The sequence below is a fragment of the Bufo gargarizans genome, chromosome 3, assembly GCF_014858855.1.
Source record: "Bufo gargarizans isolate SCDJY-AF-19 chromosome 3, ASM1485885v1, whole genome shotgun sequence".
NCBI lineage: Eukaryota > Metazoa > Chordata > Amphibia > Anura > Bufonidae > Bufo > Bufo gargarizans.
Genome location: NC_058082.1, coordinates 246,275,668 through 246,411,272, shown reverse-complemented (window position 1 = coordinate 246,411,272; position 135,605 = coordinate 246,275,668). Strand labels below are relative to the sequence as shown.

Here is a 135,605-nt window from a genome sequence, read left to right as displayed (position 1 = left end):
CAGACAGTAAAGTATGGTGGCGCAAGCATCATGGTTTGGGGATGTTTCTCATACTACGGTGTTGGGCATACCAGGGATCATGGATCAGTTTGAATACATCAGAATACTTGAAGAGGTCATGCTGCCTTATGCTGAAGAGGAAATGCCCTTGAAATGGGTGTTCCAACAAGACAATGACCCCAAACACACCAGTAAATGTGCAACATCTTGGTTCGAGACCAGCAAGATTGACGTTATGGAGTGGTCAGCCCAATCCCCAGATCTTAATCCAATAGAAAACTTGTGGGGTGACATCAAAAATCCAGTTTCTGAGGCAAAACCAAGAAATAGAGAAGAACTGTGGAATGTAGTCTAATCACCCTGGGCTGGAATAACTGTTCACAGGTGCCAGAAGTTGGTTGACTCCATGCAACACAGATGTAAAGCAGTTCTCAGAAACAGTGGTTATACAACTAAATATTACAAACCGGATTCCCAAAAAGTTGGGACACTATACAAATCGTGAATAAAAACTGAATGCAATCATGTGGAGGTGCCAACTTCTAATATTTTATTCAGAATAGAACATAAATCACAGAACAAAAGTTTAAACTGAGAAAATGTACCATTTTAAGGGAAAAATATGTTGAATCAGAATTTCATGGTGTCAACAAATCCCCAAAAAGTGGCATCTCCCCTTCTTCTTACAACACTCAACAGACGTCTGGGGACCGAGGAGACCAAGTTTCTCAAGTTTAGAAAAAAGAATGCTCTCCCATTCTTGTCTAATACAGGCCTCTAACTGTTCAATCGTCTTGGGCCTTCTTTGTTGCACCTTCCTCTTTATGATGCGCCAAATGTTCTCTATAGGTGAAAGATCTGGACTGCAGACTGGCCATTTCAGTACCCGGATCCTTCTCCTACGCAGCTATGATGTTGTGATTGATGTAGAATGTGGTCTGGCATTATCTTGTTGAAAAATGCAGGGTCTTCCCTGAAAGAGATGACGTCTGAATGGGAGCATATGTTGTTCTAGAACCTGAATATATTTTTCTGCATTGATGGTGCCTTTCCAGACATGCAAGCTGCCCATGCCACACGCACTCATGCAACCCCATACCATCAGAGATGCAGGCTTCTGAACTGAGCGTTGATAACAACTTGGGTTGTCATTGTCCTCTTTGGTTCGGATGACATGGCATCCAAGATTTCCAAAAAGAACTTCGAATCGTGACTCGTCTGACCACAGAACAGTCTTCCATTTTGCCACACCACATTTTAAATGATCCCTGGCCCAGTGAAAACGCCTGAGCGTGTGGATCTTGCTTAGAAATGGCTTCTTCTTTGCACTGTAGAGTTTCAGCTGGCAACGGCGGATGGCACGGTGGATTGTGTTCACTGACAATGGTTTCTGGAAGTATTCCTGAGCCCATTCTGTGATTTCCTTTACAGTAGCATTCCTGTTTGTGGTGCAGTGTCGTTTAAGGGCTCGGAGATCACGGGCATCCAGTATGGTTTTACAGCTTTGACCCTTACGCACAGAGATTGTTCCAGATTCTCTGAATCTTCGGTTGATGTTATGCACAGTTGATGATGATAGATGCAAAGTCTTTGCAATTTTTCGCTGGGTAACACCTTTCTGATATTGCTCCACTATCTTTCTGCGCAACATTGTGGGAATTGGTGATCCTCTACCCATCTTGGCTTCTGAGAGACACTGCCACTCTGAGAAGCTCTTTTTATACCCAATCATGTTGCCAATTGACCTAATTAGTGTCAATTGGTCTTCCAGCTCTTCGTTATGCTCAAATTTACTTTTTCCAGCCTCTTATTGCTACTTGTCCCAACTTTTTGGGGATTTGTTGACACTGTGAAAATTTGAATCAACGTATTGTTCCTTTAAAATGATACATTTACTCGGATTAAACGTTTGATCTGTCATCTACGTTCTATTACAAATAAAATATTGACATTTGCCATCTCCACATCATTGCATTCATTTTTTATTCACAATTTGTTTAGTGTCCCAACTTTTTTGGAATCTGGTTTGTAGTTAAGTGATTCAAAGGAAAGCAAAATCTTCAGAAATTTTTCAGTTTATATAGTGAATGTTTGAGTTTGTAAAGAAGAATACAAACTCTGCTATTTTTTTGAACAGTCTGAGATTCACTTTTCTTTTCTTTTTTAGAGGAGCAACACATATTTGATATATTTTTCTTCATGTTTTGATTTGGAATAGAATGTGTAGTGTTCCCAATGCATTTTTCGTGTATGGAAATAAAATCTATTAGAAGGATTTTGAGCTATATTCACTTTTTTAAACACACTGCTATTATTGTGAACACAACTGTATATCAATCTGCTTAGCTCTTCCTGCTCTATAACTTGGTACCTGCAGATTGCATTGCATTTTTTTTTGGTGATAGGTTCTCTTTAAACAATACACTACTAATATTTCAACTTAGGTATAGTCTCCAAATCAATATTTTTAATCACAGCTTTCATACGTCTTTCACATTGCTGTTGGGTAACTTTATGCAAATTCTGTTGCAGAAATTCCAGCAGGTCAGCTTTGTTTGATGGCTTGTGACCATCATTTTTTTACATAGATAATTCAGGCCGTCCAAATTAAAGGGGTGATTAATGTAAAAAATGAAAATAGGAAAATAGTACATGGCAGTTTCTTTGTAACAAACATAGAACCAGCCCTGTACCTCACATGGTCCCAGCTTTCTCCCAATTGATTGCTCCAGTTGCTATGCTAGATTTAATTCAAGCTGGCAGCTAGTGGTAGTTGAAAGATGGAACTAAGCATATACTTCCATCTCAGTCAGCAGGGCAGAGAAATTAGAAAAAGCAAACAGGAGGTGGCGCTATACAGATAGACTTCAGTGAATAACTCTATGGCTTTACTAAATGTATTATTACATGCAATTACTAAAGTATTCAGATGCAGGTGCTAGTTAGAAAACTGTAGAATATTCTTCGTGGGACAACCCCTTTAAGGAACTGGCTGAGCATTTGAGCTGGATTTACACAGAGTGTCACTGGAAAAACCACATGCTTTCAGCAGATGAAACCTCTATGAAGACCTGCAGCCAATAACACAGAGGAAGGGGCGTAGCAATAGTGGAAGCAGGGGAAGCAGCTGATATGGGGCCAGAACTCAGAAGGGGCCCACCCAGGAGGAGGACAAAAAGACTTTACTGTCAGGGCTCCCTCAACAGTCTTCGATTACATTATATACAGTGACAGCATACAGCGCTGCCTATAATTATTTATACCTCTGGCAAATTTTTACTTAAAGTTACTTTTATTCAACTAGCAAGTAATTTTTTGACGGGAAATTACATAGGTGTCTCCCAAAAGATAATAAGACGATGTACAAGAGGCATTATTGTGGAAAAAAAAAACATTTCTCAGCTTTTATTTACTTTTGAGCAAAAAGTGTCCAGTCCAAAATTATTCATACCCAAGGGCGTAACTATAGGGGAAGCAGGGGAAGCGACTGCTTTGGGGCCCTGACCCCGAAGGGGCCCATCCAGGAGGAGGACTAAAATATTTTTTCAGGGCCCCCTCAACAGTATTACACAATGAAATGATATACAGTGACAGTATAGACAGTGTACAAAATAGATGGAACAGCTGCCGGGCCTGGTCTGAGAGAGCGATCTTTACTAGCCACAGGAATGGGGGCGGCATGAAAGGAAGGGGTTGTGAAAAAATTACTGGGGGAGGGGGGCCCTATTCAAAAATATGCTGTGGGACCCAGTAATTTCTAGTTACGCCACTGGCAGGGCGTTAACTAAGCACTGAGAGAAGGGTAAAAGATATACAGAGGGCACAGCACTATTGCTGTTTGGTTGGGTTCACAAGAGCGTTATCACACTCTGGTCTTCTGCTTTCACTGGAGCAGAAGGACAAATATAATGGAAGTGCTAAATTGAGCACAAATCTTAAAGTAAAAGAACGGAGCAGACGCCATTAACTATAACGGCGTCTGCTCAGGATGCTGCTTCTTTACCAGACACAAAAAAAATCCAGCATGCAGGACTTTTTTGTCTGGTCTTTTTGACAGAATCTATGACAGAGGACCCGACAACGCAGATGTGCATAGATAGTATCAGATCAAAGTCTAGCATCAGATGCATATTTAGCACACAAATGCAGAGCTAGAACTACATAATTACAACGCTGAAACTAAGCACAGAATGTAGATACAGCACTAGAACAAAGCTCATAACACAAATACTACACCATAACCAAGTTCACTACATAAATGCAGCACCAGAATTAAGCCTATAGGTCAAATACAGTGCCAGAACCAAGCTCACTACAGAAATACAGCGCCAAAATTAAAAATATCTTTAAAGTCATCAATATGTGATCTGCAGGAGTCTTACTTCCAGAATCTCAGCCTCGTCCTCCTCTTTTGATATCATATCCATTGGTCACATGGCCTTTTTGTAGCTCAATCCCATTACAGTACAAAAATATCCTCTTATGTGTGCCAATACAAAAAATGCGGCACAAAGTATATGAACTGTGATGTCACACGCAAGAATAAAGCACATATGCTGTCACAGAGCAAAAATATGCAAAAAGTAAAGCTTAACAAAAGAGATATTGCAAACAGCAGAAGTAACCATGGGGCTCCATTGAAACACTGAAAGAGCATTCACACGACCGTATTTTCGGTCCACATCGGATCAGCATTTTTTGCGGATCAGATGGGGACCCATTCATTACACTGGGCCCTGCAAAAAATAAAAATAAAATAGAGCATGTCCTATTCTTATCCGTTTAGCAGACAGGAATAAGCATTTCTAACAAAGGGCAAGACGTGCTGATCCACAAATGCGGAATGCACAAGGCTGGTATTCATGTTTTGCGGATCTACAATTTGAGGTCTGCAAAATGGATAAGTTCGTGGGAATGCTCCCTTAGAATAGGTCATATTAAATTATCCATGTATATGTTTTTACTAGAGATGAGTGAAGTTTTCAAAAATTTGATTCAGGGGCTTCGCCGAATTTTTCCAACAAATTCAATTTGAACTAATTAGTGCTGAAGCGCGTTAAAAAATCAGCTATTTGCCGGCTGAAGGGTGCATATATATGGGTGTACAACACTGTGCATTGCAGAAACATTCATAGCTAGTCCGCTGTGGTAGTGAAACAATTATTGTGCATTCGTATGGCAGGCAGTTGACAGGCGTCACTCTTAGAATCAGTTCACACTTAGAATCAGCCTTAGGGTCCATTCACACGTCCGTTTTTTCTTTCCTGATCTGTTCCGTTTTTTCAGGAACAGATCAGGACCAGATCTGGACCCATTCATTTTCAATGGGTCCTGGAAAAAATCGGACAGCACAATGTGTGCTGTCCGTTTCCGTTGTTCCGTTCCGCATGTCAGTTTAAATATAAAACATGTCCTATTCTTGTCCTGAAAAATCGGATCCTGGTACAATACAAAGTCAATGGATCCGCAAAAAACGGATGACATTCGGATGTCATTCCGTATGTCATCCGTTTTTTGCGGATTCCGTTCCTGGAAACACATAACAAATTTTTTTTTTTTTTTTTTTTTTTTTTTCAATTTTTTTTCAAAGAAATCCAAACAACTTTATTTGATTATTGAAATGTATACATGTTTCCGTTTTTTGCGGATCCGCAAAAAACGGATGACATACGGAAACATTTTCAGGAACAACGGATCCGCAAAAAACGGACCGTTTTTCAGGATGAAAAAAAACAGGACGTGTGAATGGACCTTTACATGTCAAGGACTTAACCTAGAGTGGCCCAAGATTCTACTATAGGGTGAAAGAGCCCTATCTTTTTACACCGTCTGCTGATTCCATATAGATTGCTAGAGAACCAGTTCTGTTACACGCTGATACAAATATGGCCCCCATGACAGAGTGGAGAGGGTGTCAGCAGTAAGTTTGTGTTGACGTCACTGTTTATTTTTCCAGCATTTGGTCAGTAATTGATCAGTATTGCTAAGGCCAAAAGAAAACAGGAGTGGGTCCAAAACAGAGATGACTTGTGATTGGAATATTTGCATGTCTTCTGTGTTTTGTACCCACTCCTGCTTTTAGCTTCCAAATCATGAGCAAATCCTGATGCAAAATACTGACCGTGTGATAGAGGCCTTATGGATGCTCCAAAGACAGAATCTGTTGTGTTTTTCATTTTTAAGTTCTTTTGACAGATCAAAAGTGTAAACTCAGTTTTTTTTTATATCTCTTTATATTTTTTCCAAAAAGATGTCATTTATAATGCCCATAAAATGACAACCACTGCTTACATGCTGTTTACTTATATAGAAAAATCTATCCTTGCCATTACCACGCTCTTCATGTCACTTCCAGAGATTGGTCTGGTCACCACCAAGAAGTTTCCCATCCTCTATTATCTAATATTAGTTATAATAAGTTGCCTACAATGAATGATAAAGTGACACAGACACATTGTTTGCTACCTCATCTGGTGACTTTTATTTATTAAAAGGGCAGAAATTTTGAAATGGCCCTGTTGATGGAAAACCCCTAACTCACAAAGAGTCGTCCTTCAACACTCAGGAGAGGAAAAACCCCCAGTGGAGGAAACCTCTAGGGAGCCATGGCTGAAGGTCTGCCCCTCCCCTGGGCAAAGGGGTAAAAAGTCAACATTTTATGTGAAGTAGCTCTGGACAATCAGGTAAATGCCATGTCCAGAATTGAGAACAGAGACCGAGCCCGGAATCTGTCTCTTGATGCAGCAGATTAAATATACATCTGACTGCGGAAAGTCCGGTAATTGCCATGTCCATTGGTGAGAACAGAGACCAAGCCTGGAATCTGTCTCTTGATGCAGCAGATAAAATATATATCTGACTGCGGAAAGTCCGGTGAAAGCCATGTTCGGTATTAAATCCAGCAATGTCCAGATGGTTTTAGTTGTCTTCCTGGCACTCCGCCCCTGGTTCTTAACCTTAGATTTTATTGGGGGTTCTCAGGGTCCTGGGTCTTTTTCCTCAGAACGATGGAGATGCCTTCTCGGGACAACTCTAATGACAAACACTGAGAATAAAAGAAAAGGGAAATTTATCATAAAAAAAGTCTTTCTTCAATATATTATCATTAAACAGCTTACTGGGTGCATGAGACCTTCATGTATAATCTACTCACCTGGAAATCTGTATAATTCATGACAGGGTAAACTGTCAAGCCAAAGAATCCCGTCCACTCACCCACCAGGCCTGTTATAGAGAAGATCTGCAGAAGAGAATGGGATGGAATAGAAGATATTAGTGCCCAGCAGTACTCACCAGTGGTTCTGGTATGGAGTTGGGTGGGAGGATCACATATCCACCAAGAGTTTCTATATCACTATTACATAGGACACATGTGGTTACTTAAGATGGCAAATAGAGACATAAACTCACCTCTTTACAGCTATCAGTGGTACATAGAAGGAAGAAGCTGCCCAAACCTACAGCAACTGGAAGGAGATGTTAAGGAGAAGTAACAAAAGTCTATTAATATTGTGTTTTCTATACTGTCATGTCTCATCTATGCTGCAATGAAGTCACTGGAAGCAGATAATCACCAGTGTATCCAGCACACAACCTTAAGACGTATATTGTTATCCACTTGGAAGGTCTTAGGGAAATCAATATAGATATACTAAGGCCAAAACGCCCAAAAAACTACCGCTTAGGACCAACCAAAATGTTATTAAAATGTAACTTGTATTTCTTAATAACTTAAAATGCTAATATATCTACACAAATAATTGTACCAGCCGGCTATAAAAGGATACAGATTAGCAGTGCCACAATGGTCACCAAGGTTGATGCCAGTCTAATGTGGCACATGCAACGACTGCTGAGGGATCTCTTGTACAGGCATATAGATTGACACAGGTTGTATATGGCAAAAGTGAAAAATGCCACTCCTGAGCTGATCCTGTGGACGAGGGGATTGGTCTTCATCTAGAATGTAGAGAGAGAGAGATATAAATGTCACAATGAGCTCGTTATGGAGATCTTAGAATGCAGAAGAGCAGAGTCCGCAGGTGGAGTGCAATTACACAGAGGCAGTAATACCTAAGGATAGTTACCAGGGGGTATCATGGTAATGTATGCTTCATATGGCACTATGCCACTGAGCATCAGACACTATGGGGGAGATTTACTAATAGTGTCACAATTTACACTAAGAATATGAATTACTAAATGGGGCCCCAGCCCAGTATATATGTAACACCGGGCCCAAGCATTGACCCCTCTACATGTAATTGTTCTGATTCCACTGTGTATTTATACTTTATCTAAAATCTGACTAACCGAAAATGCGCCGGTCAAGGCTGTCCCAATACATGCCAGCCATCCCATGGCATAGAGGATTCTCTGGCCGATGATATGTCGCTTCTCTGATGGCTCAGAATGAATGATCATGAACCTGTATTTGATGGAAGCGATGCCAGCTCCTGAAATAGACAATACATGTTATCAGTCAGAGATTTCCATAGGTCATTTCTATAAACACTTGCAATAACCTTCAGGAGTCAATGATGATTACAATCTCTAGTGATGGCCACCGCTCAGTGCTGGATAGTGATCATAGATCTGGAGTCACTGAGATCTTCATCATGTAGTCTCCCTATAGGAAGCTGCATCTACTTACCTACAATGGATATAACCATGAAGACGACTGTGAAGACCACCGATTCGGGGAACTCTTCTCCCGTGTTACTGTGAAATAAAGCAAAATATTGGAAGTTACTAGGGCATGAGTCGGAAATATCTCATCAAGAGCAGAGGAGAATTTATGCACTTTTACCTGCCCTGCTATATATCTATTACTTCCCCAGTACACCCAGTGATATGGTCCCTGCAGAGAAGCAGAGGAACTGGGTAAAACTCGTTAAGAAATGAATAATTATTACTATCATCACCAGCATTATTATTATTATGACATTTATAGTGGACACATTGATGTTCTATATACTTATAGTCATTGTGATATTTTCCACATGAACAATAAGATGGAGCTTATTAATAATCCACTAATAGTAATTATAATGTAATAATGCCCTCCCAGGAATGATACCGCAGTAATAATAATAATTATACTACACAAACAGGAATCTGGCCCCCGTCTCCTCTTACCTGATGTATGGATATTTTGAATGGCCTAAGAGGACAGTAATGGTGGTCGTGGAACAGAGACCTAATAGCATCCATATGGACAAGAAGATAGGCAAGAATGCCAAACCCTGGATCTCCATGATGCAAAGAAAAGATTTGCTCAGCAAAAGCAAAAGCCAATCTGTCTCTCTGTGTATTCACAGTTAATTTGGCCAAGGTAAAGTCAGCCAGTGTTTTTTCTAGGCTCAGAACTTGGTGATGTCACTAGCTTCTGTGATGTCATCACATATGCTTGAATCTGATTGGTCCTCAGGCTCCTCACTAGTTTCTGTGATGTCATCGATGTTGTGTCATCATCACATATGCCTGAATATGATTGGTCCTCATTATTATATACTTTATAAATGGCAGAATCTCTTAGTTATACAATGACAGATCACACACTCCGCTCTCAAGAGGCAGACTGGAAAAAATAAGAAAAGTGGCCCCGTTTTGTAAATGAGTCCAAATTGATGGAAGGCAGGAGAAGCAATACTATATTGTGGCACATTATACCACCCCAACAGGCCATCACAAAATACTGCCAGAAACACAAAATGCATCCCCAAAAACATCCACTGGCTGGCCCTCTGGGCATCGGTCCACCAGGAAATTTCCGTGTAAGGTCTATGGTCAATCCACCCCTGACGCTCTCCTATCCAAATTACTCCTAATATAAAGCCAGAGATTGAGGTTGTAGGCATTTATTTTTACACTATATCTTGGGGGAGGGGGACAAGGGCTGGTGTTTTTTTTTTGTGCCAGAGAAGATTTTTTAATGCAAATCCGGCCCTGCCAGTGTTATGCTGCTCCTTTGTCTTCATGTTATCACACAAGCTGGTAATTATTACAACAGCAAAATCTCCTCAAAACCATACAATATACTGAACCAATGAGGATATGGAGTAATTTAAAACATAACTTTTACTAGTTCCAAAAATAAAATAAATGAGGCTCAAACGATTAACCATAAATTGGTGATAAGGAAAAAAATGTATTCTTACCACCTCTGGCGTGTGTTGCTGATTCTTTCTTTCCAATTCCAAAGGGGTAGTAATTATCCAGCAAACACAGAGCACCCGCTCCGATAGGGGTGACCTCGCCTGGAACCTGTCCTTCAGTAAACGTATCCCTAAAAAGCCCTTACTCTATTCCCATGGGGCTGGTGCTCTGTTTTTGTGAGGCAGGGACATATAGCCCCTTTCCTACTTACACATATTGTTTTTTAAGGGTAAGATAGTTATTGTCCCTATGTAACAATCACAGCGTCCCGCCAAGATATTATTATTTACGGACAGAAAGATCCAGGATTTTCAAGATAATTACTACCCCTTTGGACTTGGAAAGAAAGAATCAGCAACACACGCCAGAGGTGGTAAGATTTTATTTTTTCCTTATTACTAATTTAGAAATGAAATTTTAGAAACTACACTCCTAACACCCCAAAACGAATGTTACAAACGTTGTTAACCTTTAGGTGTTCCACAAGAATTAAAGAAAAATGGAGGTTAAACTTCAAATTAAATTTTTTGGGATGATTTTTCACGTTGATAATTTTTTTCTTGCAACACAACAAGGGTTAACAGCAAAATAAACATCAATATGCATTACTCTGATTCTGCAGTTTACAGAAATACCCCATATGTGGTAGTATATTGCTGTAGGGGCACATGGCAGTGGTCAGAAGGAAAGGAGCACCATATGGTTTTTGGAGGCAGATTTTGCTAGAATGGTTTTTGGGCACTATTTTGTATTTGAAGAGACCCTGACGTACCCCTACAGTGGAAACCCTCAAAAATTGACCTCATTTTAGAAACTACACCCCTCAAAGAATTTATTAAGGGGTGTAAAGAGCACTTTGACCGCATAAGCGTTTTACGGAGTTTAGAAACACTTGGATGTGAAAATTAACAGTTTAATTTCTTCCAACAAAATGTTGCATTGGCCCCAAAATTTTTATTTTCACCAGGGGTAACAGGAGAAAAAACACACCATAATTTGTTACCAAATTTCTCCTGAATACGGCAACACCCCATACATGGTGGTAAACTGCTGTGGGGGCACATGGCAGGACTCAGAAAGGAAGGAGCGCCATATGGATTTTTACAGTGCAGATTTTGATATATTGGTTCACGGTGCCACTGGTTTTTATTTTTTGGATGATTGTCTTATGTAGGGGCTCATTTTTTGCAGGATGAGGTGACGTTTTCATAGGCACCATTTTGGGGTACATATGACTTTTTGATAACACAATAATACACATTTTGTAAAGCAAGGTGACAAAAAAATGATTGTTCTAGCACAGTTTTTACTTATTTATTTTACAGCGTTCACCTGACAGGGTTTATCATGAGATATTTTAATAAAGCAGATTGTTACAAATGCAGCAATGCCTAATATGTCTATTATTTTTATTTTCGTTAAGTTTTATATAGAAAAAGCATTTTTGATAAGAAAAATATCTTTTTTTGTGTTGCCATTTTCTGAGGCATATTTTTTAAAAAAAAATTTGAGCAATTGTCTTATGTAGGGTCTCTTTTTGTGGGATGAGATCACGGTTTGATTGGTACCATTTTGGGGTATATACGACTTTATGATTGCTTGGTATTACACTTTTAGTGAGGCAAAATGTTTTGGAACAGTGTTTTTTTTTTTTATAGCATTCACCTAAGTGGGCATATCATGTGATACTTTTATAGAGCAAGTTGTTACGGATGTAGCAATACCTAATGTGTCTATTATTTTTATTTTTGTTAAGTTTTACAGAATAAAAGCATTTTTGAAAAGAATAAAATCTTGTTTTTGTGTTGCCATTTTCTGAGAGCAACATTTTTTTATTTTTGGGCTGATTGTCTTAGGTAGGATCTCATTTTTTGCGGGATAAGATGATAATTTGATTGGTACCATTTTGTGAGACATATGACCTTTCATCACTTGGCATTACACTTTTTGTAATGTGACAAAAATTGGCTGTTTTGGTACAGTTTTTATTTTTTTACAGCATTAACCTGAGGGGGCATATCATGTGATACTTTTATAGAGCGGGTTGTTATGGAGGCTGTGATACCTAAGGCTACTTTCACACCTGCGTTAGGTGCGGATCCGTCTGGTATCTGCACAGATGGATCCGCACCTATAATGCAAACGCTTGTATCCATTCAGAACGGATCGGTTTGGATTACCACCTAAGGCTACTTTCACACTGCCGTTTCTGGGTCCGCCTGTGAGATCCGTTCAGGACTCTCACAAGCGGCCCAAAACGGATCAGTTCAGCCCCAATGCATTCTGGATAAGGATCCGTTTAGAATGCATCAGTTTGCCTTCGTTCAGCCTCCATTCCGCTCTGGAGGCGGACACCAAAACGCTGCTTGCAGCGTTTTAATGTCCGTCTGAGGAAACAAAGGCTACTTTCACACTTGCGTTCAGGGTTCCGCTTGAAGGCTCTCACAAGCGGCCCCGAATGGATCTGTACTGCCCCAACGCATTCTGAGTGGATGCGGATCCGCTCAGAATGCATCAGTATGGCTCCGCTTGGCCTCCGTTCCACTCAGCAGGTGCAGCGTTCGGGTGTCCGCCTGGCCGTGCGGAGCCAAACGGATCCGTCCAGACTTACAATGTAAGTCAATGGGGACAGATCAGTTTGAAGTTGACACAATATGGTGCAATTTCAAACGGATCCATCCCCCATTGACTTTCAATGTAAAGTATGGACGGATCCGTCTGACTAACAATTAGACTTAGAATTTTTTCTTAAATATAATGCAGACGGATCCGTTCTGAACGGATCCCATCGTTTGCATTATAGTAGCGGATCCGTCTGTGCAGACACCAGATGGATCCGCTCCGAACGCAAGTGTGAAAGTAGCCTGAGCCAAACGGATCCGTCTTGACTTACATTGTAAGTCAATGGAGACGGATCCGTTTTTACTGACACAATATGGTGCAATTGAAAACGGATCCGCCTCCCATTGACTTTCAATTGAAGTCAAAACGGATCCGTTTGCATTTTTTTATTTTTTTTGTTCATGGTAACGCAATCCGTTCTGAATGGATACAAGCGTTTGCATTATAGGTGCGGATCAGTCTGTGCAGATACCAGACGGATCCGCACCTAAACGCAGGTGTGAAAGTAGCCTAATGTGTCTATTTTTTTAATTTTGTCAGGTTTTACATGGTAAAAGCATTTTTGAAAAGATTAAAATCTTGTTTTTGTGTTTCCATTTTCTGAAAGCAATATTTTTTTTTTACTTTTTGACCGATTGTCTTATGTAGGGTCACATTTTTTGCGGGATGAAATGACGGCTTGATTGGTAGCATTTTGGGGTAAATACGACTTTTTGATTGCTTGGTATTACAGTTTATGCGAGGGAAGGCCCAACTCCTGCACCCACCCGATCAGCATGGCGTAGCAGTACGGCGCCGGTCGGGAAGTCACTTCTCGCAGGACCGTACTATTACGGCACTGGTCGGGAAGGGGTTAAAGGGAATGTTGCGCCCAAAAATCAAAATTCTTTTTTTCTACTTTTTAATTTAAAAATGTAAAGATTTTTTAATTCTGTTTCCTGAAAATAATTAGCCATCTCATAAATTGCATACACTTTTACCTTTTTGTTACTGGCCACAAGTGGTTTCATCTGCTAAAAAAAACCAGTGTGACGCATGTGGTTTTTCCAGTTGCAGGGGGCAGCCTGAGCTGTGATTAACAGTATTTAGAGATATGCTTTACAGCAGCCACTGTTGGTCATAGACACAAAGGACTCAAGCTGACTCAGGAAGGAGTAGATAAGCTGTGATATCACCTACTGTGCATGGTGGATCCTGTGTTATCTATATAAGCGCCATCACGCCTCAGGCAGGCATCCGTATCCAGTGTGACATCACACAGAAGACTTTTTTCTATCCGATTACTATCACGGCTTCCCTCACACGCGCCGGTAGTGGAAGCTCAAGACTCACGCACTCCGAAGCCAAACAGCGCCACCATCCTTCCCCAAGAGGAATACCGCCGGCAACAAAGACAGGCAAGTGGTATACCTCTGTGGTACGAGCGCTCCAAACCGGTTTGTCTACTGCATTAAGTTAACAATAACTATAACCGGCCTTAAATAGGGAATTACATATATATATATATATATATATATATATATATATATATAGGCTTCATCACTTAATACTGCACCATCAGCGCGGGTCTAATCACTTACCTTTTCTTGACCTGAAGTATTATTGAGGGGTTTGGCAATTAACCCTCTGTAGCAGTGTTTCCCAACCAGTGTGCCTCCAGCTGTTGCAAAACTACAACTCCCAGCATGCCCGCACAGCCAAAGGCTGTCCAGGCATGCTGGGAGTTGTAGTTTTGCAACAGCTGGAGGCACACTGGTTGGGAAACACTGCTCTGTAGAACAAGCAGTGACACACAGGGCCGGTGCAAGGATTTTTGCCAACACAAGCAAAGCTACATTTTGCATCCCCCCCCCCCCCCCTCCCTACTTGCAGCTCACCTGGCCCTGGTCCCATCTGCAGCAGCTGGCTTCTCCTCTGTGTGGTCCTGGTATCTTCTCTCTGCTTCAATCGCTGGTTTGAGGACCGTATTTTTTGCCCTCTAAGACGCACCGGCCCATAAAATGCACCTAGGATTTAGAGGAGGATAATAAGAAAAAAATATTTTCCATTGCACCTCAGGTAAGACAAGCAATCAGACCCTCAATGTTAATCAGACCCCAGATCATACCCCCCCAATGCCTCAGATCATGCCCCCATGTCAGCCATAAGCCCCCCATGTCAGCCATTATGCCCCCATGTCAGCCATCAAAAATGGAAGCGCTTCATTAGTATTCACCCCATAAGACCCAGGGGAAAAATATGGGATAGTCGCTTGGTCTGCCTTATTATAGCACCGGCCCTGGTGACACACACTTACTGAGTGTGAATCTGTGCAGTGTTGTCTCCTTCCTTTCACGGCAGCGCGGGTTCCAGAGCTCATTTAATATCATTTAAAATATGTTTAACATAAAAACTCAATTTATACAATAATTTTCTGATGACACTTTCCCTTAAAGGCTCTTTCATGTCCGGTGTGATGGGTGTAGCGAACGCATAGCTTCCAGACTGAATTCTGACCCATTAATTTCAATGGATCTGTGTACATGTTGCTTTTCACACATCATCTTTGTGTTCATCAAAAAATCTGAGCATGTTCTACAGTGGAGAAAGTGTTTGATACACTGGCGATTTTGTTTTCCCACCTACAAAGAATGGAGGTCTGTCATTTTTATCGTAGGAACACTTCAATTGTGAGAGACAGATTTTTTTTTTAAAAATCCAGAAAATCACATTGTATGATTTTAAAATAAGTCATTTGCATTTTATTGCATGAAATAAATATTTGATACAACAGAAAAACAGAACTTAATATTTGGTACAGAAACCTTTGTTTTTAATTACAGAGGTCAGACGTTTCCTGTAGTTCTTGACCAAATTAGCACACACTGCAGCAGGGCCCACTCCTCCATACAGATCTTCACCAGATCTTTCAGGTTTCGGGGCTGTCGCTGGGCTACATTGAGTTTCAGCTCCCTCCAAAGATTTTCAATTAGGTTCAGGTCTAGAGACTGGCTAGGCCACTCCAGGACCTTGAAATGCTTCTTACAGAGCCACTCCTTAGTTGCCCTGGCTGTGTGTTTCGGGTCATTGTCATGCTGGAAGACCCAGCCACGGCCCACGACCTATCTTCTATGCTCTTACTGAGAAAAGGAGGTTGTTGGCAAAAATCTTGAGATACATGGCCCCATCCATCCTCCCTTGAATACTGTGCATTCATCCTGTCCCCTTTGCAGGAAAGCACCCCCAAAGTATGATGTTTCCACCACCATGCTTCACGGTTGGGAAGGTGTTCTTGGGGTTGTACTCATCCTTTGTCTTCCTTCAAACACAGCGAGTGCAGTAAGACGCGGCAACATAGTTGCAGCACGGTTACCCTTGATAGGGAACAGAGATTGGAGGCCCTGACAGTTGTGCACGCATGAAGCAGGTGGTGTGACTCTGTCCAGAGAACGCCACAAAATATTAACTAAGTGTCTGTGTACCCCCCTCAGGACAGACGGGTGGACCAGACCCGTTCTGCCTACCGGGATCTCCTCTGAATGGTTGTGACAGAGGGGTGAATGAGACCCGTACTGCTCACCTGGATCCATGTGAAATGTATGTGAAACACCAACACTAATCCTATTGACACACCTACCCCTATGCTGTCCGTGGAAACCGATAAATAAATATAGTGACTGTGGTAGTTACCACAAGAGGAACCAGCTCACTTGTCACCATATACTGATATTTTTATATATTCTTTCTTCTATTTTGTGTGAGGTGTTAACCTTCTTTTAATATATACCAATAAAAATATTAATTTTAACATTAGTTAGAGACCCCCAAAGGTATTCTAGGTCTTTTTGACCATTGTAGTAGGAATATATATTAATATCCCGAGGGTCTCTAAAAGGGACTTTGCATATTACATTAGCGAGTGCAGTTGATACCAAAAGTTCTATTTTGGTCTCATCTGACCACTTCTCCCATACTTCTTCTGTATCATCCAGATGTTACTTGGCGAACTTCAAACGGGCCTGGACATTTGTTGGCGTGAGCAGGGGGACCTTGCGTGCCCTGTAGGATCTTAATTAGAGATGAGCAAATTTTTCAAAAATTTAAATCTGAATTAATTTGCAGTGAATCGCGTAAAAAAAATGTCTGTTTCCTGGCTGGGGAGAGCCTTTATAGTGGTGTAGAACACTGTGCCTTGCAGTAACACACATAAGGAGTCTGCTTTGATAGTGAAATAATACTGTGAGTCTGTATGACATGCAGATGAGAGGCGTCACTCTGAGAATCACTGCACATTTCACTTATTTGGGCAGTCATGGGGCCGAAACTGACCAAATAACTCAAGTATGAACTCAGCCTTACAGGTCAATGTTAGCACCAGGTATAAAGAACTGTACAGAGGCCCAAGAAACTACTGTAGCGTAAAAGAGCACACTCCTTTTACACCGTCGTCAGCTGATTCCATATAGATGTCTACAGAACCTGTTCTATTAAACGCTCAAACAAGTAAAGCCCCCCGACAGAGTGGCGAGGGTGTCAGCAGTAAGTTTGTGTTGATGTCACTGATTATTTTGCCCTTCCTCTGATCCGTCAGAACAATAACCCCCAGAAAACGGTCAGAATTTGGTCAGTAATCCTTCAGTATTGCTAATACCAAAAAAAACAGAAGTAGATCCAAAACAGAGATGACATGTGAACGGAATATTTGCAAGTCTTCTGTGTTTTACACCCACTCTTGTTTTTGGCTACCAAATCATAAGCCAATTCTGATGGGACCATACAGCTGCTACACAGAGAGGATCTGTTGTGCATCTCATTTTACCTTCCTTCTGACAGATCAGAAGAAGGGTCAAATAAATGATGATGTCAGCCAAGCCAAAAAGGCTAAATCGTGGCCCAGTCATGAAGTGGGGAGGGTGGGAACAGCATGAGAAGTCCACAGAGTGGCCCTATGACATAGTGGTGAGGTGTAAGCAGCATGAGGAGACCACAGAGTGGCCCAATGACAGAGTGTGGAGGTGGCAGCAGCATCAGGAAGCCACAGAGTGGTAAGGTGACATAGTGTGGAGGTGGCAGCAGCATGAGGAGACCAGAGTGGCAAGGGGACATAGTTTGGAGGTAGTGGCAGCATCAGAAGGCAACAGAGTGGCACAATGACAGAGTGTGGAGGTGGTAGCAGCATGAGGAGGCAACAGAGTGGCACAAAGACGAGAGATTGTGGAGGTGGCAGCAGCATGAGGAGGCCACAGAGTAGCACGACGACGAGAAATTGTGGAAGTGTCAGCAGCATGAGGAGGCCACAGAGTAGCCCGACGACAAAGTGTAGAGGTGTCAGCAGCATGAGGAGGCCAGTGTAGCACGACGACGAGAGATTGTGGAGGTGTCAGCAGCATGAGGAGGCCACAGAGTGGTACGATTGATTGTCCGGGAATTTCCATTGAAGATTGGGATAATATATTGGCGAATTTAAGTTTAGTTACATATAATTGTAAACAAAATATTTAACAAATTTAATTAAAAAAATTAAGTGTTGCCCAAGACAGGAGAGAATCGGCCAGTCTTCTGGTTATTCGATGACGTGGTTGCAATGGAGAAAGCATTCCAAAAAACAATTTCTCTCCACCTGGAGACGAATCCTGTCAAGATTGAGGAAAGTGCGGTATCGGCTGCTCATTGAACCAGATATTTCTGGGGGAACCTGCCTGGCATGAACAGGACTCTAGTAGCTACAGACAATGAGAAGACAAAGCTTTAAGATTGCTTGGAGCCTGGAAGAGTCGCAAAGTTCATCAAGATTCAAACCATAACTACCAGCCCCTGGTCTCTTCATCAGGGAAAACATCCCGAGTTCCCAGTCATCATGAAAAAAAGCTTAGAATCAACGTTGAAAAATATTTCGCATCAGAGGTGTGTGAAAACGCCATCACGATCGGACGGGTACACCATCTAGGGCAGATTGTATATGTGGGCTACATACAGAATATAACCAGGAAATAGATTGAAGAATGGGGACAATTCAATCTGATAATTGGTGGCAGTCCTTGTAATGAGTTATCTGTGGTTAACCCACACTGGAAAGGCCTTTATGGGGCAGTGGACAACTGTTTTTTGACTTTCCACGATTACTCAATAAAGTTTTGCCTAAGAGAGGAGAGAATCGGCCAGTTTTCTGGTTAGTCGACGACGTGGTTGCGATGGAGAAAGCATTCCAAAAAACAATTTCTCTTCACCTGGAGACGAATCTTGTCAAGATTGATGCAAGTGCGGTATCAGCTGGTTATCGAGCCAGATACTTCTGGGGGAACCTGCCCGGCATGAACAGGCCTTTAATAGCTACAGACAATGAGAAGACAAAGCTTCAAGTTCGCTTGGAGCCCAGAAGAGTCACAAAGTTTATCAAAATTCAATCCATAACTACCAGCCACTGGTCTCTTCGTCAGGAAAAACATCACGAGTTACCAGTCATCATGGATGGGAAGGAAGACATCCTGTGGTGCACGGAGATGGTCTTCGGATTCCCCCTACTCTATACGGACATCTCAGAAATGAACCGCTGCTCCCGACAGAAGCTCCTGGGAAAGTCATGCAGCATCCAGGTCATCCAGCATCTATTTGACCCGCTGAAGGATTATTTTGAAAGTGTGTAGAAGCCACACGGGGCCCCCACGCTGCAGATTTATCATGGAGACCCCAGATTTTATAATATTACATTATTATATAAAGAAAAAAAATGAAGCCCCTTCGTCATCCGGCTCCCAAGTGTGATCAGCTACATCATCATCATCGACTACTGTCTGCACATCACTGATGTCCTCCTCAACTGTCTCTGGGTCAGAACCTCGCAACACCAGCTCCCACGCCACTCTCCTCATCACTACTTGCCCACCTACTTGATGAAAGGACAGAGGCAGGTTGAGGACAGGTTAGGGCACAGGGCCTGCTCCCGGGCCATGCAAACTAAGTTGTGTCGGGCGAACCCACTAACTCTTGGCTGGGGGTGTCTGATGTATGTTGTGACGAAGTCGAAGATCGAGTCAATCATTCAAGAATCGCTGGGTTGCTGGTCACGACACAACCGCTAGCTGACACTGGGAGCTCAGGCCTCTCGAAGTGACCCCTGCTGCAACGTCCCCTTACTCTGCTGCGACCTCTGCCTGCGCAAGAAACATTTAGGCCTCTGCCACTCCCCTGTGCAGGGCTTGGCACTTCTCTGCCTTACATACTGTTAGATCAAATATTTTTTAATTCGCCACTAATACACAGCAGACAGGGCTTTAGAATATATCACTGCACTTCTAAATGGCAAATAGGCCCTAATTTTTTTCTATTTTTACACAAAAGGCTTTTGAACAGATAAGTGCAACAATGAAAGGCGTATATATTTGTATTTCGCCAGTAATACATGGCAAACTGGGCTGTAAAATATCTCGCTGCACCAAAGATATTTTTGTTTTTTCCACTAATACACGCAAAAAAGGGCTTTAAAACAGATAACTGCACCACTAGGCGGCAAAGATATTTTTCTTTTTTCTACTAATACACGCAAAAAAGGGGCTTTAAAACAGATAAGTGCAATACTGAGCGGCAAATATATAGTTTCTTTTTCCACTAATACACGTAAAAAAAGGGCTTTAAAACAGATAAGTGCACCGCTGAGCGGCAAATATATTTTACTTTTGCCACTAATACACAACAAAAAGGCTGTCATTTTCGCACTTCACCACACAACGGCTAATAAGCCCTTTTTTCCCACTAATAAAAGCCCAAAAATGCTTTAGAATATACAACTGCACCGTACTAGGGCAAATCAAATATTTCATTGTAATAAACCCTGTTAATGCCTGTATCAAACAGCACTTGCACCCGAATAACAAGAACAGTTTGCTGGAATTACAGAGCTGTATAATCGCATTTTTTATCGCCAGTCAGTGCAGCAAGGTGTAATAGGATTGTTCCTATTAACCAGGCTTTCACCTCCCTGACTGAACCCTGTTCAACAGAAATGCTGTGGAATGATTCCTCCCTATCCTTTCCCTACACCTTGAATAATCTTTCCCTGCACTTGTAAATATATATTTTTTTTTTAACACAATGACGATTTTTCTATCACTGTCCCTAGCACCTACAGACACGTGTCTCCCTGCACTAAGTACGCTGGTGAATGGCAGAATCTAAGATGGCTGCCATATTTATACGGCTGTGACATCACAGGGCTGTCTGGCTGCATGCATGTCAGTATGGATAATCCCGCCCTCCCAGACTTCCTTTCTCCATGTTCTCACACGTGCAGCAGCCATTTTAGGAAAAATGCTATTCGTTTCTATGAAGCGCGAGTAAATTTGCATTTGAATCAAATTTTTCCTGAAATTCGTTATGAATTCCACTTCGTTAGCTTCGATTCGCTCATCTCTAATCTTAATCCATGACGGAGTAGTGTGTTACTAACGGTAATATTTGAAACTGTGGTCCCAGCACTCTTCAGCTGTCACAGTCCCTCCAGTGACAGAAGTTAGAAGATCTGATAGGCTGTCAGATAACCTAACGTGCAGCCAGTCCATCTGTTTTCACTTGTTGCAGTGTTGTTGTTGGTAATGACCACACTTCTTGTCTCAGGTGTAGCTTGTGGTCATTACTGCTCCTCTATTTAGTCTGGACTCATACTTCATACCATGCGGTTGATATTCTCTGTCTGGAGTTGAAAGAGCTGGTGTGTGGTCCTTATCCAAGTTCCTGCTCATTCATTTTCTATTGAAGATAAGTGTACTTATCTTGGTATTTTGCTGGTCCCATTTGCTCGTTGTTTACTAGGCCTCAGGGAGACGCTGGTTCGTTTATCTGGGAAAGAACCAGTAGTCTCAGACCCTGTCACTAGGGATTTTCAGGGTTACTAGAGCCCAGGTTTCTGGTGTATAAATATTCCCACCTTTAGGGTCTATTCATACTGACAGGAGTCTGGGCTAGGTTTAGGCCGCTTGCACACGACCATATGGCTTTTTCAGTATTTTGCGGTCCGCAAAAAACAGATCTGCAAAAAATACGGATGAAGTCCATGTGCATTCCGTTTTTTGCAGAATGGAACAGCTGGCCCCTGATAGAACAGTACTATCCTTGTCAGTTATGCGGACAATAATAGGACATGTTTTATCTTTAAACGGAAGACATATGGAGTACCTTCCGTATACGGAACGCAAAAAAAAAACGGAAAGTAAACATGTGCAAGAGGCCTTAGGTGGTCACCATTTCCCTAGCCTTGAGGCCTAGTTCCTGGTCATTTTCCTTCTGTTGTCATTCTGGTGTTCCTCCCCTCCTCCTACATTGTGACATCAGGTCATTGACCAAGTCCACCCGTGTGGTTCTGGGCTGATTCCTAACCTTTCTCACACTCATCTTTACCCCACAAGGAGAGATCTTGCATGGAGCCCCAGGCCGAGGAATACTGACCGCCATCTTGTGTTTCTTCCATTTTTTTATAATTGCGCCAACAATTGTTGCCTTCTCACCAAGCTGCTTGCCATTGTCCTGTAGCCCATCCCAGCCTTGTGCAGGTCTACAATTTGCTCCCTGGTGTCCTTAGACAGCTCTTTGGTCTTGGCCATGGTGGAGAAGTTGGAGTGTGATTGATTAAGGTTTACAGGCAAGTTCAAACAGGTGCAATTAATACAGGTGAGAGCCAAAATTCTTGCTGGTTGGTAGGTGATCAAATACTTATTTCATGCAATAAAATGGAAATAATTATTTAAATATGGCTGTTTGGCTGTTTTATTGTGTAGAAGGGTGCAGCTGAGCAAAGATGACTGACCTAGCAGAATTGAAATGAGTGAAACTGCATAAGTAACACTGCTAGGAGCACAGTTTGTTATACCCGTAAAGAAGCAGGATAAAAGGATTTTTCCAGCCACTGACATTCATCACTTATGCGCTGGATAGGTGGTGTCAACCATCTCGACCCCCATAATAGCTCCCCAACATAGCGGCAAGAAGTTTGATTGGAGCAAACATCAAACTGGCCCACCACAAATCTCTATAGGTGTGATGGAAACAAATAATTCTAAATGTTTGTGGCTTAGATACATTGTAAAAGTTTTTTTTTTTTTTTACATCTTTGATGAAGGTGTGCTTGAATAAATCACGCAGAGGTAGTGCATTAGCCAATGTTTAGGGCTGATTATTGTAGATAAAGGGTTTGAGAAATACTACTTTCTTTCAAAGCACCATAGCTGTCCACACAATGCGTATTGGATCTCAGCCCCCTTCACTTCAGCAAAACCTGAGAGACGCATGCTGCGGTATTTTCTCATTCCAAAATTCCGGAACACTTGCCGAAATGACGGCATTATTTTCTTTTGAAATGCATTAATGTCGGATCCGGCAAAGCGGATCCGGTTTTGCGGTCTGCGCAAAGCTTTAAAAATGTGAAAAAGATAAATACCGGATCTGTTTTTTCAGATGACAACCAGAAAGATAGATCCGGTATTGCAATGCATTTGTAAAAAAGGATCCGCATCCGGATCCGTCTACAAATGGTTCCGTTTGCATACAGATTGCTGGATCCGGCAGGCAGTTCTGGCGACTAAACTGCCTGCCGGAATCCAAAAACTTAAAGGGCTTCTGTCACCCCACTAAAGTGATTTTTTTTTTTTGGGCTAGTGAAATTAGTTATATTGAGATATATGACAATATAATTGTGTTACTTACTTTGATCCAACAGTTTCTGCAAAAAACGAAGTTTTAATATATGTAAATTCGGTCTCTACCAGCAAGTAGGGCGGCTACTTGCTGATAGCTGCTGCAGAAATCCGCCCCCTCGTCGTGTTGATTGACAGGGCCAGCCGGGATCTCCTCCTCCGGCCAGCCCTGTCGGCATTTCAAAAATCGCGCGCCTGTGTTGATTCGGCGCAGGCGCTCTGAGATGAGGAGGCTCGTCTCCTCAGAACTCCCTCAGTGCGCCTGCGCCGATGACATCACCGAAATAGAAGACGTCATCGGCGCAGGCGCACTGAGGGAGTTCTGAGGAGACGAGCCTCCTCATCTCAGAGCGCCTGCGCCGAATCAACACAGGTGCGCGATTTTTGAAATGCCGACAGGGCTGGCCGGAGGAGGAGATCCCGGCTGGCCCTGTCAATCAACACGACGAGGGGGCGGATTTCTGCAGCAGCTATCAGCAAGTAGCCGCCCTACTTGCTGGTAGAGACCGAATTTACATATATTAAAACTTAGTTTTTTGCAGAAACTGCTGGATCAAAGTAAGTAACACAATTATATTGTCATATATCGCAATATAACTAATTTCACTAGCCCAAAAAAAAAATATCACTTTAGTGGGGTGACAGAAGCCCTTTAAGTATGAAAGTACCCTAAAACTATCATTCTTTCTTAGGCTATTTTAACAGCCTCCCGGAACTCACGGGATCTGGCACTGCTGGATGCGAACAGAATGTCTGCTGGCTCCATTAAGTATTGTGGGGTCCGGAGGAGATTCATACGCATTCCGGTAGACAAGAGGAGAACTGGCTGGACACAAACTGCTGCATGCTGTGGTTTGTGTCCGTCCGATTTTCCACTTGTTTGACGAAACAATCATGCCGGAGTTTCACACCAGAGTTTTGAAACTAGCCTAACACTGGAGAAACCCTTTACAGCATCACACTTGTCCATGGGTTGTGTCTGGTTTTGCAGCTCGGCTCCATTAAAGAAAGCAAAATCTTTTTGTTATCCAGGACACCCCCTTTACATGACCCTTTAGGTGCTAACATGTATGTAGGATACTATAAAACATATAATACAAGCAGAAATAAATAAGAATATTTATTAGAGTAATACATTATTAAGAAACCTGGAGCAGACACTCAATTATTTAAATCTCTATGCAACTTTTTCCTGATCTACTCAATTACCCTGAAAATAGAGTGCATTAACTTTATACTATTTAGTTATAATAAATGGGTTTTCTCGAGTTATGTTAACTATATATGTACCTGGGTAAAGAACTTCTTTTAAGAGCGAATACATCTGTAATACAGTGCACTATACAGTGGTCCATGCGGTTGCAGTACTATGCACGAGGCCTAAAGCTCTTCTCCTCTATGCAAGCAACTGAATTTAAGACTTAAGTAATTTATGAGATTTCCTACAGAACTATTTTTTTTTTTATCTCTAAAGAGATTATCTGGGAAAATGATATTGATCATTAATATCAGATGGGCAGTGGTCCGACTTCTGGGACCCCCCCGATCAGCTTTTTGAAGGGGCCACATCACTCTGTGAGCGCTTAGGCCTCTTCCTGAATGGGGCTGAGCTGCAATACCAAGCAAAGCGGCTATCCAATGTATGGTGCTGTGCTTGGTAAGCTGTGAAGAGACCGCAGTGACCTCCTCAAACAGCTGATTGACGGGGGTCCTGGGAGTTGGACTCCTGCTGATCTGATAATGAAGACCTATCCTGACGATAGGCCATTAATATCAAATTCCTGGATAGCCTCTTTAAGTCTTTGGAGTGCTATAAAACGGCAAACTAGCAAAAAAGAATGTTTCAACAAAAAATTTCTCCAGTGTTTGAATAAAAAAGATCACAAAATCAAATCTTCTTCGAGCCAGTAAGTTATTGCACTCGTTGTAAAGCTGTATTTTTTTAGCTCCATAATCTCTTCACTCTTCATTTCAAGGCTGGAAATATCACACAAGGTAAGCCACAGTCAAAGCATTTGAAATTATTTTTGACAAGACCGACCACTATCCAGCAAATTACTATAATGTTCACAATAACGTATCCCATTCCAGAAAATATTATTGTGGCCCAACAATTCATGAGCATCACAACATGAAGAATGAAAACGCTCTGGTAAAATCGCACAAACTACACTGCTGTCATCCATATCTACATGATGCAGTGATTTTTGCTGCGGTTCATGGTCATACATATCAAAAGAAATCAAGTAATGTAAACTTACTAATGTAAGGAAGACACAGTCCGTAAAGAGGGAAACCCTGATAATGTGGAGGCAAAAACTAAATAGCCACAATAACATTGAATTTCAAGGGAAGGTCCACCATTGCAACCATTTTTATTTTGTCGCATCTAAAATAAAAAATGAAGCAACTGTGAAAAAAGTGATAATTAAATATCTATTACTTTTTATGTGTACACCTTATATACAAACCTATGTTTCCATGCTAACACGCTTCAAACTCTGTGTAGTCAGGCACTGCAGTTATACTCCCTTATACCTATCCCTAATTCTTATTTAAATTTGGTTGGTTAGCAAGTGGTGGACAGATGGAAGCTAATATGACTGCAGGATCAGACTACGGAGAGTTTGTTGTCTGTTACCATGGAAACATTGCTGCATAGGAGCTGACACCAATTTATAGGAGGATTTTAATTACGTTTTTCAAAATTGCTTCATTTTTTTGTTTAGAAGCACTGGAATAAGAAAAATAAGGTGTAAAAGAGGACATTCCCTTTAAGCAAATCCATGTACATAGTGTAACAAAAAAAAAATCTAGCCACATTTAAATGCAAAGAACGTGTAACAAATGCTTGCTAAAGGTTTACATATACATTTTCTTTTTATTCATATAAAGACATTTCCAAATATAAATAATTACGAAGACATCTACTATTTTCCTTCAAAGAGGACCTTTCACCACTCCTGACATGCCAGTTTTAATAGCTACATGCATTCCCCATGTAATACCAAATCTGGAACATCTATTCTTATGGCTCTGTGTTTCCTTTATTATTTCTACTATAAGTTATGAATGGATTGCTATTAGCCTTTAGTAAGGGTACAGAGGGGAGGTAACCAGTTGGGGGGGGGGGGGGGGGGTACCTGCAGTGTCAAAAAAAAATGGCAACACTAATTGGATAAAGTCAGTCTGTGCAGGTACACCCCCTCCCCCAACTGGTTACCACCCCTCTGTACACTTACTGAAGGCTAATAGCAATTCATTCATAACTTCCAGTGCAAATAATAAAGGAATGGCACAATATACAGACATAAGAATAGACGTTCCAGAATTATTATCACATGGGGAATGCATGCCAGGAGTGGTGACAGGTCCTCCTTAAGTCTTTACATGTATGTACAGAAAACAAGTATCCCATTGCTGCAGCACAAGGTGCGTGAATAAGGCAGAGGCCGTCTTCTTAGCTCTTCTTTGATTGCTGCATATGTAGCCGTAGAATCAAGTCTCTAATCTTATCCCTTTTATGCTTAACTGCACTCGCAGGAAACCAGTTCTCCAAATGCATTGGAGGATCAAAGCTTTCAATGGGTTTCTATAGGAGAAGGGAAACAAAAATTACTAAAATGTATTCTAGAAATTAACATTTTAAAATAATATTAAAGAAGACCTTTAAGAAAAATGTTATTTTATTTTTTATATGTACAGAGCTGTGGTGTTCCGGCTCTGTACACTATTTAATTCCAGAACCTGGAACTGCTGCTAACAGCTGATACTGATATCTTATTGATAACCTATTTAATGAATAGGTCATCAATATGTTGGTCCTGAAAAACCCTTTTAAGGGTCAATTCACACGTCCGTTTTTTCTTTCCTGATCTGTTCCTGGAAAAAAATCGGACAACACAATGTGTGCTGTCCGTTTCCGTTGTTCCATTCCGCATATCAGATTAAATATAAAACTTGTCCTATTCTTTTCCGCAAAAATCAGATCCTGGTACAATACGTCGTCAATGGTTCCGCAAAAAACTGATGACATTCGTATGTCATTACGTATGTCATCCGTTTTATGCAGAATCCGTTCCTGGAAATTAAATCCTGCCCACAGAAATCACTTATTCACTTTTTTTTGTTTTTTTTTCAAAGAAATCCAAACAACTTTATTTGCCTTGTGAAATTTATACATGTTTCGGTTTTTTGCGGATCCGCAAAAAACGGATGACATACGGAAACATTTTCAGGAACAACGGATCCGCAAAAAACGGACCGAAATTCGGGATATAGAAAAATACTGACGTGTGAATGTAGCCTAAGGTGTATCTGTCACCATGATCAACCCTATTACACCAGACATACTACCTGGTAGTGCTGATCATGGCGAATAAAATGAGCCCTCTATTGCTGTACATGGATGTTGTTTTGCATCCTAATTATTACTTTTATTTAATGCAAATAAGTTGATCAGAGCACCGAGGGCCTGGCATAGCCCCTTGGAGCAGCGCTTCACCTCCTTGTCTCCCTGCTGCCACTCCTCCTCATGACCTGATTGACAGGGCCAGGCATCATAAGCGTTCGAGTGCCTGGGCCTGAACTCTTGTGCCGTTGACACTTCACTTGGTGCATGCATAGTTGATGTCAGGAGGCTCTTCCCGCTCCCAATTATACATAATACGATTCTTAATGTTGAAACATCATGCAAACTGTTTTATACCTTGTAATTAACTTACTATCACCTCTACATAATGTACACACCTGAGCAAAGCTTTCCACGTATTGCAAGACGTACAAGCCGCAGTCTGTGCTGTTATTCTGTTTTGGGACCTTAGGATATAAGTCTCTCATGCTTGACCTGCTAAATTCCCTTGGAGTTTTGCGTTTAACATCCCACTCAGCTTTTAAATACCTGCATCCGAGAATAATGGAAACTGTTACTTGAAAAAACATCCTTTCAAATTCTTCTAGATTTATCAATATGTATGCAGCAGATGCAACAAAATCCATGCTAATTTGTCTTCAAGAAAACATGAACAATGAAATTACAATAAGACACACTGATCGAGACTTATCAAAATGGGTGCAAAGGAAAACTGGCTTAGCTGCCCATAGAAACCAATCATTTGTCAAATGAGTTCTCAAAAATTAAAAGGTGGAATCTGATTGGTTGCTATGGGCAACTAAGCCAGTTTTCCTTGGCACCAAGCTTAATACAAGTCCCCCACTGACTCCTTAAAAAATGTAAATAAGGCATCAATCTAATTTTTCACATTCTACTCCAATGATACTCTAAGGGTACGGTCACACAGGGCGTAAATGCATCAGATTCTCCACAGAGGAACAGTGTGTGCAAAATCTTCAGCATTTTACATTGCTTGCATAGTGGAAATCTCAATGCATAGGCTGAAATCTGCAGCATCAGAAATTCTGCTGAGAAATCACAGCAAAATCCACAGTGGAAATTCCACTCCTTGTGGCGATACCCTAATGCATATCCCCAATGACGTGAGTGAAACATTTCAACAGGCTATGAAAGAGGTCATGTGCAGTCCAATGACTGGCCTCAGCAGTGACGTGTTTACAAGTGGCACATACCTAGGGACACGGCACAGCTGAGACTGCAGAGATGCATGTGACCAAGTCCGTAGCCCGGACAGAACTAAACAAGCCAGTGAGGGCAAGTTTGTTGAATACAGCCAGGACGCAGAACTGAATGTGCAGGCATCAGGCGAGTATGACTACTGAATTAGGCCAAGCATGCTACAGTCCTGATCAAAAGTTTAAGACCACTTGAAAAATGGCACAAAAATCATATTTAGCGTGGCTGGATCTTAACAAGGTTCCAAGTAGAGCTTCAACATGCAACAAGAAGAAATGGGAGTGAGACAAAACATTTTTTGAGCATTCAATTTAATGAAAACAACAAATAAACTGAAACAGGCTGTTTTTCAGCTGATCAAAAGTTTAGGACCACACCTCCAAAAAAAACTAAACCCCCCAAAACAGAAATCCAACTTCCAAACATGAACTCAGTAATGAGTATTGTTTATCACTTCAAAGATTCGTTTCGGCATGCTTGATGCAAGAGTTTCCATGAGGCGAGTGGGAACATTTCTCCAAGTGGTGAGGACGGCCGCATGAAGGCCATCTACTGTCTGGAACTGTTGTCCATTTTTGTAAACTTCCCTTGCCATCCATCCCCAAAGGTTCTCAATTGGATTTAGATCAGGGGAACACGCAGGATGGGCCAAAAGAGTGATGTTATTCTCCTGGAAGAAGTCCCTCGTCCTGCAGGCATTGTGTACTGTAGCGTTGTCCTGTTGAAAAACCAAGTCGTTACCACACAGACGAGGGCCCTCAGTCATGAGGAATGCTCTCTGCAAGATCTGGACATAGCCAGCGGCTGTTTGACGCCCCTGCACTTCCTGAAGCTCCATTGTTCCACTGAAGGAAAAAGCACTCCAGACCATTATGGCGCCCCTTCCACTGTGGCGCGTAGAAAACATCTCAGGTGGGCTCTGCTTGTCATGCCAGTAACATTGGAAACCATCAGGACCATCAAGGTTTAAGTTTTTCTCATCAGAGAATAAAACTTTCTTCCACCTTTGAAGGTCCCATGTTTGGTGCTCTCTTGCAAAGTCCAAACGAGCAGTTCTGTGGCGTTCAAGGAGACGAGGTCTTTGAAGTCGTTTTTTGTTTTTAAAGCCCTTCAGTCTCAGATGCCGTCTGATGGTTATGGGGCTGCAGTCAGCACCAGTAAGGGCCTTAATTTGGGTCGAGGATCGTCCAGTGTCTTGACGGACAGCCAATTGGATCCTCCGGCTCAGTGCTGATGACTTTTTTGGGTCTTCCACATTACTTTTTTGTTCCATAACCCTTAGGATCATTTAAGAAATTCTTACTACGTCCCACCTCAGCAGCGATGGCTCGCTGTGAGAGACCCTGCCTATGCAGTTCAACAACCCGACCACGTTCAAAAAGGGAGAGTTTTTTTTGCTTTTTTGCCATAACAACGTGTGGCTACCTGACAGAAAATGACAATGAATCCACATCTTTGCACAGATTTGGCCTTTTAAAGGCATGTTGTCCTAAAATTTGGATCAGCTGAAAAACAGCCTGTTTCAGTTTATTCGTTGTTTTTATTAAATTGAATGCTCAAAAAATGTTTGGTCTCACTCTCATTTCTTCTTGTCACAAGCTCTACTTGGAACCTTGTTAAGATCCAACAATGTAAAATATGATTTTTTGCAATTTTTCAAGTGGTCTTAAACTTTTGATCAGGACTGTATTTAGGGTCCATTCACACGTCCGTATGTGTTTTGCGGATGCGCAAAACAAGGACACCGACAATGTGCGTTCCGCATTATTTTGCAGACCACACATTGCTGACACACTCATAGAAAATACAATTGTGGACAAGAATAGGACATGTTCTATTTTTTGCGGAATGGCCCCATTGAAAATGAATAGGTCCGCACCTGTTCGGCAAAATTGTGAAACAGATGCAGACCCATTTTGCGGACGTGTGAATGGACCCTTAGAGATGAGCGAATTTCAGGTTATGAAATTCGTTCACGCTTCTTTTACTAGTAAAAGGCTAATTGCATTATGGATTCCGTTACCACGGACCATAACGCAATTCTATGACGGAATGCAGTTATTCATTTCGTCATAATAAAAGTCTATGGGCTGCAAAACAGATCCGTCCCGTTTCCGTTATGCAGTAGAGGACTCCCCTGCCTCTAAAGGCATTCCGTTATACATTACGTCATAGAATTGCGTTATGGTCCGTGGTAAGAGAATCCATAACGCAATTCACCTTTTATCACTAAACGAAGCGTGAATGAATTTCAAAATATGAAAGCTATTACCTGGTTTGACTGTAATGTACATAGAGGAAAGAAAGAAAACTAAACATTCACGTCACTTACTCCCGTAAAACCTGTACAGTTGTGTGTGCAGATCCGATTTTTAGAGAATCGAAGATGAGTAGACATGGCCTACATGGAAGAAAGAAATATGTTTCACAACTGCAATTTCATGGTATATATTTGCTAACATTCAATCTGCTAAAGTCTAATTTTACATTTTTAAGATAAAATCCTGACAGTTTCTCGCTGTTAGGGCCCATGCACAAGACTGTAAGCCCTCCAAGACATACGGTCTATGAGCACTGATGGTGTGCACGGGAGAGCCCAGCATCATAGGTTACTATGGCGCTGTGCGTGTCGGGCCGCCCGTGGGACTACTGGCCCGCACTCATAAAACATATGAGTGCGGGACAGTAGACTCGTGCGCGGACAGATATGCACAATGTCATAGTAACCTATGATGCTGTGCGCTAGGGGTGGGCGGTATAGGCGATATGCGATATAAATTTGTGCCACGATATGGATTTTGTGCATATCGCCGGACTGCGATATGACCACAGAGCAGCAGTTCCGATCGGAGTCCCAGCAGTGTAATGCTGGGGCTCCGATCGGTTACCATGGCAGCCAGGACGCTACTGAAGTCCTGGCTGCCATGGTATGTCAGTGAGCAGCATTATACTCACGTGCGCGGTGGCCGCCGGTCGCTCCTTCTTCTGTCTGTGCGCGCATTGCTAATGCTTATAGCTCACGTGCGCCGTGGCCGCCCCTTCTTCTCATAGGTCTGTGCGGCGTATTGCTAATGCTATAATTATTAGCAATGCGCCGCACAGAGAGAAGAAGGAGCGCCCGGCGGCCACGGCGCATGTGAGCTATAAGCATTAGCAATGCGCCGCACAGACAAAAGAAGGAGTGCCCGGCGGCCACCGCGCGCGTGAGTATAATGCTGCTCACTGACATACCATGGTAGCCAGGACTTCATGGTAGTCTGCCATGGTAACCGATCAGAGCCCCAGCATTACACTGCTGGGACTCCGATCGGAACTGCTGCTGCCACCAATGATGTGGGGGGGAAGGGGGCCCATGCCACCAATGATCAATACTGGGGAGGGAAGGGTTGGGGCGCACTGCCCACTGCCACCAATGATGGGGGGGACCCTGTGGCCACTGCCACCAATGATTAATACTGCGGAGGGGGGGGTGGGTTTGAGTTACCAGAGGGGGCTGATAAGAGAGAGAGGCTGGGGGGCGGATCAGAGGCTGGGGGGCGGATCAGAGGCTGGGGGTGCGGATCAGAGGCTGGGGGGGCGGATCAGAGGCTGGGGGGGCGGATCAGAGGCTGGGGGGGCGGATCAGAGGCTGGCTGACTGCCATGGTCAGCTCCCTGCTGTTGTGTGCACAAAGCACAGATAGTTTGTTTGGCTGACGGCTGCATTACCATGTGAAGTGAGCTATACATGCTCTGGTAATGGGATATATGGGCTGACCACAGATGGCTATTCGACAATATTTTTAAGGGATAAGGATTTTTGATCACCCGAAGCACTTGTTAATGCACATATTTTCAAATAAGGATGAGAAACAGTTTAACCGCTTCCTGTTACAGAACTGACCATTCACATCCTAATAAACTGAGCCACTTTCCACAAGGACATGGATAACTGTCTTCTGTTCCTCCTCACAGCATTCTGTGTCCCCTTTTCTGACTTGCCTGTGGTCACCATGATTAACTCCTTCAATGCTGACCATAGCGCTGACAAACCTGGATTTTTGTACTCCCCTTTTCTTGTAGGATGCATTGATTTTTGACTCCTCCTATATGGGCTATACCCACTGCAGATGCAGGAGCAAACCAGTAGGTAGAAAAGCAGTAGGAGCACAATACAAAACAAGGCCAAAAAGTCCAAAACCAGAGAGGACCAACAGTAAAAACTAGCCACAGATGGTGGGCTCTGTGTCCCCCATGCCTCCTACGAGAAAAGGTTTTTTCAGCGAGTACAAAAATCCAGTTTTCTCTTGAATGCATTGGGGGACACAGCACCATGGGACGTCCTAAAGCAGTCCACAAGGGAGGGCAGAAAAACAGCCATGTAACGCAACTAACTCATGGCTGCTTGCAGAACCCTGCAACCCAAACTGGCATCAGCAGAAGCCAAGGAGTGGATGTGATAAAAATTGGAAAACGTGTGGACAGAGGCCCGGGTGGCGGCCTTGCAGACCTGGGAAGCTGAGGCCTGATGTCTAACTGCCCAAGAAGCCCCGACCGCCCTATTGGAATGAGCGGTCAACCAAAAGGGAGGAACACGACCCTTCGCAACATAGGCCTCCTTAACTGCCGACCTAATCTAACGGGATATGGTGGCCTTGGAAGCTTGCAGGCCCTTGCGAGGACCCTCAGGGACCACAAAGAGGGAGTCCAACCGGCGGAAGGATTGAAACACCAAGAAAGGGGATCTGCAAGAGAGCGCAGCAAGTTCAGAAACTCTGCGAATAGAAGTAATCGCCACAAGAAACAAGACAAAGGAAAGAGAAATATCCTGTAAAGGCTCAAAGGGAGAGGCCTGAAGAGCGTCCAGAACAATGTTCAAGTCCCACGGTTCCACAGGAGGACGAAAAGGCGGGAAACGGTGAGCGACCCCCTGCAGAAAGGTTCTCACTTGGCAGCGAGAAGCCAGGGATTTCTGGAAAAGAACAGATAGCAGCAAGACCTGCAGGAAAAAAGCAAGTCGTGTCTGCCTCCTACAGACAGTAGAAAAAAAAAACTGGTTTGCTCCTGCATCTGCAGTGGGTATAGCCCAGATAGGAGGAGCCAACACTTTTTACCTCTAGTGTCAGCCTCCTAGTTGCATCTGGGCATATGCCCATGGTGCTGTGTCCCCCAATGCATTCAAGAGAAATGGAGGGGGCTCATCTGTAGCTTGCTAGCCCCAGCACTGGGTTTTCTGGGTTTGAAGGTTTTATATGGACAGTCTGGGGCCTAGCAAAGGCCTCCAAGGCTGGGCAAAAAAAAATGTTTGGGAGTACCTAAGATATGCTCTAACAAGGTTCCTCAACTCTAGTCCTCAGGGTCCACCTGCCAGCTATGATTTGAGAATATCCTACAGAATGAATACCTGTGGTAAGCCCTGAAAACATGACTGGCAGGTGCGCAGTGAGGACTTAGGAACACTACCCTATCAGATACCTATACACAGGCAGCAATATAGTGTTATATAGTACTATGAAATTGCTATATAGTTTAAAAATGAAATGCGTCATATCAATGTACACATAAAAATAGAAAACCTATAGCCGAGAGACTATATAGGGGCAAACAGAAAAACCTTTCTGGGATTTGCTAGAACCCTAATGGGTTAAAGAAAGAATTTAAAAGTGTAACATAAAGGACATATTATTTGGTAAAGATGGCAGTGATGTTGGAAAAGACCAACATTTGGAAATGCAATTAATTAAGGAGATTAATAAATGACTGTATACACTTCTGAGCATAAGGAGCTGAAATTGTCATCGCCATATGGTGAAAGAGGATTAGCTAGTCCAGGAATCTTCTTCTATTTGTTAATTTTACCCAAGTCTGTGTGCATTATAGCAAATAGCATTACAGTCTAACAGCATGGTCACTAAATTGCAATATTCTAAAGTGCTAAACACATGCAATTTATCATTGAAATCATAATCCTTAAAATTATTATTGAGGATTCTCTGCGCTTTTTAGGAATTCAGCCCTTTTTTCTATCCTTTGGAAGAAAGACAGTTTAGTTAGTACCTAACCCTCCATCTCCACTGCACTCACACAGGCTGCAGGCTGTCTGGTTGGGTACGTACAGGAAGTGTGCCCGTATCTTCCTGTCCAGTTGCAGAATAGTAAAGGCAGCTGAACAGGAAGAGAAGGGCACACACCGGGTCAGGACCCGAACTCAAGAGCCTGTAGCCTGTTTGAGTGCAGCAGAGATAGCAGCACAACAGATGAGTAAGTGCTAACTAAACGGTCTTTCTTTCACGTGACAGAAGAAAGGACTTAAAGGATTTAAAAAAAAAAAAAAAAGACTCTGTAGAACCCCTTTAAGACCAAAGTGTACAAACAGTAAAGTCAATGAAATTCAGATTACCTTTTACAGAGTTTACCATGGTGCTCGTCTTTCTGTTTCTGAAAATAAAAAAAGCATTATTAGGTAATAATGTAAATGTTATCTACCAGTGGCATTCAACAACTTGTATAGCTCCTTGCCTATCAGTGGTTTTTGCTACTTTTTATTTGATGGGAATGTACAAAAATTTTTATTCGATTTCGATACCATAAAAAAGTATTGCGATACTCAATACCATTCGAAAAAAATAAAACGCCAAAAAAGCCGCGGGCATGTCACATTTTATGGAACGTCTGGTCCATAACAGAACAGTCCTATCCTATTTTTGGGGGGGGGGGGGGACAATGTGACTAAAAATAGGCAAATCGCCTTGAGGGGTTAATTGCCGCGGATCGCAGCGCCTTGTCATAGAGGTCACGCGCTGGGTATGCGATTCTGCCACGGGCACCTGCTGCCTATATTTGTATTAAAAAGTTAGTTATCTTTATTGGTGGTGCAGTGGCCACAGTCCGTCCTCCTCTACTGTGCTGAGGAGAACACGGCACGCCATGCTCTCTGATACTAGGCTGCGCTATCAGTAAATGGCAAATCCCAGTATCAAATCGATCCGGGTACAAAAGTATTGATTGGGTATCGATAATTCGATACCCGGTGCAACCCTAGTCCGGACTACCTACAGCGTCAGGACGTAGTGCACGTAGGTGCACAGTATGACCTGATGCTGTGCGAGATCAGGTGACAGTGTAGTGCGGGCCGGGATAAGAATAGGGATTGGTGAGTGCAAGGGAGACTGCCAGATCTGCAGAGTGGCAGCACCGTCTGGAGCAGGAGAGGTAAGTTCATATATTTATATATCTGAGGTCTGGTGGATCTTGGGGGTCTGATCTGTATGCAATAGTATGCAAGAAAAACAACTTACAGAATGTTTGGGATTGCAGCTGGTTTCTGAGCCTGTAGAACCTGTAACATATAAACATTAGAAGAAATTAAATGGGCTGTCCCACACCCACAAAAACTCGTCATTGTATTGCAAATAGAATTTCCAGCTGTATTAGCATACACACTGCTGTCAACCTGTAAGTCTATAATCAGATTCTTTGCAGTGGCCTCATATTGTTTCTGTTATAGAGGGAGTCACTTTACATTGACTAAGACACAATATTAAACATTTATAACAATTGAGACTAATGCACTCATCTTAGCAGAATTTTTCTTTCTGTTCCAAAATCTACAGTTCATTAACTGTATCCAATTTTAAGTACTGAAAATTCTGGTAATAACATCTTAAAGAATCCCCTTATAAAATACCCAGTGAAAATACTGTTTAAAGGGGTTGTGTCAGGAAACATAGGGGTCATTCATGAAGAGCGTTGTTTTAGACGCCGGTCTTAATAAAGCCCCATCGCTGGCGAAGTGTAACTTCGGCGCATCCAGCGCTGCTTCTAAATGTAAGAGAGCTTCCTAGGTGTCTTACATTTAGACCATTTTCTACATCTCATACAGGGGAACAAAATCGTCTCGCCCCTTCCACGCCACAATTTTAGATCTGGCGTCAGCGGTGGAAGAGTCGCAGATGGGGCCCAACTAACCATTGCAACGCCATCTGCGCCTGAAATACGTCTAATATAGGCGTATTTCAGTATAACAAATAACCCCTATAGCCTACATTTTTACACAATTAAATGTTTCTGTATAGCGCCACCTGCTGTTTCTTCTTTTCCTTATTTTTTTTTCTGTCTTACTGAGCTGGTTGAATATGCTCAGTTTAAATCTTCAACTGCCACCAGCCATATGTCCTGTTAGAAGCTATGCCAGTTACAGGGAAAGAGCTGCAGCAGGAAGGTCACTCCCCCTGAACTGCCAGGCTGAAGATAATCTAGCAGTGTTGTGAACAAGGACATTTCTGGACCCATGTAAGGTACAAGGCTGGTGCTATCTTTGTTAGAAAGGCATTGCCATGTGCTATATGATGTCCGATTAAAAGGTCAAAATGTGCCAAAGACAGGAAACAGAAAACAAGAAAATAAAAGCAGGAGAACACACCTTCAGATTCGCTGTTGCTTCCTTCTCCTAGAGTTTCCTCTTTCTTTGACAAATGGTCATTGAATACAATAACAGATCCACTATTAGATCCAATTTTATTTTCAAAATCTTGAATGGTACTTGGTTCTTTTTGGTCTTCATAAACTGCTTTTTCCAGCCAAGGAAAACATATCACTATGAGATACCAGTGGGAACTGAAGAACAAAAACAATATGGGTAGTTACATAGTGCTATAAAAGCAAACATAAAATGACAAAGAACTATAGCATCAATAACAGATCCTAACGACTTAGGCTACTTTCACACTAGCGTTCGATCGGATCCGTTCTGAACGGATCCGATCATAATAATGCAGACGGAGGCTCCGTTCAGAACGGATCCGTCTGCATTATTTTAGCATATAACAGCTAAGTGTGAAAATAGCCTCGTACGGATCCGTCCAGACTTTCAATGTAAAGTCAATGGGGGACGGATCCGCCTGAAGATTGAGCCATATTGTGGCATCTTCAAACGGATCCGTCCCCATTGACTTACATTGTAAGTCTGGACGGATCCGCACGGCCAGGCGGACACCCGAACGCTGCAAGCAGCGTTCAGCTGTCCGCCTGTCCGTGCGGAGGCGAGCGGAGCGGAGGCTGAACGCCGCCAGACTGATGCAGTCTGAGCGGATCCGCTCCATTCAGACTGCATCAGGGCTGGACGGCTGCGTTCGGGTCCGCTCGTGAGCCCCTTCAAACGGAGCTCACGAGCGGACCGACGAACGCTAGTGTGAAAGTAGCCTTATATGCATCAGCCAAAATAAAAAATCCAAATTATTATAGCATGAAGCGCAAGACAAATTTTTTCCAAACTCTGCTGCTTTTATGAAAGGGGCATCATAACCCGACATCAGAGGTCACTTCACGTTACAGGACTGTAGAAAATCAATCATGGACAGCATCGATGATGTCATCATGGCAAGCTGTCAGCATTAACTGGTCACCGTGCTCATGTGATACGTTACAATGCCGTTTTCATCCATAAAGAACGACGTGTATCAACTGGGATTAGTGATGGGAACAAGTGAAAATATAAAAAAGTATGTATATTGCAGAACTTGCAACCTCTGAATCATAAGAGTTACAACATTTTCCATTTAGTTTTTTTGTACTAATGAGAACCCTTGTGAAACACTTACTTTTCATTAACGGGAACAAAGATAAAATCCTTTGCAAAGATATCAACATGCCGGGTCCAGTTTTTAACTCTATAGTGTCTTCTCTGTGCCGCACTTTACAAAAATAGATCAATTTTACAATTAAAATTAATCTCACATCACAGTGTATAAAGCTTTCAGCTTAAAACAGTTTAGTCTAAAATATGATTAACATGATAGCCTAATAAAGACAAAAGGCATGACTTAGGCCTCCTGCACACAAACTTATTTTCTTTCCCTGTCCGTTTGTTCTGCGGACCATATGCGGAACCATTCATTTCAATGGGTCCACAAAAAAACGGAAGGTACTTTATGTGCATTCCATTCCCGTATGTCCGTTCCGCCAAAAAATAGAACATGTCCTATTATTGTCCGCATTACGGACAAGGATAGGACTGTTCTATGAAGGGCCAGCTGTTCCGTTGTGCAAAATACAGAATGCACACGGACATCATCTGTATTTTTGCGGACCGCAAAATACATACGGGCGTGTGCATGGGGCCCTTAGGGAAAGATTTTCAATAGGGTTGTCAGGCGGTGACTCTGTCACACACTAATCAGCTGATTTTAGTATTGCCACTGAACTGAGGGCACAGAACGGGCAAGAAGGCCTGGGTCCCCAGGGAGAACTTAAAGGGAACCTGTTACCGGGATTTTGTGTATAGAGCGGACTCATCTCAGGGACAGGATTCGTCTCAGGTTAATTTGCATATGTATCAAATCGTTTTTTTTACACAATAAAAGCACACAGAGCTATGGGGACTGGGTATTGCGGATGTGCTAGCGGCCATCTAGCAACCGATGTCCTCAGCTCTATACACAAAATCCCGGTGACAGGTTCCCTTTAAAGAGGTTTCCAAAGAGAACAAATTGGTGGAAAAGTGGGTTAAAAAAAAAAAACTGACTGCTTAACAATCCTCCATTTCTCCTGCTCCACCACTGGTCTCTGCTTGGTCCTAACTCAACACATAGGAAATACCTGCTCAGCAAATGACTGCACCAGGAAGTCGAGACCAGAGGGAATCGGGGCAGCATCAGGGAAGGAGTGGAGTGATTGGTGGCATATTGGTTGTTACTTTCTTTTTTAACCCATTCTGAGCCTGCTGTTGCCAATTTATTTCTGGTAGTAAAACCCCTTTAAACCAAACACTTCTATACATCTTTTGCCACACTAGTCAGGTGTGTGTAAGAATAAATGTAGGTGGGGATCACTTTAACAGAAAATATTTGTTCCTAGTAAACTGCATGAGGGCTTATTTAATGGAAAAAATCCAGACTTACGGTATTTCTGGGTTACTGTAATTTGTAACATTATCCTTTCTTGTTAAACATCTGAAGAAAAAGCTGCTAAATACATGGCATTTCTCTGCCAAATTCTTTGGATACTTTTCCAGTAGAAGGTACCTGTGGAAGATATCATGAAATAATAGTAACATATAAGTAAATCACTGAGTTGATGGCCTATCCAGTCTGTAAGTTAAAGTCTATGTACACCTTCCTAACCCTTTTTATTCCTCCAATAGATCTAAAATGAAAGATGAAGCCTTTGTACAATAGACTGAATAAAAATGACCTACAGTTTCTGTGGTATGTGTCCAGTGATGCTACAGCTTTACGCTCTTCCATCTGTCCCTACACATGTTGCTAACTATCCGAATGTATGTAATCAAAAAGTGTGAGACAGATGGAAGGAGGTAAGACTGAAAAATCAGACAACATGGGGTTTGTTTGTAGTCTGTTACCATGGAGATCTGCACAGGAACTGTAGAAACAAAATAATAAGACATTTCTAATCAATACCTATTACAGTGTGCTTTTGTATTTCATTTTAGACACATCGGGTACAATCAAGAAAATTTGGAAGTGACATTTGACATGGCCTTGAAAGGGAGCATGTCACTATGACAGTGCAGAGCAATCTGCTGGAGACAGGTGATAAAACAGGAGGCGCTGAGCAGATTGGTATATAGTTTTTGGGAAAAGATTTAGGATAACTTGTATTTTATTAATCTATATCACTGCTCATTCTGAGCTCAGCAGACATGTGGGTCATCTCATTAGTGATTGATATCCTTCCCTGTAGGAGTATGAGCACCTATGCTTATGAGTCTATGATGCGCCATTCCTTTATTATTCCTGCTAGAAGTTTAGAAATAAATTGCTAGCAGTCTGCAGCAAAAGGTATTGCTGGGCGTTACCAGTAGCGAGTGTGTCTGACTGCCAATCAGTGTTGCTGGTGTAAGACTGCACAGCTACAACCCCCCAACTAGTTAACACCCATCTGTACCTTTACTGCAAGCTGCTGGCCATTCATAACTTCTAGAAGTAATAAAGGAATGACACAACAAAGTCATAAGAATAAATGCTCCAGAATCATTATTACATGGGGAATGCAAGTAGTTACTACAACAGACATGTCTGGAGAGACGACAGGTCCTCTTTATCCTTTTTTGCATTTTTTCAAAAAGTTATCCTTTGATGCAAGTTTGCATGGTGTCTCTTTTAAAATGCAAATTGCTTGGTGGAATTTCTAACTTTGTCCCAGGCGTCCATTTTCTCAATTATATGGACATGGAGAGACACAATAGTATGATTTTTGAAGATCCTAGCCTGGTTACAGCCTACAATGAACGTGTCAATCATCACAATGATGCGTTCATGGCCTGACCCCTGCGCTCCATCACAACAGCGCATGAGTGAGAATGAATCTCAACAGTGATGTGAGAGCACAGAATACTATCTAGCACCCCCCCCCACCTTCGGTGTTGACCTGCATGACATATAAATGTCACGGAAGGTGTACAGAAAACTAGAAGACACAAAATGAAGATCCGACTGACTGGATCCAAAACTAAGGAACCAAAGGGAGAGCCCTGCAACAGACCTGGCTCTCTCCCTAACTGCTCAGCCTATGCAAAAATCTCAATGGTAGATGATCCTCGTACCTCGACTGTATAACACCTGAACACCCTATAATAGTGAGGGGACACGACCACCGGCTCCCTATACTTGATACGGAGGGAGTCAGGGTCACCTGGGATCCAGCAAACAGGAAAATACTAATGAATGAACAAAACTTATCTGTAAAAGACTCAGTAGTAGCATCCAGCATGCATACACTCCAGGAAGTTGTATAAACCGCAAAGTGATGCAGTATGGGAAGGGATTTAAAGGGATGCAATCAGTGCAACTACATGACAGCTGAGAGAGGCTAACGAGATGAGATAAACTAAAGCAAAACAAAAGGAACCTCAAGGAGGAGGTTCTGAAAAGTGTCTGTCAGAGCTTCTCAGATGTCTGGTGGTGACAATAACTGCCATGTGTGAATGCCCTCTAAATGAATGGAAAGGTTAAATGGATGCCTGAGATGGATGCTATATGCTGGCATCTGTCACATGTGGTGTCCCACTGTAAGAAAAACGTATACCACACAGTTGTCTACTACGCTATTCAATATCCTTTTTTGCAGTATACTGACATATCACAGCTAGATAAGAGGCCAAAACGGAGCCCCATTTAGTGAGCACATCAGGAGCTTTCCTGCTACATGCTAAATGATGTGAACATAGCCTAATATCTGCTTATACAATTTCCAGCAAACTGTTCAGCTCAGGGTATAATCCCAAAAGAATTAGCTTTCTCAAGCATTTCTGTTGAATAAGGAGCAGCTGGCATGTCAGTTATGATTAGCGTCTGGCTCCAAATGTTAGAGAGATGGCACGAGATCATTCACACAGTGCTGCAAAAGGTGAGAACCTTGTATTAAGCGGCATTCATATTTTCAGGCGGGAAACAGTGATGCTATAGAAGGCAGGCCAAGATCACAACTATATTAAAAGGGGTTTTCAGAAACATACCGTATATATATATTTTTTACTGATGACCTATCCTCAGGACAGGTCATCATTATCTGATCGGTGGGGGTGCGACACCTGGGACCCTTGCTGATCAGCTGCTTGAGAAGGCAGCGGTGCTCCTATGAGCGCTGCGGCCTTCTCTGTGCTTTACCTAGACCAGTGACGACAAGTTCATCAGTCACATGGCCTACCAGTGATGGCTAACCTCCAGCACTCCAGCTGTGGTGAAACTACAACTCCCAGCATGCATTTTGGGAGTTGTAGTTTTATCACAGCTGGAGTGCCAGAGGTTAGCCATCACAGGCTAGGCGCAGGTCAGCTCCATCTAAGTGAATGGGGTTGAGCTGCGATACCAAGCACAGCCGCAAAAAGGCAGTGGCGCTCCCAGGGGCGCCACTGCCTTCTCAAAACAGCAGATCGGCAGGGGGCCCGGGTGTTAGACACCCACCAATCAGATACTAATGACCTATCCAGGGGATAGGTCATAACAAATCTTGGAAACCCCTTTTAATTTTATGAAACCGTGTAAGAATGCTGCTATAAATGTTACAAACTGCAATTTTGTTTAAGAAAAGTGACCAATAATTTTAAACTTTAAGGCCAGGTTTCCATGTAGCGGTAGCCACATGAAGCTGAAACCACGCCAAAGGCTTTGGTCGCAGATGATGTCAGTTAACTCAATCCTATTCACAGCAGTGGCTATCAAAAAAACACTTTGGGGGGAGATTTATAAAAAAATTCCACCTTACATTTTCCAAAGGAGCTCTGAAGAGTGAAAGGTAGAATCTGATTGGTTGCTATGTGTAACAGTCAGTTTTGATAAATCTTCCCCTTTAACTGTTTTCCTGCCAAGGACATATCTCATATGCCCTCCTCCAAAGTCAGCTCATCAATATCAGATCGAGGATCCGGCATCCTCACCGATTAGCTGTTTTTAACAGTCAACAGTCGATGAAGCAGAAGGCTCCGTTCACTGTGGGGTGGACACGTCGAGTACTGCATCTCAGCTCCCATTCAAGTGACTGCAGCTTCCATTGCCTGGGGTGGGTGCCAGACCTCCACCAATCTGATAATGACCTATCTGGAGCATAGGGCATCATGCAAATTTAGTCCCAAGCGGTATGTATGAACTCTGCAAACGTTGACCTCTTATCTTTAGGAGTTGTAGTGCATATAACGTTCTGCTTCTGCCATATTTCTAACCACCAATATCAACTTATGCAATTTGTATGGAAAGTTATGTAAAATTTAATAAAGCTGCCTGTGTACATAAAGTGCTAAGTCGCATTCTGACAATGTCGTGTGTACTCTCAGTAACTATATAAGTACGTGGGCTTGGTGTGATTTATTTTATTTTTTTATATACACATTTTATTTATACATGTACAATTATAACACAAATATTTTATTAAATAATAAATATAACAACAGACCATAGACAATGATAAAATGAGTAGCAGCAGTGCAGACAAGCGCTGCGATAAGCAGCTCAGCCGCCTGACTCTGGGTAAATGAATCCAAAAATCTAAAAGAGGAATAGGGAAAAAAAGTGTATGCTGCACTGAGCAGGCAATATAAACCCTACCCCCAATACACGTACAAGCCTCCAACCCCCACAGATAAACATACAACAACTGCAAAACATAGGAGCCAGAAAGAAAGGTGAAAGAACAACACCTATAGCTAGTCCATAAGCAGTATGGAGGGACAACAATAGTAGTAATAACCATTAAATAAGAAAAAATTATACATATTATCTAGAGTTGATGGGGGAGTCACAAATGGAACAAACCCAGGTCTGGCAGAGAGCGCACCCCGACACACGTTTCACTCCTCCGCTTTCTCAGGGGGGGGGGCGTATGAAAGCGGAGGAGCGAAACGTGCGTCGGGGTGCGCTCTCTGCCAGACCTGGGTTTTTTCCATTTGTGCCTCCCATCAACTCTAGGTAATATGTGATAGTATAATTTTTTCTTATTTAATGTTTATTACTACTATTGTTGTCCCTCCATACTGCTTATGGACTAGCTATAGGTGGTGTTCTTTCACCTTTCTTTCTGGCTCCTATGTTTTGCAGTTGTTGTATGTTTATCTGTGGGGGTTGGAGGCTTGTACGTGTATTGGGGGTAGGGTTTATATTGCCTGCTCAGTGCAGCATACACTGTTTCCATATTGCTCTTTTAGATTTTTGGATTCATTTACCCAGAGTCAGGCGGCTGAGCTGCTTATCGCAGCGCTTGTCTGCACTGCTGCTACTCATTTTATCATTGTCTATGGTCTGTTGTTATATTTATTATTTAATAAAATATTTGTGTTATAATTGTACATGTGTGTCTTTTGTTTCAATTGGTTGTGTTATAACTCTTTGGCACACATAATCTCATCCTTTGGATGATTTAATAGATGGTACATTTTATTTATACCTGTCAAAAGTGAAAAAATTGTCCTGGTTACCAAAGGTGAAAAAAAACCTGAAAAACCTGATAGTAAAAATGTTAATGTAATAATTACATAATCTTCTGACATATCTGTGAGAAAATGTACTCCCACCGACCAATACAATGGAAAGATAATAGATGCTGTTTTGGATAAATAACTGCAAATATGCTTTAAAGGGTTTTACATGGGGTTACATTATTTATGACCTAGCCTCAGGATAGGTCATCAATATCTGAATAGTGAGGGTCTGACTCCCAGCACCCCCACCCATGTCATATCTGAAGGTGCCACACTGTTCAGACAAGTGACAAGGCCTTCAAAGTTTATCAAGCACAGTGCCATACTGACCAATGGATGTGACACCACAATCTGGGGAAGAGGCTGCAGTGCTCACCTGAGCACCCCAGCCCCTTTCCAAAAGCTGATTGTCAGGGGTGCGGGCATGGAGTTGGAGTTCCATGCATCAGATATGGTCCATCAATTCTACAGCACACAGTTGCTAAGGGGTTAGAAAGTACATTAAATACCTGAACAGATGGTATTTTCTAACCAAGGCTGTTAATCTATAAGAACCAATCCATATAATCCTATTATAAAAATACTCACTTTAGATAGAAATCAATAATAACATCATTAAGAAATTCTCCATGTTCCAAACACTCCAAATCTTCATTAGTTACAGCAAGGCCTCCTTTAGTTGGGGGAGGAGGATAAACCAGTAATCTGAAAAGTAAGTAAAAAAAATAATAGTAAAAAGGCAAGAGAAAATAAACCAAGTAACATGCATATTTTTGCGATCTGGGAGTGTTTACTTGTGACCTATGATTTATGTCCTAAAAACCATAATTATCTGACGTTAACCACTTTCATAAACAAATAGTCAAATAAATTTATCACGATTTAGGCCTCATGCACACGGCCGTTGTTTTGGTCTGCATCCGAGCCGCCAAAATGCGGCTTAAATGGGGCCGCAAAACATGCGGGCAGCTTTCCGCATCCAATGCTCTGTTCCGTGGTCTGCAAAACAAAATCTAACCTGTCCTATTCTTGTCCGCGTTTGGCGGACAAGAATAGGCAGTTATATTAATGGACGTCCGTGCCATTCCCCAAATTGCGGAACGCACAGGAACGCCATCTGTGTTTTGCAGATCCGTAATTTGCGGACCGCAAAACACACAACGGTCGTGTGCATGAGGCCTTAGAAGCAGAGTTTATAATTGTTTACTCAAAGGGGTTGTCCATTTTTTCTTAAGTGATGCCCTGTCCTCAGAATAGGCCATCAGTAGCTGATCGGCATGGGTCCAACATCCCCCCCACCAATCACTTGTTTGGAAATCGCTCCGGTGCCAAAAACTGACAGCTCCACCTACTTTGTAGTAGATTGAGCTCGTCCCTGCAGCGCGACTCCCATTATGTTAAATACTTGTTCGATAGGACAAAGACGTTGTTAGACACCTCTAAAGGAGGTTCATCTCCTGCCAGAAAACAAAGGATGTCTGCCAATCAGCTGGTGATGGCCTATCCTGAGAATAGGCCATCACTTAAAGGGAATCTGTCATCCATTTTATGCTAAACTCACCGAGGACAGGATAAAGTAGTGACAGAAATGCTGATCTCAGCGGTGTGTCACTCATGAGCTAAAAGTAAGTGGTTTCTGAGAACCAGCATCATAATCATTACAAGCCCGGGCCTTGAAAAGAGTCAAATCTACTTGAGAAGAGTCACGATTATTCATAATCTCCTGCTCTCCCGCCCATCTGCTGATGATTGGCAGTTCTCTCCTAGAGAGAAAGGGAGAAAACTAGGTAGAAGCCGTCAGTCATCAGCAGGTGGGCAGGAGAGCGGGAATTCATGGATATCCATGACTCTTCTCAGGTCATGGGGACTCTTTTCCAGGCCCAGCCGGCAATGATTGTGATGCTGGTTCTCGGCAACCACTTACTTTTAGCTCATGAGTGACACACCGCTGAAATCAGCATTTCTGTCACTAATTTATCCTGCCTTCAGTGAGGTCAGCAAAAAGTTGATGACAGGTTCCCTCTAAAGAGGACCTGTCACCACAAAATGCAATACAATCTGAAAGCACCATCTGTTATAGAGCAGGAGGAGCTGGGCAGATTCAAATATAGTTTTTCAGGAAAAGATTTAAACATTTAAGACTCTGCTTTTTTTACACTTAAGACCATGTACAGCTATCAGTGACTCTCAGCTAACCTGATAACACCTCCCTATGTTCAACTGAATCAGAAAGAACATAGACTTAAAGGCGTTGTCAAAGTAATTTTTTTGTTCTTTGCATGTGTCTAAGAAAACGTAAGGGCTTTTTATTTCACTACCTTCATCTACAGTGGCCCTGTTCTCCTAGTTAGCTGAGCGTCAGCTTCTTTGCCTGCTCTGATGACTTTCTGAGCACAAGCCCAAGGGAGCAGGTCTGCCTCTGTGCACAGAACGTCACTGTGGGCTGTGCTGGATGGAGTGATAAGCCATACCCGCTGCACTGCCCACAAAGTTTAACCCCTTCTACCATCAGCAGCACAGACTCAGGGCTGGAGGCTCTGCCTCAGGTACTGAGCAGCTGCAGGGTTTCCTCTTCTCCAGACACTGAAGAGACAATTGCTGTACACAGGATCTTCCCTCCCTCCTCACTCTGCAAACACAGAGCTGACAAAGACTGGCAGAGTCCTCTCATCTGTACTCTTCTGCTGGCAGTGAGGAAGTGTCTGCAGAGCATTGCACAAGAACAGGTAGGGGGAAGATCCTGTGTGTACCAGCAGTGTCACTGTATTGTACACATGAGACTTATAGTCTCCTATTAGATTAGGGGCAGGAAGCATTTGGCTAGGGGGCAGTGATTGTTTAATACTTTGTAGGGTATTCATGCTAAAAGTCAACATCTAGACAAGGAATCTGGACAGTTTAGGGGTCTTTCACACCTGCGTTCTTTTCTTCCGGCATAGAGTTCCGTCGTCAGTTTTATCCTAATGCATTCTGAATGGAGAGAAATCCATTCAGGATGCATCAGGATGTCTTCAGTTCCGGACCGGAACTTTTTTTTGGCCGGAGAAAATACCGCAGCATGCTGCGCTTTTTGCTCCGGCCAAAAATCCTGAAGACTTGCCGCAAGGCCGGATCCGGAATTAATGCCCATTGAAAGGCATTGATCCGGATCCGGCCTTAAGCTAAATGTCGTTTCGGCGCATTGCCAGATCTGACGTTTAGCTTTTTCTGAATGGTTACCATGGCTGCCGGGACGCTAAAGTCCTGGCAGCCATGGTAAAGTGTAGTGGGGAGCGGGGGAGCAGTATACTTACCGTCCGTGCGGCTCCCGGGGCGCTCCAGAGTGACGTCAGGGCGCCCCACGCGCATGGATGATGTGATCGCATGGCACGTCATCCATGCGCATGGGGCGCCCTGACGTCATTCTGGAGCGCCCCGGGAGCCGCACGGACGGTAAGTATACTGCTCCCCCGCTCCCCACTACTACTATGGCAACCAGGACTTTAATAGCGTCCTGGCTGCCATAGTAACACTGAACGTATTTTGAAGACGGATCCGTCTTCAAATGCTTTCAGTTCACTTGCGTTTTTCCGGATCCGGCGTGTAATTCCGGCAAGTGGAATACACAGCCATGCTGTATGAGCCTCAGTAAGTTTTTTCCCCCCCCAACCAACTAAATATAAACAAGCAAAAAACAAAAAAAAAAAAAACTAACTAAATAACTGTTCCCTTGATCATTTCTGAAGATGTAAGAAACATACAGTACAAGAAAAAAGGTCTACTAAGGATCTGAGGAATAATTTGTTTAATCCTTAGATGTTCTAAAAGATCATGCAACTAATAGAGATCAATTAAAGACACAGACGACTAACAGCAGTGTACAAAGTGCACGTGTAATTTGCTGTACAAGGAATTACCATTCAAGGTTAAGTCCATTAACTGCACTGGTTTACAGAGTACCTGTTAAAGGGAATGTGTCACCCATAATTTTTCTGTCAGCATTTAGAGATATGCTTTACAGGAGTCACAAACACAAAGGAGCTGACCCTATTGACTTTTTTAAGAAAGTTTTCTGGGCATGTTCTGTGACCTGTGCAGAAGTCACTGTACAAGAATGGAGTACATAATGTGTAATCTTAATAAAGAAGTGTCATCTTTCATACTAAGGCTAATATTACACGAGTAGATCATGTATGTGATTGTCAGGAGGGAAGCGTTCCTTCCTGGCAATTGTCTGCTTGTCAGCTGAGGAGTCCGCTGCTATTATTATTATTATTTATTATTAAAGCGCCATTCATTCCATAGCGCTGTACTTATGATAAGGGGTATACATACATAATGCAGACAATTGCACTAATCATAAACAAGATGAGTTACAAACTGGTACAGAAGGAGAGAGGGCCCTGCCTGTGAGGGCTTACAATCTACATGCTATTACAAACAGCGATCTCCTCCTCAGTATGGGGAGGGTAATCAGCAGCAGTATTACACTGACAGATCATTGACAACGAGCGTTCATACGAACGCTTGTTAGCGATGATCTGAAAGATTATCTGCCCATGTAATATAAGAAAGTATTTAAAAATATGTCTAAATTTGTCACATTGTGGCAGTAGGCTGTTAAATGCACAAAAATGGCAGGTTACATTATGACCGGTTAGTGCCAACTGGCACTGCAGATCAATGTAACTGGGCTCTAACTAGACAGCTGCGGTCACAGTAAAGACCCCGGAGACCAATCAAAGCATGTGATCACTGTGACAGCCTGTCAAGGTGGAGAGGATGGGTTTGTTCAGGAGCAGCAACACAAACGGCTTGTAAAGAGCAAAAAATGGTGAATACGCAGCAGCTGGGCAGGGGATCGCAGATCCAAAGCGGTCCAATGGCATGTAGAAAGAATGGAGGGCCACAGCAGCGTCTCGCCAGAAAACTTCTTTATTCAGGAACACTCCTCATAACATGGCATATAAAATAGTTTGCAGCAACGTTTCGGCTAAGAATAGCCTTTGTCAAGCCTGTCAAGGTGATCACTAGTACACACTCTACTGTGTATAAGGATAGTTATATACTAGAACTCTCCCTATATACTGTAAAATAGCTTCCCACTGCCTCCCTGCATTGCCAGTAGCGAGCACTTACCGCTCACTCAGGCTTCTCTCCTGCTGGCTGGTTAGTTACACAGTGTGCCAGTGTGCAAGAGCTCACTGACAGCGCTGGTCACGCTGATCAATAAGCAAGAACAAAGGGGGAGATTTATCAAACTGGTGTAAAGTAGAACTGGCTTAGTTGCCCATAGCAACCAATCAGATTCCACCTATTATTTTTCACAGCTTCCTTTGCTAAGTGTGTTAATATATACTTAATTTAAACATATTAGTCTACAGCCCCCAGACTTTAAGGAAGCAGTGAGGGCAGAGGCCCAGCAACTCCTGTTGCAGCCGGTCATCCTACCTAGAGCAGCAGTGTGCTGTTAGGAAGACGGATGTCCCTTAGAGCTCATGTACACGACCGTTGGATGTTCTACGGTCCAAAGATTGCAGATCTGCAAAACATGGATACCGGCAGGGTGCATTCCGCAATTAACCAGTACGGAAAGGCCAAACTTTAATAGAACAGTCCTATAATAATAATAATAATAATAGGACATGTTCTATTTTTTTTACAGAACAGCCCGAATGCGCACACACAGTCATTGCCGTTTTTTGCAGCCTCGTTAAAGCGAATGGTTCGGCAAAACCCCCCGGAATGAACACGGTAAAAAAATACGTTTGTTTGCATGAGCTCTTACCACCGCTCTCTGAAAAGATCGCTGCTAAGGGACATTTCAGCCCAAGTTTTCTACTATAAATAAACGATTTCCCTAAATAAAGTATATTGGAAAAAATTTCCCCGTCACTGTCCGTATGTGTGTGGGGGGGGGGGGGGCCTCTAGACTCTATCAACGGACGATGTTGGGGGAAAGAACAATCAGGCTAGATAAAATTCAACACACCCGCCTTTCTTTTCTGGCAGGAGAGGTGTCCAGCAGAGACTTTCTTTTCTCTTGCCATTGAAAACTAAAGCACACTAGGCCGAACTGAGCATACATGTGTATGGTGGAGGCGGGAGACCTAGATGAGTTTTTGTCAGACAGGTATTAATGGTGCATAGGTACCTTTAACTGATAACAGATACATCTCAGATTTACCTAATAAGTGTTCCTCCTTTGTCTACCTCCTTCAAGGTGTCATCTTGTCTTGGGACCATAGACACTGAATGACGGCCTTCTCTGTATCTCTGTAGCAAGGTGTAGGAAGATGTTACTTTTGACTCCTAGAAAATATAAATACCTACAGTAAAAGTGCTACAAGTCAAATAATGACTGCCACAACCAGACTTCCATTGTGAATGGGCTGTTACATTTCAATCCCCTCCTTCTAAGTAGTACATTACGTAGGGAGTGCTGCTAGGTAGATCCAAGCTAATCAATAATATCTGGATGTCACAAAGGGCTGGTACTGTTTTTATCATTCTTTCATGACCTATACTCCAAGCCAGAACATTTAAGTGCCATATTCTAGCAACATAACGTACAATATCAAACAAAGTAGGCAGTGGGTCCACATGAAACATTTTACAGCTCTAGAGATGGTGTGCTTTAAGAGGACCTAATGCCTTGGACTAATACAGGGATCAGCAGCCTTCGGCACTCCAGTTGTTGTGAAGCTACAACTCCCAGCATGCAAACATGCTCAGCAGTTCTTAGAACTGCTATAAAAGTGAATGAAGAATTCTGGGAATTGTAGTTCCAGAACACCTGGAGTGCCGGAGGTTGCTGATCCCTGGACTAATATATCATTTAATAAGAGATCTCTAACCAAGCCTGGCTGGTTTTTCAAATTGACAGGATGCAGATGGGGACTGCCTATAGACATCTCAATCTCTAGTGCTGCCTACACATGATCACTTGGTTGCTCTCTGTGTGTAATTGGTTGATCCCCCAGGTTGCGCTTCTCTAAACACTGGTAATGGTGAAAAACAAGGCTGTACTAAAATGTCCTTCATTTTTATATTTTAGACATAAACTGGCTTTAAAAAATAAAATAAAGTTTAGAAAACCTTTAAATATGCAAATATAAGAAATGTGCCGCATTAAAGATATTCATGACGATTTCTAGTATGTGAGGGGAGTGCAAAATAAAGTCTATAGCAAAACAACCTTTACCAGGGAAGCTGCAAGGATTTCAATATCCCCCAGCAGACCTGCTGAACGTTCCAAAATGTCTTTCCATGCATGGTATATGTGTTTGGACCATCACCTAGCAGCAGGAACAGTATTCAGGGACTGAATGTGCTACTGTGTGCCTGTGAAATAACCTGTGCATTTCTGAGTCAAATCTAGTAATTCCATATTATTTTGATGTATACTGTATATTTATACATTATAGTATAGTTTGGTAAAAGGCAGCAGTAGAACCTTAAAGCTAGGGGTTGTCCTTCAAAAAGCCTACCTCTGGTGGGTCTGCTGAAGAAAAGGTATTGCTTGATTCTTGCTGCTGTTGGATTTTAAAGGCAATGCCACAATTTGCTCTGAAAGAGCAGTCTTCATTAGACAAATCTGCCAGCATGGACTGTATCTCGTTCCAGGTTAGAATATCAGCAAGGGTAGGTAGCCCGTTCTTACTGGCTTCCTCCATAATCCTACACATGAGAGACTGCTCTGAGCCTGTGAGAGGTACAACCAACTCCAGAAAGATGAGTTCATTTGATTTAGCTGACGGGAAAAAAGCAAATATAGTGCAATTACAAGACTACAATGACAGCATTTTATTCACCACATACACACCTACGTGTGCCTAGAAGCAAGCTACAAGCACAATGTGGTGTGGGGATTGGTCTTGCATTAGGCATGCCAATAATCTGGAAAAGGACCATAAGCATCTGACACATTGTTTTCTAAAGCTGGAAAACACCTTTAAAAGGGGGGAGGATTTCCAGTTCTTAGGCCTTTATTGCATATCTAGAAAGAGGACTAGTTTGGCTGTTTTAAATAACTCCCATAGAAGTGACTGCTATGAGCTGAGCATGCAAAGCCACCCTGGAGGGAGGTGGGTCAGGGGACCTTTGTTCCACAGATAGGTGCTGGTGGCATAGGAGGGACATATATCAATCTGACATTTATGACAAAATACAGGGAGTATGTGCAGCCCCTTGTATGCTTAGATGCTTGCATTCAAGATTTTTCCTGGTTTCATTTTTTTGGAATAGAAAGTAGCTCTCAGACAGCTATCACTGTCAGCCATATTAGTTATTAGTAGCCTACTTTTCCATTCTGTAGATACTGTCCATCAGGAATGTGTCAAATTGACCATGTGTAGTTCAATAGAGATACCAATGAAGGAGGAAGTATCCAGTATCTCTTCCTAATTGGCCTTCAACAAAAATTGTTATAGTTGGAGGCGTAGTATGTAAGAGCATGAAAAAAAAGGTGCTGAAAGTCCAAATCTGGGAAGTAGGGGTAAATTACCACACGTGAACACCGTATTTTTCGCCCTATAAGACACACCGGCCCATAAGGTGCGCTTTTGGTCGCCTGTGGCTGGCACTGTTATGGGGACGCCTGTGGCTGGCACTGTTATGGGGACGCCTGTGGCTGGCACTGTTATGGGGACGCCTGTGGCTGGCACTGTTATGGGGACGCCTGTGGCTGGCACTGTTATGGGGACGCCTGTGGCTGGCACTGTTATGGGGACGCCTGTGGCTGGCACTGTTATGGGGACGCCTGTGGCTGGCACTGTTATGGGGACGCCTGTGGCTGGCACTGGCACTGTTATGGGGACGCCTGTGGATGGCACTGTTATGGGGACGCCTGTGGATGGCACTGTTATGGGGACGCCTGTGGATGGCACTGTTATGGGGACGCCTGTGGATGGCACTGTTATGGGGACGCCTGTGGATGGCACTGTTATGGGGACGTCTGTGGATGGCACTGTTATGGGGACGTCTGTGGATGGCACTGTTATGGGGACGTCTGTGGATGGCACTGTTATGGGGACGTCTGTGGATGGCACTGTTATGGGGACGTCTGTGGATGGCACTGTTATGAGGGGGGATCTGTGGATGACGGCTAAATAGCATCTTATGCTATTTGACATCCACAGATCCCCCCCATAACAGTGTCAGCCACTGTGAATGACCCCCAATACAGGGGGTGGGGGCTGGCATCTACACTAGTTTTTAAATGGCAGCAGGGGCCCAGTGCAGTCATTGTATTCTATTGCACCGGGCCCCGCTCACTGTACTAATGGTATCTACTGTAACTGCAGGCAGGCAATGTTTAACTATAGATATGTTCGATCCAGCAGCCTGTACCTACGATCATAGCAGGCTGGATGCAGCAGGCTGGGCGGGCACTGGCAGCGTAACTTCCTACGTCCCGTGCCTGCGCCATTGGGCGGAGCAGGCACGTGACGTAGGAAGTTACGCTGCCAGTGCCCGCCCGCCCAGCCTCCTGCCTCCAGCCTGCTATGATCGTAAGTACAGGCTGCTGGATCGAACATATCTATAGTTAAACATTGCCTGCCTGCAGTTACAGTACATACCATTAGTACAGTGAGCGGGGCCCGGTGCAATAGAATACAGTGACTGCACCGGGCCCCGCTGCCATTATAAAACTAAAGGCCGGCCCCCAGCTCCTCCTCGCTGATACACACGCCGGCCGCGCTGTGCAGCTTGCAGTCGGCGGTGTATCAGTGTAAAAATGGCAGCATTCGCCCCATAAGACGCACTGCCACTTTCCTCCCACTTTTTTTTTTGTGGGGGGGGGGGGGGGGATGGTTTGGGGGTGTGTCTTAGAAAATACTATGATGTTGCATTCCACACAATATAGGCATGCCATAGAAGAAAAAGCTTATACTCACAGGCTGGGTTTCTGGGTACAGCTCCCATCTGTTTGACAATGTGAGGTACGTAATCGGTGGTAATCCATAAGATAATAACGGCACTGCATCTAACAGGAACTTCACCGCTCGTCAGCCACAGACCATACTTCTGTAACTTCATTGTATCCAAAGAAATACATGTACTTTGCTCTAAAGGCACTGCAAACAAAGATTTACTTGCTTATGAAATTGTCAGCACCATGAATTACAAGTTAACGTACTTGGACGTTTTTTTCTGTGAACACTGCAAAAACTCTGTTTTTAAGAAGATTTATACATACCATGTGACTAAGGAATGGTGTACTTCCATGAACTCATTATTAACTTGTCTCAATAAAGATGTATTTTCCTGTTTCTTTCTAAACAGTTGGTGACATTCTTACTTGCTGGTTTTTGTTCTCTTCAAAGACATACATAACATGGCCACAGAGGAGGACCCTGACCGCTACACTACTGAGATAGTATGGGGGAAGGGGGGGGGGACTCTGGCCAAGTCACCACCCCTCACTCCTCCCTGGTCTGACAAACAGTGTCCAGACAGAGAGAACTCTGGATATACTAGCAAACCTCACCCAGAAAACCATGCACATAGAATGGTTTCAGTGATGCTGGCACTTTAGTCACTTATACACAGTGATCCCTTAAGATACAATGGCCTCAGGATACAATATTTTCAACAGACAATGGTGTTTTCTGCTTTTCTGACCCATCGTAAGTTAAAACTAGACTCTGTACAATGTCTCAGATCCAACCAATCAAGGCCCCTTCTCTAGTAAAACGGCTGTACTGTTATCAGTAAGGACTTGTTTTATCTGTCTTAGTTATCTGCTTATTTTTCATAAATCTTCATTTTCTCTTATCTTGGATGAAATTTTTGGGCTTTGGAACAGATTACTCAAGTTAAGCTACTTTCACACTGGCGTTTTGGCTTTCCGTTTGCGAGATCCGGTCAGGGCTCTTACAAGCGGTCCAAAACTAATCAGTTTGCATTCTAAAGCATTCTGAATGGAAAAGGATCCGCTCAGAATTCATCAGTTTGCCTCCGTTCCGTCATCATTCTGCTCTGGAGGTGGACACAAAAACTCTGCGTGTAGCGTTTTGGTGTCCGTCTGACGAAACCGAGCCAAACGGAGCCGTTCTGACACACAATGTAAGTCAATGGGGACGTTTTCACTGACAATAGGAAACGGATCCGTCCTCCATTGACTTTCAATAGTGTTCAAGACGAATCCGTCTGGGCAATGTTAAAGATAATACAAACGGATCCGTTCTGAACGGATGCAGGCGGTTGTAATATCTGAACGGATCCGTCTGTTCAGATCCATGACGGATCCGCACCAAATGCGAGTGTGAAAGTAGCCTTGCAATGGTCTTCCTGGAACCAATTAATATTGTAACTTGAGGGACCACTGTATATGAAACCATTTCTGAGTGCTGCCATCTTCTGTTTTTCGGTGGATTAAAGAGGACACTGAGTCAGGGTCTAAGGCTTGCAGCCTTGCTATCTTTTTTATATGTATGGTGCCTTGGCTTTTTTGCTTTTCTTCTCTATAAAGCCATTCACCCATACTTTTCATATAAAAATTATTACATGGAATGTTCAGATAAAGATTAAATATCTTTATATGATAATAAAATTTATTTAAGTGTCACTTTAAGATTAAAACATGAAAGGAGAAGGTATTACAATCTTTAAGGCTCCATTCAGACATCCGTGTGTATTTTGCGGATCCACGGATCCTAAAAACATGGACACCGGCAATGTGCGCTCCGCATTTTGCAGACTGCACATCGCCGGCACTTAATAGAAAATGCCTATTCTTGTCCGCAATTGCAGACAAGAATAGGACATGTTCTATTATTTTCGGGATCGGAATTGCGGACCTGGAAGTTCAGGCCCGCATTTCCGGATCCGGGTAGCACATCGTGCGGCCCCATAGAAATGAATAGGTCCACAATTCCGTTCTGCAAAATGTGGAACGGAATTGCGTACATGTGAAATGGAGCCTAATGCTGCTGTGGAACCTCTGAAACATTAAGTAACTTCACATTGAGATTTCCTAGAATGTCAGTCAAGGAAATGAAACTGCTTTCCAATGAAAACATTTACTATGCAATTATAGACATGACTGATACATGGCATATGCAGGTCCTAAGTTTCTTCTGGGAAAAAAAATGGGTAAAATCTCTAAAACGAACACAAAGAAAAACAAGCAAATGCCAACAAACCAATGAATCAGGTAGTTACTTTTATACTCCAAAATGCCTCGGAAAACTTGCGCTGCGCCCTGAGCATATTGCAACCTGCCCCAAGAAACCTAGAATGTGTCGGCAGATAAGAACCATTTGGCCCATCTAGTCTGCCCAATATACTGAATACTATGGATAGCCCCTGGCCCTATCTTATATGAAGGATGGCCTTATGCCTATCCCATGCATGCCTCAACTCCTCCACTGTATTTGCAGCTACCACTTCTGCAGGAAGGCTATTCCATGCATCCACTACTCTCTCAGTAAAGTAATACTTCCTGATATTACTTTTAAACCTTTGCCCCTCTAATATAAAACTATGTCCTCTTGTGGTAGTTTTTCTTATTTTAAATATTCTCTCCTCTTTTACCTTGTTGATTCCCTTTATGTATTTAAAAGTTTCTATCATATCCCCTCTGTCTCGTCTTTCTTCCAAGCTATACATATTAAGGTCTTTTAACCTTTCCTGGTAAGTTTTATCCTGCAATCCATGGACCAGTTTAGTAGCTCTTCTCTGAACTCTCTCCAGAGTATCAATATCCTTCTGGAGATATGGTCTCCAGTACTGCGCACAATACTCCAAATGAGGTCTCACTAGTGCTCTGTAGAGCGGCATGAGCATCTCCCTCTTTCTACTGGTAATGCCTCTCCCTATACGCCCAAGCATTCTGCTAGCATTTCATTGTCTGCCTACCTTTAAGTCTTCTGAAATAATGACCCCTAAATCCCTTTCCTCAGATACTGAGGTTAGGACAGTATCACTGATTTTATATTCTGCTCTTAGAATACAATACATAAGATGTTAATGTGTACCATAGCTACTGCAATAAATAGACTTCTCCCTGATGGGTACAATGGTTATATAACACCAGCATGATGTCAGGTAAACAAGCACTTAATCCCAAATCCCTTCCCATCCCAGGCCGTGGAAGACTGATTCTGACACAAGCTTTTCCACTTCCACGCAGATTCTTAGCATTCTCAGGTTACATCCATGTCTGTATTTCGATACTCATGAGAGGAACAGACAACCAGAATTACCGCATCCGGCACAACCTTTTTGTTGGGTCTCTAAAAGAAGGCCGTGAATGGTAGATCCGGCAGGCTCTGGCTATGCCAGATACGGTAATTCTGGTTGTCTGTTCTTCTATAGGAAGGACCACTGGAATACCATAATGCAGCAGTGAACCTAGCCTTACAATGACTATGATGAAAGAGCAAAAACAGATAGCAATTACCGGTGTGAAAAACATCCACAAAATCTACAGGCCAGAAAACATGACTCTGACATCACAGACTTTGAAAGATGCAAACCAAGAACAACCTGGAATAAGCAGCAGGAAACTGATACTTGCCTTTCAGGGGGATTTCAATAGATGATGGGGTAAGCTATATTTTGAAGAAAAAAGAAATATAGATAAGATTCCTAAAAGAAACATTCAGGCAACAAACAGCATAGCAAAATGCAATACATAGCATTATCCTTTGTTTAAGCTACATAATCACATTAAAAGGGTTGTCCCAAAATTAAATACTGTATTTTCACTTTCAAAGATTCCCCCGCCCCCGGGGGGGGGGGTTGGCCGTGTGTCTTCTAAAGCGAATACAAATGAGTGATTTCATTTTGGAAGCTCTGATCTGTATGCAGAAAGCACTGGGAGTGGCGCTGGCTGAACTCACTGCTCCCTGGTCTTCTACCGGGCGCCCGCTGTGTTGCGTCAGGATGGATGCTGTGTGACGTCAGATCACAGTGCAGCAGAGCGCTGGCAGAAGACCAAGGGGCAGTGAGTGCAGGAAGAGCATGCCGTCCAGAGCAGGAGAGGCAAGTTGTTTTATTTATTTTATATCTGATCTCAGGTTTGATGAAGATTGGGGGTCTGAACTGAGATCTGCTAAAGTCTGATGACTTTAAATATCTGAGAGGTTGACAATGTGCCTGGAAGTCTGGGGAGTGTGCAGTAACAGCTACGGTCCTCAAAGAGAAGACAGGACCATTTTTTTTTTACTGTCACTGCCTTCGCAATCTGCATTGTATACACAGATAAGGAATCAGTAATGCCACTCTCTGCTTCAGTCCTACCTGCTTTATTTTTTTTGTTATTATTTATAGATGTAAAAATGGGAAAGGGGGGTTATTTGAACTTTTCATATTTTTTTTCGTTTTTTTTTTAAGAGTGTTTTACCTTTTACTTAACTTTTAGCCCCCTTAGAGAGTTAGAACCTGGGATCTTTTGATCCCTTGTCTCATTCACCATAATAGAGACCTATAGTGAATGCGATTCTGATCTGCTGCCTGCTGAGCTGTGCCTTGTGCACAACTTAGTAGACAGCTTACCATGGCAGGCTTGGGAAGCTTCAGTAGGCCCCAGGCCGTCATGGTAACCGATCTGAGCTCCATAGTTCTACTATGGGGGTCCGATCAGAAGGCAGAGTGTGCCATTTGTCTCTGCCTAACCTCACAGATGCCATGATCTCTGTTGAACATGGCATCTGAGGGGTTAGATGACCAGATTCAGCATCATCACCGAACAGAGTCATTGCAGCCAGGTGCCTGCTGTAATATACATGTATGGTATGTGTTAAGGGGTTAATAAAGACCAAATGAAAAAATGATTCTTAGCCCAAAATAAGTAAAATGAAATCCTAAAAAAATTGCGCCAAAAGGTCTCTATAAGCGTTTGAGGCTTTCAGACCCATGTACTGAAAAAAAGGAAAATGAGCCTGGTCAGGAATGAGGTTAAATGGATCATTCCAAATGGAAAAAAATGTTCTGTTCTGCATTATCCAAAATAGTAAATTATTGTTAGTCTGTGAAACAACTCCACTAACAACTAGAGATAACTGTGATTAACCTGTCAGTACATTACCTTAGCGCAACCAGTTGCTTTTCCTTTCTTTTTACCATAATAGACATTAAGACACTTTAACAGCAGCACTGATTTCTCTGATGTTGGACAATCTACTACAGCGGCAGAACAATCCTGTATTACAAAAACAAAATCAGAAAAATAAGGACTACAACCTCTTTCAAGTGTAAGCTGACATTTTGTCGTAGCTCCATACAGAAAGGACAGACTAGAAGACGACTCTAAAAATCTCCCTGCATGCTTACCTACATAGGCGACAAACCTACCATACTCTATGGGGACAGCCCCTGACCCACTATGATTCAGAAAGCTGAAACAGGTGTAATGACCTAAAAATTCATGCCCCCTCCCACAAAAAAAAATTTATAGCCATTTTTTTCATAACATATCTTATGAAATACTTTTTCTGTTAAAAATGTTTAATTCTCCAGATCCCCTTTTCTACATCATACAGGCAAGTGATAAAATCCCAGGGGACCGCTATCAATTAAAAGGGTTTTCTGAGAATTTAATACTGATGACCTATCCTTCGCATAGTGGTTGCTAGAGGACGCCTAGGAACATGTGCGCCATGGAGGTATGTGGGGCAATGGATCTTATACTCACGTACATTTAGACACGATGTAGGGGCACAATTGTACTCATTTGATGACATCAGCACTCTATTCATTGTGTTATTGGCCACCCCTATGAGAGTGGGTGTGTTTTAATGTATGTAAGCATGATCTTTTAGATTTCACATTGTGTTGATAAAGGCTGTGAATCAGCCGAAACGTCACGACCTACTGCACGTTTGTTCACTTAAGCGGCTCTCATTAAAGGGATTTTTTACCGAATATGCTGCCTCCATCTTCTTTTATGGGACTTGTTACTCAGGAGCCCTGATGAACCTTGGACTCCAGGTTGGCTGTTGCATTCCGGATGACCTCGAGATCTGGTGAGTGCGACTCTACAACTATTTTTTGTTACTATCCTTCGCATAGGTCATCAGTATCTGATCAGTGGGTGTCCGACACCCAGGAGAGCCCCTGCCTTTTCTCAGCTGTCCCTAGGCCAGTGACAAGTTCATCAGTCACATGGCCTAGGCACATATAAGTGAATGGGGCTGAGCTGTGATAGCAAGCATCACCACTATACAATGTACAGCGCTGTGCTTGGTAAGCTGTGAGAAGGCAGCGGTGCACACAAGAGTGCCAGTGCCTTCTAAAAAGCTGATGGGCGGGTGTCTGATCCCCACCAATCAGATACTGATGACCTATCCACCTATCCTTATGATAGGTCATCAGTATTTACATTTCGGAAAACCCTTTTTAAATCAGAATTTCATAACCGGGTGTTATCTACACTTTAAAACCCCTGTATGTGAGATATGACTAACCTTCATTTATCTATAAAATCTGTTATTACCTAAATACAACAGAAAGAATTTTCAATTGTCACATATATACAGAAAAAAAGCTATCAACATACCATGGGCTCCACATCATCACAGGGAGACGGACACTGAATGTCACACACATTGTCTTCCTTCATTTCAACGGATGTTTCTGCCAGGGTTTGCTCCAATATTACATGTTCTTCACGTTCTCGCTCCTCCTCATCACTTGACACCACAACTGTGTGTCAACATGAAGAAACAATATAGTATATTATTGTATGATGAAACACAAAGTTTGGCTGTTTCCTTAAAGGGAACCCGTCACCGGGATTTTGGGTATAGAGCTGAGGACATGGGTTGCTAGATGGCCGCTAGCACATCCGTAATATAATACCCAGTCCCCATAGCTCTGTGTGCTTTTATTGTGTAAAAAATCTGATTTGATACATATGCAAATTAACCTGAGATGAGTCCTGTCCCTGACTCATCTCACGTACAGGACTCAACTCAGGGTAATTTGCATATGTATCAAATCGTTGTTGTTTTTTACACAATAAAAGCACACAGAGCTATGGGTACTGGGTATTGCAGATGTGCTAGCGGCCATCTAGCAACCCATGTCCTCAGCTCTATAAACAAAATCCCGGTGACAGGTTCCCTTTAAGTCTGTCCTATCTTGCAGTGGAAATGGCAAAATCAGACAAACCCTTTAAATCGACGCAGGAAGAACCAAATAGCGGTCAATATAAATGTATATCCAGGAGTTTATTCTAATTATTACAATCATATAAGTGACACTGCAACTCTATGTGCATTTGTAATGATAATGCACTGGAAAAATGATCAGAAAATGTTAAACCAAAGAATGCTATGTGCAGAAACAATAATGCCAGCTGAAGATGGGCAAGTAGGCAAGCAGTGAGGGCAAATCACTGCCTATAACTAGGCTTTTACAAATGAGAAATATTCTGGGTGAACTAAGTGACGGCCAATTGCAGCTCAGAGGTCTGTGATACAGAAGACTATCAATGTAGAGGTAAACCAGAGCCACGTCAGTCACAGCCAACCTCTCTACAACAGGTATAAGCACTAGGAGACACCAATAATAGTGTCAAAAACATTTATGAGGTCTCACTGGTCTTTTGTATGAATATCATTACTAAAAATGATATTTAAAAAGGCAATTACATTACTTGAGTTGAAAAGTAAAGGAATCCATGTATGTGGCTCTACATGGGCATGTATTTATATATGTGTGTACCTGCATAGTATGGTAGTTATTAGTGGGCATATGTATAAGGGTGTATGCGTCAACATACAGGTATCTGAACATCTGCACTTTCCACTTTCAACTACTAGGCCAAATAGAAGAAATGGCCTAAAATAACAAAAGAACCAATAATTATCTGTTGCCTTAGTGCTACCCTTACGGTGGTTCTTGTCAATCTTTGTTTGCTTTGCCAATCACTGGACTCAATAGTGTACAGCAAAAGACAGCAGAAAACAGTGATTGTTTACTTTGCCAAATGACTGCTGCAGCCAAAGACCAGCGGGAACCAACAGTGCCACAAGGGATTCAAAAGGGTTCTCCAGAAATTATTTAACCCCTTAACAGTTTTGCCTAAGCTCTGCTTGAGCTTTCAGAAGAGGCACTAACAGTTCAGCTCAAGAACAACTCAGGCATCAGGGGGAGGCCTACTTTAACCCCTCATATCTCAGGCTTGGGAATGGCTACATATGAGGCTATATGTAGGCCAGGCATCCTCAAACTGCGGCCCTCCAGCTGTTGCAAAGTTACAACTCCCAGCATGCCTGAACAGCCTACAGGCATCAGCCTACAGCAGGTCATTGTGGGAGTTGTAGTTTTACAACAGCTGGAGGGCAGCTTTCAAACAAGGCAAACGGGTTCCATATCTTTAGCTGTTAGCAAGCCTGAGATATGGAAAGTTAAGGCAGCCCTCCTCCTTTAGCTGGCTTTGATAACAGCATGCCTGGATAAAGATAGAGGGCAGTGGGGGAGCTGACAGGTGCAGGGAGAAGAGGAAAAAAAATATTTTTAAATATATTTGGCATCATAATAATCATACTGACCCACAGAATAAAGGTAACCTATTATTTACAGTCAGGTCCATAAATATTGGGACATCGACACAATTCTAACATTTTTGGCTCTATACACCACCACAATGGATTTGAAATGAAACGAACAAGATGTGCTTTAACTGCAGACCGTCAGCTTTAATTTGAGTGTATTTACATCCAAATCAGGTGAACGGTGTAGGAATTACAACAGTTTGCATATGTGCCCCCCACTTGTTCGGATACGTCATGACCACCACTGAAAGTCAATGGGGGATGGATCCGTTTTCTATTGCGACAGAAAACGGATCCGTCCGCATTGACTTACATTGTGGCTCGTGCCGGATCCGTTTTGCTCCGCATCTCATGACGGAAAGAAAACCGCAGCTTGCTGCGGTTTGCTCTCCTGTATGGGAATGCAACTAAACGGAACGGAATGCATTTCGTTCTGTTCAGTTCTGTTTTGTCCCCATTGACAATAAATAGGGACAAAACCGAAGCGTTTTTCTACGGTATTGAAACCCTATGACGGATCCCAATACCGGGAAAGAGAAACGCTAGTGTGAAAGTAGCCTAAGGCCACTGTGCTAATGCAAGCGCTGCTGCCTTCTCAAACAGCTGATCAGCGGAGGTCCCGGGTGTTGGACACCCCACCGATCAGATACTGATGAACTATCCAGAGGATAGGTCATTGGTATTAAAGTCTCGGAAAACCCCTTGAATACAAAATGGTCCATAAAAAAATAAAAATAAAAAAAATAAATGGTTATTAAAAAAACAACTTGTTCCTCAAAATTCAAGAGCTGTTTATGGGAGGTGACGGGACGGGGATTCACTGGTACTATATATACTACACATACTAAACCTTTGTAAGCGTTCCTGTTGGGCTCCTCAGCCATTATAGCATATCTTAGGCAGGGTCACATCATTACCATCTATAGTCAAGCCCTGACCCCTCACCTCCCTAGACAGATCTGCAAGTGAAGGCAAGCAATCCTGCTCACATTCTAGGACAGGCTGCTTGCAGCCATTTTAGAATTCCTGGAGAACTCCTTTAACAGTTGCACATTAGTTTAGTTTTTTTTTAGCCCATTTCCTCTTTCTAGCCAAATTTTTTACAATCTTGGAAAATCCCTTTGAGACTTTTGTAGACACCCTTAAACAGTACTAAGCTTTATTATTTGAGTACTGTATGGCAGCATTAAAGGGAATTAACCCTATTAAACTAGCTGATACTAGCGATATGCTAATGTCAGCTGAAACTAACTAGCCTATTCCTACTTTTATCTATGCCCCTGTTATTGCAGAAATAGAACTTTTATAATACGCTAATTAGCCTCTAGGTGCAGGGGGGCGTTGCCCCTGCTCCTAGAGGCTCCGTTCTCCCACCTCTGGCCACGCCCTGCTACACTAGAATGACAGGGCCAGGCAGTCTTCACCTCCAACTGCCGGCCCTGTCTGCTGGGAAAATCAGGCGCAATTAGGAAGCCTGCAGCCAGCGAGCACCCTTCAGATTTACACGGCAGTAGGAGACCAACGCTGCCTGGCCCTGCCAATCTAGTGTAGCAGAGTGTGGCCTGAGGTGGGAGAACAGAGCTTCTCAGGAGCAGGGGCAACACCCCCCCCCCCCCCCCTCCCCGCACCTAGAGGCTAATTCGCATATTATACACTGCGATTTATGGCTACATGATCAAATTAATCATTTTGGTTCTGTAGATTTAGTTTAAAACAAGCTTTTAAAATATGCTAATTACCTTGCTACCAGCAAGTAGGGCGGCTACTTGCTGGTAGCAGCCGCATCCTCCGATTGTAAAGACGCCCCCTCCACATTGTGATTGACAGGGCCAGGGAACGGGATCGTTCTCTGCTGGCCCTGCCTGTTTGCATTTAAAATCTTGCGCCTGCGCCGCGGCAGTACCTGTCTTCAATTGGCGCAGGCGCACTGAGAGGCGGCCGTTCCATCCTCAATGCGCCTGCGCCGGGTGTAGATGTGACGTCATCGGCGCAGGCGCATTGAGGATAGAGCAGCCGAGCGAGCGGCCGCCTCTCAGTGCGCCTGCGCCAATTGAAGACGGGTACGGCCGCGGCGCAGGATTTTAAATGCAAACAGGCAGGGCCAGCAGAGAACGATCCCGTTCCCTGGCCCTGTCAATCACAATGTGGAGGGGGCGTCTTTACGATCGGAGGATGCGGCTGCTACCAGCAAGTAGCCGCCCTACTTACTGGTAGCAAGGTAATTAGCATATTTTAAAAGCTTGTTTTAAACTAAATCTACAGGACCAAAATGATTAATTTGATCATGTAGCCATAAATCGCAGTGTAGGGATTATAAGTAAGCAAAAAAAAAAAAAAAAAAAAACGCTTAGTGGGGTGACAGAAGCCCTTTAATGGTTGAATTGGTTCTAAAGGCCACATCACAGTATATAGTAGTATCATTACTCAAAATCGTGACTGATCATAGCCTTTGAGAAAATACCCCTAAGCTATACTTTTAAATACATGAAATAATAGAAAAAAATTCCAGTATAAAATGATTTCTAGAGACGTGGCAGGCTTCACATACATTATAACACACTGTGGGGGAGATTTATCAAACTGGTGTAAAGTAGAACTGGTTTAGTTGCCCATAGCAACCAATCAGATCCCACCTTTCATTGTTCAGAGCTCCTTTGGAAAATGAAAGGTGGAATCTGTTTGCTATGGTAAAACACATGACTTAAAAAGTTTTATATTTTTCAAATGTCATATAGTAAGTCAGTATTAGGGATGAGCGAATCGACTTCGGATGAAACATCTGAAGTCGATTTGCATAAAACTGTGTTCCAATACTGTACGGAGCAGGAGCTCCATACAGTATTAAAATGTATTGGCTCCGATGAGCCAAAGTTATTGCTTCGCGAAGTTTCCTCCTAAGTCGATTCGCTCATCCCTAGTCAGTATCTAGCTAGGTACAGTGCAGATGAATAAGGGCAGTGTCCAGTTTTTACAGAAGCAGCAGCTCTACAGTCAGCACTGGTCATACAAAGCAGACAGACGTTCCTCACAATGGGCCACATATAAACTTACTTGGCTCAAGTGGCAGACTTCCCTTACTGGCATTTTGCCGATGCATCTTTTTTCTGCTCAACCGGTTTCTATTCGAGGAGGAGGTGATCACTGGTGGACTCGGTGAAGAGCTATTAAGTGAAGACTTTTTACTTTCCTTAGAAGTCCGGCTGACACTGTCTCCCATATTACTTTCTGATGATTTCAGAAGACGGTCTGTAGCAGATTCTGATGAAGAGGGTGAAGGTTTATTTTTAGCAGAAGGCACAGATACATTTGTCGGTGGGCTCTTCTTGCTCTGGTGCTCTGCTCTTTTGTAGCAGTAGGTTTTCTCCCGTATATTTGGGGAGCCAATATTATTCTTCAGGGAATTTTTCTGTACAGGTAGAAACAAAGAAATCCTTTATTGGACACCGTTCTGCCATATACTGATATTGAACAAGTGCTCCAATATGATGGAGATAGGGGTACCAACTGTCGGACCTCCACCAGCTGCTTTTCGGTGCCACAAACTAACCAGTAGATGGAGATGAAGCAGAAGGCTCCGTCCACTGTGTAGCAGCTATGCCGGCATACTGCAGTTCAGTTCCCCATTCAAGTAAATATGAGCTAAAGTACTCCAGCTACACATTGAATGGAGCCATCTGCTTCCGGCTCTCTCCACTGTATTGTCCAAAAAACAGCTAATTGATGAGGGCGCTGGGTGTTGCAGTCCCACTGGTCTGACATCAAAATAAATAAAAAGTTTGAATACCTATTTAAAGGTCCATTGGTTTATTTTGTACAATTTGTGACTGGCCCAAAACTCGCTAAATTGCTGTCTCCAAAAAGTTGTCATAAACGGGTCATACCTGACTAATGTAAGTTCTGTATCCGGTTTTCAGTACTGGGATTTTAATATATGATACTAGACTTAGTATAGCTTTCTCTGAATTCATAGCTAACATTAAGCTCTGTAGTAAAGTAGAGAAAGTCCAATCCCTACAAAGTGACCTGATCCAAAACAGTGAGACAGAAGGAGAGAGGACCCCACCCTTAGGAACATATAGCCCCTGATTTATCACTACATCTTCACTACAGAATTCTGGCATCAAAAATAGGCCTTTTGCAACTTTTTGTACTCACTTGCACAAAATTTAAGCATTTGTGCAAAATTTTGCTACTTATTGTTGCACTCGCACAACATTATCCGGCTTTTTGCATTTTTACCCCACTCACTCTAGTTCTGTAATGTTGGTGGGAAAGCGGGTGTGGTTACCTATGTCAATACGTTTCACTCTAGACTTATCATTAAGACTCTTTTTTTTTTTAAAGTCGCAATCTCGCACCAGGAGGAGGGTGGAGTAGAAAAAGTGCAGTATTTTCTGTAGACAGACGTGTTAGGTTTAAGGATGAGACAAATATAAATATATATATATATATATATATATATATATATATATATACATATATATATATACACATATATATACACACATATATACATACACACACAAAGTTTCATTCTACTTCTTCATAAGTAATTGACAGAAGGTTACTCACATTGTCGCCTCTATCTTCAGTGCTGCTCTTCTTCACCCCGAAGTTAAGATCTTTTTGTGTGGAAACAGATGTATTGCTGACGTCCTGGCAGACACTACTCATCAAGCGTTTCTGGGCCTGTTCTGTTGCTTTTATGTAAGAAGAGGAAATAAACACCCCATAAAACATGCTAAAGGGCTATAAAAACTTGGTACCTTCTATTGTGGTCATTGTTATATCCCAGTAATCAGATTGGCAACAGTTTAACCACCTAACTGTTTTGCCGGAGTCCAGCTCGAGCAGTGGAAAAAGTACTTATCTGTTCTGCCCGAGTTGAGCTTGGTCAGAAAGTGGAGGGCTGCTTTAAATGTTGCTATCTCTGAATGGTAGAAGCTAGAAACATGTAACTGGTCTTGTTTGAAAGCTGACATTCCAGGCTTTCAGACCAGAAGGACAGCAACAGAGGAGACATCACTGTTAGAAATAGAGTCAGGAATAAATTGCAGGTAAAACGAGATTTTTGTGAACTCACCTGTAAAATCTCTTTCTCGCGTGGTTCATTGGGGGGACACAGGACCGTGATTATAGCTTGCTGCTGCCCCTAGGAGGCGACACTATGCTGAAAAAAAAGACTTAACTCCTCCCCTGCAGGCTATACACCCTCCAGCCTGGAGAGAGCATGACAGTTTGTGCACAAGCTGTAGGAGCAGTAGAAACATGTGCAAAGTAAAAGAAAATGCAACAAACGCAGGCGGAAGCGAACCCGCTAAACACCCGACCGGCAACCAAACATCACCATCAACAATAATAAATACTGGGTGGGTGCTGTGTCCCCCAATGAACCACGCGAGAAAGAGATTTTACAGGTGAGTTCACATAAAATCTAGTTTTCTCGCTGGTATCATTGGGAGACACAGGAATGTGGGAAGTTCTAAAGCAGTCCACGGCAAGGGAAAAAAATCCACGCCCATGGAAATAGCACCCTCGAGAATGCTTAATACACTGCTGCCTGCGAGAACATGCGGCCTGGAGCAGCACTGGCAATGCCTAGGAAGCCCTGGTAAAACATGGTGAACGTGCGCCAGGAAGACCAAGACTCTGCCTTACACAACTGCAAAGCTGATGCATGGTGAAAATGAACCTAAGAAGAGCTGACCACTGGTCAGGTCAGGTGTACCGAAACTCCGGGAGTGGAATGCCTAAGCAACTGCCAACGGATCCACCCAGAAACGCCCCTTGGGGGCCATCGAGCCCTTCCAAGGACCTCCAGGAATGACTAGGCAAGAATCCGCACGGCGGAAAGAGCTAGTCAAGGACAAGCAAACCTACGAGCCCGAATGCATTCTGATGGAGAGCTCACTCTCTAGAGTGGGAAGGGAGAAGGAAAAAGAAAGGAAAAACAATGTCCGTGTAGACGTGGAAGGCGGCGACTACCTTCAGCAAAAAAGAAGGTATTGGGCGGAGCACTGCCTTATGTAGGTAGCTGACAAGAAAAACGTACGTACAAGAAAGGCGCTCCCAACTCCTAAATTCGCTGGGTGGAAAAGCCCGCCACCACGAATGTCACCTTCCCAGAAAGAAAAGGGGGTAAGAAGACATTGCAGAAGGGGGGGGGGGGGTCATGTTCCTCACTGAAACCAGGTACCTGGCCCTAACCGTGGAAGCAGAACCAAAATCCCAGGCCACAGGATCCACCTCTGCTAAAGAGAGACGCTCCACGGAAGCGGTAAATTGGCAGACCACTGCCCCCAGAGCCATAGAGGCTTGCGGGGAGACTGATAAGCTGGTTGATAAACCACAGAGAAAAACACCTGAATCAGGCACGCCTAACCGCAGGCCAAAGAACCAATACATTCGAGATAGGTAGAAGTAAAACCGACATATCCTCACCGCCGGTGATTCTCACATTGACAGTGTGGCAACATTGCTCGACGGAAATTTCGACCAGACCAAGATAAGAGAAAGACTCCTGCCAGATGGAGTGCGATGACTATGTCTAACGCCCGTACCGGAGAAAACACTGGTCACAGAGAAAAAAAAATTGTGATGGGATTCCAGAGCAGTGCCAGGCATGGCTACTGGCCAGGTAGACAGAAGGGAGAGACCAGCAACATTCAGCTTGAGGAGTAAGAAATAGAAAGGGTGTTCCATTCCAGGAATAAAACGTCTATCAGCGGTGGTCAGGCGTGACAGCACCCCCGCTCTGCCTGGCGTGGCGAGTCTCGTAGTCTACCCACAGAATGGACAGTGAAAAAGTATGACCACCATCGGACAGACATGACAGTCATTACTCATGTCATAAGAGAGGTAATTGTAGATACAGGTAGCACACCCAGGACCAATAGGAAGGATTCACCTGTAGATAGAGGGATGTGGTAGGCGTCGCAGCCCACCAGCCGGGACCGGAACCAATACCCCGCGCCACCAAGGCTTGTGGGGTGGCCTTGAACCCTGAGCCAGAGAAGGAAAAGGATGGAAGGAGAAAAAAGGCCAGGGCTAAAGCCCATTCCACATCTGAGACTGGCACTATACAGAAGAAGCCACAGGATGATCGTGGCGGTGCCAAACTCCGCCTAAAGAGGAAACCATGCAAGGGATGCCACAAGTCTATGGCTAGCACCATATTCCAGCTGAGGAGGGAGCCACACGGCAGAGGCCACCGAATGCGGCACTAGAAGAATCCGCCACCGACAAAGGAGCCATAGTATGTCGTGACAATGCAAAGATCCCTCGTACCGTAATAGCCACAGCACGCCCCGTCAGCGCAAAACTGAGGGGGAGGCCTGAGGACTTGCAGTAGAAGTCATGGAACCATACTGCCCCAGTTAAGTAAAGCTAACCAAAAACACTCCACCAGGCAAGGGCGCCGAACAAGAGCAATCGCCAAAACTAGCATCAGGGAAAAACCCCAACCCTACGCCCCACTGCAACAACTACGACCCCTAGCACCAGCGTGAAAGCTGCACCTGCGGAGGAGAACACACTGTAGTAGCTAAACCAGAGTGCCAGCATAACCACTTTCCCAAATAAGAGGGAGTGGAGCTAGACAATACAGAGTCAGTGCAACCCTTGACTCGCTGGAGCGGAATCACAATATAATGTGCAATGGCAAAAGCATTCCATATTGTTGAGGACAAATACCATGACCGACTGGAACAATGGAGGCCCATGGAGATGTGGGTCTCTAGGACACTTTAGTGTTGCTGGGTAACCCGCTGAGAGGACAAAGGGTGACATATTCATGCCCCAAACAAGCACCGGCAAGCAAAGAGGATACAATGGGGAAATAGCCACGATATCCACTGGCGACACCCATATACCACTAGGTGAAGAGTACAGGGCACCAAAGAAGCTAAGGCATCTAGATCCATGGCGTAGTTGAATTGCAGCATCCCAAGAAGCTTAGTTATCCCCCCGTTAGCGATCACTAACGAAAGGGTAATGTAACAGTAAGCATGGAGATGTCAATGTGACTGAAGAAATAACCTCCAGTGGTAGTGCAATACTCCGCTTAAGGGAGTAGCGCGACAGTCAGAACCGTAGCCAACGGTACGGGAAGTACCCCACCAATGGAGTTTGGCAATGCCTACGTCGAGCAGTGCCTCAGTGGTAGTGCAACCACTCCGCCACAAAGGGAGAAAAACGCATACGGCAAGAACTGTATCCCAAGGAAGTGCAAGCACACCACCTAAGGAAAGGGGTGAAGCATATGGCAGGAACTGAGTCCAATGGCAGAGAAATTACACAGCTTATGGACAGGGATAATGCATATGGCGAGACCTGTACCCGGTGAGAGTGCAATTACTCCACCTAAGAGAGGGGTAATGCATACGGTAAACACTGAAACAGTGATAATGCCATAATGCCACCTATGGAAGAGGCTAATGCATTCGGTAAGTATTGTACCGGGCAGAAATGCAATTCCACCACCTACGGAAGGGAGAACGCCAGCGCTAGTGCAGTTAGTCCACCTAAGGAAGGAGGTAATGCCTCAGGCAAGTACCATGTCCAGTAGGAGCGCAAATACTCTGCCTAAGGAAGGGGGTACTGCAGACGACAAGCACTGCTGTCTATTGTGAACGCAATCTTGGAAGATTGCGCGGGGTTCATGACAGAGTCCGAATCAGTGATTCCCCCCTCAGACCGAACCTCTCCAGGGAGCGTGACCATGGGGAGGAGGGGAGGAAGGGTGGGGGTGTGGAGGTGACCAAGGAGGAAAATATCCTGCTCTGGGCCGCTTGTGCGCAGTTCTACCTCAGAATCTTGCCGGTGGCCGTTGCAGGCTGCGCCGGCGGGAACTGTCAACCAAACTACCCGGGGGTGGATCGGGAATTCTAGAGGATCACTCACCGGATTGCCCAGGCGGTGCTTTATCAACCAAACGACCCCGAAGGGTGGATTGGGAAGGTCTGAAGATGCTCTACTGGAGTACGCAGGCGGTGCTTAATCAACCAAACGACCCCAGAGGGTGATTGAGAAGGTCCGGAGATGGGGTACACATACTTACCTAGGTCCGTGTACTCACCTATCTTTCTCCTCTTTTCTTCACCCTCCCTAAGCAGACCCACAAGGTCACCTTTTCCAGCAGGGTCACCTCCTCAGCAGCTGGCACCGGAGTGGCAGGAGTGTGGCATGTCGGGAGGGTCTTCTTCTTTGGCGGACCTAGGAAACCCCTTGGCTGGCGGGAAGCAGGGGAGCTGGGCTGCCCTGGTCCTCCTTTTGCTTCTGTGGGGAGGTTTAGCGGTGGATTCCCTCACTGGTCTTGCTCCCCGGGACAGCAGAGAGGCTGGGCGACTCTGTTTCCCAAACGTAAAAGGAAAAATAAAAAACAAAGAATCAATTAAGGAAGCCGCCCTGCAAAAGGCAGGGAGGTCTGCGTCCTACGAGACAAAGCTAAAAACTGACATGCTCTCTCCAGGCTGGAGGTGGTATAGCCTGCAGGGGAGGAGCTAAGTTTTTTCAGCCTAGTGTCGCCTCCTAGTGGCAGCAGCAAGCTATACCCACGGTCCTGTGTCCCCCAATGATACCAGCGAGAAAACCTGCTTTTACTTTCACTTTCAGCTGCATTCACTGCATCCCGATTTCTATCAGTGATATCTTCCCCTGAACTGAAGAGGTTACTGGCATTCTAGTATTCTGGACAATATCTCTAGCTGTTACCAAACCAGAGATATGAGCAGCTAAAGTAGCCCCCCCCCCCCCTCCCCCATCAGTCTGGAAAAGAATCAGGGAGCAGATGCAGAGCTGACAGGAGGAGAGGATAGAATTGTGGTATTATAATCAGTGTACAGACCCACATAATAACATTTTTTTTTTTTTTTTTTAACCAAACAATGGACACCATAAATAAATTCCACAAAATAATGTAAAAATTGCTGTTTTTTTATCTTTCCCCCTAAAAATAAAATAAAATAAAAGTCATTTAGTACACTATATATACCCCAAAATGGTTCCTAAAAAAATCTACAACTAATCCCACAAAATAAAATAAAAATTAGAAGAAAACATTAAAAAGTTATGACTGCTGGAACACAAAAGGGGAAAATATTATAGGTCCTTAAGGCTAAAATTAATTATGTCACTAAGGGGTTAAAAATGCAATTGTGTCCCCTGAGTTGTACGCCAACAAGATTTACTGCAGACACACATTAAAAATCTACAATAAAAAAGTGACATTTTTGGGAGGGTTTTTTCCCCTCAATTTTAACAGTACCGTTAGGAGTTTAAAAGGAACGTGTCATCAGAAAATAACCTAATGTTTATATCACATTTTTAAAGAATTTTTGATAATGTTATTTTTAATTGTGCATGTCAATATCTATTTAAAAAAAAACTAAAACAAACTAGTGACAAACCTTTGGGCTCCAATGACACTCTTTTTTCAGAAGATTTAGCTTCAGGTTCCTTTTCTACCTCCTTTTGTAGACTTAAAATGTGTTCTGTCCTGAAAGAAAATGCATTGCTTACCTTAGAAATGAAGTCAGGTAAAGTAAATGACAGTAGACATTCTTTTAGGGTATGTTCACACATCGGATTATAATCTGCAGCAGAAATCCAATGTGCTGCAGACCTATATGAGTATTAACCACCTGCCATCAATTTCCAATGTATGTGAACAAGGTTGCGGGAAACTGTTATATTTTCATAGAAGGCAGATTGTCATTGGATTTAATGCAGATTTTGCCACCGATATGAATATGTAAAGCTGGTCATACACATTGGATGTTTATTCATCTGAAACTGCCGACTTAAGGGGAGATAAGAATTGTGTAAGTTTGATTTTCTTGCCTGTTCTCATTAGATACCCCCTCTCACTATTCACGCTCAGTGAAGCCAAGCATGCATACAGACGTGGACAAAATTGTTGGTACCCTTTGGTCAATGAAAGAAAAAGTCACAATGGTCACAGAAATAACTTTAATCTGACAAAAGTAATAATAAATTAAAATTCTATAAATGTTAACCAATGAAAGTCAGACATTGTTTTTCAACCATGCTTCAACAGAATTATGTAAAAAAATAAACTCATGAAACAGGCATGGACAAAAATGATGGTACCCCTAACTTAATATTTTGTTGCGCAACCTTTTGAGGCAATCACTGCAATCAAACGCTTCCTGTAACTGTCAATGAGACATCTGCACCTCTCAGCAGGTATTTTGGCCCACTCCTCATGAGCAAACTGCTCCAGTTGTGTCCGGTTTGAAGGGTGCCTTTTCCAGACTGCATGTTTCAGCTCCTTCCAAAGATGCTCAATAGGATTGAGGTCAGGGCTCATAGAAGGCCACTTTAGAATAGTCCAATTTTTTCCTCTTAGCCATTCTTGGGTGTTTTTAGCGGTGTGTTTTGGGTCATTGTCCTGTTGCAAGACCCATGACCTGCGACTGAGACCAAGCTTTCTGACACTGGCTAGTACATTTCTCTCTAGAATTCCTTGATAGTCTTGAGATTTCATTGTACCCTGCACAGATTCAAGACACCCTGTGCCAGACGCAGCAAAGCAGCCCCAGAACATAACAGAGCCTCCTCCATGTTTCACAGTAGGGACAGTGTTCTTTTCTTGATATGCTTCATTTTTTTCGTCTGTGAACATACAGCTGATGTGCCTTGGCAAAAACTTCGATTTTTGTCTCATCTGTCCACAGGACATTCTCCCAGAAGCTTTGTGGCTTGTCAACATGTAGTTTGGCATATTCCAGTCTTGCTTTTTTATGATTCGTTTTCAACAATGGTGTCCTCCTTGGTCGTCTCCCATGTAGTCCACTTTGGCTCAAACAACGACGGATGGTGCGATCTGACACTGATGTTCCTTGAGCATGAAGTTCACCTTGAATCTCTTTAGAAGTCTTTCTAGGCTCTTTTGTTACCATTCGGATTATCCGTCTCTTAGATTTGTCATCAATTTTCCTCCTGCGGCCACGTCCAGGGAGGTTGGCTACAGTCCCATGGATCTTAAACTTATGAATAATATGTGCAACTGTACTCACAGGAACATCTAGTTGCTTGGAGATGGTCTTATAGCCTTTACCTTTAACATGCTTGTCTATAATTTTCTTTCTGATCTCTTGAGACAGCTCTTTCCTTTGCTTCCTCTGGTCCATGTCGAGTGTGGTACACACCATATCACCAAACAACACAGTGATTACCTGGAGCCATATATATAGGCCCAATGGCTGATTACAAGGTTGTAGACACCTGTGATGCTAATTAGTGGACACACCTTGAATTAACATGTCCCTTTGGTCACATTATGTTCTGTGTTTTCTAGGGGTACCATCATTTTTGTCCATGCCTGTTTCATGAGTTTATTTTTTTACATAATTCTGTTGAAGCATGGTTGAAAAACAATGTCTGACTTTCATTGGTTAACATTTATAGAATTTTAATTTATTATTACTTTTGTCAGATTAAAGTTATTTCTGTGACCATTGTGACTTTTTCTTTCATTGACCAAAGGGTACCAACAATTTTGTCCACGTCTGTATGTATGGGTGGAACGATGACCATCAGTGAATGACAGCTACATAATATGTATGGATAGCTTAAGAGGTTCCTAATTTTGTATACTGGGTGCAAATGAACAGCACCTTACAAGATTTCCATACGTTATAGCTATTGGGATTGATTTATGAAGACTGGTGTACTCCTGAGCCCCTGGCCTATCATTGTGGAATATAACACGCACTATGGAACAATGTGATATCGTACCCTGAGGTGTTCACTGCTATGCTTCTCTGGAGAAACGTGGTGGGGATCAGTAAATTAGTCCTAGTCTGACACTGGGAGGACAAAAGCTAAGATTTTCACAGAGAGCCATAAAGCATAACACTTACTCATTGTCTATACGTCAGAAAGCTGGCGTACCTGCATTGATAAATCTTTCGCAATAGGAAAGGGACTACTGTAGGCCTCACTCCGCGGACCTCAACCTAAGCAAAGAGAGTGCCTAGGGTACCTGTCATTTTAACTAACTTTTGGCAAGTCAAAATTGTTAATAAGTGCGGGTACCAATACTGCCACAGACTGCTGAGCACTCTGCCGCTTACTCTGTGCTTTTCTTCTGCAAGCGAGGGGTATATAGAAACATAGAAAGGCCACTAAATCTCAATACCACTCTATTCTCTGAGGACAGCCGAACAGGATCAAAGAACACAGCACATAGCCTCTTAGTTTATAGCAATCAGTGAGGGTCTCAGCACCCTGACCCACCAATAAAAACGTCCGACATATCACTACCCCGCACAGTAGACATAGGTGTAGGTCCCAATTCATCTACTGGCCATGTATCACATATTCTGTGGATATGCCATAAAGGTCTAAGATGGGAATAAGCCTTTACCTATGCCCAGGAGTCTCCAACTGCCATATTGTCTTACCCTGGCAGGAGCTTAGATGTCACTTGACTGTACACCTGCCAACTGACACCGCTACATGGTGGAGTGTGTGACCGTTTATCATGCATTATAGGCACCACAGCTTCAAGCTGCTGTCATAAAGAAACCATATTAAAGCAGCAAGCTTAATTTGATGGACCTGTGCCTTCTTTCAACCTGTGTAACTGTGTATCCAATGTACAGTTGTGGAAGATGCACAATAGCTACATGACAGACTACATAAAATATTAGACTATTTTCACATTTTCTTTATCAACTCCAGCAGCCTGTTCGAGCAGAGGAATTCACCATATCTGGATAGAGCCACGCACCACCAGATATCTATTTCTGGCTGGTTTCCTGCAAAAATGCTGCGTTTTGGCGAAACTTCCTGCATGCATAACTTTTTGTCTGGGCAAAAGCCGTATTTATGCCAGAAAATGGTCGTATCCCATTGTAGTCAATGGGGATCCAACGGTGCGCACCACTATACGTTTATGCTGGATACAGTGAACTCTGCTAGTCTGTTCCTCTGCTGGAGTTCACATTGCATGCCAACTTCGCATTAGAAAACAGCAATTGGAAGAAATAATAAATGAAATAATAGACAAGCTTGTCACCTGAAAAACTGAAAAACAAATGCAATATAGAAAACCGTACCTATCATTTTCACAAACCTACAAGTCAGAGGTTTTGATCAATGCGAGTCTGGGAGTGCTGTGCCCCTTTGTTTCTGTCCGCCTCTTCTCAAAGCAAAGAAAGAGGGGTGTGTGTGTCTGTGGACTTTCTATAAATCCGTGTACCGCACACCGCCATAGGCGAGCAGAACAAAGGTGGACAGTCCTCATGGACTCCCACAGAGGAAAACTTCTGACATGTCACTATGACTTCTATACTATTACACAGAACTCTGAAGCACATAAAGGCAGAGATTCTTAAAAACAAAATTGTAACTCTTAGATTTAGCAACAGTGAACCTATAAGATTTTCTCGCCCATTTTCCTTGGGGGACACAGACCTTGGGTATAGCTCAGCTCCCTAGGAGGCGTGACACTAAGTAAAACTGTTAAGCCCCTCCTCCATCAGCTATACCCTCAGCCTGGAGACAGAGGCTACCAGTTTTAGCTTAGTGTCCAAGGAGGCAAGACACTCCCTGCTACTGCAGGGCTGTTTTCTCCTTGTTATTTTTACTTTTCCTTCTAATTTTGTTATTTTATTTTTTCCTAGGGATACCAGAGACGCATTAGACCTCTCTGCTCTCCCGGGGTTGAGCTGCGCCAGTGCCAACTTATCTGCACTGCTGCCTCCCCCACAGAAGCAATAGGAGGATCTAGGCAGCAATGGCTCCCCTACATCCCGCCAGCTAGGGGGTCGCCCGCACGCCAAGCCCCTCTTCCAGCTTCCTGCCACTGCGGTGCCAGTGGCTGAAGGGGCGACCCTGCTGGAAAGGACTGAGGGTGAAGACGTCGGACGGTGAGATGGCTATTCCAGCCCATACCCCATCCCTATCTGCAGCATCTCTACCCCTCTGGGTAAGGGGGGCACCCGTGGTCGCTCATTCTGAGCGCTCATCTGCTGACTAGACCATCCCTACATCACCAGGGCTCCAGCAGACCCTCCCCAGCTCCCCTCAGGTATCCAAGGCTTGGGACAATGCAGCACAGCAGCATGCTCAGCACCCCCACGCCGTTCCCCCCACGCTGCTATCTTTCTCTCCCCCCCCTCCCCCTCACTCAGGGGCTGACTCTTTCTCTTCTTCCCTTCCCGCCGCCGCCCGCTCCGTTCCGAGAACGGGGGGCGGGGCTTATGCCCGACATGGGCAGATCGGGCTCGGCGGGGCAAGGGACATGGTGGCAGAAGGGTCACCCACCTGGGCAAATCGCCGCACTCTAGGGGCCTGCGGGCCCTTTATTTTCTGGCATCTGGCTTTTCTTAGCCCTGAGAGCGTTTTCGGCAGCAGGGGGCGTGGCTTACGAGCGCGTCATTTTGGGGGCGGAGCTAAGTTCTCCTTCACATGAGACATTTCAAGCGCTGGAGGGGGCGGAGCTTGTTCCCCGCGCTTTCTGCTGAGGTTTCCCGCGCTTCCTCACTCCTGACAGGAAGCTGGGACACGGTGGGGGACTCTAAACTCCTGTGTACATCGCTCGGCTTCTGTGGGCGCTAACTGCTGCTCACTGCTGTTCACTGCTTCTCTGCTGCTGCTGATCTGGACCATCTCTACTCCTGACGTTCTTCTGAGGCACTGGTAGGACAGTTAACCCTCTCCTAACCCTCCTGGTCATAGCTGCTATAACCCTTTGTGGTCTCTATATTAGAGTACGACCACATTTCAGCATGTCAGATCCCACGGGTGCCCCCAAACCCTGGTACCATGCCTGTACCGCCTGTAGGGAACCTTTTCCGCGTGGGCAATCTGAGCCGCATTGCCTTGCATTTCAGGCCCCGATGCAGGGCCCGCTTCCCGCTGCGCCCCCCGGTGCCTCTGGACCCCCTGACTGGGCTAAGTCTCTGTCTCAGGCAGTGGAAAGCCTTACACACGTAGTGGGCCGTCTCGTGGATAGACCGCCTCTCCCGCAGGCTGCCACAATCCCTGTCGCACCCGCTGGGACTACCGTTTCTGCCGCCCCCACTGGTTCCCTGCCTCCCAGCGAATCTTCCAGGGCCCGGCATACTCAGAAACGTTCAAGGGCTGAGCGCACATCTTCCTCAGATGCTTCGCTCTCTCCGCCATGCGTGCGAGCTCAGTCAAGTCTATCCTCTCAAAAGGATACGCCTTCTGAGGGAGAACTGGCGGATTCGGACGTGGACATGGACTCAGAGCTTCCGTCCAAATTGGCGTCCGCGGTGGGGCATCTTATCACTAGCATCCGTGATACCTTTAAGCTACACGATGACCCCCCCCAGCTCTGAACGGGCCGGCGTGTCCTTTCTCCGTCCCAGACAGGCCTCCAAGGTTTTTCCCATACACGCTGATTTTTCTTCTGTGGTATCCAAGGCTTGGACTCGGCCTAACGTCCGCTTTATTACTCCAAAAAGCTGGACATTTGTTATCCCTTTCCAGCGGATACTGTGACCACGTGGACATCCCCGCCTAAGGTTGATCCTCCCGTGGCTCGCCTGTCCAAAAGCACTACTATTCCTGTACAGGACGGATCTTCCCTCCAGTCTGTTGAGGACCGTCGTACGGAATCCCTCTCCAAGGCCATATTTACTGCCTCTGGTTCGGCCCTTAGACCGGTCTTTGCCTCCGCCTGGGTTGGTAAAGCGGTCTCTGAATGGGGTTTGCAACTGGAACAGGAGTTAGAGTCGGACGTCCCTGTTCAGGACCTCCGTTCCTTAGCCCAACTAATTGTTCAGGCCGGAAAATTTGTCTGTGAGGCCTCCCTTGATGCGGGTGCCCTCATTGCCCGTTCCTCTGCCCTGGCAGTTTCTGTCAGGAGGGAACTCTGGCTGAAGGTTTGGGCGGCGGACGCCGCTTCCAAACGCTCTTTGGCCGGTCTACCATTCACGGGTTCCCGCTTGTTCGGGACCCGTCTGGACGAACTTATATCAGAGGCCACGGGTGGGAAGAGTACTCACCTTCCCCAGTCCAGGCCAAAGGGCGTCCCCCGTGGTCGCGCTGGTTCGTCCCGTTTTCGGTACTTTCGCAAGCCCACCGGGTCTAGACCCGCGGCCAGTTCTTCTTCCTCTGGACCAGCCCAGGATAGACGCAAGAAGCCGTTTTTTCGGATGCAACCTACCTGGCGCAAGTCCCAGCCTGCACGGGCTCCCACAGGCCAGCAGCCCTCTGCCTGAAGGTGCGCCCCCACCCACCCGGGTGGGGGGCCGCCTTCTCCTATTCAGGAACGTATGGCGGGCCCACATCTCAGACGCATGGGCGCTCGAGATTGTATCTTGCGGATACAAAATCGAATTTGCGTCCATTCCGCCAGACCGTTTCTTCCGATCCCGTCCTCCGCGGGATCCCGTACGAGTGGCCGCCTTCGTCGCGGCCATTCGCTCTCTAATGGACAATGGTGTCGTCGCCCCCGTGCCTCCGATGGAAAGGTTGAGGGGGTTCTACTCGAACCTCTTTGTGGTTCCCAAGAAGGAAGGCTCAGTGCGACCGATCTTGGACCTAAAACGCCTGAACCGTTTTCTCCGACTGCAGAGATTCCGGATGGAGTCTCTCAGGTCCGCAGTGGCCTCCCTGGAAAGAGGGGATTTCATGGCCTCAATCGACATTCAGGATGCATACCTCCACGTTCCGGTTGCTCCATGTCATCACCGCTTCCTGCGCTTCGCGGTGGGGGACGATCACTTCCAATTCGTTGCCCTTCCCTTTGGTCTGGCGACGGCTCCTCGAGTGTTCACCAAGGTCCTGGCCCCTGTCTTGGCCCTACTACGTTCAAGAAGTGTTTTCAGATCCAGCATGCGGTTGTTGGGGAACATGGTTGCCTGTTTCGAAGCGGTGCCGTTCGCACAATTCCGATCCCGCACCTTTCAGAGGGCAATTCTGTCGGCCTGGGACAAATCACCGAGGAGTCTGGACAGGACCTTTCTTCTGCCTCCCCTGGCTCGGGCTTCCCTCAGCTGGTGGTTGCATATCCCTCTAAGGGGGGAAGTCCTTCCTTCCACTGAACTGGCTGGTGATTACCACCGATGCCAGCTTACGGGGGTGGGGGGGGGGTTTTCCCTCCCCGGTCCGTCCAGGGCGTTTGGTCTCTATCGGAGTCCAGACTTCCAATCAACATTCTGGAACTGAGGGCGATTCTTCTGTCCCTCAGACACTGGACCCATCTACTGAGGGGCCACCCTGTTCGGATCCAATCGGACAATGCCACGGCTGTGGCATACATAAACCATCAGGGAGGCACTCGCAGCGATGCAAGAGGTGACCCTCATTCTCCTCTGGGCGGAAACGCACGTGCCGGCCTTATCTGCGATTTACATCCCGGGGGTGGACAACTGGGCGGCGGATTTCCTCAGCTGGTCCACCATCGACCCGGGAGAATGGTCCCTGCACCCAGAGGTGTTCGAAGCCCTTTGTCTTCGCTGGGGTCGCCCCGACGTGGACCTCATGGCCTCAAAATTCAACCACAAGGTCCCCCTATACCTGGCCAGGGCACGGGACCCGAAGGCATACGGCGCCGACGCGCTCGTCCTTCCGTGGCGCAAATTCTCCCTTCTGTACGTCTTTCCTCCTTTTCCCCTCCTGCCACGGGTTCTTCGGAGGATCGCGGCAGAGGGCGTTCCCGCGATTCTAATCGCCCCGGATTGGCCCCGCCGGTCTTGGTACGCCGACCTAATGTTGCTGTTGGCAGACGCACCGTGGCCACTGCCCTCCAGGGAAGACCTTCTCTCTCAGGGACCGATCTTCCACGAGCATTTAGGCTCGCTACGTTTGACGGCGTGGCTATTGAGACCGCCGTCTTAACGCAACGGGGTTTCTCCGCGGACGTAGTCCGCACCATGATCCGTGCTCGTAAGCCCGTATCCTCTAGGATCTACTATCGGGTTTGGAGGTCCTATCTGGGGTTCTGTGAGTCCCGGAGCATCCCACCTCTCCGGTTTTCTCTTCCCACAATCCTGTCCTTCCTCCAGTCGGGTCTGGACCTGGGGCTGAGCCTCAGTTCTCTGAAGGGACAGATTTCGGCGCTGTCTATTCTTCTCCAGCGTCCCCTGGCCCCTCTAGGGCCAATTAAGACCTTCTTACAAGGGGTGGCTCACTCTGTTCCGCCGTACCGCCCTCCAGTTCCATCCTGGGACCTGAATGTGGTGCTCTCGGCGCTCCAATCAGCCCCCTTCGAGCCTTTACGGGAGGTCTCCCTTCGCCTTCTGTCCTGCAAGGTCATCTTTCTTGTGGCCATCACGTCTCTCCGACGGGTGTCGGAGTTAGCGGCTCTTTCTTGCTCCGAACCTTTCCTGATCTTCCACCAGGATAAGGTTGTGCTTCAGCCTGTCCCGACCTTCCTGCCAAAGGTGGTTTCCGCCTTTCACATCAATGAGGACATCGTCCTTCCGTCGCTCTGTCCCTCTCCTTCCCACCCCAGAGAACGGGAACTGCACCGTCTGGATGTGGTCAGGGCGTTGAGGATTTACTTGGAGGTCACCGGATCCTTTCGGCGCACGGACTCCCCGTTTGTGGTTCCGGAGGGTTCGCGCAAGGGTTTGGCGGTCTCCAAGGTGGCTATTGCCCGTTTCATTAAACTGGCGGTGTCTGAGGCTTATCGAGCCAAGGGCAGGGCTCCGCCTTTCGGCATCACTGCTCATTCCACCAGAGCAGTCGGAGCTTCCTGGGAGCAGAGGCATCGGGCCTCGGCTGAACAGTTGTGCAAGGCGGCCACTTGGTCCTCTCTGCACACTTTCACAAAGTTCTATAGAGTGCATACGCATGCATCAGCGGATGCTGCTTTGGGCCGCCTGGTTTTGCAGGCAGCGGTTTCCTGATGCTCTGGTGGTGTTCCGCCTTGGGTTTGTGGTCCCTCCCTTCTTGGACTGCTCTTGAACGTCCCAAGGTCTGTGTCCCCCAAGGAAAATGGGCGAGAAAAGGAGATTTTTGTATAACTTACCAGTTAAATCTCTTTCTCGCTCTTCCTTGGGGGACACAGCACCCACCCTTCTGTGTTTGGTTACAGGGTTATGGTTTGGCGCCCCGTTGGGTTGCTGGCTGGTTGTTCCCGTTATTGGTTGTTTTCCTTTCACTACTTGGACACGCAACTAGTAGCCTCTGTCTCCAGGCTGAGGGTATAGCTGATGGAGGAGGGGCTTAACAGTTTTACTTAGTGTCACGCCTCCTAGGGAGCTGAGCTATACCCAAGGTCTGTGTCCCCCAAGGAAGAGCGAGAAAGAGATTTAACTGGTAAGTTATACAAAATCTCCTTTTCTTGCATACCGATTTAGAAACCAGGAGAATGCTGAGAAGCTTAGAACAAACACAGCGCGGAGAGGGGCCACCACATGCCTTATGCCAATCGTTTTTAATCAATAGAACATAACAAAGAATTGACCAAGATTTTGTAAAAAGTGAAACACTCTGTGGCCAGAAATTTACTGAGCAGTCATTTTCTGTTCGTTGCAAGGGACTAGGTAGAAGTGATAAAAGCGACCAAGAAAGTGTGAGACAAGGATGGGACCTGGTGAAGTAATCACTTCTTTTAGGTGTTTTTATGCCATTCTGACCCTTAAAAAAAAAAAAAAAAAAAAACACACACATATATACAGTACAGACCAAAAGTTTGGACACACCTTCTCATTCAAAGAGTTTTCTTTATTTTCATGACTATGAAAATTGTAGATTCACACTGAAGGCATCAAAACTATGAATTAACACATGTGGAATTATATACATAACAAAAAAGTGTGAAACAACTGAAAATATGTCATATTCTAGGTTCTTCAAAGTAGCCACCTTTTGCTTTGATTACCGCTTTGCACACTCTTGGCATTCTCTTGATGAGCTTCAAGAGGTAGTCACCTGAAATGGTCTTCCAACAGTCTCGAAGGAGTTCCCAGAGATGCTTAGCACTTGTTGGCCCTTTTGCCTTCACTCTGCGGTCCAGCTCACCCCAAACCATCCCGATTGGGTTCAGGTCCGGTGACTGTGGAGGCCAAGTCATCTGGCGCAGCACCCCATCACTCTCCTTCATGGTCAAATAGCCCTTACACAGCCTGGAGGTGTGTTTGGGGTATTATCCTGTTGAAAAATAAATGATGGTCCAACTAAACGCAAACCGGATGGAATAGCATGCCGCTGCAAGATGCTGTGGTAGCCATGCTGGTTCAGTATGCCTTCAATTTTGAATAAATCCCCAACAGTGTCACCAGCAAAGCACCCCCACACCATCACACCTCCTCCTCCATGCTTCACGGTGGGAACCAGGCATGTAGAGTCCATCCGTTCACCTTTTCTGCGTCGCACAAAGACGTGGTGGTTGGAACCAAAGATCTCAAATTTGGACTCATCAGTGGAAATCTGTGCTTTGCTCTGGTCTAATGTCCATTCCTTGTGTTCTTTAGCCCAAACAAGTCTCTTCTGCTTGTTGCCTGTCCTTAGCAGTGGTTTCCTAGCAGATATTCTACCATGAAGGCCTGATTCACAGTCTCCTCTTAACAGTTGTTCTAGAGATGTGTCTGCTGCTAGAACTCTGTGTGGCATTGACCTGGTCTCTAATCTGAGCTGCTGTTAACCTGCAATTTCTGAGGCTGGTGACTCGGATGAACATATCCTCCGCAGCAGAGGTGACTCTTGGTCTTCCTTTCCTGGGGCAGTCCGCATGTGAGCCAGTTTCTTTGTAGCGCTTGATGGTTTTTGTGACTGCACTTGGGGACACTTTCAAAGTTTTCCCAATTTTTTGGACTGACTGACCTTCGTTTCTTAAACTAATGATGGCCACTCATTTTTCTTTACTTAGCTGCTTTTTTCTTGCCATAATACAAATTCTAACAGTCTATTCAGTAGAACCATCAGCTGTGTATCCACCTGACTTCTCCACAACGCAACTGATGGTCCCAACCCCATTTATAAGGCAAGAAATCCCACTTATTAAACCTGACAGGGCACACCTGTGAAGTGAAAACCATTTCAGGTGACTACCTCTTGAAGCTCATCAAGAGAATGCCAAGAGTGTGCAAAGCAGTAATCAAAGCAAAAGCTGGCTACTTTGAAGAACCTAGAATATGACATTTTCAGTTGTTTTGACACTTTTTTGTTATGTATATAATTCCATATGTGTTAATTCATAGTTTTGATGCCTTCAGTATGAATCTACAATTTTCATAGTCATGAAAATAAAGAAAACTCTTTGAATGAGAAGGTGTGTCCAAACTTTTGGTCTGTACTGTGTATATATATATATATATATATATATATATATATATATATATATATATATTAAAAAAAATGGCAGCACTGAGCAACAAAAGTGGGTGCAAAGCCAAAATACAAATACTATATATATATATATATATATATATATATATATATATATATATATATATATATTTATTTCGGTGACCAACTTGTACCAGCAAGTGCTCTGGATGTCACTTGCTGGTACAGTATATGACCTATAGATATGGGTGGGGAAACCATGGCATACATGCTCAAAGTGGTACATGTGAGAATCGGTACACATTGCATCACTATGAGATCAGGAGAGTGGTGAAAAAGTAGTGCAGCGACTGCACCAGCAAGTGACATCCAGAGCACCACTGCAATGACTGCTCTTTTCCTGCAGCTGTCCATTAGACCATGGAGGTTACATCCTTCCAGCTAAGGAAAGCATCCCTCAAGTTATAATTTCTTACTCCACTGCTTTCGTTAGTCCTGTGGCTACCACTGTGCAAAATTAGGTTATAATTTTGTGTTCATATTTAAGTTGAGCATCTATGGAAAACAATAAAAATCACTGTAAAATCATGTTTTGCATCTAGCAATTTACCTCAAATGTAATGTTATATGAGGAGATCCTGACTCTCCCTGACAGGAGATGTTGGGGGAAGAAGAGGATTGCACACTTCTGAATTTTAACACCCGATCCTTTTGTTCTTTAGAGACATATGCAGGGTGGATAAAAATCAATGATTTAAAAAATAAATTAAAAAAAATCTGTTTTTTTTAATTTAAATCGGATTTTTTTTATTTTAAATCAGATTTTTTAATATAAAATGCTTTTTGAGGAAAATATATTACCATCCAAAGGTTATTTTATTATGAAATAAAGATTACTTTTTTAATTATGTAGAATAAGGCTGTATATGTTTAATTTTTTGTTAAATTCCATTAATCCATTCACAATGTCATGCTCTTCCAGAGGTTTTTGTAAGATTACTGGGTAGTTTCTCTGCCTACAAGATATTATCACAGATGCTTGGTTTAATTTTGGAGTTCTCAAAACTGAATTTATAACATGAAAAGAGTTGAGAAAAAGATCTTAATCCCAACTTCTACAAACCTATAAATACAGAATTAACCCCTTCAGTGCTAAGTTTAAAGTTCAGTGAATAGAATATAAACAATATTTTTCTGATTGGAGTGGAATAGATCTGCACAAGAATAAAGTGAAACTAAGTGTAAGGAGGAAAAGGCAAGCAGACAAGGAGTACTACAAAATGAAAGTGAAACTTTCTGAGCACAGTACTGCACAGCCACAGACAGACAAGTATTTGGCTATTTTTGTGTGTATGACCTGAGGTTTATCACATTCTTTCCTTGGAGGAAAAAAACTATAATGGCAGCAGGCCGTAAAAGAGACCCAGTTTGGCAATATTTTAATGAAGTTCCTTTACCTATCGGTAAGGCAGACATGCGTGCAAAATGCAAACACTGCAACAAACATGGATGTTTAAGCAAATAACATGCTGTAATGTTATTGTTTCAGTTGAATAAATCCTATTTAAATTGTTATTATTAAGGTCATGATTATTTTTCTCCTTCCTAAGTACGACAGAAAAATTGTCCAAATATGAATCTTTATGTAAAAAACGATGATTTAAATCAAGCCTTCCTGACTAGTGATTTAAATCGGTTTGATTTAAATCAAATCCACCCTGGACATAAGCCACCACTAGAAGTCTCTGGCAGAGGCTCTCTCTTCTCTCCCCATTGAGAATACAAAGGAGTTTGTAAGGTAACAGGTTTGCTTTCCCAGCATAACTTAAAGGGAATCTATCACCACAATTATGGACTACCATTTGCAGTAACATGAGTAGTTCTGCACATGAAGAGTTAACATCTCTATTTCTATTTTTCCACCAACCCTGTTCAACCCGCTGTGCTGAAATGCACAGTCCAGACTGCTGTGCTAACATAATGGAGAGGACTCCTGTGCGCATGCTCAGCAGTCCTGACAATGTATTTCAGTGCAGCTTTGAGCATTGACAATAGGGGAACAGAGGGCAGTAGGAAAATAAAAAGGAAAAATCTGGATTCCTTTACCTGCATTACTACTCATGTATTACGGCAGAATAGTGCGAGATCCTGGTGACAGAGCCCCTTTAAAGTGTAACCTATTGTTTCAGTTTATTGCTAATATAGTGTAGGGACAAGGATGTTAAACATTTATGTAATAGACTTTCTTAGGGAAAGATGTGCTTTGTACTAGAAAACGGGGTGTAAAGAGTCTCCTTAGCAAAGCTCTAACTGAGCGTTGATAGGGAGAGTCTGTCTTCAGCTTTCTACTGAGTGCTGAAGATGCCTGTGTGTAACAAGTCATGGGCAGTGATATGAAGAGCACATACGTGCAGTCAGGGACTGGGGTTGTGATTAGTGTAGAACTGAAGACAGACTCTCCTCAGCTCACAGCCTTTACACCCTGTTTTCTAGTACAAAGCAACATCTTGCCCTAATAAAGTCTATTACACAAATGTTTAACATCCCTGACTATAGTGCATAAGAAGCAGGTACAATAAGAAAGAAGCTTATGGATGAAGGGTGGATGCTAGAATTGAAGGTGGCAGTGGTCTTTCAGCTTCTGAATCCCATATGCACAATCCTCATGTCTGGGTCGGGCCAGCATAAGCTGCAGGAGCGTGTGCAAACAACGCAGGCATAATCATACGCTAAGACAACTTTCCTGAAAGCGTAGAGTTTTTTCATTGCAGTACAAAATTTGCAAACAATATCACAAGTAATCACTGGTGACGTGGTACAGCGGAGAGCAGGCAGCCGAAATAACAATGACTGTTAAAAGATAAAAAAAACAAAAAAACTCACTAATGGTGGAGTATATGGAGTTGCCACCTGTGGAAAGCTGGAAATGGGAGCAAGATGAGGGTAGACCAGGATTTTTTTTTTTTGGGGGGGGGGGGCAAGGTGTAAAATACTGGTTTAGTTTACCGGTAAATCCTTTTCCAGGAGTCCGACATGACAGCACCCATGGAGGTTGTCCTATTGGTCTCTGTAGGGACAGGAAGCGAGAGAGATTAAAAGGCCCCCACCCCTCCCACTCTCCAGTGTTTTACCAAATTACTACACCGGATAGGATCCAACACCTTTATTAATACAATGTTATATTCACACTGCTTACAAGGCTGGAACCAGCATAACGGGGAGGGTAGTACAGGGTGCTGTCATGTCGGACTCCTGGAAAAGGATTTACCGGTAAACTAAACCAGTATTTCCAGGACGTCCCTCCATGACAGCACCCATGGAGAACTAACAACTGAATCTCCTAGGGGGGGACTACTGCCTGAAGGACTTTCCGCCCAAAGGCCAAGTCCTGTCCGGCCAAAACGTCTAGCCTGTAATGTTTGGCAAAAGTCAGGAAGCTAGACCAGGTTGCCGCTTTGCAAATCTGGTCAATTGTAGCGTCGGCCCTTTCGGCCCAGGAAGTTGCCATTGCTCTCGTGGAATGTGCCTTCAGATTTAAGGGGCAGGCTATTTCTTGCAGCCTGTATGTTTCTCTGATGGTGTCCTTAATCCACCGAGCCAGCGTCTGTTTTGAGGCCTTCAAGCCTCTATTCTTCCCACCGAACTGGATGAACAGATTACTTGATCTTCTCCAGGAACTGGTTCTGTCCAGATAGGCCAGGATTGCTCTTCTAACGTCCAGCCTCTGGAATCTTTCCTCCTGTATATTTTTGGGGAGGGAACAAAATGAAGGGAGTGTTAGCTCTTGTTCTCTATGGAAAGCAGAGACCACCTTAGGTAGAAAGGCTGGGTCTGGCTTCAAGATTATGCGGTCATCCAAAATCCTTAAGTAAGGTTGTTTAATTGACAAGGCTTGGATTTCCCCTATCCTGCGGGCTGTGGTTATAGCCAGAAGAAACACTGCTTTGAGAGACAGAAATTTTTCGGATATCTGCCCAATCGGCTCAAACGGAGGATCGCATAATCCTTCTAGAACTACGTTCAGACTCCAGGGGGGAACCGACTGTCTTAAAGTGGGCCTCAATCTGGAAGCTGCTTTTAGAAAGCTTCTAATCCACCTATGATCTGCAAGGGGAGTATCGAGACAACAGCTGAGTGCCGAGACCTGTACTTTGAGTGTGCTGGGTTTCAGACCTGCATCAAACCCCTCCTGAAGGAACTCTAAAATACAACCCACCGTGGGGGATCTGGCATCTGCCTGGTTCTGTGACAACCAGGATGAGAACTTTTTCCAAATCTTGTTGTATATTGCTCTTGTAATAGGTTTGCGGCAGCTCTGTAAAGTTGAAATTACCTTGTCCGAGAGTCCCTTGTTCCTTAAGGTTTGCCTCTCAGGATCCACGCTGTAAGGTTCAGTTTGTCCAGGTTGGGGTGAAACAGAGGACCTTGTGATAGTAGGTCTTGTCTTCTTGGAAGGGTTATTGGTTCCCTGATGGACATGGTCTTTAGAACCGAAAACCAGGCTCTCTTGGGCCAAGCTGGAGCTACCAAGATCAGCGTGGATGAGCACCCTCTCAATTTCTTCAGGATTAGCGGTATGAGGAGAAGTGGGGGAAAAGCGTAGGCTAGGCTCATATCCCAAGGTTGGGAAAGAGCATCCACCGCCAGTGGTCCTCCTCTTGGGTCTAGCGAGAAGAAATAGTCCAGCTGAGTATTTCTGCTGGACGCAAATAAATCCACTTGAGGTCTCCCCCACTGTTGGCAAATCATTTGGAATACCTCCTGGTTCAACTTCCATTCCCCTGGCCTGACTAATTGTCGGCTGAGAAAGTCCGCTGTGTAATTGAGAGATCCCTTCAGGTGTGTGGCTGAAATGGACAAGATCTTCTCCTCTGACCAGCTGAAGATGAGATTCGCTAGGTCCTGGAGATGAGGATTCTTCGTCCCTCCTTGTCTTTTTATGTAGCAAACTGTTGTTACGTTGTCCGATAGCACTCGGACATGATGACCCATGAGGAGATGTTCTGCCGCTCTTAGGGACTCCCAGACCGCTTTCAATTCCCTGTAGTTTGAGGATCTTAGGGCGTCTGCGTCGGACCAACTGCCCTGAAAGAACTGGTCCCCTAGGTGGGCTCCCCAACCATGGCTGCTTGCGTCCGTGGTTAATGTTTTGAGCGGTATCGTGTTCCAGGCAACTCCTCGGGACAGGTTTTCTGTTACCAACCACCAGGAGAGGGAGTTTACCGCCCCGTCTGAAAGAGATACCCTGGTGTTTAGTGATCTGTGGTCCTTGTCCCAAGAAGCGAGGACCTCCGCCTGGAGGGTTCTTGTATGGAACTGGGCCCAAGGAACAGTTGTGATGCATGAGGTCATCAGTCCTAGGACCTGCATGGCTTCCCGCAGAGTCCGTTTTTTCTTTAGTTTGAAGGCTCTTATTCTTTCCCTTATGCTGACTTGCTTGTCTTGGGGAAGAAGAGAGTACTGGGTCACGGAATTTAGGAGGGTTCCTAGGAACTTCTTTTGCGTTGCTGGTTGTAGGTCCGATTTCTCCAGGTTTATTTTCCATCCTAGACGAGTGAGTAAAGATAGAGTCCTTCCTTTGTGAAGCTCTAACTCCTCCTCTGAGTCTGCCACAAGCAGAAAGTCGTCTAGGTAGGGGACTATAGTTACCTGTCTCTGTCTTAGATAGGCAACTATCTCCGCCACTAACTTTGTGAAGATGCGTGGGGCTGATGAAATTCCAAACGGGAGACATTGGAACTGGAAATGCATAATCCTTCCGTCCTTCTTGATTGCGAACCTCAAATATTGCTGACAATGAGGGTGAATGGGGACGTGATAATATGCGTCCTTTAGATCCAGGGTGCATAGGAACGCCCCTGGGCTTATCAACGGAATTGCAGATTTTATTGATTCCATCTTGAAATGATGATGTGTTATCCATTTGTTCAGAAATTTCAGATTGATGATGGTTCTCTTGGAGCCATCTGGTTTTGTGATGAGGAAGAGTTTTGAGTAGTGACCTTTGAACTCCTCTGAAGGAGGGACTTGTACAATTGCACCTAAAGTCAGAAGTTTTTGGATGTCCGTCAGGAGCTGGTCCTGCAGAGAGGTCGATTGAAAGACTGTGGTCTGGAATAGATGAGGAGGAGGAAGGCGAAACTCTATCTTGAACCCCGTTCGGATGGATTCCAGGATGTATTGGTTTTTGGTTATCCTGGTCCATTCTTCCCAAAAGAACTGGAGTCTGCCCCCTACTGGCCTGGCGTCATTGTTTCTCAGGCTTGGAATTGGGGTTAAAAAGGAAACCTCGACCTTTTCCCCCTTTGGGGTAGCTCCACCTTCCAGTCTTCCCTTTACCTCTGGGAGTGCCCTGGAAGCTGCTGGTTGTCTTACGAAAGGGCAAAGGTTTCTTTCCTTTTTCCTCCGGAAACCCCTTCTTTCTGTCCGCTGTCTTCTCCAGGATCTCATCCAGTACCGGACCAAAGAGGTGAGAACCTTTAAGGGGTAAGGCGCATAGTTTATTCTTGGAGGCTATATCCCCCGACCAGGGTTTTAGCCACAGGGCTCTCCTTGCCGTATTGGTTAGGGAGTCTGTTTTTGCTGCAAATCTTATGGACTCTGCTGAGGCGTCTGCTACAAAGGATGCAGCCATCTTAAATAGGGGTAATGACGCCAGGATCTCTTCCTTAGGGGTGTCTTGCCTAAGATGTTCTTCCAGCTGGTTCACCCAAAGACACAGAGATCTGGCCACGGACGTAGCAGCAATATTGGTGTTAATGCTATTGGCCGAAACTTCCCATGCTCTTTTGAGCAAACCGTCGATCTTCCGATCCATTGGCTCCTTTAACTGGGCTGAGTCCTCAAAGGGGAGGGTGGTTCTTTTTACCACCTTCGCCACCTGGATATCGACTTTAGGGACTACATCCCACAGTTTTGTGTCCTCCGGGTTGAACAAAAGCCTGTTCTTAAATTCCCGCGGTATATACAATCTCTTATCGGCGTCAGCCCATTCGTCTATGACTAGGTCCTTCAAATTCTCGTTCACCGGGAACAATTTTTTCTTCCTAGCTTTTAAGCCGCCGAACATCTCGTCCTGTATCGAGCGAGTCTGCTCCTCTTCCTCTATATCCATAGTCTGTCTTACAGCCGACAGGAGGGGATCTAGATCTTCTTGTGAGAAGAGATATCTTCTCTGATCGTCGGCCATATGGGAAGAACCCTGATCGTCGTCCCCCTTTAAGGTGTCCCCTTCTGAAAGGTATAAGCCTTCTTCTTCAGAATCCGACTCCCTGAGCACACGGGGTCTTTTGGGGGGAGGGGAGACGGCACAGGGTTTCTGCGCTACACTAGAGCTGGCCGCCTGGATCTCCTCTTTCACAATCACTCTCAGGTCTGCCAGAAGGGAGGATTGTTCGTCTCTGAGGATCTTTGCTAGGCAGTCACTACACAGGGCTTTTATATATGCCTCCCCCAGTCTCTTTGAGCATAGCGCACACCTTCTGGGTTTCTTTTTAGGCTCTCCCAGCGACTTAACCGTGGTGTCTTTCTCCCCCTGGTAGGAAGAGAGAGAGACCATTAGCCCAGCGTAAGGAATAAAGGAGAGGGACCTGGATATATCTCACTTTACTTACATGACTCGGGGTAGGGATGTCTGCGCTAGTGTCCTGCATAGCTGACATCTGGACCTCCATACCACACCTGGACAGCAAACTGACATTCAATTTAAGTCCTACCTGGTCCACCCGTTGCCGCGCGGCTCCGCCTCCTTATTTCCAGGTGGGGGGGGGGACTCAATGCCATGCAGAGTCGACCCCCCCTGCGTGCATTCCGCCGGGCTCGGCGTTCCCTGGGCGCCGCCATCTTTCTTTCGCCCATGTGACCCGCACTTCCGGTCACATGGGCTGCACGCCGAACGGGAGGAGCGCCGAGCGCAGGAGCCGCAGCCGATCCCAGAGCTCCCGAACCCGGAAGAAGCGGCCCCGGCTCCCTGATACCGCGGCCACCACACAGCGCTCCCGACCGCTTTCAGCTCCTCGCCGATGCGGCCAGAAAAGAAGGTATCTGGGGAAGCCAGGGGACCTCTACCCAGAGAGGTGCTAGCTTTTAGGGCCCCCGAAGCCTGAAGAGGAGAGGGAGACCCCCCCGACCAGGCTCGGCCCTATATAGATTCCCAGGGCAGGGAAAAGATTCTCTCGGCTCCCATCCCTGTAGGGACAGGAAGAACACTGGAGAGTGGGAGGGGTGGGGGCCTTTTAATCTCTCTCGCTTCCTGTCCCTACAGAGACCAATAGGACAACCTCCATGGGTGCTGTCATGGAGGGACGTCCTGGAAAGAAAGGATAATTTGCAACGTGATATGTAAAATGCTTAATAAGACATTTAAAAAAAATAATAAAGTATAGAAAAACGTTCAGTAAGAATTTACATCCCACCACGATCTCATGTGGAAAAATGGAAACGAAAAGAAAAAAATTATATTTTTGCAGCCTTTGGGGGGCGCTCTGAAAGTATTCGTGGCCAAGCAGTACTTACTTCTCAAGGCATCAACAGAAAACACCAATACGGTGAATACAGGAATTTGTAGGCACTGACTACCTAGGTCCTAAGGGTACTTTCACACTAGCATTTTTCTTTTCCTGCACCGAGTTCCGTAAAAAGGGCTCAATGCCGGAAAAGAACTGATTAGTTTTATCCCCATGCATTCTGAATGAAGAGTAATCCGTTCAGGATGCCTTCAGTTCAGTCATTATCTCAGCAAAAAAACCTGAAGACTTGCCTGAATGCCGGATCCGGCATTTGTTTCCATAGGAATGTATTAGTGCCGGATCCGGCATTCAAAATAAGTGAAAAAAATAAATGCCGGATCCGTTTTGCCGGATGACACTGGAAAGACGGATCCGGACTTTTAAATGCATTTTTTTGACTGCTCAGGCATTTTTAAGACTGATCAGGATCCTGATCAATCTTACTAATGCCTTTAGTTGGCATACGTTGCCACAGTGGCAGCTAGACAGCAGAATCTGCATATGTGGACTGACCAGTGAGTTTCACATAAATGCCACACAAATAGGAATTAGGTGCAAGGAAAACCAGACATGGTACACCGGTAGTAAAAATATTACATATTCACCAGTGTACTAATGCACATATATATGTGCTTTGAGTAAGTGTGAAGCTGATTCAAATCCCCAAAGCACAAAATACAACAACCATCCGGTTCATTTTTTTCTATATAATTTATAAAAAAATATAGAAGCAAAATTACCTTGTAAACTTGTAGGACCCTGATGATGAATAGTACGTATGGGCCTCTTTATTCCGTGGCACATTATAGGATTCATAAGACGAAGCAAATGGTCTCTGAAAGGTAAAAAACATGTCTTCGTACATATGAGTCAATACACAGAGGAGAGAACCAAATTCCAAAGACAAAAAAAAAAAACCCATCATTGTCCAGGTATAATTGTGTATGGCCCACTGTCACGAGTTCCCTGACGTTTACAGTATTTCCTATGGGTATCTTCTTCTTCCACGTGACGGACAACTAGGTGCTATCAGTAACCTACATACTCATTCAGTAAAACACACCAATGGGAACAACCAGTTGTCACTGCAGTCACATAAATAATGTACCGACCGTGATCAAAGCAGGAGTAAGCAGAGACCTGAAGGGACCACCACTGCAGGACTGAAAAGGCGAGTATAGATTTTTTTTCCACATATCCTGCCTTTGACTAATTCCTGTAAAGGTGTGACTTTGAGCAAGCCACAATGATTTGCAAATAAACCATTAAAATACATCATACCACTAGTTATCCATAATGCTAGATTAACCAGCTCAAGACCAGGCCCTTTACCCCCCCCCCCCCCCCTTCCTGACCACACACATTTTCAATTTTTTAGTACATGCGTCTTTGAAAGTCTTAAAGGGGTTGTCTGGTTTCAGAGCTGAATCCGGACATGAGCTCCCCTTCACACATATATGTCTACTTTCAGACTCGCGTTTTCGCCTTCCATTTTTGAGATCCGTTCAGGGCTCTCACAAGCAGTCCAAGACGGATCAGTTTGCATTCTAATGCATTCTGAATGGAAAAGGATCCACTCAGAATGCATCAGTTTGCATCAGTTCCGTCTCCATTCCGCTGCTTGCAGCGTTTTGGTGTCCGTCTGATGAAACTCAGCCAAACGGATCCATACTGGCACACTAAGTCAATAGGGACAGATCCGTTTTCACTGACACAATCTGGCACCATAGAAAACGGATCCATCCTCGATTGACCTTCAATGTTGTTCAAGACGGATCCGTCTTGGCTATGTTAAAGATAATACAAACTAATCCGTTGTATTATCTGAACGGATCCGTCCATGAAAAAACGAGAGTGTGAAAGAAGCCTAACCTGTATCAGTGGAGCATCAGAGCATTTATATCTCTGATGCAGAGAGCAAGGACTGTTTGTTTACTGCCGGTGACATACCTAGCTTTTTTTCAGTATGCTAGGCGGAGACGGAACTCCTTTAAAGCCTTTATTCTCATTAAAAAGGTACATGATGTAAACTGGAGTGAAGGTAATCTTCGTACCGGTGACTGTATTTGTGAGTTATCCCCTCCCTTCTGAGCCTCAGCTATAGGTAACTAACACTGATCTCCTACTGACAAAGTAAGGCTACTTTCACACTTGCATTCGGGGCTCCGCTTGTGAGTTCAGTTTGAAGACTCTCACAAGCGGCCCCGAACGGATCCGTCCAGCCCTAATGCATTCTGAGTGGATGCGGATCCGCTCAGAATGCCTCAGTCTGGCACCGTTTGTCCTCCGCTCCGCAGGCGGACACCCGAACGCTGCTTGCAGCGTTCGGATGTCAGCCTGGCCGTGCGGAGGCAAACGGATCCGTCCAGACTTACAATGTAAGTCAATGGGGACGGATCCGTTTGAAGTTGACACAGTATGGCTCAATTTTCAAACTGATCCGTCCCCCATTGACTTTCAATATAAAGTCAAAACGGATCCTTTTGCACTATCATGAACACTATTATGGTAATACAAACAGATCCGTTCTGAACGGATCTAAGCGTTTGCATTATAGGTGCGGATCCATCTGTGCAGATACCAGACGGATCCGCACCTAAACGCAGGTGTGAAAGTAGCCTAAGGCAGACGAGGAAGAGATGAGGAAGACGCCAAAGTTCGTCGGCGAGAAGGGCGACTTGAGACGTGTGCCACACCCGTAAACCGACTCCACGGAATCACCAGTGCGTCGCACAGCAGGGCCATGGGGTCCCTGGAACGCGCGACAAAGTCCTCGACCTTGTTGTGGAAGCGGGAGGCCATAAGATCCACATCCGGTGGCCCCCACCGCTCGCAAGACCTGCGGGTGAAGAGTCCACTCGCTGGGATCAAGATGCTCCTGGCTGAGGAAGTCTGCGATCCAATTGTCGACGGCAGGGATGTGAACTGCCGATAGTGCCGGAACATGTTTCTCCGCCCAGCTGAGATTTAGCTCCGTCTCCGCCATGGCTGCCAGGCTCTGGGTGCCGCCCTGGTGATTGAGGTACGCCACTGCCGTGGAGTTGTCGGACTGAACCCGAATCGGACAATCTCTGCCGCAGAGAGAGCCAAATCGCTCTCAACTCCAGAATATTGATTAGAAGGGAGCGATCCTCGAGTGACCATACTCCTTGAACAGAGAGATTTTCCAACACCCCCCCCCCCAAATCCCTGAGGCTTGCGTTCATTGCTAACACCTTCCAACGGAGAGGAAGGAACGAGCGGCCCGACGTCAACATCGAGGAGACCAGATAAGTCAACCGCTGCGATGGATAAATACAAGACTTCTTCCTGTTCAGGATCCATCCGAACTGCTCTAGGGTGTCCAGAACTATGCTCAGGCTGTCTGCTGTCACCTGGAATGACAGAAACCTTCACCAGGATGTCGTCTAAGAAAGGAATTGCTACGATCCCCCTGGCATGGAGCAGGGTCATGACTGCCGCCAGCACCCTCATAAAGACCCTGGGAGCCGTGGCCAGGCCGAACGGTAGGGCTACAAACTGAAAGTGAAATGGACCCACTGCGAACTGGAGAAATCTCTGCTAACTGACACAGATGGGTACGTAAAGCTAAGCATCCTTGATATCTATCGAGGGACTCCATTCGGAAGCTGCGGATGCGAAGGAAACTGTGCCTTGAGGTCCAGAACACAGGCCCTGCCTCCAAAATGATGCTGGCCCTCAGCGCCAGCCCTCCATCTCTGGCACCACACACCCCCCTGCCCACTCGCCACCAGCATCTCTGGCCGAACCAAGACGCCAGCAGAGGAAAATAAACCACAGGGCTGCGGTAGGACGCACAGAAGCCGGGGCTTCAATTAACAATGGCCCCCGGAACGGAGACGATTCGCTGATCAAGACGACATGCTTCCAAACCCATAAGAGGATAACTCCACCCCCTCCACAATCACAGGTGCATCATCGCTGAATGGTGCCCTGGACGCAGCTGAGATGAGCTGTGGTGTGCCCCTTGCTGGCACTGGAAAACTGATGCCCCCAGGAGCAAGTACCAACCCCATATTACAGGGCGACTGGTCCATCACCCTGCATACCCCCCCCTCCAGCAGCGACTTCCTGGAGGGTCCCAGCCCCGAGCACTTTGGGGCAATTTATTTTCTCTCTTTTTTTTTTTATACTCACCTGTCCGGAGTTTTCTGTCCCCCTGGCTCCAGCCAGATCACCACCTTCGGTGTGTGGCCCCTTGGGAAGGTGCGCTACACTGGGACAGAGTGGACTTGCATTGGACGGCTGTGGCGATCCGAACACTGGCGGGATACAGAGGTTTTTACCAGAACCTCTGGTCCTCCTTTGCTTCTGGAGAACGGGAAGGAGCAAGGGGCTTGGGGGACCCCCTGGTCTCCCGTCCCTGGGTGGGAGTGCAGGCCTCCTAGTGGCAACATCTATACCCATGGTCAAGCCTGTGTCCCCCAATGATACAGATGAGAAAACTAATTTTTAACTGCTTCTTTAACTTTTTTTCCCCATTCGGTTATGTAAATAATTTATGTGCCTTTTTTCGTTAATTTCCAGGGTTTTATTTTATGTCATTTTTATTTTAGTATTTTTGTTCTTATTTTTTTTAAATACCCAAAAAATAAAAAGGGGGAGGTCTATTTTTCACATTTTCTCTTTGTTAATAGCATAGAGTGGAACTACAGTATTTATGTTAATTACATCTCCTTTTCATAACTTTTTTTTGATATATTGGATGCACTGGTTATGGTTGAGGGGGGCAGGGCTAGGAACTGTGGTGGCTTTTTATTAAATTGTTTTTCTGTTATTTTGTATTTTTATTTTTACACTTTGTGCCCCTCATAAGATCATACAACACCCTTGGGGGGGTATTAATCATTACATTTTTTTAATGGCTGATTTCTCCTGTAACTAGGGCTGACATATTAGCCCCAGTTACATGAGGAATGCAGCCCCCAAAGAGGAGGTCCAGGGCTGTACAACCTCACACTAAACTGCCTGGGTCTGCTAAGACCCAGTGGTTCACCCAGACATCCGGCCCTAGCAATCATATAACTATTGGGACCGGAGGAAGAAGTGACATAGATGCTTCCTGATCTCTATTCTATATTCATGATCTCATTGAGTGTTGTGTATAGAGCAATGGGGAAGGCAGGGACGGCAAGAAACCATCCCTTCCTTCTCTGCTGGCAGAGACGCTCCTGCAGCTGCGATCTCTGCAAGTACACTTAGTAATGTCCATGCAGAGGTAAATGCCATCCACCGGAAGTATATAGATAGTGGGCAGTTGACAAGCAGTTAATCTTCTTCACCTCTCACTATTAGTTGCATACAATTAAACATTACCTTCCGAATAGTGACATTTCCAAAATCACTCTTGGCGAGCCTAGTTAAAGGTGAACTTGTTTCAAAGTCTTCACACCAATCATCAGGCTTCTTTTTTGGAATTTTAAACTAAGAAAATAAAAATACAACATGTTAAAAACAGTCTTAAAGAGATTATCCGGGCTTTTCATATTGCTGACTTACCTTCAGGATAGGTCATCAATATCAAATCGGAGGAGGTGCTGGGTGCTGGAGCTGTATGAAGAGAAGGCGCACACGTGTCGTCTCCCTTCTCTCTTCCTGCTCGCTGATGTTGTCTATGGAAAAGATCATAGACAGCAGAAGAAGACAGGAAGAGAGAAGACACACTGCGCGTGCCGTCTCCACGTAGAGCTGATCAGCGGGGTGCCGGGTGTCAGACCCCAGACAATCTGATATTGATGACCTATCCTGAGGACAGGTCATCAGTATGACAAGCCCGGACAACCCCTTTAAATTCTAATTACTCTGGAGTGTAAGACTCCTTAAAATCCTTTATAATGGATAAAGCGGCAATGTTTCTAAATAACATAGCTCCCCTCCAACATACAGCCCCATGTAAATAACATCATCCCCTCCAACATACAGCCCCATGTAAATAACATCATCCCCTCCAACATACAGCCCCATGTAAATAACATCATCCCCTCCAACATACAGCCCCATGTAAATAACATCATCCCCTCCAACATACAGCCCCATGTAAATAACATCATCCCCTCCAACATACAGCCCCATGTAAATAACATCATCCCCTCCAACATACAGCCCCATGTAAATAACATCATCCCCTCCAACATACAGCCCCATGTAAATAACATCATCCCCTCCAACATACAGCCCCATGTAAATAACATCATCCCCTCCAACATACAGCCCCATGTAAATAACATCATCCCCTCCAACATACAGCCCCATGTAAATAACATCATCCCCTCCAACATACAGCCCCATGTAAATAACATCATCCCCTCCAACATACAGCCCCATGTAAATAACATCATCCCCTCCAACATACAGCCCCATGTAAATAACATCATCCCCTCCAACATACACTTTACAGTACTGTACTTTATCACTTGGCTATAATTGCCTGCATTTACTGAAGACCCCTCCCAGGGGCAAATTAACCCTAGCCACTCCAGGCCAGGGGTTTGGAAATGTTGGAGCTTTGTTATTGGATGTTTCAGGCACCAGCAGTATTGTTATGCTGCCCGTGCCCTTAACAGTGTGCAGTGCAATCGGTAACAGCGGTTCGTCGATCTTCACTCTCTACCAGTGCAGTAACATTGTAGTGAAGGCCTGGTGAGGCAAAATCATGCATGCTGCCTGCATTTCTGGTCAGAGGAGGTCTGACTATTGCACCCCCACTGATCAGCTGTTTTAAGGGGCTTTTGCACTTGTGTGATCACCATGGCCTCTTCACAGTTTACATCAGTCCATCTGCCTGTCTCTTTATTAGTGGTGGTACAGGATATTGCAGCTTCATTCAAATAAATCAATAGGACGTATCTACAATACCCTCCACTGCCACTACTAGGCAAGTCCAATCAGCACTGAAAACTATTGTGTTGTTTGGCCAATTAGAACTACAAAAGAATACAGAGGATTTAATTGGTATTTATTAAAATAAATATATATGCTCTAGTAGCCCCCTTTGGATTTTCTGTCGTTTCCGTCATCGGGGAAGCAGGCGGACTCCTTTTCTCATCCATATCATTGGGCGACACAGTCTTGACCTTGGGTATAGCTATTGCCACTAGGAGGAGACACTAAGCAAAAAAAATGTGTTAGCTCCTCCTCTCAGCTATATCCCTCCTGCAGACACTGAGCTAATCAGCTTTAAGCTTAGTGTCCACAGGGGAAGCGTACCGCTTCAGTGGCCGGGATCCACCCTTCTGGGTTACTGCTCATTTTGCTCGGGGAATGGTAGGGCAGTACATCATGGGGCTTCGGTCTTTCAGGGGTGCAGGGCGGCTGCCTGGTCATACTTTTCCAAGTTTTAAAGAGTGCACACCTTTACATCTTCTGACACCTCTCTGGGGCGCAGAGTTTTGCAGAAAGCGGTTCTCGGATAGGTAGGATGGCTTCTTTGTTTATGACCCACCCTGGGGACTGCTCTGGAACGTCCCAAGGTCAAGACTGTGTCCCTCAATGATACGGATAAGAAAACTAGATTTTTGTACCTACCGTAAAATCTGTTTCTGTTCCATTCATTCGGGGACACAGCTCCCACCCTGTATGTACATTACTGGTTCTCCTAGATGGGTCCTTCTGGTTCTTCAGGATGACCCATCTCCGGTTTTCTTCCTTTTTATTATTTGCTGTTGGCTTCTTCTGACTGCTCCTACTGCTTTTGTACAAACTGATTAGCTCAGTGTCTGCAGGAGGGATATAGCTGAGAGGATCAGCTAACACTTTTTTTGCTTAGTGTTGCCTCCTAGTGGCAGTAGCTATACCCAACGTCAAGACTGTGTCCCCCAATGAAAGGAAGAGAAACTGGTTTTACGGTAAGTACAAAAATCTAGTTATCTCTGCTCTCTGAGCTACTAAACACTCATTATGGCTCAGGTCCTGTCTTACCGATAGAAATGTGGCTTAAATAAGTGTTTATGACCTCTCAGTAGTTTAGAGATGAGGTTTATTAGATGCCCGACACAAGTAGAAAGTGAAAGTACCAGTCACACAGCTAGAAAAACAGTTACTCCTTTGTGACAGAATGGCTCAATATTTTTTTATAAAGGCCAATTGGCAAAAAATGAGTAACATGAAATCATAATAAAATTGCCTCCGAAGGTGTACATAGCCTTTAATAAATATTGCAGGATTTTAATAATGATGACCAGTCCTTAGAACAAAGCTGGTTCCCATCAATGTGAATGTGTTGCCATAACCATCTCCAACCACTGCACAATGGATGGCGCTGTGAAATTCCAGCACTGAAGTTACTGCAGAATAGCTGATTTGTGGGGATTCGCAGACGCCCGACAATTAGAAATTGATGGCCTACCCTGAGAATAGGCCAGCAATACTAAATTCCTGAAATACCCCCTTAAACAGGAACTGTCACCTCTACTGACATTTTGGAAACTTAGTAGTGTTCAGAACTTCACTAGTAGCGTGGTGCTCGTGGAGGCCCAGAAATTTAATAAAACTCACAAAGTCTCGGCACTCATGTGTTTTGTGCAAAAACTGATTTAGTCAGAGCATATAGCAATCTTTGTAGACATTCTGCAAAATTACAGTACTATGTATGGTACATGCTCTGAACAAATAAGAAGTCGCTGCAATGAAGATGTGAGTGCCGGGGCTTGGCGAGTTACACTGACCTCCCCTGTTTTAGTAACGCCTTAATTTACCAATGTAATAACAAATCTTTTCACATAACTTTATATTGTGTCATTCCTCCATTATGCCTAATAGAAGGTTATGAATGAATTGCTAGAAGGTCCAGCTGAGTGTTACCAGTTGGGGGGGTGTGTCTCTGAACAGTGTGACGGCAGCAGCTCTGATTAGATAGTGTCAAACTGTGCAGGGGACAGATCACCTACCGGTAAAATTCAGGTGGACCCTATTGCTGGCTGTTAACAATTCATTTATAAGCATCCAGAAGGATCCAGAATAATGGAACCGGGTTATATGAAAAGATGCTCCAGAATTTCCATTACATGGGGTTACTAGAGACATGTCATGAGAGGTGACAGGTCTTCTAAGGGTACTTTAACACTAGCGTTAGTGTGATCCGGCAGGCAGTTCCGTCGTCAGAGCTGCCTGCCGGATCCACCGATCAGTGTGACAACTGACAGCATTTGTAGACGGAACCAGGTGCGGATCCGTCTACAAATGCATTGCAAGAACGGATTCGTCTCTCTGCCTGTCATGCGGATGGACGGATCAGTCTTTCAGTTGTTTTGCAATGCCGGATCCTGCACTAATGCAAGTCAATGGGAATAAATGCTGCATTCCGGCGACTGATTAGGCATTTTGGACGGACATAATACCACAGCATGCTGCGGTATTATGTCCGGCCAAAATGCCTGACAGTAACTGAACGGAAGGCATACTGATGCAAAGTGAATGGATTTCTATCCATTCAGAATGCATTGGGATATGCCTGATCAGTTCTTTTCCGGCATAGAGCCATTTTGACTGAACTCTATGCCGGAAATGAATAACGCTAGTGTGAAAGTACCCTAAGTCACTGGTGAGCAGATTTGGACAAGGCAAGGGCTCCCCTGTAATTTTTGATTGCTCCCATTAGCCAAAAGGCACAATATTTATTGTTCCATTTGGTCTAATAAACCAGTGGACCTGTCTATATACCATACTGCCCTTACAGCATGGGCAGCATAGTATGATGACAGATACCCTTTAAACGATAGCTGCTGTCAGTACAGCCATCTATAATATCAATCTGAATAATGTCTGCACATGAGATCTGCCATGTGTTCTAACTGCATATACAATAATACGAACGTCTGTACAATACCTACCCCATTACTTCTGCCACTTGGCGATGTGAATGGCGGGGACTCCCTTTTCTGTTTATCCATCATGGTTACTCACTCACTGAAATATAACCATTATAAAATGTTAGATCATGCTGGCACAAAAATCCAAAGACATACTGATAGGGAACGTAGACTGTGAGCCTCATTGGAGACAGTGTAATGCTTAGGTCTGTAAAGCACTACGGGACATGTCAGTGCTATTTAAGGCCCCTTTCCCACGAGCGACAATTCCACGCGGGTGCAATGCGTGAGGTGAACGCATTGCACCCGCACTGAATCCAGACCCATTAATTTCTATGGGGCTGTGCACATGAGCGGTGATTTTCACGCGTCACTTGTGTGTTGCATGAAAAATCACAGCATGTGCTATATACTGCGTTTTTCACGCAACGCGTGAACCATAGAAATTAAATAGGATGCGTGAAAATAGCATAGCATCCGCACTTGCTTGCCACGCATCAATGCGATTTTCATGCATGGTTGCTAGGAAATGATGTTAGTAAATTGATTAAAGTCAATTTACTGTATTATTTTCTCTTATAACATGGTTATAAGGGAAAATAGTAGGATTCTTAAAGGGAACCTGTCACCTGGATTTTGGGTATAGAGCTGAGGACATGGGTTGCTAGATGGCCGCTAGCACATCCGCAATACCCAGTCCCCATAGCTCTGTGTGCTTTTATTGTTTTAAAAAAAAAAAACGATTTGATACATATGCAAATTAACATAAAAGAGTCATATCTTACTTGTGTGACCAGAGAAGAGTCATATTTTCAAGCTCTGACTCATCTCAGGTTAATTTGCATATGTATAAAATCGTTTTTTTTCCACAATAAAATCACACAGAGCTATGGGGACTGGGTATTGCGGATATGCTAGCGGCCATCTAGCAGCCCATGTCCTCAGCTCTATACCCAAAATCCAGGTGACAGGTTCCCTTTAATACAGAATGCCTACTAAAATGTGGCTTGAGGGGTTAAAAAAATTTAAGAAATTAACTCACCTCATCCTGTTCGCGGTATCGTCTTCTTCATGACCTGTAAAAGGACCTTTGATGACGTCAGCGCAGGTCCTGCTGAATGAAGATAGAAGGATCTTCTATCTTCATTCAGCAGGACCTGCGCTGGGATTACGTCAAAGGTCCTTTTGCAGGTCCTGAAAGAAGTAGAAAGAAGACGATGCCGGCTGCGCGAACAAGAGGATGAGGTGAGTAAAAAAAAAAATGTAACCCCTTAATCCACATTTTTGTAAGCATTCTGTATAAAGAATGCTATTATTTTCATAATAAAATGAATAGAACACCTAACCCAAACCGGAACTTCGGTGAAGAAGTCCGGGTTTGGGTCTGGGTACCACATTTAGTTTTTTCTCACGCGCTTGCAAAGCGCGTTGCACTTGCGAGGAAGAAAATTGAACATCGGAACACAATCGCAGTCAAAACTGACTGTACTTGCGTGCCTACTCACGCAGTTTTCCCGCAATGCGCACACACAACACATCCGGAGCGCCCATGTACAAGAGGCCTAAGCGATGATAATATCCGTAAAGCGCTGCGGAACATGTCAGTGAGTAAAAGAAATAAAATCCTAAAAGCATATGGTTCTACTGCATTCAGTACAGTGTGCGAAGCTAAAATACTCCATATACGCCATCCCCTCCCTGTACAAGCAGGGAAGTCAGGAATAGAAACCCCTTCAGCACAGACACTCATGGACATTGTCAGCTTCTGCCACAAGTAGATGACATCTTTACATAAATAAAGCAGCAGCGAAGGAACCGTCACGATTCTCTGCCAGCGTGTGACTACTTATTCCCCCTATTCAGGGACCCCCACTGCCATTACACCTCTGACCTGTCATATTTCTATGGCACACATCCCCAGAGCCACCGGACAGCACAGAAGCCGCAGAATACATACACAGCGTCCATTAAAGGTTTATTTGCAGCTCAGGACTGTTCAAATTACTTCAACTGAGGTCGAAAACAAAATAGTGACGTCACGAGCCATGCGCCATTTCCAGGGACCCACCGACTACATGTTCTCGGCGTACACTGACCATAAACCGTCACTGCCCACAACACCCAGCCTCTACCCCTTCCCGACCGCTGTACTCGCGGAAGTGACGTAAGACGGTTACGTAATGAAACGTATCATGTGACCTGCCAGGGCGCTCCTGTCACGTGACTGCAGTGCTGGCTGCCAGAGAAGTGAGCAGTACCCTCTAGTGGCTGTAGGTAGGCAGTGTGTACTGTATGGTCCGTAATGGGAGGTCTTCATCGCCTGCAATGGCGTACTACCCGCTGTATAGATTTGCACCATAGGCATTGACGCCAGACCTGTCTGTTCTCCAAAAGAGCTAGAGTTGCCCACTGCACTTTACCACCCTCTATGCCAAGCAGGGGTCTCAGCAGTAGGCATTGATGGCATATTTTAAGGGATTGTCCAGCTTTTATTAACTGATGGCCTGTCCTCAGGTTAGGCACTAGCTGGTGGGGGTCCCACACCCTGCACCCCACTTATTAGCTGTTCATGTGTAGCTCAAGAACTACACCGCACTGTCAACTGCGCAATGGGGGATCTCATTACTACAGCGCCGTTCCCATTGACGTCAATAGGAGCAGCTCTGCATTGACAAGCTCTGTCTACTGGCCAGGTAACACAGCTGTGTAGTTCCAGCGCTGGGGTGCAGAGGGTCAGAACCCCCCCACCCCCATCGATCTAATATGGATGGCCTCAACGCCAAATCCTAGACAACCCCTTTAAGATCCGTAACTTTTCCATAAAACCTTTGATGTGTCATAGAGACATCAAAAGTTTAGATCTGAGCGCCGAGACCATCACAATCTCTAGAACGAGGGAAGAGAAGCGCACACGTCGCACTCTGTCTTCTCACTGCAGAGGACGCCATCGAGACAAGTCCTTAGACTTGTATGGAGCCCATCTCGTGTAGCGATGAGAGAGAGGGCCACATGCACACACTTCCTTCCCCTCGTTCTAGGGATCGGTGGGGAGCTCAGCACTAAGACCTCCACCGATCTAAGCTTTTGAAAAGTTAGTTAATGGGTTACACGACGACAAAAAGGATACAACTACACTGTGTCATGTGTCGCACATCTTTTGTAATACTAGTCAATGGTGTCGCACTGTGACATACTGCGACACAACAGTCGCACAGAAATCCTACTTAGATGGCAGTCGCGGTGTGACACCATTGACTATCATTATAAAAAACGTCATGCGACTTTTCTGCGACACATGTTGCCGTGTAGCCCTAGCCTAAGGGTGCCGGGGTGAAAAAAAAATGAGTTGCAGAGTTCACTGCAAAATTCATGGCCAAATCTGCGTGTTTTATATCTTTGCAGATTTGCATTGGATTTCAGCCCACGCTGTTTAAAAGAGTGACATTTGAGGTGGAACGCCCTCAGGAAGAATTCACCTGCTAGCCGCACCACAGGTCATTTTACATGTTTTTTTCTTGTTAAAATGTCACCCGCTTTGCTCATAATGTAATACACTGCGGATTTTCCTTTCCTAAAATCCAGACAGGAAATCTGCAGCATTCCTCCACACAAACAAGGCAAGGAGTTATTCGTTCTGTCCGAGGACATCAGCTGCGGAACCCTAGAAGGTAAAGCCCACCTGTATTGTCTCATCTGTTTGTAGTAAGACGACATCACACGTTATTATTGGAGATCCCAGTTGCTCACACTGCGGATTCAGCACGAAAATCCCGGTGGCTTCTGCATGGCAGCCAGCGTTTTTGAAGTCACGACTGTGTCTGAATTGACACTGCTACAAGCAGTGACGGGTGCCCGTTTGCGGTTTAGCTCCATTCAGTGAGGCTAAACTGTGATCACGTCTGTGGCATTGAAAGTGAAAAACCACAGCGCGTTTTGTCTCTGTGAAAACCAGTTTGAGCATACCCTAAGGGCTCATTCATCACAAAACATTGAGGCCGCCCGTGTGCCTTTCACCATTTACGGAACTGACGGCCCGTTATAGAAATGCCAATTCTTGTCCACAAAATGGACAAGAATAGGACATCTATCTTTTTTGCAGCGCCACGGAACGGAGCTACGGATGCGGACCCATTCATACTTTCTTGTGAATGAGCCCTAAGGGTGGTATCACACACAGCTTTTGCCAGTTTTTTATGCTGTTTTTGAGCAAAACCCAGAAGTGACTAGGAAGGGAATGAGAAATACAAAGGAAGGACTTATACTTCTCTGTCCTGCTGGATCCACCACTGGTTTTGGCTCAAAAAGCTGTCACATAAAAACTGTGTGTGACACTACCCTAATGGCGATGTATTAGGGAATTGCAATTCATGCAGGGTTGTCCATCTAAAGAACTCCTCTTTAAAGGGGTTGCCCCATCTCCTACATTGGGGGAATATCACTAGGATATGCTACTAACGGCATCATGCACATGGCTGTTGTTTTGGTCCGCATCCGCGCCGCAGCTTTTGCGGCTTGGATGCGGACCCATTCACTTCAATGGGGTCGCAAAAGATGCGGACAGCACTCCGTTGCTCTGTTCCGTGGTCCACAAAAAAATATAACCTGTCCTATTCTTGTCCACATTTTGCGGACAAGAATAGGCAGTTATATTAATGGCTGTCCGTGCCGTTCCACAAATTGCGGAACGCACACGGACGCCATCCGTGTTTTGCGGATCCGGGATTTGCAGACCGCAAAACACACAACGGTCGTGTGCATGAGGCCAATGTCTGATATGTGCACGTCCCACCTCTGGGACCCGCACCTATCTCTAAAACGAAGTGCACAAAGTGACGGAGAGTGGACCACACATGCGCGGCCACTCTGCATTCATTTCTATGGGAGTGCTGAAAATAGTCGATCGGCATGCTCAGCTTTTTTCGGAAGTCCTAAAGAAATGAATGAGAAGCGCACCATGGAAACTGCGATCAGCCTGCAATGAATGCAGGATAAATGTGTTATTACATCTAGACATACAGAATAAATAGGGGACCACGTGAGTCTCCTGGAGCATGCTGTGTGCGCCAAGAAAGCCCCTCTTTGGACGGATGACAAAAGAGTGGCTACTCTCTGTTGGGCTGATATACGTGGATATATCTGTTGCTGCATGGAACAGTCTGCTGGGCTATTCCACCCAGTAATGTCTATACACTTTCATCCATTGGAGGTATACATCTGACGGACAGTGTAAAATGCTGTATGAAAGACGCCTGAGCAGTGTTTCCTCTTCCAGCTGCTTTGGTCTGTTGTAGAATAAGGTACCTGTATAACAGCCCTTCCCCGTCACACTCACTTAGACCTGGCGTGAGCGGGGGGAAAGTCGCAGATTGCTGTGCAAATAACCATTGTGCCGAAATCTACCCCTGAAATACGCCTAATATAGGCATATTTCAGCTTATTAAATGACCCCCATACTGTCCATGTGCCGTCTCTCTTTTTTCTTTTCAGACCCATTCATTTGAATAAGGGTGCTTTTACACATGGCAGAAAAATCCACCGGAAATTACCCAGATGTGGATTTTGTTGCAGATTTCTGTGTGGATTGCATCCCCCACAGAAATGAACGGAGACATTCTGGGGGTCATTCAGAAAGCCCCGCTTTACGACTTTTTAAATGCTATTTTGCCGCATAGCGTTTTTGCTCCTTGGTCGCCACTTAGGAGTGGCAAGGGAGTGACGGGACACAGCAGTTGCCAGGACTTTGGCCCCGACTCATTTACTGTCTTTTGACACCTGGAAACAGGCGTAAAAGCGGAGTGAAGACTACTCTAGTCAGGGCCTGGAGTAGTTTTCACTCTAGGCGCAGGGACTGCCAGCAGTGCATGAATTAGAATTGGAGCCTGAAGAAGGGGAAACTGGTGATAAATGCAGGGTATTATATCTGGGACATTGCCTGACTGGATAATGGTCTAAGGGTGTTATTCCCCTATGTACGCACGTCACCTTGCAATGATAGGTTTACTTTATTATTATTTTTTTTTTACTTAGAAACGATGGAAGGACTGATGAGATTCATACCAAGTCTTGAAATTCCTCATTGTCTCGATGACTTACAGTACTCTTTCAATCAGCGTGGAGAGCTGAGGCATTTGGTTACCAAGGAACCGTTTGTCTACAATTACTACAAAAATGAACACGATAGAAATCACAAACGCTACAAAATTCTTGGCGATATGATTACACTTCATGTATATGAGCTACTTGAGAAAGAATGCAATCTTGAACAAATTACCATCCCTATTGATGCCACCGATGAAGAACCAAAGTCCTTCTTTTTCATGAGTAAGCAACCGTTAAGTAAGCAGACAAACCTGGTCATTCTGCTTCAAGATAGTGGGGTAATCCGAGCTGGACAATGGAGCCAAAAAGTGATAGTCCATCACTCTCTAAACAGAGGAACCCAGATCCCATACATTACCTCTGTCTTAAGGGACAATAGCTCAGTAATTGTCCTAAACCCCAATGACAATTTTGTGGATATGAAAGAAGAGCCCCAAGCTCTGTTGAAAAAAGAAGATGAGGCCAGCTCACTTGAAACCAGGGATGCATCTGACTTATTTAGAACTGATGAGGAACTTATTCTTTCCAAAAGATGTAGCAGCTCCCCAGAAGAACACACCAGCTATGTCTGGGAGCACTTTATTTCGAAGAGTGCAGCTAGGAATGTGTCCTTTATTGCACACGGGTACGGTGGCTTAGTGTTTATGGATTTGCTTTGTAAGAAAAGCCAAGAGGTCATGAGTAAAGTAAGTGCCGTGGCATTCATAGATTCAAGGCATCATGCTCTTCATCAGGCAAGAACTGACCCAGAAATACAGACTTGGATACGCTTGCATTGCAGAAGCTGGGTATTAAGTAGCAAACCTTTAGACAGACCTAGTGGCCCCTTGAGAAAACAGGACTGCAGCAAGGTATCAGCCGGAACGGAAAAACACGAACTCGCACCTTCTTTTGCTCTTCAGTCTATTTTACGCTTTCTTAGTAGATCTTCAAAGAGTCGTCGAAATTCAGTTCCACCTATACGCACAATGCTAACTAGAAGTTCTACAAGGAAGTCTGTGTGAAAAAAAATTGTACAAAAAGCATAAAAAATACATTTCAGTGTGTGCCTAATACACAGCATGTTGTGAACTACAGTACTCCAAAAAAGGTGCTGGCTGACAGCTGTAACCTGTCATCTACGTATTCAGTTTACAATTTTGTCTTCTCTATGATGGATTCATATTAAGGCTAGGGCTACATGGCAATCTTGGGCATGATAGGTGTTGCACAGCCAAGGGTCGCAGTGTAGCACTGTAGCCATAGAAATGAATGGGGTCGCAGCACAACTTTCATGTTTGCCACGACCGCAGATTTGCAAAAAAACCATCAGGGTTGGTTTTTTTGCGATTCTGGGGTCACGGTTGTGGCAAGCACATGAGTCGTGCTGCGGCCCCATTAATTTCTATGGCTGCAGTGCCATACTGTGATCCTTGGCTGTGCACCACCTGTCATGCCCAAGATCACTGTGTACCCCAGCCTAAAGGTTCCTTTACATGGGACGACGATCTAGCAGATTGTCGGAAAGCGCTCATTCCCAAGAATCTGCTGATCGCTAGCGGAGGAGACTGCTGTATTTACATGCACCAATCTCCTCCAGAGTATGGGGAGAAGTGATCACTAATGCCATCGCTCTTCCCCATACTGTCTCATTGTTTCCCGGCAGCAGATTGTGTTTACGCAGCACAATCTTCCACTGGGAAATGATGATCTTTTGTGCATTTACACCGCTAGCGACTGTTACTAGTAACGCTTGTTAGCAATAATCTGTTCAATTGTCGGCCAGTGTAAAGGGCCCTTAACACTACACCTATGCACTTATTTGGAGGAAATCCTAATGTATTATCAAGTTAAGTTTACGACAGAAGTAGAATGATGAGATTGGTGATCCTGCGGTTTCAAGTTAATACTCAAAGTGATTGTCCGGATGGAAAAATGATTTAGAAAAGAACATGTTAAAGACTATGTACACCTTTGGAGTCAATTTTGTTCATGATTGCATTTAACTTATTTTTGGCTAAAAATCATATTTTCAATTAGCCTTTATTAAAAATATTGAGCTTTTCATTTAGAAAGGTTTAACAGTTTTTTTTGACTGTGTGACTGGTACTTTCACTTTGTGCCATCTAATTACTCTTATTTCTAAACTACTGAGAGGTCATACACACTTATTTAAGCCACATTCTTACCAGTAACATAAGGATTGAGCTTTAATGAGTGTTTATAATGTCAGAGAGCAGAGATAAGGAGTCCATCTGCTCCTCAGATGACGGAAAGGACAAAAAATCCTCAGGCAGCTAGTAGAGCATCCCAGCTCTGTACAGAAAAGAGGATTCCATATTGTTAATAAAGACCAATTTAAAAAAATGATTCTAGCTCAAAATAAGTATAATGCAATAAAAAAAATTGCCCCCAAAGGTGTACATAGCCTTTAAAGAAAAGAAAAAAACACATTCGCACCTCACTGATCCCCTGACATCCTCATTCCAAGTCTTCTTGATCCCCCATTGGCCTCTTCTTCCTGGTGTTTCTCATCATGTAGGAAATGACTGCTGGGCTAGTCACTGGCCACGCTGTGGCCCTGCACTCATTTCCTGTTAGGAAGTAGACACCGGATCAAGACTGGGCAGTGTTTGAACAGGAGTGGTGGGAGTGAGCTTTGATTATTTTTGAGGCTTTAGAGAAGTTATCCAATGTCTAAAACATGTCCTTAAATGCCCGGGCACCTCGTTTAGAATATACTTACCCTGCTCCCTGGCAGCGCATCGCATGTGATCCCCGGACAGCTGCTGCATCTCTGCGTTGTGCGGATCAAAACATCCAGCAAGCAGGGAGCAGCCAATAGTAGGCCACGACGGGGACAAGCCTTCCTAGTATCGCGGGTGACACTAGGGAGTCTAGTCTCTGTCTCGGCCTGCTATTGGCAGCTCTACTCCCCGTCACCGGATGCTTTGATCCGCATGACGAGCTGATGCAGTGGCAATGGTGAGGGGATCAGGAGCAATGTGGGTGCCGGGGAGCGTGGTAAGTATTTTGGGGATTTGTTTTAGACATTGGATAACCCCTTTAATGTTTTTTTGTTATGAAAGACAAAGGTACCAAATTAATCTGCATCTTGTCAGTGTGTTACTGCACTAATCCCTACATCAGGCAAGTGATAGGGCATGCAGTGGTTTTGAAAATGCGGTCGTCATATTACATTTTTGGCCAGATCTTAGTAAATGCGGCAGAAAAATATGTCTGAATGAGGCCTAAAAAAAATGTCTGGATGTGGATAGATGCACTATTAGGGTGTATGCCTATAACCGAAAGGGGAGATTGGGCTCAATTGCTATATCTGCTCCTGTTTTCATCAGTAAAAAGCCTGTTTCCAGCTGTCTTATTTTTTAAGTCTCATTTACCAACTGATTTGGTGCCCGTTTTGGAGGCATTTGCACCTGTTGTGCCTATTTTGAGTTTTAAGACTAATTCAGAGGTTTTCAAACTTTTGCTCCTTTTTTCCGACTTTCTTTGCACCTAATTTCAGTTGACTTGCGACACATTTTCATGCGCATACTAATTACACCCGTCTTTGTGACTTTTAATCTATTTTACAAGAAAACAACCACTAGATGTCACTTAAATGGGTATTCCGGTAAAGTAACTTAATTTTTGAAAAACTGGATTAAGGCTGCAAGCTATGACCCAACCAGAAGCCATACATATAACCAGAGCTTCCCTTTACCTTGCAATCCATTTGTCTAGCTTCTATGTGAGCCTGCAACACACTGAGAGTATCATGGTGCCTGATCTTCCCTCACAGAAATTCAAAGACTACAATCCCCACAATCCCTAGCTTTCCTGCTGTGAGTGTTGATGATTGGCTGCCTGGTATACAGTCCAGTAACGCACCCTCTACTCAGTAATCAGCAGCACACTAAGGCTACATTCACACGTCCGTGGAATGGGTCCACATCCGTTCCGCAATATCCGGAACGGGTGCGGACCCGTTCATTCTCAATGGGGCAGGCCCAGATCTTCCGGTTCGCAGCTCCGGAAAAAAATAAACCATGTCCTAAGAATAGGCAGTTCTATGGGCGTGTCGGCCGGGTGTATCCTTACACGCCCTTTATTTCACAAGACATTTAGCTAGAGAACTGATAGCAACACACTGAGCATGCTCGACCTAACAAAGGCTCAGAACTACAGGTCGATGCCATGGTAATTTATGAGGAAACACAGTGGGAAGCAGAGGAAGAAAACTACTTTTATAAACTACTGAATAGTAAATATGTGAAATTTATATTATATTAGGTAATTATTGATGATGAATTAGTCTAAATCATAAGATATATTTATGGTAACCGGAATAACCCTTTAAACCAAAAAAGAAAAACCTGATTAATTGAGGGATAATAATGCAAAATGAAGACTGGCATTGCCAATAAGCAGTTGTTTTTTTTGTTTTCGTTTTTTTTTTAGTAAAAAAAAAAAGGCGAGCTTGATAATCGTGCCCCAGAGACTAAGGCGACACATCTCCTTTAGGTCTGCCTCACACTTCAGTTATTTGGTCAGGGATTTCCTTCAGTGATTGTGAGCCAAAACCAATTTGAGCCAATTTGTGAGTTTTAACCTCCCTTCTGATTCTCAGCTGTGTCATGTGACCAACACTCTCCAAATAACACACCATCCTATGTGTGGACATGAAGCCAGTTCGTTTTTCTATGCATTCCTACAGGACCTCAATGTAAGTCTGCAATGAATAGTGAAGTAACTGACTTCCTGCCCTATGTCAGTTGGAGATCAGAGTATTGGTCACATGATACAGCTGAGGAGTAGAAGGGAGGTTTTCAACTCACAAATACAGTCACTGGTAAGAAGATTACCTTCACTACAGTTTACATAATGTACCTTTATAACGAGTGGAATACAAATATTTGCGGGAGTGCGTCTTTAAACTCTACAGCAGAAAAAAAATGCATAAAATGACGCTTGTTTGTGTGGATTTTGTTGCTGAAATGCTGCTGATTTGATGTACATTACACTTTGTATTGCAAAGGGTGAAATCTGCAGCATAAATAAGCGTGGTGTAGATTTAAAATCTGTACCATGGTCAATTTCTGCTGTGGATTCTTTCTGCAGTGTGTGCGTGAATGAGAATTGCTAAAAACTCCTTCACTTTGCAAAGCTGCAGGTTTCCAGCACATAAATCCACAGCATTTTAGTCCTGTATGGACATAACCTTAGGCCTCTTTCACCTGAGCGATACAGATTGCGTCATGGTAAGGGCTCATGCACACAAATGTATTTCCCTGTCCATTCCGTTCCGCAACAAAATAGAACATATTCTATTATTGCTCCGCATTACGGACAAGGATAGGACTGTTCTATTAGGGGCCAGCTGTTCCGTTACGCAAATATGGAATGCACACGGACGTCATCCGTATTTTTTGCGGACCACAAAATACATACGGTTGTGTGTATGAGCCCAAAAACTGATTGTTTTGGACGCAAGTTTAATCCGTTTTTTTCTGAGATTGATTTAAAGTGGTTGTCCATATTCTAGTTACTGTTGACCAGTGTCTGTAAGATCATTATATGGCAGTTACTAATATAGTATTTGTTGATATTCTGCACCATTTTCTATATTTCATGAGGTATGCCCGCTTGTTTACAATGTCTTTTGTGCTGTCCACAAGATGGCTGCCGATGGAGGGTCATGTGACCAGGCAAATCACACCCATGTGATGTCTCAATGCACCTGCAATAAACTCCCAACAGAACAAGTGCAAATGGCAAGTGCAGTGTATTTGAATGGAGCAGACATCACAGGTGATTTGCCTGGTCACATGACCCTCCATCAGCAGCCATTTTATGGACATGACATCTGTGTGGACAGCCAAATGACTTTTTCAAACAACTGGTGCCTCCCATTTTTCACACAAGCCCCATTCACTCCTATGGAGATAGAGCTGCGTGAAAAACGCAGAATATAGAATGCAAAGATGATAATCATGTGCACAGACCCATTGAAATGAATGTCAGGATTCAGTCCGGATGCTATTCGTTCACTACACACGTCACATCCAGACGGATACTTCTCGTGTAAAATAGGCTTTGAAGTGCACCTACGTGGATGCTCTCCTGCCCGATCTGATACTGGGCATGGAGAAACACAGCTTAGGCTACTTTCACATTAGCGTTTTTTGCGGATCAGTCATGGATCTACAAAACACTTCTGTTACAATAATACAAGACGGATCAGTCTTGAACACCATTGAAAGTCAATGGGGGACGGATCAGTTTTCTATTGTGTCAGATTAAATTAATCCGTCTTGCTCCGCACCACATCACGGACAGAAAAACACTGCTTACAGCGTTATTCTGTCCGCAATGGGAGCGCAACCAAACGGAACGGAATGCATTCCGTTTAGTTTTGTCCTCATTGACAATGAATGGGGACAAAACTGAAGCATTTTCATCCGCTATTGAGATACTATGACGGATCTCAATAGCGGAATTGAAAACGCTAATGTGAAAGTAGCCTTAAAACTGAGTGGTATCGGTAAGTCTGGCAAGGATTGTGCCCAAATTTTAGGGTACAGCTACACGGCGACACTGGTCACATGAATGGGATCGCCGCGCACGTGGCAAGAAATCCAGCAGTGTAGCCGTACCCATAGTCTAGTTATAAGGAACCCAGCAAAAACCTCCCCAGGTGTACGGTTGCCTGGGGACCTCAACATCTCCCCGCCAGAGAACTCTCTTCCTGCTTTGTGGCAGATGGGGCAGGACAGTGTCCCTGGAGGAACACTTTAAGGGCTCATTCAGACGACTGTATGAATGAGTCCGCATCTGTTCTGCAATTTTACAGAACAGGTACGGATCCATTCATTTCAATGGGGACGCAAAAGATCCGTAGTTCCTTTCCTGCAATCGCAGACAAGAATAGGCATTTCTATCATAGTGCCGGCCATGTGCGGTCTGCAAAATGCGGAACGCACATGGGCTGGTATCCGTGTTTTGCATTTCTGCAGTTTGAGGACCGCAAAACACTACGGCCATCTGAATGAGCCTTAAAGGGAATTTTACTTTAGGTTTCATTATCGCTTTTCTGCTCAGCTTTTTGGTTTCCTCAAATCCCTCTGTAGCATAGTATCATATCCGGGGTTAATGCAATGTGCGCACTTTATGCCAGAGTTGTAAGCAAGTACCCATGTGAGTGACACGTCCGGATCTCCGCATGAACAGCAGCAGCAGTAATAACACACATTTACACTATATACAAATCTGGTTATTTACATTTATTATCAAAGTAATTAATGAAATATAAAACATTTTACACTTTTGTTTATCTCCATAAACAATCCAAACAAAAAAAACATAATATACAAAAAAAAAAAGGATAAAATTCTTCTCAGCTGTGTTTTTGTCCGCATCACAGTTGTGAAATAGACACCTTTTTCCCTTTATTGTGTGATGGTGGCTACAATGTCCTTGGCCATCCTAAACCCCCTGATACAACAGGTCATATTTTGGAATGTTCTTTGGGTCTATTGGACTTCGGACAATCAGCTTTCCTCGCATTGCTCCCCTGTAAATGACTTCAATGAGGTCGATAAAATCCTGTTTTGTCTTGAAGCTTCCCACAAACTTGGTGTGATCTGGTGACCTAGGAAAAAAAATATATAAAATTGTCCGATTTAGTATGTAGCTTGTATAACCAATGACCATTAATCCATTGTAATCACCTTTTCTAGTTACCGTTAGTCTGGTTTCACATGACCATAAGATCATCTGTATTACAGTTGCAACACTCAGACGCACCGCAGCTCTACTGAACCAAATTTACACCAAAATAGGACCTGAAATTTGCTTCAGTAGCAGTATGAATGGTGAGGTGTGACAGGGTTTTTTCCTGAATTTGGTAACGAAAAAAAACCCAGTTCCAGATTATAATATTTTTTTTTACCAATGCTCATTTCTCATGCACCTCTACAAGGGAAGTGACATTACAGAGGGTACATACATTTCTCTAAAAAATGCTAGGCACGCCAGGTGGTAAAACACACTATATGTCCACTAGATTCCCAAAAAAACAACAATCAAGTCAGGTATTTTTTAACCTGTTCCGGACATAGGGAAATCAGGGCGTTAAGGACACAGGGCGTACCGGTACGTCCTATGTATTTTCGATCACCGCCACTCAGCGATTGGAACCAGGCACCTTGGCTAAATGCCCCCTCCCTTCTCCCATTGGGGGCTGAAAAGGCACAGCAGCCCCCCGATGGGAAAGGGAGGGATCTCTCTCTCTCTCAACACTCTGCAAACCGCTGGGCTATCCTGAGAGAGGGGGCGGGCGGATGATCCCCCCCCCCCCCCCCCCCCCGTGTAGGCGATCGCAGCAAACCGCAGGTCAATTCAGACTGCGGTTTGCAGCGGTTTCAGAAGTTTCTGACCTTTATTTTAATGTTTAACTCCCCCCCCCCCCCCCCCCGCCCTCTTTGTTATCTGCCGGTGGGCGCAGCGGGGAGTGAGGCGGGGGGGCGGGCAGGCATGCGATCATCCGCCCGCCCCCTCTCTCAGGATAGCCCAGCGGTTTGCAGAGTGTTGATAGAGAGAGCTCCCAACCTTTCCCAGCGGGGGGCAGCTGTGCCTTTTCAGCCCCCAATGGGAGAGGGAGGGGGCTCCCTCCCTCCCCATCACCCACTTCTCTGCTGTGGCAGCGAGTGATAGACTTTGTAAAGTGAAAATACAGTACACTATATAGTGTACTGTACTGTATTATACAGACAGCAGACCCACTGGATCTTCAAGAACCAAGTGGGTCTGGGTAAAAAAAATGAAAAAAAATAAAATAATTCCCTACACATGTTTGATATCACCGTGCCTGTAACGACCTGATCTATAAAACGGTCATGTTACTGCATGGTAAACGCCATAAAAAATAAAATAAAAACATGATGAATGAGACCCTACCTAAGATAATCGCCCAAAAACTGAAAAAACTATGGCTCTCAGAATATGGAGACATTAAAACATGATTTTTTTTTTGTTTCAAAAATGAAATCAGTGTATAACTTACATAAATAAAAAAAGTATACATATTGGGTATCCCCGCGTCCGTAATAACCTGCTCTATAAAAATATCACATGACCTAACCCCTCAAGTGAATACTGTAAAAAAAAAAGCAATTTTTTTTTTGTCACCTTACATCACAAAAAGTGTAATAGCAAGCAATCAAAAAGTCATACGCACCCCAAAATAGTGCCAATCCCGCAATCATACCCTACCCAAGATATTCGCCCAAAAACTGAAAAAACTATGGCTCTCAGACTATGGAGACACTAAAACATTTTTGTTTCAAAAATGAAATTGTGTAAAACTTACATAAATAAAAAAAATTGTATACATATTAGGTATCGCCACGTCCATGACAACCTGCTCTATAAAAATACCACATGATCTAACCTGTCAGATGAATGTTGTAAATAACAAAAAATAAAAACAGTGCCAAAACCGCTATTTCTTGTTACCTTGCCTCACAAAAAGTGTAAGGCCTCTTTCACACGGGCGTCATGTTTTTTGCCCGGATAAGAGGCGGGTGCGTTGCGGGAAAATGCGCGATTTTTCCGCGCGAGTGCAAAACATTGTCATGCGTTTTGCACTCGCGTGAGAAAAATCGCGCATGTTTGGTACCCAGACCCGAACTTCTTCACAGACGTTCGGGCTTGGGATTGATGTTCTGAAGATTGTATTATTTTCCCTTATAACATGGTTATAAGGGAAAATAATAGCATTCTGAATACAGAATGCTTAGTATAATAGTGCTGGAGGGGTTAAAAATAATAAAAAAGTTAACTCACCTTCTCCTCTTGTTCGTGTAGATTCCGGTCTGTTCTTTAGCTGTGGACTGAATGACCTGAGGTGATGTCAGATCACATGCTCCAATCACATGGTCCATCACCATGGTGATGGAGCATGTGATCTGACGTCATCAAAGGTCCTTCAGCCCACAGCTAAAGAACAGACCGGCATCTACGCGAACAAGAGGAGAAGGTGAGTTAACTTTTTTATTATTTTTAACCCTTCCAGCACTATTATACTAAGCATTCTGTATTCAGAATGCTATTATTTTCCCTTATAACCATGTTATAAGGGAAAATAATACAGTGAATAGACTGTCACCTAGAACCCATGCGTGAAAATCGCACCGCATCCGCACTTGCTTGCGGATGCATGCGATTTTCACGCAACCCCATTCATTTCTATAGGGCCTGCGTTACGTGAAAAACGCACAAAGAGGAGCATGCTGCGATTTTCACGCAACGCACAAGTGATGCGTGAAAATCACCGGTCGTGTGCACAGTCCCATAGAAATGAATGGGTCAGGATTCAGTGCGGGTGCAATGCGTTCACCGCACGCATCGCACCCGCACGGAAAACTCGCCCGTGTGAAAGGGGCCTAATACAGAGCAACCAAAAATCATATGTACCCTAAACTAGTACCAACAATACTGCCACCCTATCCCGTAGTTTCTAAAATGGGGTCACTTTTTTGGAGTTTCTACTCTAGGGGTGCATCAGGGGGGCTTCAAATGTGACATGGTGTAAAAAAAAAAAATGGTCCAGCAAAATCTGCCTTCCAAAAACCGTATGGCATTCCTTTCCTTCTGCGCCCTGCCGTGTGCACGTACAGCGGTTTACGACCACATTTGGGGTGTTTCTGTAAACAACAGAATCAGAGCCATAAATATTGAGTTTTGTTTGGCTGTTAACCCTTGCTTTGTAACTGGAAAAAAATTTAAAATGGAAAATCTGCCAAAAAAGTGAAATTTGAAAATTGTATCTCTATTTTCCATTAATTCTTGTGAAACACCTAAAGGGTTAACAAAGTTTGTAAAATCAGCTTTGAATACCTTGAGGGGTGTAGTTTCTTAGATGGGGTCACTATTATGGAGTTTCTACTCTAGGGGTGCATCAGGGGGGCTTCAAATGGATCATGGTGTCAAAAAAACTGTCCAGCAAAACCTGCCTTCCAAAAACCAAACAGCGTACCTTTCACTCTACGCCCTTCTGTGTGCCCGTACAGTAGTTTACAGCCACATATGGGGTGTTTCTGCAAACTACAGAATCGGGGCAATAAATATAGCATTTCGTTTGGCTGTTAACCCTTGCTTTGTTACTGGAAAAAATGTATTAAAATGGAAAATTTGCCAAAAATCTAAATTCAGAAATTTTATCACCTTTTGCCATTAACTCTTATGGAACACCTAAAGGGTTAACGACGTTTGTAAAATCAGTTTTGAATACCTTGAGGGGTGTAGTTTCTAGAATGGGGTGGTTTTGGGTGGTTTCTATTATGTAAGCCTCACAAAGTGACTTCAGACCTGAACTGGTCCCTAAAAAGTGGATTTTTGAAACATTTTAAGATTTGCTTCTAAACTTCTAAGCCTTGTAACATCCCCAAAAAATAAAATGTCATTCCCAAAATGATCCAAAACATGAAGTAGACATATGGGGAATTTAAAGTAATAACCATTTTTGTAGGCATTACTATGTATTATAGAAGTAGAGAAATTGAAACTTGAAAATTTGCAATTTTTAAAAAGAAATTGGGTAAAATTTGGTATAAAAAAATACCAAATTTTACCAAAAATTAAAAAAAAAAAAAAAATGCACATTTTTTTAACTTCATTTTACCAGTGTCATGAAGTACAATATGTGACGAAAACAATCTCAGAATGGCCTGGATAAGTCAATGCGTTTTAAAGTTATCACCACTTAAAGTGTCACTGGTCAGATTTGCAAAAAATGGCCTGGTCCTTAAGGTGAAATATGGATGTGTCCTTAAGGGGTTAAGGCTTTTTTTTGGGACAAAACTGTGTGTGAAAAAGTCCTTATTGCCATGCAAAAACAGCTTATGATAAAGATTAAAGGCGTTGGCCCATCATAGACAATGGGGGCATATCGCTAGGATATGCTCCCATTGTCTGATGGTGCAGGTACTACCGCTGGGACTCGCACCTATATCGAGAACGGACGGAGCCCTGGAAATGGGGGGCGCACTGCGGGTGTGCAGCCGCCCTCCATTCATTCCTATGGGGCCGCCAAAAATAGCTGAGTGCTGGCTGAGCTATTTCCGTTGGCCCCATAGAAATGAATGGAAGCGGTGGCCGCACAAGGTTTTTCTGCAAAAGAATCCGCACAGTGTGCAGGTAGCCTTAGGCCTCTTTAACGCAAATGATACGGATTGTGTCAGGATGCAGTCAGTGAAAAAAGATTTACAAACATCTCCTAGCAGAAACCATCAGTGGAAAACGGATTGCACCCGGACTGCGTCTGGATTACATATGGATGCAATACGTTTTTCACTGAAGCCCCATTCACTCCTATGGAGCCAGGGCTGTGTGAAAAACGCAGAATATAGAACATGCTGCGATTCTCACGCAACGCTCATGTACACAAACCCATTGAAATGAATAGGTCAGGGTTCAGTGCAGGTGCTATGTGTTCACGTCACGCATTGCACCCACGTGGGAAAACTCCCTCGTGTGAAAGGGGCCTGAGGGTGCTTTCACGTGTGCCAAACCGCACCGTCTTTTTGCTGTGTAGCCAATTACTGCCTGGCAAAACTGCACGTGTTTTACTGCAAACTGCCAGGTTAAAAATGTGATTTGTGGCCACATTTGTGCTTCTACAAGTGCTTTCAACTTGTTTCCACTGTAAAAGCTGTGCATCCAAAAACTATACTGAAAATTTATGGCAATTCACTTCAAAACACATGCAGTTTTCCTGAGTGGTATTTGTGCGCATGGCTGGTGTCATTTATCAAACTGGTGTAGAGTAGAACTGGCTTAGTTACTCATAGCAACCAATCAGATTCCACCTTTCATTTTTCACAGCTCCTTTGGAAATTGAAAGGTTGAATCTGATTGGTTGCTATGGGCAACTAAGCCAGTTCTACTTTCCACCTGTGTTTCAGCATGTGTAAAAGCACCCTTATGAAAGCAATGACGAAGCTATTGGATATCATAAAGGTACCATTCATGACCTAAAGGAATGATTTCCAACCTCTGATTTTCCGGCCATTGAGAAACTAAACCTGAGCCTATAGCTATTAGGGCATGCTGGGAATTGTAGTGTTTCATCACCTGGAAAGCTGCCATGTTTCAATACAATACCATATACCTGTATACAGTATCCTATGAACAGATCCAGTCTATGGAAGGCCTAAAGAGACACTAAACACAGCAGTGGTTTTGCTGGCGAAGTATTTGCCGTTCAGATAAAAACAAAACAAAAAACAAATTACCCATAATCCACTTTCATATGTTGCCCATTGAAGAAAAAGACAGTAGATGGGATATAGCTGATATCAAAGTATTGGCGGTAGACCGGCACTTTATCCACATCAACAAGATAGATGGCAGCCATTTTACTTAGGTCATGTGATGTCTTTGCGAGCTGAAAGGACAGGAACAAAGTGTTGAAGATATACCTGAAAAACTTTGCAAAAATAATGCACAAGCCACAAAAATGAGCAACATATTACGATTTTCCACTGCTTTGCTTTTTTTTTATTTAAATGATGTTGGGGGGGTGTTTAGTGAGAAAGGGCGTGGTCTCCCTAGGCCTTAGAGGTTTAATTGGGCTTTTTACTCCTGCAGACCCCCCCCCCAGCATTCCCCAGACTTGCTGTGGGAATCATACTTACCTGATCCCCACCACTGGTCACATGGCCACTGCAGCCCATAATGCCCGGCTTTTCAGGGACAGAGGGATGCAGCCTCACCACACTGCACTACTACTGACTCCTATTGAGCGACAGTCATAACGGATCAGTGACTGAACTGCTGTGCCCTCACACTGCAGAGTATCCACATATTACTATGTGATGCAGCTACAGTATGTCTGCATCCCTGCCCATGTCAGCTCTTACATGCCGAAGGCAGGGAGAGCGGAGTGCAGCACATGGAGAGTCAGCACACACAGATAGTACAGTCAGGCAGTGGGAGTCAGGTGGTTTATATAACTGCAGCTAATTACCGTATACACTTACCTACTATATATCTGTACTTTTGGTCTAAGAGAGGGGAGACGTTTATCTTCAGCAGAATTCTATGCGTACGGTGATAGACAGAGGAATAAGGAAGGGAGGGGCTTAAGAGCTGTCAAGAGGGATCAGATTAATGATGTCATCTTGCAGATAGACTGCTGGGAGACTGACCACCGCTGATTAAACATTAGAGCAAGCTCTGGGCTGGTAGTCAAACTTGAGCTCATATAGGATCCCATAATGAAAAGGCTGAAAATGTATGGGTGCAACTGTCTCTTAATAAATCTGGCACTTTTTAGGCCCCTTGCAGATGAGCGTTCCTCCCGCAGTGAGTCCGCAATGCAGCTCCCGGGGGTCACATAGCATTATATTGATTTATGATGCTATGTAACCCTTACAGTTCTTGAATGTATTGGATAATACTGGCATAATGCTGCCAGAACTGTAAGGGTTACATAGCATCATAAAGCAATATAATGCTATGTGAATCCCGTCAGTGCTGGGAGGTCAGGCCAGGTGCTGCGATGCAGACTCACTGCGGGAGGAGCGCTCGTCTGCATGGGGCCTTACTCTGGCACACTTCTGAGTGAAGGGAATCTATCACCAGTTTTATGATGCCCTATATGAGGACAACATAAACTGCTGACAGATCCTCTAAGCAGCAGTGATGAGAAGCGAGAGCTCATGAATATGAGGACTTCCCGTTCAGCTTGTACTGGAACTGGAGGAGTTTGGTCAATTCAAGTGACTCAGTGTTTTGTTAAGTGGATTTGTCACCAGATTATGCTGCCCTTAGTGAGAACTAGGGGTGGGCGGTATGGCCTAAAATCTATATTGCGATATAATTTTAAGCATGTGCGATATATATTGCAATATATTGTTTTCTATATTTGGGGGGGGCGTGTGTTTAAACTTTTTTTTTTTTTTTTACTTTTTATTTAATAACTAACTATTAGCCTCCTTAAGGGCTAGAACCCTTGTCATATTCACCCTAATAGAGCTCTATTAGGGTGAATAGGACTTTACACTCTCCCTGCTGCCCTGTGCACGCAACAGCAGGGAGCTGAGTCCCCTCCCCTAAACGGTGTCATCCACAGATCCCCCCCCCCCTCCCCTAAACGGTGTCATCCACAGATCCCCCCCCCCTCCCTAACGGTCCAATCCCCACTCCTAAACGGTGCCATCCACAGATCCGACCCCCCCCCCCTCCCCTAAACGGTGCCATCCACAGATCCGACCCCCCCTCCCCTAAACGGTGCCATCCACAGATCCGACCCCCCCTCCCCTAAACGGTGCCATCCACAGATCCCCCCCCTCCCCTAAACAGTGCCATCCACAGATCCCCCCCTCCCCTAAACGGTGCCATCCACAGATTCCCCCCCTCCCCTAAACTGTGCCATCCACAGATCCCCCCCTCCCCTAAACGGTGCCATCCACAGATCCCCCCCCTCCCCTAAACGGTGCCATCCACAGATCCCCCCCCTCCCCTAAACGGTGCCATCCACAGATCCCCCCCCTCCCCTAAACGGTGCCATCCACAGATCCCCCCCCCCTCCCCTAAACTGTGCCATCCACAGATCCCCCCCCCCTCCCCTAAACGGTGCCATCCACAGATTCCCCCCCCCTCCCCTAAACTGTGCCATCCACAGATCCCCCCCACTCCCCTAAACTGTGCCATCCACAGATTCCTCCCCTCCCCCGATGCTCACAGGAATACATTTATAAACTAGTCAGTAACTTTATTCATTGGTGATCTCTTTACTGTATACCTTACTAGGTCTTAGCTCCGGTAACAGCAGGCAGGCAGTGTGGGCGGACAGCGCTCACTCACTGACGTCACGCGCCTGCGCCGCCTAGTGGGAGGAGCAGGCGCGTGACGTCAGTGAGTGAGCGCCGCCCGCCCGCACTGCCTGCTGTGCTGTTACCGGAGCTAAGACAGAGTAAGGTATCCAAGTTAAAGTTATTGATTCGTTTTTAAATGTTCTACTGTGAGCGGCGTGGCCCTGTATATTCTAACCCCCAGGCAAGCGTCCCTGTCACCATGGGAACGCCTGGGGGTTAGAATATACCATCGGATTTGAGTTTTCACGAGCTCACTGAGATCGTGAAGACTCAATGATGTACTGTCAGTCCCTCCCCTCCTCCTCTGTTCTCATTGGTGGTCAGCGGCAGCCGCGCACAGTGGGGAGGGAGGGACTCCCTCCTTCTCCACTGTGCCGGCTCAGGAGAACATGGTGCGCGCAGAGAGCGCGATCATATCGCGGTCCGGCGATATAGGCGATATGCTCAAAATCCATATCGTGGCACAAATTTATATCGCCTATATCGCCCACCCCTAGTGAGAACACCACAAAACTGCTGACAGATGCCATTTAAGCCTGGCATATGAAACACCAGTCCTAATAAATTCTTCCATTGCCTTAGGTTTTAAGAAATAACGCACTTACAATATCATCAAGCTGCAGACAAACGGAGTCATCATCTCTTCCAAAGCGGAGAACCAAGACCACCTCTGCTATCGTCTTTATCACATGATCTACATCACGTTTACTACTCAATTTTGGCAGAAGAAAACTCATGATCTTTGAGGTTCAGCTGAAAATAATTTCTAAAAGAAAGAGGAGAATATTTACTAGATAACTGATCTGGTCTAGAGATGTCCAGTTCTTTTGAATCGATCTTTCCCTGAACTGAAGTAGTCGATTCATCTGACTTGCTGATCCATGTGAGGTAGAAGAGTCTTTAGCAGGTCTTGTGTCACGTGATCCTAAAGTGAAGGCTGGGCCCTCCCAACCATTTTAATTATAATAATTACCCCTCCAGTCCTGAGTTTTCCCCACCCCCTGGATGCTTTTTTTTTTTTTTTTTTTAACTCCTGAGCTTCAGTTCACTTGCTTGTCAGCCGACTCAGCAAGTGAATCGAAGATTTAGTTCATGGATCAGTTCTTTTGAATGAACTGATTCAAATGAACCGATTCATTTAAAAGATTCGAACTTTCCATCACTAATCTGGTCTCCTTTTACTATACAGATTTTCTCTTAAAGGGAGTCTGTCACCACTATATGGCCATATACAGCACTTACATGGCGCTGTAATACACCTATACATGATTCTAATGGTACCTTTGTTATATTCTTTAGACATCCAGAAGCAGGAAAAACAATGTTTATTTCATATGCAAATGAGCCCTCGCAAGTGCCCAGGGGCGGCGTTCAGTGTGTAGGTGCCCAGGCTGCTCTGCCTTTTTAACAGTTACTCCTCCACCAGCCTCTTCCTTTGCCCGCCCTCCTATTCCCTTGTATCATCCCTAGGTCTGGCGGAGATCCCGTGCCTGCGCACTGCTTCGCCGGGCCGGGGCATGCACACTGCAATGCCCATTTTGGGTACGGCATCAATTCAACTAGTGCGCATGCGCCAGCCGACGAAGCAGTGCGCAGGCGCGGGATCTCGGCCGGACCTAGGGATGATACAAGGGAATAGGAGGGCGGGCAAAGGAAGAGGCTGGGGGAGGAGTAACCGTTAAAAAGGCAGAGCAACCTGGGCACCTACACACTGAACGCCGCCCCTGGGCACTTGCGAGGGCTCATTTGCATATGAAATAAACGTTGTTTTTCCTGCTTCTGGATGTCTAAAGAATATAACAAAGGTACCATTAGAATCATGTATAGGTGTATTACAGCGCCATGTAAGTGCTGTATATGGCCATATAGTGGTGACAGACTCCCTACCTATGAAACTGCTGGCTAGTGTTTAGCGAACTTGTGTTTTAAGTTCGGCGTCTAAAGTTCGGGTTATCGAAGAATCGCGTTATGGATTCCGCTACCACGGACCATAATGGAATTTGGAATACATAACGCGATTCTTCGATAACCCGAACCCGAACTTTAGACGCTGAACTTAAAACACGAGTTCGCTCAAGACTACTGCTGACTTATGTGCACTTGCCAGTTGAAGACATCTGTGTTGGTCCCATGTTCATATGTGCCTACATTGCTGAGAAAATTTAAAATAAACCTTTAGGAGCAACGGGGGCGTTGCCATTACACCTAGAGGCTATGTTCTCCCTGCAACTGCTGCACTTCGATTGACAAGGCCAGGCAGTGAAAATGTCATCATGCCTGGCCCTATCAAAGTGCAGGGGGTGCAGCAGTTGTAGAAAGAGCCGAGCCTCTAAGTGTAACGGCATCGCCCCCTGTTGCTCCTAGAGGCTCATTTGCATATATTAACATTTCATGTTTCTCAGCAATGCGGGCACATATGTACATGGGACCAACACAGATGCCTTCAGCTGCCAAGCGCACATGCAACAGGTCAGCCAGTGTCACAGGCACAAATCTGCGGACAGAGGCCCTTTAAAGGAGTTTTGTTACTTCAGTAAATGGCATTTATCATGTAGACAAGGTTAATAGAAGGCACTTACTAATGTATTGTGATTGTCCATATTGCCTCCTTTGCTGGCTGGATTCATTTTTCCATCACATTATACACTGCTCGTTTCCAGGGGTTACAGCCATCGCGCAGATACAAGGTGGCCAGGAAGGGAGCTGCTGTGCATGTGTGCCTATACATGCCCCCACAGTCCTGTCCACCACAGAGGCTGGTGCTTTTTCCTATAGTGTGAAAGTATGACCATCACTGATTGATTGCAGGGTGGTCGTAACCATGGAAAGGAGCAGTGTATAATATGATAAACACAGTCCATTAGAAAGTGCCTTGTGTTAAAGGATATTGATGCCCTAACCTGAGGAGAGCTCATCAATATTAAAAGCCTGGAAAACCTCTCTACAAGAATGTAATCTGAAATGAGACAACCCTACAGTACAATGCTAGTACACAGGCTACACTGTTACATACTGTATGCTGCAAACCGGACTATGGCCAATGTGCAGAACATGCCATGTCATATCACCGGATTCTCCATCCTAATACTCGGCATCAGGGGGACACGTTACCTGTGCATAGCACCAGCACAGCGCTGTGGGGAAGGAATAGAGCGCTACACCGGAAGAGGAAGTGGGCGCGTCTGTAGTGTAGTCCCGCGGCTGCATGTGTGGAGGAGCAGGAGGTACGTGTGTGCACGGAGGTCTGACAGCGGCGGCCGTCCGGGGCTCTCACCATTTACATAAGTGACCTCTATGGTGGCTGCACATGGTGACCATAGAGCTGACAGGGAGAAGACATCACTGTCACTGTTACATGCACAATCCTCCCTGATGCAACACAAACCTCTGGTATCTTAAGTGTTAAAGTGGTATTAGCTCCCTGTAAGAGCTAATACAGGGAGAAGACATCACTGTCACTGTTACATGCACAATCCTCCCTGATGCAACACAAACCTCTGGTATCTTAAGGGTTAAAGTGGTATTAGCTCCATGTAAGAGCTAATACAGGGAGAAGACATCACTGTCACTGTCACATTGTTGCAGCAGGAGGATTGTGCATAAGAGCTAATACAGGGAGAAGACGTCACTGTCACATTGTTGCAGCAGGAGGATAGTGCATAAGAGCTAATACAGGGAGAAGACGTCACAGTCACTGTTACATGCACAATCCTCCCTGATGCAACACAAACCTCTGGTATCTTAAGGGTTAAAGTGGTATTAGCTCCATGTAAGAGCTAATACAGGGAGAAGACATCACTGTCACTGTCACATTGTTGCAGCAGGAGGATTGTGCATAAGAGCTAATACAGGGAGAAGACGTCACTGTCACATTGTTGCAGCAGGGGGATTGTGCATAAGAGCTAATACAGGGAGAAGACGTCACAGTCACTGTTACATTGTTGCAGCAGGAGGATTGTGCATAAGAGCTAATACAGGGAGAAGACGTCACTGTCACTGTTACATTGTTGCAGCAGGAGGATTGTGCATAAGAGCTAATACAGGGAGAAGACGTCACTGTCACTGTTACATTGTTGCAGCAGGGGGATTGTGTATAAGAGCTAATACAGGGAGAAGACATCACAGTCACTGTTACATTGTTGCAGCAGGAGGATAGTGCATAAGAGCTAATACAGGGAGAAGACGTCACAGTCACTGTTACATTGTTGCAGCAGGAGGATTGTGCATAAGAGCTAATACAGGGAGAAGACGTCACTGTCACATTGTTGCAGCAGGAGGATAGTGCATAAGAGCTAATACAGGGAGAAGACGTCACTGTTACATTGTTGCAGCAGGGGGATTGTGCATAAGAGCTAATACAGGGAGAAGACATCACAGTCACTGTTACATTGTTGCAGCAGGGGGATTGTGCATAAGAGCTAATACAGGGAGAAGACATCACAGTCACTGTTACATTGTTGCAGCAGGGGGATTGTGCATAAGAGCTAATACAGGGAGAAGACGTCACTGTCACTGTTACATTGTTGCAGCAGGGGGATTGTGCATAAGAGCTAATACAGGGAGAAGACGTCACTGTCACTGTTACATTGTTGCAGCAGGGGGATTGTGCATAAGAGCTAATACAGGGAGAAGACATCACAGTCACTGTTACATTGTTGCAGCAGGGGGATTGTGCATAAGAGCTAATACAGGGAGAAGACATCACAGTCACTGTTACATTGTTGCAGCAGGGGGATTGTGCATAAGAGCTAATACAGGGAGAAGACGTCACTGTCACTGTTAAATTGTTGCAGCAGGAGGATTGTGCATAAGAGCTAATACAGGGAGAAGACGTCACTGTCACTGTTAAATTGTTGCAGCAGGAGGATTGTGCATAAGAGCTAATACAGGGAGAAGACGTCACTGTCACTGTCACATTGTTGCAGCAGGAGGATTGTGCATAAGAGCTAATACAGGGAGAAGACGTCACTGTTACATTGTTGCAGCAGGAGGATTGTGCATAAGAGCTAATACAGGGAGAAGACGTCACTGTCACTGTCACATTGTTGCAGCAGGAGGATTGTGCATAAGAGCTAATACAGGGAGAAGACGTCACTGTCACTGTCACATTGTTGCAGCAGGAGGATAGTGCATAAGAGCTAATACAGGGAGAAGACGTCACTGTCACTGTTACATTGTTGCAGCAGGAGGATTGTGCATAAGAGCTAATACAGGGAGAAGACGTCACTGTCACTGTTACATTGTTGCAGCAGGAGGATTGTGCATACCTCCCAACTTTTTGAAAGGTTAAAGAGGGAACATTATGGGTCACTGTATGAAAGATCTGTCTCCCTGCATATTTATACACTTCAATAGTTTTCTTTTACACAATAGCGTATAAATATAGAAATTTCTACAATCCAAATTACATCTAATAATTAAAGGGGTTATCCAACCCTTATAATGCCCCCCAATAATCCCGGGCCTCTCATACTGGTTATACTTACCCAGCTCCCGATCTCTCAAGCAAGCCTCCGTAGTGTCACCAGCGATGCTAGGGAACCCCTGCTATTGGCTGCCCCACTTGGCATCGCCAACAGATACCAGCTCAGAATGTCCCTCATTGGGTGAATGGGGGTGGCATAGCTCCATCTAAGGTATGTCCTGGGAGTTTTACTAGCACAAACCGCATGCTACTATGGCAGTGTGAAAAGACCCTTAAAGGGATCGTCTGGGATTATAATATTGATGACTTATCCTTAGGATAGGTCATCAATATCAGATCAGTGGGGTCCAGCACTCACCAGAGTGTCAAGGCCTCTTCAAACAGCTGGTTGGCGACCCCCTCCAATCAGATATTCATGACCTATCCTGAGGCCATCCGTATAAAAATCTCAGGCATCCCCTTTAAGTTTTTGACAAAGGGGGGGGGGGGGGGTGGCCTGCATTATTGTCATCTCTGATCCCGGCATTCAGCTCCTGAGCCCACTTCATACATTCCCTTGCCTCATAGCTAGACCATAGTCCCACAGGATAGGTGATAAGTAGCTGATCGGCTAGTACCCCTGCTTTTCACAAGAACGGGGCTCCTGTGCCCCCCCCTGCCATGTAAATAGAGCCATAGTTGAGCATCTCTGCTTCCCATTCATTCAGCTCTATGGGACTAAGGGCTCATGCACACGACCGTTGTTTTGGTCTGCATCCAAGTCGCAGTTTTTGTGGCTTGGATGCAGACCCACAGACAGAACGTGGAGTTGCTCCGTTCCGTGCTCCGTAAAAAAAAAATATAACCTATCCTATTCTTGTCCGTTTTGCGGGCCAGAATAGGCAGTTATATCAATGGCTGTCCGTGCCATTCCACAAATTGCAGAACGCACGCGGCACACTATCCGGGTTTTGCGGACCGCAAAACACACAACGGTCGTGTGCATGAGGCCTGTCCATTCAGTTTTTTTTTTTTTTTTGTGTATAGGACTGTCCGCAAAAAATGTGGACAGCACACCGTGTGCTATCCGCATCAGTATGTCCATTCCATAGCCCCGCAAAAAAAATAGAGCATGTCCTATTCTTGTCCGTTTTAGGCATTGTTACAATGGATCCATGAAAAAACGGATGCCATACGGATGTCATCCGTTTTTTTTTGCGGACCACAAAACACATCCGGTCGTGTGCTTGTAGCCTAACAGAGATAGTGCTGTACTTGGCTTCTCTTTGGCAGTCCCATAAAGATGTCTGAATTTAGCCACATTGTAGAGGATTTGATCCCCAGCAATATCCATACTTGTAGATGCCTAAAGAAGGCAACTAAATCCAATAAAAATCCATTGGTCTGGCACAGAGTCAGTTGCAGAGTGTCAGGCGCTGGTCAGGGGTCTTCTGAGTTGGTTATCAGTATTTGGGCCTCCATACAAACATATATAAGCCTGCTCTACTACGATATTTGGATATGCTAGAAATTATAGTTAGACTACCCTCGTGTAAGAATAATTGGAATAAGGTTTGCTACATGTAAAATAATTTTTCTTTTTTCCTTGCAGTCTCATGTCCACCAAAAATGGCTTTCTTAAACGCGTTCCTACGTGCTGTTCGGGGTTCTGCCTTCCATATTGTGAATAAGGGAGGTGTAAATAGACAGTCCCCCATGAGAATTTCTCAGCCACTCTTGCAGTGTAGGATGTTGATGCTAACTCACTGCTTGAAGAACCAAGAGAAGGCGAGCACTTCCAAAAAGTTGGATCTAGACACGTGGAAAACTATTTTAAGGAGTGCCGCACCAAAGCCCGAAAGTGAAGAATGTGAAGAAGAAACGCAAGAGGAGTCCACCATAGAAAGTATGGAGAAACTTGTTGACATGTGGAGACTGGCAGGAAAGGCCGTACCTGATTCTATTAGCACAGAGGAACTACAGGTCCTTCTGAAGCTTGCCACAAAGTCTTCCAGAAGAAAATACTTGAAACAACTCCAACTTAAAGAATATAAAAAGAAAAACAGGCAAAAAAAGAAACTGGAAAAAGAGCAGACAAAGAGTGATATTGAGACGGAGATGAACACTGAAAAACAAAGTTCCTACTTCTTGAAGTTCTGGAGTAGGTCAGAAGATTGCTTTGATGCATGGCGAGGTGCCCAAGCAATGATATTTGGCCAGCCTCTAGTATTTGATATGGTTTACGACCGTTACATGTCACAGAGGGAAATGGAAAATACAGTAAGCCAGCTTCAAATGTCTGAAGGTTTCAACAGAAAGTCGATGGAGCCCTTTCATATCCACTTCTGTAATTTAAAGCCCAATGGTCCATACCATGAAGAATTGGTGAAACGTTACCAAGGTGCCTGGGATAATCTCTTAATAACTGCCACTGAAAAGTCTCATGTGGACATCTTCCCCAAGGATCGGCTGGTTTACCTGACCGCTGACTCTCCAAATGTGCTAAAGACCTTCGACCATGATAAAATTTACATCATTGGTGCTTTCGTTGACAAAAGTCAGAAGACTGGAGTGTCTTTAGGAAATGCCAAGCGGCTGCAGTTAGCCACAGCGCGACTACCATTGGACAGCTTTCTGAAGTGGAACTGTGGAGCGAAAAATCTCACCCTGAACAATGTGATTGAAATCCTGATGACTCTAAGGGACACTGGGGACTGGGAGAAAGGACTGTCATCTGTACCGACAAGAAAGCACCATGGATTTAGGGAAAGATGTGACTCTTCTGAACCAGTCTTGTCAAATAATGCTAAACTATATGAGCTAATCAAAAAGAAGGCCGCAGTCGCAGACCAGAAAAAGGAGTCTCAGACGGATTTTGCGCAGCAGGGGCCTAAAGACTGGTGGCAAGAGAGGGACTAATGTAAAGCAATGTATCTCAAGGGTAGTAAATCTTATTTTTAGAAGTTTTATACTTGTGTAATTTACTTTATTGCATGAATATAGACATAATGAATACTGAAATAAAACACATAAGGATAGCCTCCACAGCAGTACAATACCCTTATCCGTATTACATGTACAGCGGAAGTTGCCACTTTAACCCTTAAGATACCGGAGATACTTTTGTATTATTCTTTCTGATCTTCCTTGAGCCGTAAGTCTACTTTCACACTGGCGTTTTGGCTTTCCGCTTGTGAGATCCGTTCGGGGCTCTCGCAAGCGGTCCAAAACGGATCAGTTTGCATTCTAATGCATTCTGAATGGAAAAGGATCCACTCAGAATTCATCAGTTTGCCTCCGTTCAGTCTCCATTCTGCTCAGGAGGCGGACACTAAAACTGTCCATCTGACGAAACTGAGCCAAACGGATCCGTTCTGACACACAATGTAAGCCAATGGTGACGGATCCGTTTTCACTGACACAATCTGGCACAATAGAAAACTGATCCGTCCTCCATTGACTTTCATTGGTGTTCAAGACGGATCCGTCTTGGCTATGTTAAAGATAATACAAACGGATCCGTTCTGAACGGATGCAGACGGTTGTATTATCTGAGCGGATCCGCACAAAACGCAAGTGTGAAAGTAGCCTAATTTTTATTTATTTTTTCCATTCACATAGCTGTATGAGGGCTTATTTTTTGCGGGACAAGTTGTACTTTCTAAGGGCACTATTTAATATGGCATAAGTAGTGGGAAGCGGGATTTTTTTTTACATCAACGTATTTTGACCCCCATAACTTTTTTATAATATCTGAGCTGGACAATCATTAGTTTTTTTGATACCATTTTGCAGTGTGTGAATAACATTTTATTTTAAAAAAAATTGGTAAGAGAAGCGATAAAAAAATGGCAAATTGGCCATTTTGACTCTTTTTTCCGTTACATAATTCGCCGTATTGGAAAATATTTTTAAATATCTTTTAGACCCATGATGAAAGGCTAAAATAAGAATTGCAGCTTTAATATCCTGGGTCTCTTCAGAGTTCAGAGCTTCCGGGATTTTCACCCATTAGATGCCGTGATCACGGCATCTAAAGGCTTTATTGACCCTGATTATTGCCGGTCGCATTAATTAGCCTCGGTTCCCTGCTGTTTTCATGGTGCCCGCTGCACACGGAAGCGGGCTGCATGTTTGCACTTCGCTCCAGCGCCGTACATGTATAGTGCTGGTAGCCTCAAGAAGGCTCCAATAGCCAATACTGGATTATACCAATACAGGCCAGCAGGTGGCAGCACTGTATTGTT

General features: G+C 44.4%; 5 protein-coding genes across 14 annotated transcripts; 2 read left to right on the top strand and 3 right to left on the bottom strand.

The window, feature by feature from the left end:
- Positions 1-26,710: 26,710 nt before the first annotated feature.
- SENP7 (SUMO specific peptidase 7) lies at positions 26,711-106,145 on the bottom strand. 7 transcript variants are annotated; one of them, XM_044284909.1, is made up of 22 exons: positions 106,064-106,145; positions 104,017-104,092; positions 99,506-99,613; positions 94,909-95,003; positions 73,832-73,920; positions 67,998-68,125; positions 66,477-66,831; positions 61,424-61,569; positions 59,954-60,067; positions 58,442-58,475; positions 54,816-54,995; positions 52,407-52,669; positions 51,104-51,228; positions 45,526-45,642; positions 39,908-40,030; positions 38,609-38,701; positions 37,432-37,625; positions 36,308-36,348; positions 35,410-35,447; positions 31,364-31,432; positions 28,191-28,341; positions 26,711-27,033 (listed from the first exon to the last, which is right to left on the bottom strand). In XM_044284909.1, exons 2-22 carry the CDS (start codon positions 104,077-104,079, stop codon positions 26,902-26,904), a joined length of 2,658 nt encoding a protein of 885 aa, XP_044140844.1. In that variant the 5' UTR covers positions 104,080-104,092; positions 106,064-106,145; the 3' UTR covers positions 26,711-26,901. The 7 variants fall into 7 exon arrangements, with proteins under 7 accessions (XP_044140844.1, XP_044140843.1, XP_044140847.1 ...); XM_044284908.1 differs by having other exon boundaries at positions 105,953-106,137; XM_044284912.1 differs by having other exon boundaries at positions 51,104-51,192; positions 105,953-106,137.
- On the bottom strand, positions 89,877-93,845 carry LOC122931025. The gene is made up of 2 exons (XM_044284915.1): positions 93,275-93,845; positions 89,877-93,195 (listed from the first exon to the last, which is right to left on the bottom strand). The coding sequence occupies exon 2, from the start codon at positions 92,109-92,111 to the stop codon at positions 90,018-90,020; it is 2,094 nt and encodes a 697-aa protein (XP_044140850.1). The 5' UTR covers positions 92,112-93,195; positions 93,275-93,845; the 3' UTR covers positions 89,877-90,017.
- A 160-nt stretch (positions 106,146-106,305) lies between the features above and the next one.
- On the top strand, positions 106,306-111,257 carry LOC122933168 (putative protein FAM172B). Of its 2 annotated transcripts, XM_044288002.1 has the most exons (4): positions 106,306-106,688; positions 107,398-107,489; positions 107,578-107,663; positions 110,023-111,257. In XM_044288002.1, the coding sequence occupies exon 4, from the start codon at positions 110,028-110,030 to the stop codon at positions 111,096-111,098; it is 1,071 nt and encodes a 356-aa protein (XP_044143937.1). In that variant the 5' UTR covers positions 106,306-106,688; positions 107,398-107,489; positions 107,578-107,663; positions 110,023-110,027; the 3' UTR covers positions 111,099-111,257. The 2 variants fall into 2 exon arrangements, with proteins under 2 accessions (XP_044143937.1, XP_044143938.1); XM_044288003.1 differs by lacking the exons at positions 106,306-106,688; positions 107,398-107,489 and having other exon boundaries at positions 107,558-107,663.
- A 6,090-nt stretch (positions 111,258-117,347) lies between these two features.
- Positions 117,348-129,129, bottom strand: TXNL4B (thioredoxin like 4B). Of its 2 annotated transcripts, none has more exons than XM_044285349.1 (4): positions 129,066-129,129; positions 126,560-126,720; positions 123,369-123,520; positions 117,348-117,724 (listed from the first exon to the last, which is right to left on the bottom strand). In XM_044285349.1, the coding sequence occupies exons 2-4, from the start codon at positions 126,689-126,691 to the stop codon at positions 117,559-117,561; spliced, it is 450 nt and encodes a 149-aa protein (XP_044141284.1). In that variant the 5' UTR covers positions 126,692-126,720; positions 129,066-129,129; the 3' UTR covers positions 117,348-117,558. The 2 variants fall into 2 exon arrangements, with proteins under 2 accessions (XP_044141284.1, XP_044141285.1); XM_044285350.1 differs by having other exon boundaries at positions 128,968-129,099.
- Positions 129,130-129,131: 2 nt separating this feature from the next.
- On the top strand, positions 129,132-134,592 carry TRMT10C (tRNA methyltransferase 10C, mitochondrial RNase P subunit). Of its 2 annotated transcripts, none has more exons than XM_044285347.1 (2): positions 129,132-129,178; positions 132,971-134,592. In XM_044285347.1, exons 1-2 carry the CDS (start codon positions 129,160-129,162, stop codon positions 134,275-134,277), a joined length of 1,326 nt encoding a protein of 441 aa, XP_044141282.1. In that variant the 5' UTR covers positions 129,132-129,159; the 3' UTR covers positions 134,278-134,592. The 2 variants fall into 2 exon arrangements, with proteins under 2 accessions (XP_044141282.1, XP_044141283.1); XM_044285348.1 differs by lacking the exon at positions 129,132-129,178 and adding an exon at positions 131,193-131,239.
- Positions 134,593-135,605: the final 1,013 nt, after the last annotated feature.

Excerpts from the sequence above, each read along its gene's own strand:
- TXNL4B (XM_044285349.1), bottom strand. The coding sequence starts at position 126,691 with ATGAGTTTTCTTCTGCCAAAATTGAGTAGTAAACGTGATGTAGATCAT. Across the intron at positions 123,521-126,559 it reads GTCTGCAGCTTGATGATATT|CTCGCAAAGACATCACATGA; the intron begins GTAAGTGCGTTA and ends CTGTCCTTTCAG. Across the intron at positions 117,725-123,368 it reads CATATGAAAGTGGATTATGG|GTCACCAGATCACACCAAGT; the intron begins GTAATTTGTTTT and ends TTTTTTTCCTAG.
- LOC122931025 (XM_044284915.1), bottom strand. The coding sequence starts at position 92,111 with ATGAGATCCTGGAGAAGACAGCGGACAGAAAGAAGGGGTTTCCGGAGG.
- LOC122933168 (XM_044288002.1), top strand. The coding sequence starts at position 110,028 with ATGGAAGGACTGATGAGATTCATACCAAGTCTTGAAATTCCTCATTGT.
- SENP7 (XM_044284909.1), bottom strand. The coding sequence starts at position 104,079 with ATGATGGATAAACAGAAAAGGGAGTCCCCGCCATTCACATCGCCAAGT. Across the intron at positions 38,702-39,907 it reads TACAGTAACCCAGAAATACC|TGCGGCACAGAGAAGACACT; the intron begins GTAAGTCTGGAT and ends ATTTTTGTAAAG. Across the intron at positions 36,349-37,431 it reads AAGCAACAGCGAATCTGAAG|GTTCTACAGGCTCAGAAACC; the intron begins GTGTGTTCTCCT and ends TATATGTTACAG.